At 36.4% G+C, this 130,145-nt stretch overlaps 12 protein-coding genes across 22 annotated transcripts in view; 6 read left to right on the forward strand and 6 right to left on the reverse strand.

The window, feature by feature from the left end:
- Positions 1–4,428, forward strand: part of eif4enif1 (eukaryotic translation initiation factor 4E nuclear import factor 1) — a 17,390-nt gene extending 12,962 nt beyond the window's left edge. For both annotated transcript variants that reach the window (XM_084425956.1, XM_084425957.1), the window contains 7 exons: positions 127–197; positions 610–740; positions 1,070–1,145; positions 1,337–1,466; positions 2,493–2,831; positions 2,989–3,165; positions 3,383–4,428. In XM_084425956.1, the coding sequence (XP_084282082.1) occupies positions 127–197; positions 610–740; positions 1,070–1,145; positions 1,337–1,466; positions 2,493–2,831; positions 2,989–3,165; positions 3,383–3,579 (1,121 nt within the window). In that variant the 3' untranslated portion in view covers positions 3,580–4,428. The remainder of the gene's footprint in view (positions 1–126; positions 198–609; positions 741–1,069; positions 1,146–1,336; positions 1,467–2,492; positions 2,832–2,988; positions 3,166–3,382) is intronic.
- Positions 4,429–4,805: 377 nt separating this feature from the next.
- Positions 4,806–12,576, forward strand: patz1 (POZ/BTB and AT hook containing zinc finger 1). 3 transcript variants are annotated; one of them, XM_084425965.1, is made up of 6 exons: positions 4,806–6,907; positions 6,996–7,059; positions 8,414–8,585; positions 8,899–9,060; positions 10,686–10,895; positions 11,850–12,576. In XM_084425965.1, exons 1-6 carry the CDS (start codon positions 5,727–5,729, stop codon positions 12,311–12,313), a joined length of 2,253 nt encoding a protein of 750 aa, XP_084282091.1. In that variant the 5' UTR covers positions 4,806–5,726; the 3' UTR covers positions 12,314–12,576. The 3 variants fall into 3 exon arrangements, with proteins under 3 accessions (XP_084282091.1, XP_084282092.1, XP_084282093.1); XM_084425966.1 differs by lacking the exon at positions 10,686–10,895; XM_084425967.1 differs by lacking the exons at positions 8,899–9,060; positions 10,686–10,895.
- A 6,867-nt stretch (positions 12,577–19,443) lies between these two features.
- slc2a11a (solute carrier family 2 member 11a) lies at positions 19,444–26,616 on the reverse strand. The gene is made up of 12 exons (XM_084425982.1): positions 26,476–26,616; positions 26,052–26,150; positions 25,754–25,914; positions 25,457–25,581; positions 25,198–25,327; positions 24,921–25,069; positions 23,396–23,583; positions 22,275–22,385; positions 21,793–21,894; positions 21,281–21,356; positions 20,699–20,826; positions 19,444–19,813 (listed from the first exon to the last, which is right to left on the reverse strand). Exons 1-12 carry the CDS (start codon positions 26,512–26,514, stop codon positions 19,595–19,597), a joined length of 1,527 nt encoding a protein of 508 aa, XP_084282108.1. The 5' UTR covers positions 26,515–26,616; the 3' UTR covers positions 19,444–19,594.
- A 1,154-nt stretch (positions 26,617–27,770) lies between these two features.
- Positions 27,771–38,215, forward strand: tgfa (transforming growth factor, alpha). 4 transcript variants are annotated; one of them, XR_014629397.1, is made up of 7 exons: positions 27,771–28,304; positions 31,288–31,428; positions 34,507–34,621; positions 35,588–35,737; positions 36,828–36,937; positions 37,991–38,081; positions 38,160–38,215. XR_014629397.1 is itself a non-coding variant. In XM_084425999.1 (6 exons), exons 1-6 carry the CDS (start codon positions 28,262–28,264, stop codon positions 37,996–37,998), a joined length of 567 nt encoding a protein of 188 aa, XP_084282125.1. In that variant the 5' UTR covers positions 27,834–28,261; the 3' UTR covers positions 37,999–38,215. The 4 variants fall into 4 exon arrangements, 2 of the variants coding, with proteins under 2 accessions (XP_084282125.1, XP_084282124.1); XR_014629398.1 differs by lacking the exon at positions 27,771–28,304 and adding an exon at positions 31,064–31,166; XM_084425999.1 differs by having other exon boundaries at positions 27,834–28,304; positions 37,991–38,215.
- Positions 38,216–43,075: 4,860 nt separating this feature from the next.
- Positions 43,076–44,456, reverse strand: hdhd3 (haloacid dehalogenase-like hydrolase domain containing 3). The gene is made up of 2 exons (XM_084425995.1): positions 43,969–44,456; positions 43,076–43,684 (listed from the first exon to the last, which is right to left on the reverse strand). The coding sequence occupies exons 1-2, from the start codon at positions 44,296–44,298 to the stop codon at positions 43,289–43,291; spliced, it is 726 nt and encodes a 241-aa protein (XP_084282121.1). The 5' UTR covers positions 44,299–44,456; the 3' UTR covers positions 43,076–43,288.
- A 507-nt stretch (positions 44,457–44,963) lies between these two features.
- On the reverse strand, positions 44,964–47,557 carry trub2 (TruB pseudouridine (psi) synthase family member 2). The gene is made up of 8 exons (XM_084425992.1): positions 47,292–47,557; positions 47,021–47,155; positions 46,787–46,861; positions 46,640–46,701; positions 46,365–46,446; positions 45,784–45,856; positions 45,546–45,682; positions 44,964–45,444 (listed from the first exon to the last, which is right to left on the reverse strand). The coding sequence occupies exons 1-8, from the start codon at positions 47,407–47,409 to the stop codon at positions 45,062–45,064; spliced, it is 1,065 nt and encodes a 354-aa protein (XP_084282118.1). The 5' UTR covers positions 47,410–47,557; the 3' UTR covers positions 44,964–45,061.
- A 4,695-nt stretch (positions 47,558–52,252) lies between these two features.
- Positions 52,253–58,912, forward strand: entpd8 (ectonucleoside triphosphate diphosphohydrolase 8). The gene is made up of 10 exons (XM_084425984.1): positions 52,253–52,383; positions 52,648–52,782; positions 53,707–53,824; positions 53,897–54,047; positions 54,144–54,303; positions 55,284–55,514; positions 55,635–55,901; positions 57,766–57,876; positions 58,032–58,166; positions 58,469–58,912. Exons 2-10 carry the CDS (start codon positions 52,657–52,659, stop codon positions 58,661–58,663), a joined length of 1,494 nt encoding a protein of 497 aa, XP_084282110.1. The 5' UTR covers positions 52,253–52,383; positions 52,648–52,656; the 3' UTR covers positions 58,664–58,912.
- Positions 58,913–59,444: 532 nt separating this feature from the next.
- rab44 (RAB44, member RAS oncogene family) lies at positions 59,445–72,957 on the reverse strand. Its single transcript, XM_084425945.1, has 10 exons — positions 72,824–72,957; positions 61,553–72,075; positions 61,388–61,452; positions 61,179–61,291; positions 60,979–61,092; positions 60,522–60,603; positions 60,327–60,441; positions 59,842–59,940; positions 59,653–59,729; positions 59,445–59,550 (listed from the first exon to the last, which is right to left on the reverse strand). The coding sequence occupies exons 2-10, from the start codon at positions 72,071–72,073 to the stop codon at positions 59,466–59,468; spliced, it is 11,271 nt and encodes a 3,756-aa protein (XP_084282071.1). The 5' UTR covers positions 72,074–72,075; positions 72,824–72,957; the 3' UTR covers positions 59,445–59,465.
- Positions 72,958–73,150: 193 nt separating this feature from the next.
- On the reverse strand, positions 73,151–83,030 carry srsf3a (serine and arginine rich splicing factor 3a). 5 transcript variants are annotated; one of them, XM_084426002.1, is made up of 7 exons: positions 79,579–79,922; positions 79,033–79,079; positions 78,674–78,884; positions 77,571–77,705; positions 74,388–74,426; positions 74,107–74,193; positions 73,151–74,020 (listed from the first exon to the last, which is right to left on the reverse strand). In XM_084426002.1, the coding sequence occupies exons 2-7, from the start codon at positions 79,037–79,039 to the stop codon at positions 73,993–73,995; spliced, it is 507 nt and encodes a 168-aa protein (XP_084282128.1). In that variant the 5' UTR covers positions 79,040–79,079; positions 79,579–79,922; the 3' UTR covers positions 73,151–73,992. The 5 variants fall into 5 exon arrangements, with proteins under 5 accessions (XP_084282128.1, XP_084282129.1, XP_084282132.1 ...); XM_084426003.1 differs by lacking the exon at positions 79,579–79,922 and adding an exon at positions 82,947–83,030 and having other exon boundaries at positions 73,336–74,020; XM_084426006.1 differs by lacking the exon at positions 79,579–79,922 and adding an exon at positions 82,947–82,992 and having other exon boundaries at positions 73,336–74,020; positions 79,033–79,070.
- A 3,649-nt stretch (positions 83,031–86,679) lies between these two features.
- On the forward strand, positions 86,680–99,287 carry fkbp5 (FKBP prolyl isomerase 5). The gene is made up of 11 exons (XM_084425986.1): positions 86,680–86,925; positions 89,854–89,986; positions 91,310–91,454; positions 92,902–93,044; positions 94,111–94,225; positions 94,334–94,490; positions 94,642–94,732; positions 95,117–95,200; positions 95,469–95,654; positions 95,744–95,983; positions 98,088–99,287. The coding sequence occupies exons 2-11, from the start codon at positions 89,882–89,884 to the stop codon at positions 98,181–98,183; spliced, it is 1,362 nt and encodes a 453-aa protein (XP_084282112.1). The 5' UTR covers positions 86,680–86,925; positions 89,854–89,881; the 3' UTR covers positions 98,184–99,287.
- Positions 99,288–104,787: 5,500 nt separating this feature from the next.
- Positions 104,788–117,708, reverse strand: slc6a22.1 (solute carrier family 6 member 22, tandem duplicate 1). Its single transcript, XM_084425972.1, has 16 exons — positions 117,502–117,708; positions 117,254–117,366; positions 114,423–114,622; positions 114,172–114,306; positions 113,084–113,224; positions 112,912–112,999; positions 111,916–112,048; positions 111,605–111,739; positions 110,833–110,936; positions 109,760–109,884; positions 109,539–109,651; positions 108,971–109,108; positions 108,701–108,803; positions 107,038–107,138; positions 106,591–106,761; positions 104,788–106,483 (listed from the first exon to the last, which is right to left on the reverse strand). Exons 2-16 carry the CDS (start codon positions 117,274–117,276, stop codon positions 106,412–106,414), a joined length of 1,782 nt encoding a protein of 593 aa, XP_084282098.1. The 5' UTR covers positions 117,277–117,366; positions 117,502–117,708; the 3' UTR covers positions 104,788–106,411.
- Positions 117,709–121,039: 3,331 nt separating this feature from the next.
- Positions 121,040–128,168, forward strand: slc6a22.2 (solute carrier family 6 member 22, tandem duplicate 2). Its single transcript, XM_084425971.1, has 15 exons — positions 121,040–121,164; positions 122,479–122,672; positions 123,550–123,684; positions 123,768–123,908; positions 123,987–124,068; positions 124,223–124,355; positions 125,308–125,442; positions 125,569–125,672; positions 125,810–125,934; positions 126,173–126,285; positions 126,380–126,517; positions 126,633–126,735; positions 126,990–127,090; positions 127,380–127,550; positions 127,749–128,168. The coding sequence occupies exons 2-15, from the start codon at positions 122,483–122,485 to the stop codon at positions 127,902–127,904; spliced, it is 1,827 nt and encodes a 608-aa protein (XP_084282097.1). The 5' UTR covers positions 121,040–121,164; positions 122,479–122,482; the 3' UTR covers positions 127,905–128,168.
- The last annotated feature ends 1,977 nt before the right edge of the window (positions 128,169–130,145 follow it).

Consider the following 130,145-nt stretch of genomic DNA (forward strand, 5'->3'; position numbering starts at 1 on the left):
TATTGAATTTAATCCAACAAAAGGATGTTGAATGTGAAACATGGCATAACATTTAAACAAATAACATGCATGCCTCCACTCACCTATTTATTTATTTTTTTAAATGTTGTTGTTGTTGAATCTCAGGATTTCCTGCTGGTCCACAAACTATGTTAGATCAAATTCCAGACTTGCATCGGGCCAGGAATACACCACAGGTAAAATTCAAATACTATGGGGATATATTTAAAATGTTTGTTTGCTTTTAATAATTAAAGAATGCATGTTAAAATTCAAGAAGTCTTTATGTTTTTATTTATTTTTTATTATTTTTTTAAAATAAATAGTAGTTCATATTCAATGCATGTTAAAATTCAAGAAGTCGTGTTTTTTTTTTTTTTTAATAAATAGTAGTTCATATTCATTACACAGACATTCATATCTGAATATTAAAATTCATAAATCACACTTGTTAAATGTATATTTAATGATTTTCTGAAACTATATTTTGGGGTTTCCTGGAATGATTACTCAGAGTAAAGGCTGTTAACATGGGATGACCATAACATGTAATATAGTATGCCCTTGGTTTTGCATGATTTGTTAATCAGATGAATTCCTTGTTTTTAGATGAGAGCTTTGCCAATGGGAGTGGACCAGGCCAATCTGGAAGCTTTGTTTCAGCAGGATCTGGCCATTCTAAATCGCTCGCAGTACCAACAAGCCTACAACAAACAGGCTCAGGATAAGTTTCGTAACAGGTAATTTCAATTATCTGAGACCATAGCAGGTCACAGGCTGGTTGTGCCAAAGCAAGCGCTTCTAATGCTTTCAAACTCTTGAATTACTGAGATGTCTTTTAGTACTTTGTTTTTATCTTGTATTAGACGGTCCTGATTTTGTAGTTTTAAGAGCTGTAAATAAATTTTAAAAAAGATACCGTACCCAGATATGAATCCTGCTTTTATGCATTTATTAACACAAATGACTGTGCAACTACTCCATCCAAATGAATAGCATAAGGAATGGAAGGGGCTGATAATGGTGTGTACAGTGTGTTTTATCTGCATCTGTATCTCCTGTTTTGTAGACAAACCAGGATGAACCGTTCACCAGGGCCTCACCTTCCTGGCCGGACCTCACCTGGCAATACAGTTACTAGTGTGGTCAGTCAAATCAATGGCATTTAATTTAACTGTCATGGAGACATTTGATCATACATCTGATGTATTTATATCAACTTATGGCTTTATAGAGCTGCTTAATGTCATGAAGTACTTTATATTTCCCTCTTTTGACCAAATGACAGATGAGAAAACTGAACAGTAATTTTAAATATTTTTCCCCTCTGCTGCAGTTGTCTCCATCCTTCACTCCCACATCCGTGATCAAAAAAATGTACGAGTCAAAAGAGAAAAGTCGAGATGATCCTGGGAGTAGACCAGGAAGCAAGGAGGAGACAGTGAACTCCCATAACTCTCAGGAGGGTATGAAATGATGTACTTACACCAAGAGACCAGAGAAGGGTGGAAAAGAAAATAGGGCTGCATGGTATTGGGAAGAAAAAAAACAGACTTTGCAATATTTTGTTTTTCTCTGATTATATAGATTGTGATATGAAAACTGTTTCACCAGATGAAGGCCTCTACTAATTGGAAAGAAGTAATAATTCTCAAATGATTGTAGTGATTTCGTAGGGGAGTGCATCTGCATAGAAAATAAACAAATTACAAGCATAGATAAACACAATAGAACAAAGATGCAAATTAAATAATGCTTTAGCCCATGTTTTTCAGGTAAGTCTAACAATATTCAGGGACAGAAATTGAATAAAATGTAAAATAACACTAACAGACTAATTATAATTTATACAGTGAAGACTATGCAAAGCTACAAAAGTAATTTTTGTGTTTATTGTTGTTTGATTAACATTTAATGACTCAGACAGCTGTGGGTATATTAGGCTGCTGTCACTTTAAGACCGAATGCATGGATCCAATATAACAATACACATCCATATTTTTTTTCTCGATTGTTTGCGTTCACGTAAGCCCATAAGCGACTGTTTACGAGGATACTCGCCAAGGTGGGCATCTTGACAATTTTGCATGTATGTTTCCGTTCAAGCACAAATACACAAAGAGAATGGAATTTGGTGGTTCCGGCTCGCAAAAAACGGCGAGTTCTGAATTGAGTTCCTTCGTGTCTTTGTGGGCTCATATGGTTTAAAATCATTTCAGTGTTTTAACTGACAGGACCTAAAACATGTGCAAATCATAAACTTTCACTCTATGATGGTTAATCTTTGCAATTAATCTGAGAATTTCGACGTGTGGTGCAGATCAATTACGATCCCTATACTTGACATTGCGCATGCTGCGATGTGATTATTGCGGATGCGCGCGTTGCCACATCAATGCTAAAACGATATATCATGCACCCCTAGAAAAAAAGGTAGCTGTCTCATTCTTTTGTCTTTTTAATTCCCTAAAACCATCTCCTTTCATTTATAGATGGGCCTCCATCCCCCAGTTCCTTTCTGGAAGATGTGGACACCAGTGGTCCTCAGACCGGTGGGGTAAAGGCATGCTCCACCCCCAATCCTGCTCAGAATCGTCATAGTAAAGACCCAGACCGACCCAGGCCTCCTTCAACAACTGGCCGCCACACTCCTACTATGTTATCCCCAGGGCCGCCTTCTCCCTTCTCCAGACCCCAGATGTATCCAGTCCCTCTGCTTCCCCACGTCCCGTTGGTCAGACCTCCACCCCAGCTTCATCCCGGTGTGATGCAGAGGATGCTGGCTCAGGGTATCCAGCCTCAACAGCTCGGACCCACATTATTACAAGCAGGTTGGTTCGTGTGACTTCAGTAGATCTCTAAAAGGCCTAGAAAATCAATTATCTTTGCTGGACATGAGGAATTACACTTGTTTTTCCTTTGTTCATAACTTTCTTTGTTATTGAAAACAGTAGGTAGTGAGTTTTTGTTCTTTGTCTGTTTGAACAGGCATGTTCCCTCAGGCTGTAGACCTGTCTCAGCTTCAGGGTCTGCCCCCAGCCCTCTTAGGGCAGCCTCTGTATCCCCTTGGTCCTGCAGGACATCCGCTTATGGCCCCTAGAGCCGCAGGAACACACGTGCAGTTAGCAGTCATGCAGCAACAGCTTCAACAACAGCAGAGACCCAGTAAGTACAGCACCAGTGTTTTAGAATGATAAACACTACCGTTCAAATGTTTGAGATTTCGATACATAAATCTAGAGATAAGGTTGGCCAGTGGCTGAAAATGTGACTTAATACAATCTAATTGTAACAAAATGAGATTGTAATAGGCCAGGTCAGATCATCTCAATATTTTAAATATCAGCCAGAAGCAAATTGGTTTTTTTTATTTTCTTCACAGATCTGCATGTGGCTCCATCAGGAGGCTTCCAGTCACAGAGTCACGGTCCCCATCGGACAAACCATTCCCAGCGAAGAGGTGGTAGCCCTCCTCTGGGCCTGGCCAAGTGGTTTGGTTCTGATGTGCTCCAACAGCCCCTCCCTTCCATGCCTTCTACTAAAGTAATCAGTGTTGACGAGCTCGAGTTTCGCCAGTGATGACATCCTGTGACCAGTCAGCAAGAGCAAAGCAAGACATCCCTTCCCCACTACCCTCTAGATGGAGAGATATAAACTTTCATTTCTACCATTATGTACATATGTCAGAGCCCTGTCTATTTTTCTGTGCTCTGTCAGAAACCCTTGCAGTTACTGAATTTTTTTTTTTTTTTTTGTTTTTTTGGAGAAGGCCTAAAGTTGAGAGCAAAAAAGGGAAAAGACATGTTTTGTTTTTTTTTCTTCCGCTTTTGTCATAAAGTAATGTAGTTTCTCATAGTTTTTGAATTCAGTTTTTGCAGTTAAGTAAATAATGTATAGGCCTGGATTGTACAGATTATGGGAATTGATTTTCTTTTTCCACCTTGTACATAGATTTTTTTTTTTTTTTTCGTTTCCTGTTTCTGACTTTGTGGGGATGGTTGTCCTGCTGTTGAGGAACCAAAAAGTTGCTTTTTCTTTGTCCAGTCACAATGATTCCCCTCGAAGGTTGATTGGGTGGGAAATGGTGGCACTGATGATGGCTGCTTTGTTGGAAAGAGGTCCACGTCTGTAGCGATTAAATGCATCCCTGATTAGGAGAGGCATGCCCTTAAAACTTTTGCTGGAATATTTAAGCCAGAATGTTCTGCAAGTGGGGACACTTCCACCCCAAGAAGTGAATGCTAGTTGTGCCTTTGTTTCCTTTTTCTTTTTTTTTCTTTTTTTTTTTAAAAGAAAAAACCCTCCCATCCTTCCTCTAGCCGGTCTTCTTAGTCAATGTATGAGAAGCACTGCTCTGAATCACATTTGTTTTAGGGTGGCAGGGGTTGGCAATTAAGTAATGTGCTATTAATTTAAGCACAAATAGTTAATAAATATAAAAAATTAAATAAAAAAAATCATTCACATAACTGCATTTCTGACTCATTGATTTCAAGGTACTGGCAAAAGTATAGTTTTCAGATGGTTGAGTAGGGGGGGGGGGGGGGGGGGGGGAATCCTCAGCATTTAATTGATCGGTCTATTGCAGTGTCCTTTGCTGTTATGCCCCAGTTCATTTATATTTCAGTGTAACTGGACAGTCATGTTTGTCTAATCTTGCTAAGTATATTTTCTAAATTCCAAATGTTACAGTGAACATTGTAAAATTTAATCTTTGCACATTTGGTTCAAGCCACACTCCCCTTGCCATACTTCAGTAGTGTATCTCATGGACGCTTGGCCAGGTGTTGTTTTTCTTTCCTGCACAATATGGTTTTATTGTCCTGTATGGGGCTTTTTAGTTGGGTGATGCATTAACTGAAACTAAAAGGCAACCAAAAATAGACAAATTACATGGATACAATAGCATGAGAATAAACTCAAAAATGAAGAAAAAAATGATTGCAAGTATGAGTAAAAAAAAAAATCAGTATAACTGAATAAACATGCTCTATTTATTTAAAGAGGAAGAAGTCCACCCAAGGAGCAGTTTATGCTTTTGGTCAAAAATGGAAAGCATTTTTAAATGTCATGTTTCCCTAAAGGATTTGATTGCCAAACGCATAGAGTAAAGCCAGTGTTACAATCCACAACAATTTAATTTCTCTATTGTGTCTTTATGATTGATCTGTACAGTACCAGTCAGGAGAGCAGCTCTCTAGGGCTAGTGTCCGTTCAAAAGAGTTTTGCCTGGTCATTTGAATGTCGTTTGTTTACAGTAGGCTATATTTTTCTGAGTGGTTACAGTGTCCAAAAGAGAGAAAGAGGCAGTCTGCTGTCATGTATTCAGTGTCTGGCGTACATTTGGGGGAGGGGGCTCACTGGAAAACAAGGATATGAATTCATAACGCTGCGAACCAGGAAGACGGACATCATGCATCCAGCAAACTTCAGTTTCGGTGTGTGAATAGTATTGGCGCTTTCTCTTTGAATTAAAGTAATGGATTAAACTGTTAAAACCGAAAATATTAAACGCGGACGACACCCCCCTCCCTTCAAACAAAGGTCAAAGTTCACAGGAAGCTGGGGGGCTGCCATTTTTCCCCCTGCTAACATGTTAGATGCTAAAAAGGCGAGGAGTGGTGGTCGCTGCTGAATGCTTCTGTTTATTGGGTGTTTGCCATCCGTTTGTGTTCGTCTACCTCTTCCGTCGTGTGCGTTAGGCTCGGTTGTTGAATGAAGGCGGTATGGAGAAGACAGAACAGCCGTGGAATTCCTCCTACACGTACCAGGTGAGCAAACACAGCGCCGAGATGCTACACAACCTCAACAGCCAGAGAAAAGATGGAGGCAGGTTTTGTGATGTTATCTTGCGCGTCGGAGAGGAGAGCTTCCCCGCGCACAAGGCGGTGTTGGCGGCGTGCAGCGAGTATTTCGAGTCGGTGTTCAGTTGTCAGACGGAAGACGACGGCCAAGGCAAGGAGCTGGAGATGCACACGATCAGTCCCAAAGTTTTCCGAGACATCCTGGACTTCGCGTACACCTCCAAGATCGTGGTGCGCCTGGAGTGCTTCCCGGAGCTGATGACCGCGGCGAAGTTTCTGCTCATGCGGTCTGTCATCGAGATCTGTCAGGAGGTCATCAAACAATCCAACGTGCAAATCCTCGTGCCTCCGCCTCGAGGAGGCGAGCACAGCCTGTTCAGGGCCGCGGAGCAGCTGTCATACCCCCTGCCCGTGGACATGTCAAACGGAAGCGTGTCCAACGGCGCCGTGTTTACCGACAACAATGACAGCGACGGTGCTGATCCGACGCAGCCGAGTAACAGCTCGCAGCCCGGAGCACAAGCGGCCGATCACTTAACGTTAGCGGTTTCCCCGTTGGAGTTTCCCAGCAGCCACCTCAACAGCGACGGCTCCAAGCGAAGCAGAGGGAGACCCAAAAAAGAGCCCACAACAGAGCCGATCTCCTACAATAACAGCACTGCTCAAAACGAAGACGGGGGCCTTTTCTCGTGCGGGGTTTGTGGCAAGATTTTTCCCGACGAGGTGCAGTTGAGAAACCACGAGACTCAGCACGGGACGTTCACCGGCAGTGTGAGCAGCGCTCCGGAGCTGGTCGCAGTGGACGGCCCGACGATGATCAATCATTCCCAGTCGAGGTTTCAGGAAAACGGACTGCCGTCGGACAACCGTAAGCGCGAGAGGACGAGACGACACGTCGCGTGTGATTTATGCGGGAAGGTCTTCCGAGACGTCTACCACCTGAACCGGCACAAGCTGTCACATTCGGGCGAGAAACCGTATGCGTGCCCGGTGTGCGGGCTGCGCTTCAAACGCAAGGATAGGATGTCTTACCATGTGCGCTCTCACGACGGCTCGGTGGGTAAGCCGTATGTCTGTCAAAGCTGCGGGAAGGGCTTCTCCAGGTGACTGCAGTCTTTTATAGGAACATTTATTATATCATTCGTTTAAATGTATTTGGCATCATAAATGATTTGTGTGATGTTTTTGCAGGCCAGACCATCTGAATGGACATATTAAACAGGTGCACACCACAGAGAGACCTCACAAATGTCAGGTAAGAAATACTATTATTTTCTCATTCTTATGTTGTTCTGAATCTGTAAGGCTTTGTTTTATCCATGGGACACAAAAGGTGAATTTCTGAATCATATTCCAGCAACTCTTTTCCACTCTTTTCCATAACAAATGACTGTGGACCTTGACTGTCATGCTTCAAAACAACAGAAAGCACCATAAAACATCTTAAATATGGTCCATACAACTTATGAAGCCAGATGAAAGTGAGATGTGTGAGAAACACGAGGCATCGCTTTATATGATGAACAGATTGAATTTAGGCTTTTATTTGCATATTAAAATTGTTCAGGGAACATAAGTTCACCCGTACTTGCTTGAAGCGTGGGAACAAACCTCATTGGTTCTTGCGGAAGCTCAAACGTGATGTGTAACACACGAGAATGAACCTCATTGGTTCTTGCGGAAGCTTAAACGTGCTGCGTAACACACGAGAATGAACCTCATTGGTTCTTGCGGAAGCTTAAACGTGCTGCGTAACACACGAGAATGAACCTCATTGGTTCTTGCGGAAGCTTAAACGTGCTGCGTAACACACAAGAATGAACCTCATTGGTTCTTGCGGAAGCTTAAACGTGCTGCGTAACACACGAGAATGAACCTCATTGGTTCTTGCGGAAGCTTAAACGTGCTGCGTAACACACAAGAATGAACCTCATTGGCTCAAACGTGATGTGTAACACACGAGAATGAACCTCATTGGCTCAAACGTGCTGCGTAACACACGAGAATGAACCTCATTGGCTCAAACGTGATGCGTAACACACGAGAATGAACCTGATTTTGTCCATCAAGCATTTTTTGGATTTGTTGTAATTTGCTGTGATCTCATTTAAGTGATGGATTATAGGCCAGTCTTTGTGCTGCTGCACATCTTCAGAGTAGAGATGTCGTTGCGAGGGGGAGTGGAAGTAAAAAAAATTTAAATCAAAGATTACACAATCACATGGATTATGGATAAATCATAATTATAATTATAATAACCAACAAAAAAAAAGTCAATTTTGATTTCATCGTGACTTTAAATTTGAGTTTGTTCTTCACACAATGCTGTACTGTAATCAAAATACTTTTTTTGGAGCTTGACAGCCAAGGTCTCATTCGCATTCATTATATGAACAAGAGTGGCCAAGATATTCTTTAAAAAATTCACCTTCTGTATTAAATGCAACAAAGAAACTCAGGTTAAGAATGACACGGGAGTAAGTGAATGATGGCAGAATTTAAGTATTCGAGTAAATTCCTCCTTTAAATCACCCTTATGTTTGCGATAACACTCGAACAAAAATGGTCTCTCGGAAAATGCTTATAAAACATATCTTGAAATGTCTCAGATTTGCAACGCATCCTTCGCAACACGAGATCGCCTGAGGTCGCACCTGGCATGCCATGAAGATAAGATACCATGTCAAGTGTGTGGGAAATTCCTCCGTGCTGCCTACATGACCGACCACTTGAAAAAACACAGTGAAGGACCTCATAACTACTGTGGAATATGCAACAAAGGTACTGGTCAACTATGCATTGAAAATAACTAATTTAATAAAAACTTGTGTGTACATAATACCCACCTAATGATCCATGTTTTTATTGCCACTGACACCATCCTTAGTAAGTTAGTTTAGGCTCTCAAAAACTGATTGGCTTAATTATAAATACAGAAACCTAGGGAAAAAGCTCAAGTTTTACATAGTAGTACTGAAAAGGTTCGTGGCTATTACTTTATATTTTTCTTCTGAAAATCTGATTAATCAGACTGAGTATTGTTCTGTTTTTTTATTTTATTTTATTTTTTTACTTGTTCTTCCGATGGTCTCAGGTTTTTCTACTGCCTCCTACTTAAAGGTGCACGTAAAAACGCACCACAGCTCGTCCATGCTCCCTTCCTCTGCAGCACATCAGTTCCCTGAACCACGCACCAACAGACCACAGATGCACAACGGCGCCCCCTACCACTCAGGACGCCAGTGCGCAGTGGAAGGCAAGCTAGCCTCTCCCCACAGCGTCAAATTGTTGCTCGCTCACTTGCTGTCTTTTTCACTGCTGCTTATCAGATGCTGCATCTGCTTGCATAAAAACTCACCCGCAAAACACAGATTGTAGCGCTGCACATCTTTCATCTTTATTGCAACATTACTTTGCAGCGAATCAGGGATATGTTGTTCAAAATTTGGCCCTTCTGATTTATCTTGCACCATCTTTCAGGACTTTTCTCTCAGTGGATGAGAAAGGATGTTTGTTGCTGAAAGTATGGGTTGTGCTTTCACTTTTTATGAGGAAAGCTAAGGAAGAGTTTATTTATCTCAACCGAGTTTTGTAAAACGGCAACCAAAATGCGCAGATGTAATGATATCTGATGGAGTATTGTATATGTATGCAGACATCAAGGTTTTTTATGATAATAGAGGCTGCCGGACGTAAATTCATTTAAGATTCTTTAATGGTTTCACAGACGAGGCTTAAGCTAGTCCCAGACTAAATTCAATGTTTGAGCTGTTTTAACTGAAAGCAACTTGCACTGACATATCTGAAAATATGTCAGTGTCATTGTTTTGTCTCTTTTTTTTAAGGCACGTCTATAAAAGCTAAATGTCCTAATTGAACTAAGGCCTAATCCTGGCTTAATCTAAGCCCTGTCTGTGAAACCAGGCCAATATTTGGTTTACAGGCAAAATATGAAAAGAAACCTAAATAGATATATTTGAAGTTTCTGCAGTAGTCTTAGTTTAAATAAACTGCAATTAGAGATATAGTTGATTTAGGGCATAAATGAAATAATAGTTGCAGCTCTATCAATCAGATTTGTCTGCTAGTCACTTACATTGCTGCTGACCAGTTTAGCATGGCCACGTGTCCCATTCTGTGTGTCGCTTACTATCATCTCCATCAAGTGCTGGCATAATGCAAGCGTTATTTGAGCCTTCATTCATGCATGTCCACATATAAGTGCACGTGTACACACTGTGCATTGTTTCTGTGGATTTAATGGACCTTTTTCAAACATTTATTGCCATAAAATCTAGCAGCTTGTGATTGGGTAATATCCTTATTGGACATGATGGACAATATGGTGTCAGCTTTTTATTTTTTATTTAAAGGACTAAGTGTCCTAGAATCTGTACATGATTCCTTGGGAATGTATTGGTGATGACAAGAATACTAAAAAAATATATATTTTTTTTGTTTCAAGTGGGTTATAGATGCTAACTACTATGTAGATTGACTTAAATAGGTGGAAGAAAATTTATTTTGATCTTGTAATACAAGCTTTAAGGTTTTGGCAGATAATATGCGAAAAGTAATGCAGAAATACATCAGAAAGGCGTCATTAACTTTACATCAGTACAGAATTGTCATTACAGTATGACTCCCAACAGTGTCATTGAGCTGCTGGCTTGGCATGTAATGAAAGAAAAAGATTCATTCAAATTTGTTTAAGATTTATTTTTGTAATTTTAGCATTGAACAAACAATTTTCATAGTTTCTGAACTGATGTGAAGCTAGTGGTCATCTGATTGTATTGACTACGAATTGTCCCCCTTGGCCTCTCTGTCTTTTCCTCTACCCATATCCCTTACCTCTTGGGGCGGTTACTGGCGGTGTAGACCTTTGCACCAGTCGCCGACTCCTGGTTACCTTTCCTGAGACAGAGGGGTCTTTTCGGGGGCTAACTGGGCCAGTTCTACCCCAGCCTGTGCCTCCGGCCCTGGGCCTGCAGCCTGAGCTGCTCCTGGGCAAGCCAGGTCCAACTCCCTATTTCTGGGAGTGCCGCTCTTCTGGAGCACCAGGGTTTCCACTTCATGGACCTCTTACAGGTCAGTACGAGCGGTTAGGAGGGTGGCAATGTGGTGAGCCAAAGAACTGTGGATGTCTGGATGTTATAACCGATAAGCCTGGTGCAAATATCTCCAAAGCACCATTGACCTTATTAGTAAAATATTGGTCTGATTTCAGTTCTTACCTAATAATTGGCTTGGTCTGTATTTTGCTCATTCTTTTTTGTCTGGTGGGCCTCAGCGCTGCTTAATTTTCATCCATTTGCCTTAACAGCACCCACTTCTGACCTCTTTTGTCTATAATTTATACTTTAGAAGAACTGGACTGTATTTAATCTTAGTATTCCGGGTCCATAAAATGTCCTGTATCTGACTGGAATTTGATTTGTAAATCAAAATAGTGGAATGGACTTGCCTGGAGCCTGGTTGGTCATAAGACTCTGTAATGACAAATCCCCCCTTAATAATGAAAAATATCTTCCTTTGTGTTCCAAATAAGAAAGAAATTCATACAGGTTTGGAATGAACTATCCCTTTAAGATCAATTTAAATTGACACTGTCAAATTCAGTATGCGTTCAAATTGCGTTTTTCATATTTACGTCTTGAAAACAAAAGGAATTTGTCCTTTTTGCTCGTAAACTAAGGATTTGTGCCACTGCTCTAGAGCGTAGAGGTACTCGGTGGACTGAATAATCTGACATATTAAGATATTATTGTACAAAATAGGATGCAGTTTCCCTTATTACAGAAAGTATAAAAGCACAAAAGCTGCAATATAATGATCAGTAATAGATAGCCAACAGATAGCAAGCTGCTTTGAACACAAACAAGTTCTCACATGTGGTTTTTGTGGTCATGAGGGTTCAGGTATAAAGGAAATCTTTTTATTTTTAGACATTTTGCTTAATGTGAGGCTCCTTCTCTCTTCCTATATTTCTCTCTGTCCCCCTCCTTCCCTGATATCCCCTTCCCCACTCTGTGTTTACCTCAGACGGACAGGAGAATGCTGGGAAATGCCCTCATCAGGATTCTGATGGATCAGATGCGGTTTTCGGTGACCTTTCCAACGGAACGGACCTCAAGGCTGAACACAAAGTTGAGGGAGAAGAAATGGAGGTGACGTCTTTCATCTTCAACGGCCAACCTGAAGACATAGTGACCTCGCCGGGGGGATCCAAAGACATTCAAAAAACAGACCACGAAAAGAAGTTTGCCTGTGGCGAATGCGGCCAGACTTTCCGCACAAAGTCTTACCTCAACAAGCACCATCACCGGGTTCATAAGAAACGCGCCGCGGCCGGCTCCGGTCTCGGTGATCTCGGCTCGCCCTTTTCCCCCCAACAGAACATGTCACTTCTTGAATCTTTTGGTTTTCAGATCGTCCAGTCAGCCTTTGCCTCTTCACTAGTGGACTCTGAGATGGGCAGCAGTGGAATGGGTTTAGGGGAGAAATGACCCCTTTGAAATACAACCATTTCTTATAACCTTATTGGACAACCAAACTTTTGATAACTGCGAGTTTAGTCTGTTGTTTCATTCTCCTTGACGCCATATGTAGACTACTTTTTTTTTTTTTTTTTTGCGTTTCTCACTGTTATAATGTTTGTTATTATTTTGACTTTTCTATTATGGATGCCATTTCGATTCCATCTTGGTGTGAAGCAGCTAATCTGTTTATTCCACTTTTGACAAATCCTCAATTTCATAGGTCTATCCTGAAAAAAAAAAAAAAAAATCTTACTTTTGACATGTATGTTTTTCTGCTTCCAGATGGGTGGTTTGAGGATGATGTTCACTTTAAAAGACAAACTGATGCCCTAAATATTTTCAGAATGTACCTCTAGGTTATTCGTGTCCAGACTTACACAGTGAGCATTACAAAATGGAAAAGAAGTTTTTACAATCAGAAAACACTGAGATGGAGTCATCTGTGCAACTGTTCTAGTCCAATGACACAAAACATACAGCAACTTGTTATAAAGCTTAAATGTTTTAGTCTTTTCCTCTATGAATTACTTTAAAAAATATTTAAATGAATTTAAATCCTTTAAAACTTCAGGCCAATAATGGCTGTTATCTCATTCATTGTTTTTATTTTGTGGTTTGTTTCTTTGTTTATCATTGAGATAGTTCTGCGACTGATTGTTTTGGGTCACAAAAGGTATGTCAGTTTTAAATGTCCAACAGGGACCAATTTCAGGTTTCACTGTAAGATATAGCAAGAAGCAAAGAATATATTTTATTAACTTATTGATACCGGTGTCCAAGTCTCCTTTACGAAAAGGTATATATTGAGTTTTGTTGCAACGTGCTATTTTCTTCTTGAATCATGCAGCCGACAGGAGGACAGCGTGAGAGTGATGACGTATATGTGTGTGTACACGTGTGAATGCTGCAGTCTCTCCAATGTCTTTTATCTCTAGAATGTAATATAAACAGAGGGCTTTCTAATCTTTTTTTTAATATATCAGAGATTTTCTAAGTTGTTCAGTACATTCCTGCTTAACTTAAAGTCACTATACATGACGTGTAACATTCATATATATATATATATATATATATATACAAATATGTATATATGTATGGCCATTTATGTTAGTTTATGTGAACAGGATTCTTGTATATAGGTACTTCCCTTGGCCTTGTTGAATGAATGGATTATTATCTTTTTTTTTGGAAGAGTGTGTTTTAAGAGAATTGTTTTTAGTCGATACTGACAAATCCATACTTTTGTTGTGTCTTTATTATTATGCAAGTATTTGGGTGTGTGTTTGGTGTTTGCCTGTTCCTCTTACTCTAAATGCAGTGTTAATGTTGGTTACCTTTCCTTATTTTACCCTGCAGGTTATTAGTATAATGTACCGTGAACTTATTTGGAGTATTTGGAATGGCAGTTTGAATAATAATGCAGAGGTGTTGCAAGCGGTCACTCATGATTTATGCTATCAATGACATTATGTACACACACACACACACACACACACAAAAAAAAAGTATTTTCTTTTTTTGCAAAACAAGTACACATTTTATTACCATGTTTACTTGTTCGACTTAATGCTTTTATTGTGCAGCCGTAAAAACCTGCAGGTCCTTGCAGCTTACTTATTTGACTAATCACTGCTAATATCAGATCATAACATCTGTTAATTGATTGGAATTTAACGTTTCTAATAGTAAAAATCATTGTCTGCCCAATAAGTGTGATCTGAATATTTGAAGCCCTTATTTATTTTACAAATTTGAAGTTGTAAGGAATTGTTCAGTTATTTTATTGTTGTTATTTGTTCGTCTTGTATGGTGTTTTGGCTTATTACATCACTGGAAACATTTTTTTTTGTTTTGTTTTCTTGCTTGTGTATTTGTATATTTGTATGTTGCAAAGTGCCTTCCCAATACTGATTGTGAACAGCGATGGGTAGGAAAAATCTGTCATTTAAAGGACCTATCTTATAAAAACCATATACAAACAGAGTTGCATTGACACTTTTGTATAAAGACATGCACATAGAAAAGTGTACATGTTTGGTATTCTACCCTTTTGTTTTCTGACAAATTGTTGTTTCTCTGCAATTTATGTCACGACGTTGATCAATTTTTTGACATTTGGATATAAGCATACTTTTCTATTGATGTTTGTTTTTGTACACTGTTTTTGTGTCTCTGTCTATTTGGTACAGAGATGGGTATAAAATAAAACTGTATTTGAGAATTTTCTTTCTTGTTATGAGCACTTCAGAACACATAATTGTTATAATTTACAAGTTACTTTGGCAACCTGCTGTAAAAACAATAGTGTAGTTTTTATTATTATTTAATACTTTATGACTGGTCACATTGATCAAATCATAACATGATATACATTATACTGTATGTGTAGGTCAAAAATGTAATGGAAAAGTAAAATTATGCTTTTCATATTGCTAATATTTGTGCACACTTTCAGCAAGCATGAATATTTGCATTGACATGATGAAGATTCCAAAGCCAAACTGTTTACTACTGTCTGATTGAAAAAATTAATTGACACGAATTCCAATAAAGAGGTTGTTCATTATTTTGAGCAACTCTTGAAATAATACTTTGTAAATCACTGATCCGGGATTTAAGGCATCAGTTAATATGGCAATTTCTGTGCTTCCTGAGTGAACCACATCTATTTAAGCATATTCTACCATTGAACAATTCCAGCTTCAGGCAGCACATGACCCTCAGATCAACTAACCACACCATAAACTCATTTAATTCATGTGTAATATTGCAGCTCCTTATTTTGTATTGATTAAATGCTAAACAGCAGTTTATAGAAAATGTGTGCCTGAGAGCATAAATTACTCAGAAAATGCAGTTACACTTGGTGAGATTTGAAAAGGTGGGTAGACCAATTTCAGTAGATCAATGGAATAATTTAAATGAACAATTAAACTTATATAAAGTAGAAATTTGTGTGTGAACCAATCAGTTTGCTTTATTAAATGGGATATATTATCCAGAAAGAATGTGAAATTATAGATTAATCTCTCACCCTCAGTACTGCACGCCGAAGGCCAAATAACTTAGAGGAGGTTGACCGGAGGACAAGGATAAATACAGAGGTGGACAGTAACAAAGTACATTTACTTCAGTACACTACAATTCTGTCAAGGTCCAATGTCAAGGAGTAGAAAGTAGTAACGTCAGTCAGGGGATGATTTTGGTTGGAAATGAAATTCGGGCTGGCGTCAGAACCCGACGTCAGATTGAGGTCAACATCCAACCTCGGACAGACGTTAGATTTTGGTTGGAAAATAAAGTCGTTTGACGTCGGAACCCGAAGTTGGATTGACGTCAGAACCCGACGTCTGATTGAGGTCAATTTCCAATGTCAGACAGACGTTGGATTTTGTTTTGAAAATAAAGTCGGTTTGACGTCGGACCCCACAATACAACGTCTGTCCAACATTGGAGATTAATGTCAATCTGATGTTGGTTTCTGACATCAACCTGATTTTCATTTTCAGCGTTGGGTTTGGTCTTTTAAATGTGAATTTTGTCATAGTTTTCGAGCACACTAGCTTATAGATAACAGTAAGGCTAACATATTCATACTAAAAGCCAAAAACCTTTAAATAGGACACTATCTGAGGGAACACTCATTTAGGTGTCCGAAACCGTTATTGAGTGCACTTATTTAATCTCAAAATCAGTCCCACTACTGGAACTGTGTTCTAGAAATACATTTTATATTGATATGAGGGTAGGTAGGCAGGCATAGATTCAGAGGCATAAGGTATAGGCTACTGTAAGTATTACATACAACAATGCAACAACTTTTATTTGTAATGGAGTAATATTTGACCAGTAGTAGCCTATCTCTACTTTCACTCAAGTAAGGATGTTGTGTACTTTGTCCACCTCTGGGTAAGTATTAGCTAATGAGAATGAGTACTTACAGGTGATGCCCACCCAGTTGTTAGCCCAAAACCTATCCAACACAAAAGTACTCAGTGTAAAGTTGACATTTTTTTCTCTGTTGTATTCTAGCCTCAGCAGAATAGGTATTTCTGTTAGAATGAACTTCTAAACTAATTCTTTAGCTCATCGACGCCATCTATTGACATGATTGTGTCATTATAACAATTATAACTGACATAGAAAAATGATAATCTAAGGGAACTTCAGTAAATATATGCCATTACTACATAATAGTACATTGCACTTCTTTTAAGTTATTTAAATGTTTGCCTTTCTGTTGAAGTGTTTCAATTCTTTAAATGTGTATTCTTCCATTAAATGTTTTACTTCCTTAAATTTGTACTTCTGTTTAAGTTTTTTAGTCATTTAAATGTTAAAAGTGTTTAGCCTATGCATTCACACTTATTTGCACAATCCACTAGTATGCATCTTTTATATTTTGAAAAATGTTTATTAAAAAATTGCTGTGTCCCAATTGATTTGAAAGCAAAAAAAAGGAACAACAACAACAACATATAGAATAAAAATTTCCGAAGTTGGATTGACGTCAGAACCCGACGTCTGATTGAGGTCAATTTCCAATGTCAGACAGACGTTGGATTTTGTTTTGAAAATAAAGTCGGTTTGACGTCGGACCCCACAATGCAACGTCTGTCCAACATTGGAGATTAATGTCAATCTGATTTTGGTTTCTGACATCAACCTGATTTTCATTTTCAGCGTTGGGTTTGGTCTTTTAAATGTGAATTTTGTCATAGTTTTCGAGCACACTAGCTTATAGGTAACAGTAAGGCTAACATATTCATACTAAAAGCCAAAAACCTTTAAATAGGGCACTATCGGAGGGAACACTAATTTAGGTGTCCGAAATTGAGTGCACTTAGGCTATTTAATCTCACATTCAGTCCCACTACTGGAACTGTGTTCTAGAAATACATTTTATATTGATATGAGGGTAGGTAGGCAGGCATAGATTCAGAGGCATAAGGTATAGGCTACTGTAAGTATTACATACAACAATGCAACAACTTTTATTTGTAACGGAGTAATATTTGACCAGTAGTAGCCTATCTCTACTTTCACTCAAGTAAGGATGTTGTGTACTTTGTCCACCTCTGGGTAAGTATTAGCTAATGAGAATGAGTAGCCTACTTACAGGTGATGCCTACCCAGTTGTTAGCCCAAAACCTATCCAACACAAAAGTACTCAGTGTAAAGTTGACATTTTTTTCTCTGTTGTATTCTAGCCTCAGCAGAATAGGTATTTCTGTTAGAATGAACTTCTAAACTAATTCTTTAGCTCATCGACGCCATCTATTGACATGATTGTGTCATTATAACAATTATAACTGACAGAAAAATGATAATCTAAGGGAACTTCAGTAAATATATGCCATTACTACATATAGTACATTGCACTTCTTTTAAGTTATTTAAATGTTTGCCTTTCTGTTGAAGTGTTTCAATTCTTTAAATGTGTATTCTTCCATTAAATGTTTTACTTCCTTAAATTTGTACTTCTGTTGAAGTTTTTTAGTCATTTAAATGTTAAAAGTGTTTAGCCTATGCATTCACACTTATTTGCACAATCCACTAGTATGCATCTTTTATATTTTGAAAAATGTTTATTAAAAAATTGCTGTGTCCCAATTGATTTGAAAGCAAAAAAAAAGGAACAACAACAACAACATATAGAATAAAAATGGGTACTCATCATTCTCTGTATATTAAAAAACACATTTGTATAAAATCATAGTTAGAGATACAGGAAACCATTTGTTTAAAACATTAATACTGTAGGTACAAGGAAGAATATATATATATATATATATATATATATATATATATATATATTGCAAGTGTTTGTTTCCGTGGTGTAAAACTTCGGCTGTGTTGCATTTGGGGATTTCCCCACAATGCTGCCAGGGCAAGACTCTGGCTGCAGGAGGTTGGTTAGCCATCAACTACTGACACATCAAAACTGTATGAAAGAGAGGGGTTTCATGATCCTTAAATAGCTAATCCATTTCGCAGTATCCAAAAATCTTTGGCAAAAAAACAGGCCTCAAAAGGTTTGTTGTATTATATGGATGTAGTATTATATGACAATTTACAACTTCAATATTTCTAGGCTTTTTAACAGCCTAGTCTAGTAGAGTACAGAACTACATTACTTAAGTTGTAGTCCCTTATATCACGGACTGCATTTCCCATCATCCCCCCTGGCACGTAACCACGCACACCTAAAACTCATCTAGCCCTCATCACCAGCACTATATAGAGCACACACACTCCCTTAGTCATGGTTCTGACATCATCTGACGCTACAGACTACTTACTGCTTTTAGCTCATCCAAGTTGATTTCCAGTCATCATGTCATCCCTTGTAATAGTATAGTTCCCTCCTGTGTGTGTGTGTGTGTGTGTGTGTGTGTGTGTGTGTGTGTGTGTGTGTGTGTGCTCTAACGGTTCTGTAAGACAAAGACTGAAAGTTAATAATAAAAGCCTATTTCATCTAAGGAACTCAAGTATCATCTCTTACCTGCTTATGCAATGTGTTCCTGCCATATTTGCAAATAAACCTGTTTTACATCAGTTCAGGTCAATGAGTCCAAGCCTGAGCGTGACACCTTCAAAGTAGGCATGCAGGACTTCAAGTATATTTGCCCATTTGTGCAGATAATCTTGCAGAAATAATCAACTAGATTTAGCTGAATAGTCCTGTTAATCTGTTCTAAACGCTAGCAAGCATGTGTTTACTATGAACTAAAGCTCTCTGTTGCCATAGAAAAGCATCAGGGGTTCGCCGTAAGGGTGTTGCTGAGTCACACTGACCTTAAGGAGAAACATTCAGCAGAATTGTTATAACTGCACACCCTCAATGACGCTGCCAATGTCAACTTGCCTAAGTGTTATCTGAACTCATCTCCTGTTTCAAATGTGTTAACAAAACTACAAAAAAGGTTGAGTTTTTCTTCCCTGATGGGAATCAAGATAAATGATGTTAGGACCCATCTCTTCTTCATTTCTGAGCAGTTAGGTCTATGGTTGGCAATATCTAATATCTATCTCAGTAATGTGAGACAGTAATGCATTATTAATGGATTAATCAAAAAAGTAATTCAAGTCGGTTTAGTGATGAGGAAAATATTTAATCAGCAAGTAATGCATGTAAAAAAGAACATGACAAGATGTAAACTCACTGTGGCATGAATGAACAATTCAGGCATTATTTCAAAGATATATTTCTAAAAATATTAATTTAGTTGATGAGAATGTTTAACACTATAAGGCAGTGGAGTGAAAGACTTCCCCTAGTTGGTACTGGGCTTGAATTACTTCTGGATCCATTTTGCCGTGTCCACGGTAGTTGAGTCTGTAAAACTCTTTAGTGATCATCGCTAGGGTCTTTCCCTTGGTTTCAGGTAGAACCATCCAAATAAATGAAGCAGTCAGGAGGCATACAGCCCCAAATGGCACAAAGCAATAATGTCCCAAACTGCTCTGTAAAAACACAAAAGAGGGCATTCATAAAAAGAAGAAATACTATTCCTAACCGGTATCTACAAATCCTTGAAACATTATACATTTACTTACCAACACTACATTAGACATTAAAGGGACAGTTCACTCAGTTTTACTCACCCTCATGCCATTGCCAATGTATATATCTTTCTTTCTTCAGATAAACACAAACAAAGATTTTTAAACGATAGTTGTGTGTAAGAATTTACTTGGTAAGAATTTACTAATTTTACTAATATTTTGAACTTTTTTAACTATAAATCAATTCTTCAGGTCTACTGTCATACAAGCGATCATGAGAGGAACGTGAAGTGAGTTGTGAAGTTTGCGCAAGAAGTAACATGGATGACCGCCATTTTTGGTGCAAGCTTCTTAACGCTCTTATGTCACGTCACTCCTCCTTCTCATGAACGCTCGTATGACAGTAGACCAGAAGCAATGATTTTTTACACACACCTATCGTTTCGCTTCAGAAGACATTGATTCATCCACAGGTCCTATGGATCGACGTCTCGTCTCGGGTGTGGTTTTTCAAGCGTCAACCAAGCAGCGTCCATTCAGTGACATTATATGGATTCACAGAGATTGATTATTTTTCTAAAAATCTTTGTTTGTGTTTATCTGAAAAAAATTAAGTCATATGCATTGGAGATGGCTCTCAATGATGAGAGAATTTAAATTTTGGGGTGAACTGTCCCTTTAAGACTTGTATTCAGAGAATGTGTTGTCTTTTATCTTAATGCACTGGCAGTTTTTTTTTTACTTATTTTGAACTATACTTAAAATGAGTGAAAAAATATTAATAACTATAAATAAAGAAGTTATTTTTGCCATGAACAAAAAATGAGTCTGTTATTCTCTCACCACAAGGAAAGGGAAGATCATCCCGATAATGAAGAGGTTCAGCCACATTAGAGAGCCAGCAGTCATGTAGGCGGCAGGACGTGCTGTCTGGTTAAAAATCTCTGTTGGAAGGATTCCAGTCACCCCAGCTACCATATGAAGAAAAAAACACATTGTATGAAATAACACTATGGAATTGGTTACATTATATAAATTAGGGCTGCACAATATATCGAAATTATCGAAATATTGCAAATGTATATAATGCGATATCCATATCGCAATGACTTGCGATAACTGTGGTCATGAACAAAAGACAAAGAGAAAATCACTCACTGCTCTTGGCTGAATAACTTTTGTAGCTTTAATAAGAATCAGTATATATTTAATTCGTACAGTGAAAACTAAGCAGTGTTTTATTTTTACATTTGATTATTCAGTGTCTGTTGTTAAATAAACTAATGTAGGCTTGTGCTCTTATGCTACAGTAAAACACTGCTGTTCACTTTCAGAAGTTGTAGGGATGTTTTCTTGTCACAAAAATAATGTGAAAAACGTACTGTATGTAGGTTCCCTGCCAAAGTAATGCATGTACTGCCCTACCTGGTCCCATGCCAAAGCTGAGAATGTAGGTGAAGATGCAGGTCATGCTCATGTAAGGCATCCAGGTAACAATATTCTATTGGGAGGAAGGTCAAATCAAAACATAACTGTTATTTGATCTATACTTACTCAACCATTTAGAAGGTTGGAGTAATGGCTGCTGAAAATTCGACTTTGCCATCACAGGATTAAATGCGATTAAAAAAAAAAGAATTAAAATATAGATTTATTTTAAATTGTAATAATATTTCACAATATGAATGGTTATTTTTAAACAAAGATACTAAGCCGCTCATATTTAACCGATGATGACATGACGTCCATTCTGGTGAACACTCTAGATTACTGAAGTTGGACATTATGTGTCCACTTTAAGGTTAGACATTACCTGAGGACTCTCAAAGGTCAACTTCAGAAGTATAAACTACAAATGCATGCATACGTGTATATAACCTTCCATGTGACTATGTGTGTGCTGGTAAAGGGGTCATACAACATTTAATAATACACACCTCAAGTGAAAGAGCCACAGTGAAGACTACAGCCCATCCTGCCATGAGAACATAGCCACCCATCAACATCAGCTTCCTACCCAACCTCTCTATCAATAGGTTCTAAAAACACACACACACACACACACACACACACACACACACACACACACACACACACACACACACACACACACACACACACACACACACACACACACACACACACACACACACACACACACACACACACACACATATTTATTAATGTGTATCCATGTCATTCTAACATAAATTATTCTGTATACAGTTACACTATTAAAAGTGGTTTTCTTAAAAAATTATTTCTTAGCAAAAGGGACTAAAACACTGGTCTAGCCCTGAATGATCAGCCAAACATTTTTGACAAATGAATTCACTCACACTATGCAAGTGGGTCAAAGGATTGCCTCTTTTGTTCTGGGACAGTTACATAATTGATAACAGATGAAATGAAGACTTACACACATAATGCAAGCTGTGAATTCACACATCCCAGTGCCAATGGTCACATATTGGATCTGTCCTGCAGATATTCCCGCTTCTTGGAACACATATGATGCATAGAAGTAAATCTGAGGAATTAAAGAAAAAGGCCCTTAATCTTTTGAATTTCTGAGTATGCAAAAAAAATAAAAAATAAAATAAAACCCAAACACATCAGCACTAACACTTGAAATCCTTCTCAAATCATTTCTAGTTATGTAAGTAAGAAGTGTTGGGCACAGGAGAGATTTTACACAAGCTGTACACAAGGCAGGTCAATCAGTCATTTGCTAATTCAGTTCCTCAGTGAATTTACAGAAAAAGATTCAAACGTGTTTTTCAAAGGTATTCTACAAATTAATCACAAATATTGAATTCTCTGGTTCATTAAAAAAAAATAAAAAATTCTTACATTTCTTTTATCACAATATCAGAAGTGATTTGAAAGTTTTTGAAAAGTCTCTTATGCTCACCAAGGCTGCATTTTATTTTAATATATTTTTTAATGTAATTTATTCCTGTGATGGCAAAGTTGAAATTTCAGCATCATTACTCCCGTGTCACATGATCCTTCAGAAATCCTTCTAAAATGCTGAATCTGCTCAAGAAACATTTCTTATTATCAATGTTGAAAACAGATGTGCTGCCTAATATTTTTGTGGAAACCATTTCAGGATTCTTTGATAATTAAAAAGTTCAAATGAAAAGCAAAATAACATCATTTTTTATTATAATGTAAATGCTGAATAAATAATTTATTTAAAAAAATCGTACTGACCCGAAACTTTTGAACGGTGTAAATACAGTGAGACTGATATTTTATCAAATATGATGGGGACATGACCTATTCTGACTTCTGCTAACTGCTTTGTGTGAGTCTGTTTGCATGCAATTTTACCCCCAGAAGCATGAAGACTCTGTACATATTCTTTCAAATATTAACATTAAGCCTGCATTCATTCTCATGAACAGCTAGGTGTGTTTTCTTTGGTCAACGTTCAGATTATGTAGCAAAGCACAGGCAATCCAGTTACACTTGAACTTCCAACTGAAAGGCAAAGATATAACAGCACAGGATTAGACAGAGGCAGGGTCTTACTGTGTCATTACCACACAGTTGCATGGCACAGCTCAAGACTGCCACAGAGATGAGCTGCCAGCGAACGCTGCGGTCCTTGAAGAGCTCCCATGGCTGTTTGGCACGTTCTCCCTTGGTTTCATTCTGTTCCTGCAAAATCTCATCCAGCTCGTCTCTCTGCACTTCACAGCCACGCAAACGCCGCAGTGCTGTGGAACAAGCATGATTAATGTATATAATCCTGTGTAAGAATTACATTCAGCTTTCAAATATGTGACCCTCGATCACAAAACCAGTCACAAGTCGCACGGGTATATTTGTGGCAATAGCCAACAATACATTGTATGTGTCAAAATGATCGCTTTTTCTTTTATGCCAAAAATCATTAGGATATTAAGTAAAGATCATGATCCATAAGATATTTTGTAAATTTCCTACCGTAAATATATAAAACATTTATTTTTGTGAGAGAATGCAGCTAAATTTGAACATAAGTGGACAACTTTAAAGGCGATTTTCTCAATGTTTAGATTTTTTGCACCCTCAGATTCCAGATTTCAAATAGTTGTATCTCGGCCAAATATTGTCCTATCCTAACAAACCATACACTAAAGGAAAGCTTATTTATTCAGCTTTCATGTGATGTATAAATCTCAATTGCGAAAAATTGACCCATGTTACTGGTTTTGTGGTCCAGGGTCACATCACATATATCAGAATGAGATATTTAAAGGGATAGTTCACACAAAAATGAACAATATGTCAGCATTTACTCGCCCTCAGTGTTGGGGGTAACCAATTACAAGTAATCAGATTACGCATTACTTTTCAATTTACTTTTTTTAATAAGTAATACAGGTTACTTTGTACTTTGTTTTCCCATTATTGACTGACAGCCCCATTTTGAGAGAAATCAGAGGCGTTGTGTGCGCTGTGTAAACATGATGAATATTGTAGTTCTAGACTAAATGTGAGCACGCATTTACTCATCTCACGTATGAATGTAATTAAAATCTTTCCTGCTAACCTACAATGATCCATAGAAGCAAAAATATCACATTTGTGTTTCTTTTTGTAATTGCTGATGTTAGAATGGCAGCACAGCTGAAAGGTTTGTTTGAGTTGCGTCCTGTAATGTAAAGGTGTGAATTTGCATTTCCTTTAACCTGAGGCTTATTAATTTCACATTTGGTGTGAAAGGGTCTTACATTTGCCAAAAGTATAACCTTTTTGTTGTTGTTATTAAAACACAAACAATCAAGCCCAGTCCAGTGAGAAAAAGTAACATTGTAACGCAATATTGCAACTCATTACTTCTAAAAGTAACTTTTCCCAACACTGCTCGCCCTCATGTCGTACCAAACCACTATGTCTTTTCTAACATATTTTACTGCTTTTTACTATACAGTGGACGCCCCTTTAAAAGTGAACATTATTAGAGTAAGGTGCATGTAATGTTAATTGTGTAGGGTTAAGTGAGGCTATCATACTCTGCATTGGAGGGCATATTGTAATATACAACTGCACCAATGCATAAGACTCATACCCATTAGGCAGGCCTCTTTGTCCCCACAGTCAATGAGGAGGTAGCGGGGACTTTCTGGAAACCAAGGTAAGGTGAGGAGTTGGATGAAGCCTGGGATAGCATTACTGGCCAATAAGTACTGCCAACACGGCTCACTACCTAACACCTCCCTGAATAAAGACAATCATTTCTGTCATGATAATCTATTTAATTCGGACATAAAAATAACAAAATAACCATTTTAAATGCACCTCATGAAGTACTCATGAAATCATTTATTTTACATCACACAAGGTACCTCAGACTGACCACCTGTCCCAACACCAGTCCAAATGAAGTGAAGACAGCAGAGGACAGAGACACAGCTCCTCGTAAGTGCGTCGGTGCACTTTCACCAAAATACATGGGCTGTACGTTCATACTGATGCCTGAATATAAATAGAGAGGATGGATGGTTTAGAATGATACCAGGAAGAAACTAGCAATCTCAATCTCAAAATATAAAGGGCTCATTATTGATAATCACATTTACAGGTATAATATATATAGACCAGTACCTGCATTTATGCCAACCAAAAATCTGGAGATGATAATCATCTCAAATGACTTTGCCGTTCGGCTCAGCAATGCAAGCAGTGAACTTGAGAAGAGAAACACATTGTTCAGCAACATAGTCTTCTTCCTTGGAAAAAAGAACATAACAGGGCAAACTATAAAGAATGATTTCTTACTTAAAATTCACTGCATTTTAAATCTAATACACATTTTAATTAAATAAAACAATTGGTAAGAAACATGAGAAACATGTAAACTGTGACTGTAAATACAACAAGATAGAGACAGAAGTGATGTACCTCCCGAAACGGACAGACATTGGCCCTGCTATCAAGGCCCCAGTTAAGCCGCCCAATGAGAAAACAGAAACTATAAAGGTCCATATCAGTGTGACCTCATAAACCCCCAACTGTATTCCCCATCGCTCCTGAAATGTCTCATTGACAAACTTTTGAATGAACTGCAGGAAGGAGCACAGAACACAAAACTTGTAATTAGCCTTAACAGATACACACAGACAAATAATATGGCAAAAATAAATGCAACCATTTCTCCTCTTTCACACAAACCCGATGAAACACTGTTCCTAATCCTTACAACAGTCGGTGCATTCATTATGGCCAGGTTGTATCCATATTGTAGTGTTCCCCCAATAGCTGCAGAGGTCACCATTAATGCCAAAGTGTACATATGACCCTGATTAGAAAAGATAACTATGATGTTATGTTAAGGCACATCTAGGCAACAAAACAAACAAAACTAAATTAAATTAAATTGCAATTAAATTCACCAAATGTGCCATCATATGCTGTTATGCATTACTACTGCCCCATTGAAGGGATTTAAAATGTGCTTAACAATTTTTTTTTATTGACTTTAAATTCTATTTTTTATAATAGCCTACATCAATATAGTGACGGTTACACATGACTTTACAGTAAAACTTACAAAATGATTGAGTCATTTAAAAAAAATAATCTGACTAATGGAAAAGAACTCCAGCAATAGGACATAATCGTACCTTCTTCTCCTTTGTACTCATGATGTCTTCTTCTTGCATGTGCTAATGATTTGCCTTGAGAAAATAATCCAGAGGTTAAAAAATTCAAGAATAGAGAATATTGTCAGTTTATTCTGTGCTCGCCATTAAATGAGATATTGGTGCTCCGAGAAAGGTGCGTAGAAAGACACTATGACACACGTCTTCAAATGTTACAGCCAATAAGAAACTTCAGAATGGTCAGTCACGATCCTCACAATGTATAAAGTTTAACTAACCACCCTCTTAACTAGATAAAACAATGATTTTCGAATCCTCTTGAGAACCTCTGTTGAATTAAAAAGGCACCTGCTCCTTACAAACACTTTGGCATTGTGTGTCCATGTAAAATGAGATCAACGTAGTTCAACTCCACCTATCGGAATTTATATAAAACTGTACTGTGTTACTGAATTTTTACTTGTTAAGTATTATTTTATTTTAGATTAAAAAAAAAGAAGAAGAAGCTTTTAGCTTGTTTGCCATTCATTCAGCATAGGCCTACTATGTCATATTAATGGAATCGAAGCATTTAATAGCAAGATTTGAAATAATATTGAGCTTATCCATTTATTCCACTAGAGGGCAACATAACATTATTATAATTGTGCACTCTTGACGTTTGCATCCTTCTGAAACTTTTACAATAAAGTTTTAAGGTGTAGGTAAAGGCTTGTTTTTTGGTTGACCTATGAAATAAATTAGCATATATTTTTGGATCAACTTCTAGTTAGGTAACGCAAATAAACTCTTCTAGTTAGGTAGATTAGGTATTAGGTACCAAATTGTGAATTAGAAAACGCACACAAATGTCATATAACATTTAGAGAAATTTTCTAATGAATTAATTTTAAACAACCACTTTTTAGTTCTAATTTGTTCTAATTTTGGCCTTCAATGTAATCTAATCTTGAGGAAATATATTTAACCAGGTAAAGAAATAGCTACCCGTGGGAGTGGATTGGAAACGCCACATCTCACATGTAAAGGTAAACTTGACAATAGATTAAGAGGTAGCCAGGTCAGTGTAACCAGGAATCTGCTACTGACAATAATCTGACACTAATAATAAAAACTGCATATCACTCTTTTTTCAAACACAGTAAACGTTTAACAATAAACTTAAAACTTTATTCACTTCACTATGCAGGATATAGTTCTGAAAATCAATGCCCACAATAAAATATGCGTGCTTATAAAATGAAAGCTGAAATCGTATTATTAAATTACTCATTGCGAAAAAATGTGTTAATAGACGTTTAAACAAATTGTGTTCCAACACTCGCGGTTTCCAGCAATGCACTGCTCTCTTTAGCTCACGCTCGCGCGCACGCACACTCACGCACGCACGCACAACAGAAGGATGTCAACTTGGGTGTGGAGAGGGTCCTGCGCTATGAGTAATTTATAAAGTAATTCTGTAGTTTAACAATGTTTTACCACTGATCTTTATCATCATAGTGAATAAGAAAAAAGTTAGCGTTTCTATATCAGCGGTAAAACGGAGTTTGACGTCAAGTTCAAATTACCTGGATTGACGCATGCCGCAATTGTGTTGAGTAGGCTACATGAAACTATGAAGAAAGACGAACACAGTTTTACTATGGCAGTCATATTTCTGACCACTGTGACGGAATATTAACAATATTAGCCAATCTCAAGAATATAGGCGCGTGACTTTATCTATGTAGGCAAAGATAAATGTTTTAATATAAGAGACGACGCCTCGAATCCTTCACCAACAAGTCACATACATAAACGCCTTATAATGATGTATCGTGCTTTTTGGGATACAGTATTTCTTCTCACCGGTGAGTACATGTATTTGATGTTGTGTTCAGACATTATTTTTATTAGATAACTTTGAAATGTAAATAATACGTCAATTAAGCAAATATTAGAATTATTTGAAATCTTGTCCTTTACAAGAAAATGATTATAGGATGTTGCCACATTTTAAATGCTAATGCCTCAAGTGGATTTAATCTTACTCAAACTATTAGAATCTTTTTGATTCAGAGGTTGAATTGAAGATGTGAGCTATGAATGAAGCTTTTAAACTTATTTTATTGATGTGCATGTGATTTTCCAGTAGTGTTTTATATAGTTTTATCATGATTTGCCAATACTCTAGTCATCAATATTAAACACATTTAGAGGGGTCCACCTTTCTCCTGACACCTGCTGTTCAGTCACATCATTAGTAGTGAAGAACTTGGGTGTCCAACATATAATTATTCTGCATTGCTGTGCAGCTTTTCAGCTTGATAGCATGCAAAATGTGCTGTCAGTGTTTACCAAGACGTGGAAGAAGCAGTGGCTTGCTCTCCTTTTTTTGTCCAGCAGCTTCTTTGGCTCAGTAGTCTTGCTCCTGTCATTAACAAGGTTAACAGGGCTTAGTTTAAATATAGAGCCATTCTTTAGTCTCCATCCTTTATGGCTTTGTCCCTACGAAGGCACGTTCCTAACTCGGCAAGCAGTTTCAGTGAGAGAAAGTCAGTCAAGTTTTATGAAATAAATTAAAAATCTCCAGGACATCGTGTGTGTTTTTGCTTTCTGTGCTTTAAATAGTAAGCAAATATTTATATGTAGTACATCATGGCATTCATAAATCTGCCTGATGCCCCATAAAGTAACTCATTTTATTGACTGAGTGGTTGTACTAGTAGCAGCTATTTGATTTTTCGAAGACATATATCAGGTCCCATTATCTCAGAAAATGATTTTGGTACACCGATAGTTAAGGAATGGCAGTTTTTGTAATTTGGGAACACCCTTCTTTTCTTAATCTAAATACCTAGTTCACTCATTTAATTTTACAATTTTTCATTTAATTTACTCACCCTCATGTTGTTCCAAATCTGTATGACTTTCTATCTTATGTGGAACATAAAAGTGGATAATTTGAGAAAAGTCTCGGTGTTCTTTTGTCCATAAAATTGAAATCAATGGTCATCAAAACTATTTGGTTACTAACGTTCTTTAAAATATCTTCTTTTGTGTTCCACAAAAGAAAGAAATGCGCACAGTGATGAATTTCCTTATTTTATTTTATCCTATCTTATTTTTAAATGTATTTTTATTTACCTTATTTTATTTTCTCTTTACATGCAGGTAATATATGTCCAAAGTAACACGGCTCTGACAAGAGTTTAATTTAAAATGTATCGATGTCAATTTGTCAATGTATTTTGTGAACCACTTCCTGCTTGCAGGATGCATATGTTTTAAATATTAACATGGCATGGGATATTAACACTAAAGCATTATTGTAACCAGAAGAGCTTTTCTAAGGAGTTTTCCAGTTTAATGAAACTTATTGCCCTCTCATTTAACAGGAATTTTCATAAAGTCCCTGTGCACACAGAATGTGAACATGCCTTGAGGTCCCAGACTCTCTTCCAAACCATTTTAGTTGCACAACAATGAACATTAGACAGACTGTTCAAATCTGGGAATATTGAAATTTGTATTTACAGATGCAGATAGCATGTGAATCAGTTTGCATGGGGCTTTTGTTTTGTAGGGCTGTCAATATAAAAAAATCCTTAATTAGACATGATATACAGATTCAATTTAATAATAATAAATCTCATGAACCATTATGAATGAATAGCTCCACACAAATAGCTCTTCACAAGAGTTGCTCAACTAATTTTCAGTAGTTTGGTGTTAACATGTTGCTAAGCTAATGGACAATACTCTAATAAGCATCGAATGAAATAAGTTTATTTATAATCAACATTTTCTTGACTCAACTGCCAAGATCTGAGCTCATTGCAAATGCGATTCTATGCACCTATAATGCCTTAACCTTCTTTCTAGGGAACTTTTAAAACAGAGCGATAAACTTTGGGATTTTTGGTGGTTGTCATTTTCTGTAAATATAAGAGTGCATTAGGCACAGCATGACAAAGATTCTTCTGGCATCATCTTAAGGCATGCTCACACTACACGACTTTTGGCTGGATTTTGCTTTTGAAACCCCAGGATCGCGGCCAAATCAGTGCTTGTTGCAGTCGCCAGTGCTCGTTAAATATGAGCAGGTCAGCGATGTGATCAGAGCCTGTCGAACAGTCTCAGATGTGGTGACATTTGATATTATCGCCATGTGATCTTTAACTGTGTGCGGTGAAACAACCAGGTGGAACTAATCCAGCCAATCACAGTGCAGATGGTATCAACGGAAAAATCTCGCAAACACTTGCTCGAATTTATGTGAGAATTTTTTTTCCACTTTTGGTCGGGACTGCCTCTTGACAAAATGTCTTGTAGTTTGTCCACCTCATCAGCATTGTGTCAGGCAACAGATGAAAAGAAACCTTGTTGTGTAATGTGAGCACCACAGCAAATCAGGTAGTCTTTTGTATGTGGAGAGATCCGCTTCACAAATCCACTTTAATTTATCTTAACCCAGTCATTCGCTGTAGCTGTTCTCAAAATAGTTTGAAGGTCAGAAGTCAGAAACTCCCACTATTGTTCCAGGGTATTTTAATTGTTCTCTGAGTCTAAAGTAAATGGGCTTTAAGTAGCTATTTCTCATTTGTGCTAGACGCCACTCAAGCCTTTTTCTCTCTTGTGTGTGATGCTGTTGCTCCGCTGTTTTCTCATTGCTGTAACGGTTATGAGTCTGGCATTTTTTGACTCTATTGGATCCTCATTTTCACATTTGGGTAAGAGGTTTACAAAACTAGATTTAACTGCGAGTCAGCCACTTAGCTGTCCTCAACAATGCTACTGTTTCATTGTAGTGCTATTGATTTTGAATATGTGCTTGTTGTATTTGATTTGTAGGCTCCCTTTTCACATATGGGCAGGTACAAGAGAATTCTACCTCAACAACGACCATTGCAACCACCACAACAACAACTACCACCTCTACCACAACAACCACCAGCAGCTCGACGACAACCACTACTACTACACGCGTCAGAAGTATGTTCTGTCTGCTCTTTTTTTTGGGCTTCAAAGGTCTAAAATATATATGCCTGAAATGAGTCGTCAGCAATTCCAGTCTTACTTCCTGCTCAAATCTACGTAGGTTTGTAACAAATTCCCATGATGCCAGCCTATAGTCTCCATTGGTCCTGTCCCAAATGGCACTCTTATGCACTTACAATGTGGTCTTGTGGACTTACAATGGCTGCCGCGTGCGTGTGTCCGTTAAAGGGGTGATGTACTGAGAAATCAAATTTTCCTTGAGCTTTTGACATATAAGAGGTCATCATATTATAAGAATATCCTGTGAGTTTCAGAACTGAAAACGTCCTTGTTAGTCCAATAAAAGCTTTTATTGACACCAGGCTTAGCAAACGACTCGTTTTTCAAAGTGGGGAACTATGACGACAAAGAGGATAAAACACCACCCCCGCAAAAGAAGATCAACGCCTACTTCAACACGGCCGGTTTAGCCCCGCCCACCGATTCGCGCATTGCAAAACTGTTATCCACTCACAGCAGTGGGCGTTTACTTCCAAGTCTTCAATGGGACGCCCATAAAAACCAAGTGTTTTTGAGCTAGGCTCAAAACTAGGGAAGAAAATAGCCTATTACTTATTCATTTTGATGTTTTTGAATGTAAAAACCAAGCGAACTTCATAAGTTGACCTCAGACAACAATATCATTTTTTTTTTAAAGCCAGTTCATGACCCCTTTAAGTCCATGAGACCATAGGGTATCCCATTTGTCATTTTATGTTTCAGAAAGGTGCTAGCGAGCGGTCGATATACGCCCTCGATGCGCACTTTTGCAGAGCCCGCACTGTTCCGATCTCCACAGCAGACTTTTCTCCGACAGTCTTGTCATGTCATGAAAGTTATGTCAGCGTTATGTCATGAAAGTGCCGACTCGCAGGAAGACCGCGAGTGCTTAGGGTGCCATTTGGGACAGGGCCATTGGCAGCCCATGAACAATATCTACTTTGACCCGCCTCAAACACTGTAGTTGTAGCTGAAGCCTGGAAGAGTTTGGTTTGAGTTGTCAACATGTTGAGAAGACACGTTTTCTGCCCTGCGAAGCCAAATCCACTTTGCAATCTCTTCAAAAGGACGAGGACTTGGCTAGAATTGATAAGTTGATGTGGAATTAAAACCGATGCAATCTTTATTGTTCGGAACACTGTGTATTAGAGCTGCACGATTAATCATTAAAAAAACGCAGTCTCGATTTAAAGACCCACACAATCGTATTCCTAAATGACAACGAATCGGTTATGTCTATTAAAACCTTTGACAAGTACGATCACAGCGGAACATTCAATCTCCATTGGCACTGCTGCTGAGCCTGAGAGAGCAGGTGTCATGTATAGGTGTGAAACAGCTTCACAAGTAATTCATATTCACAGAAGTATTGGGATAAAAGTTCATTGTTCAGATTTAAACTCTACACTCTACTCTACGGTAGCGATCAAAATAGTAAATCACTTTTTGAAAGTAGCTTGACATCATTACACCAGTAGGTGTTATTTTGTTTAGTTGTCTATTTAGAATCGTGAGAGAATCATGATCTCAATAAAAAATTTAAATATAATATATATATATATATATATATATATATATATATATATATATATATATATATATATATATATATATATATATATATTCATGATTTATTCTGAACCATGCAACTCTACTGTGAATCAAGTTCTGAGGAAGCCTCCAGAGCTGAAATTCAGGCTTTTTGTTTCTGACCAATCACAACAGACTGGGCCATCTGACAAATCAGAGCAGAGTAGGCTCTCGGAAAGGAGTGGTTTTAAAAAGACCTGAATCCTTTATTGAACCGTTTCAGACACTGTGAGAAAAGAGGTGATGCTGCAGTGTATATTATGAGAAAATGTAATAGTTTTTTGGATGCATGTTAAACTATTGTAGGAGACTTATGAAACAAAATTAGTAACCTTTAAAATATCGTAATATTTTGACTCGATCTTCCCGTGAAAATGACAGACTTCTCTCTGGTGACACATGCTGGATTTATCCAAACATTTAGTGTTAATGCTTAAACCCGGCCATTTCAAAGTTGAAAGCTCGCATTAATTTTTGAGTGCAACCCCCACATCTTAAAATCCAATCAGCAGCCAACGGAAAGAACCAAGCCCTAAATTGTTTTCTTTTTCAATAATCTGCTTCACTCGGATGCACATCACAATACAGAATATTTGTCGCTGCTTCCATTTCATCGCAACTTTAACCACTTATTTTCTCTGGCGATTTGTTTAAAAACAGTTTAGACCCAATTTTGTACCCAATTCATGGAGTTCCAGTCGTTGACACCTTCTTTCATCATACTTTTTCTCACAATGAATTCACACATGGTAATTGTGGGCTGCTAATACAAAGATGGCAGGTTTCATCCATTGTCAATTTCAGTTTGCTTTTTTACTCATTATACAGCAGACAGTTTTCATCCAATGTAAATACCTTCTGTAGACAAAGCTCACAATGATTAGAGAAGGGAATTTGTCCATTTTAAGAAAGCACCTCAGATCTTGACCGGTAATCCTAGCTAAGTCTTGCTCTTTCTTGTCTTACACCATGTCTCCTTTTGTACTCTCTTTACATCAAATGTGTGCCTTAGGGAGGATAGAGTCTGAGAAACTGGCGTGTCTTGAAATAATAGAAACTAAAGGGCTATGAAATTCCAGATAATATCAAATCCTCTCATTCTGATTTGTAACCTGGCTGAGAACTTGTAATTTCTTTTCTCCCTTCTACTTCTCTTTCCACCAGTGTATTCCACAAAATATCACAAATTTTGCTCTAGCTTTGATGATAACAAAGGCAGGTATTTAATTGAAGTAGATCAAATTGTTTGTGTTAAAGTCAAGTAATCTTGCAGGTTGTATACAAATTTATGAGAACATGAGATACAAGGCAGTGGTCATCAGGCAAATCATTTGCAAATACATTTTTAAGAAATTCTTGCCTAGATCTTTATTTTTTTATGAAACAAGATATTGTCATTAATGTCAGCATTAAACCCAAGTTCTCTTTATTTTGTTCTTAAAGAATTTATAGCAGCCGCTGTCCATTCTCACTTCGATGACTGCCCCGACACCCACAGCCACTTCTGTTTTCACGGCACGTGCCGCTTTCTCATCCTGGAGGAGACACCTGCATGTGTGTAAGTCCTGAGATTTTTTTTTTAGACTGAATATCAAGAATATGCTGTGTTTAATTTAGCTGCACTCTGACTTCCCTAAGTCTGTTAACAATCCTCATGATCACACTAGTTTTTTTTCCCAAATTTGATCATTAAAACAGTCTGTTTTCAAGCAATCAAATCAGATCTGTGCGTTCAAGCAGTCTTATCATTTTTTGCCATATATTCATCAGTTGATATAGTGGTGGCTTTGTTCTACAACAGCTGTAAACAACGTGCTGTCAGAAGGTCATACAGAGTGCTCAGAGTGTAGAGAACGGATAAGGGTGGTGTGCTGTTTTATTTAGTGCCATCACCACCAGCATCACTATGGCACGTTGTATATGAAATAAAATGTGCATCTTGATCATTGAAAAAATGACAGTTTCCATAAATCCTAATACTGCGATTGTGGTTTGGGTCGGATTTATAAAAAAAAAAAAAAATCTGATGTGTATTTTTTTGCTCAGCCAACATATATTTTTATATAATAATAGGATTAGAATCGGAAATGCAAAAAAATAAATCAATTGTATTTGTCATGCCAGTATGAAAAAGCCTAAGCGAAAAAGCCTTTTGATTGCTGACTCACTTGGATAAATTCTTGCTGACAGCATGTTCATTGAGCTTGTCCATGTGTAGACAAGCACGTTTTGTCCTTTTATTGCTTTTCCGTGTATACATTTGGCACAATAGCAGAATTCAAATCTGTGTTGGTGCTTGTGTCTGAGTTGTTGTCAAGCCTCCTGTTGTCAGGGAATTTGTTTTCTCCATGTCCACATCCGTATGTAGTAGTTCACCACAAAATGCCAAATTACTTTGTTAATTTGATTGATTTTATGAACATTATACTGACAGATTCCTCATTGAATATACTCATGTTTTGCTGAGCATGTTTTCATATTTTTTCAATGATAATAAAATGGACACTTGTGTATGTTTGTGTAGATGTCATCCTGGCTTTATGGGTATGCGATGTGAACATGCAGACCTCTTGGCAGTGGTGGCGTCTAACCACAGGCAGCAGACAGTGGCCACCATGCTGGTGTTATGTGTGGTGGGCAGTGTCCTACTCATGCTGCTCTGCACTTTACTAAAGTGAGTATTATTCATTTAGCACACATTTCATTTGATTCATTTTGTCAATTTGTTTTGTACCGGTCAAAAGTTTGGAATAATTATGATTTTTTTTTTCAAAACCTTTTTTTTTCAAAGACTGCATTTATTTGACAATTTAAAAGAAATGTTTTCCATTGTAAGATATTTAAAAATGTAATTTATTCTTGTGATGACAGCTGAATTTTCAGCAGCAATTACTCCAGTCTTCAGTGTCACATGATCCTTCAGAAATCATTCTTCTCAGTGTTGATGAACGCTAATATTTTAAATGAGCTATTTACAATATTGCGTGACTCCTTAAAGTAACTAATTACGTTACTTGGTTACATTTTATGGAAAGCACTGTGTTACGCATTACTTTTTCTCACCTGGCTGAGACTTGATCAGGTGTTTTTTCACTGAGAACTTTTTTTGAAAGTCTTTAACTCAGTAATGCATTCAACAACATAGCCTGTTAACATACATCTCATTTTCTTTTAAAAACAAATTTCGAATATTATTATATATTCTGACTGATAATTCCTGACGCCTAGAGCTATGTAATGCTATACAAAAGATCTCTTAACATTACAGGTTATATTACCTACTGTTAGTGTATAACTTTTTTTATTGAAAGTAAAAAAAAGTAATGTTTTGTTACTTTTGTACTTTTTATCTGTACCTGTGCTCGTCTAAGTGACTGTTGTGGAGAAGAATTTTGATTCAGTAGTTTAAAAAATGTTAAAGCAAATGAACTTAACTGCAAATTAATGTGCAATACTTAAAAATAAAATAAAAAGCAACTCAAATGTTAATGCATTTATAATTATAACTAATTTACTTTACTCGTTACATCAAAAAAGTAATCTGATTACATAATGCACATTACTTTTAATGTTACACCCAACACTGATCATTCTAATATCTAATACATATGTATATTTTATTTTTCCTAGAGCAAGTTATTTGTTAGTGTTTATTCTGTTGGTCTATCTTTGCTGAATAAGCTGTACTATACAAACTTTGAAAGATCATTTTTTTGTGGAAGGTGAAAGAGGTCATTTGTAGACTTCACACATTGTCTTTCTAGTTGTTGGTGGAGACGGGGTGGTTGTGGGCGAGGTAACACCATTTCGTGTTGGTCGGAGAAGCCTAGGAGTATTCTGACGGGTGGGACATCCTGCTGTCACTCAGAAACAGGTATTTTAGTGCTATATTTCCATTTTTACAACTTTTTTTGCTGAGCTGTTGGGTGATGTGTTATATGTCATGCGGTGCCTAATTATGATCATCAATAGGGGGTGTTCGCATACTGAGACCAGCATATGTGCGAGGCCTTTAACTTTTAATGGCCTATGATTTGTCTTTGCTCAAGGGTTTAAGCTGTTAGTTTAGCCATCTGTTGTCACTCTGTCCTAAGACTGTCAATGAACGTGAGACCAATGAGAGTGTAGGATATGGTAACTTCAGTTGGTCAGGGTGAAACATTTTCAATTAAAAAAGTGTTTATTTGGAATAGAAACCTTTTGTAAAAATGTAAAACTCTTTTCTATCACTATTGATCAACTTAATGCGACCTTGTGGAATACAAGAATTAATTTCTTTCAAAAAATCATACTGACCCCAAACTTGAAAGACGATTCAGTCAAGTGTGTCTAAACTTTAGTCTACTAACATATTTCCATGTTACGTTGTGAGTATATGTTCTGTGTCTTAGTGGGCAGATTATGTGTGATCACTGGTGGTACAACATATTCCCAGACATAATTATGCAATTAGAAATGGAATTGTTGGAATTTTGTCCATACAAATACCCTCAGTTATCACTGCCAGTCTGCTCACAGTGCAGCTTGTTGACAGAGTATTGCAAACCTTTAATTAGATTTGTCAACAGGACGTTGTCACATACTTTGTCAGCATCGTCAGGCATTTCTAATTGTTAGGTAGAACTGTGACTGTGTTTCCACAATAACATTTCAATACATTCGCATGCCATCAGGTTGAAGTAAAACATTGTGTCATATTTGTCTTACATGTGTATGTTTTGTCAATTTTCTCTGCCACTTCCATCTTCTTGTCTTCTCATCTCATCAGAAAATGTTCCTTATGCACAAGGTACTCTTTCTGAAACGTCTTAGTGTAGTTTGATCAAACCCTTCTGTTTTTCTTCTCCCAGAGTCTTATTATGTAAAAAAAAAGTGGGTTGCAATGACTTAATCCTTTCGTTTTTCATTTCTGTCTTTTTCCATTCAGTGGTTTGACATGCATTATCTGGAGTTATCCTCCACCTTACTCCTGGACTTCACTATGACTGCTTTTCTCAAGCTACAGACTCGCACAGTTGGTAAGCAAAGCACATATTGAGAGCATTTCGATGTGGTCAGTGGGAGAAGCCAATCAAACGTGGAACTTTTACATTCAGACAGACTGAGTCGTTTCAAAAAGGATATTTTTGGAACAACAACAGCAATGACAAGAGTTAAAGATGGAACTCAAAAACTGAGAAACTCTGAAAGAAGAACTCAGAACAAGCTACATGGAAATCAACTACAGGATCCAGTGATGTAGAGACGGGGCCCTTTTGAAAAATATACGGATCAATGGCCAGAAACAACTGATCTGGAAGTGAAAGATGATGAGAGAGGTTTTAGAGAAACCATTCTTACTAACAGAGCTTATCTTAAAGCTATAAATATCCTTATAGATGTATGAGACGACATTCTACCGGTTTTGGTCTTTTAAAATTCCGTTATTATAAAAAGGCTTATAATATGCCTTTAATGGGATGTGCACTAAAAAGTAGTTTAAGATATAACAACCTTTTAACAATGATATAATATCACATTTTCTGCATCACGTTATGGATAAAGAACGGGAGATTTGTTTTGTTACAATTTAAGTCAGTCAGTTAGCATGTAATAATAGAACTACAACTTTTGCCAATTTATTTTAACTTGATCTCCTTATAACAATGATAACAAATCAGCAAACGTGAGAGACTCTGAGGGACAAATATGATCTCTTACACATTATAACACTTTTACCCCAATGGAAATCAATATTTTATGTATTATCTTTTTTTTTTTATCCAAAATTTGGAAATGTATGGTGAAAATTTCACAATTATGACATGTAACTTCATCAGTTACGAATAGATTCACAAATCCCACTCAATATTTCCTTCATGCACAGAAAGTGCTTTGCATAATGTGCTATCAAAGATCTGTAAGGTAAATGGAGCCTCGGTATGTGCACTATTTTCAGCAGCGGTGTGGCGTCACATGACATCTGCATGTTCACATTGGAATGATTGGATGCATGCATGTCTGATCACATAATTGCACGTATTTCACTGTGCACTTTTGCAGTGTACATTTCAGAAACGGTTAACACAATCATCTTTAAATATGCACTTTACGTTTTCCATGATGGATGTTGGTGATGGCTATTCACGCACTGATAACTCACTTCATTGGGTCATTGCATGCAGAGGCTCAAAGCCATGGTAATAGCAATAATAATGGATGATATTCAGTTTGAAGCACATTATGCTTTTCAACTTATTATGCAAGATAGCTTTTACACTGAAAAATTTTAAACCATGTGTTAATTTTGTTCTCGTTATCTTATCTGTCCCCAAGCTTTTGCCAATGATCTCATGTTATAATTTTTTTTTGATTGACTCCTTTGGAAGGAATTTCCAGTATAGTGTCAGAAATATTTATATATCTTTATACTGCTATGTTAAAATGAGGTGCTGTTCCAAATAGAAAATATGCCATTGATAAAGCACAAAAAAAAAAAGAAAAAAAAAAGAGAACTTAACCTGGTCGGCTTAGAGTTGGCTGTCTTCTGGTATCAGATCAAGTCTGTTCAATGTGTGGAGAATCATAGGAATTTGATATAATGATCCCAAAAGCCCTTGTAAGTTGGAGAGGATTCATTCAGACATTTTTGAGTTATGGTCTTTGTAAATGATCAGCCTGAAAGAACACATTCAAGATGGTTTATCAATTTAAAATTATTTGATTTATATGTAAGCAACTAAATGTGATTGATTGAATGGATTGAGGATTACATTCATGTAAAAAAAAAAAAAAAAAAGAGTTCAATGAATGAAAAGAAAATGTGCATATTTGTCTTTAATTTGTGTTTTGGACTGATCAAATGTATTTTTCTTCTTCTTTTTTTTTGAGAGGACTTTAGTTAAAACGCTAAAGTAAGTATTGGGTATTTCGGACTGAACAGTTTTGTAACATGCAGTCATTGCATAACTTCCAGACGTGGAATTGCAGTCAGCCGTGATGGCGATGTCATCATAGAATAACGGATGTTCTGAATTGGCCTTTGCACCAAAGATGATGCTCAGTGTTGCATCTCTTGCTTTGTTCCAAATGAATCCCATTTAAACCTGGTTATCTGCTTATTGACTGACGTTCATGTATGATATATTGTAAACACCATACGTCTTTCTCTTTAAAATGCTGTCTTGTTTCATGTTGGGGGAAAAATGCTTTGTAAATAGTGCGTGGGAATATTATTTTGGTTGTACTGTATATGGAGAATGAGGTGTTTCTTGACTGTCACTGATCATTAGTTAAGCATGAAGGTTAGAGATAGATGATTCCAATATGACTGTCACATGCTTGGCTGTATGACATTTTGTTGAGTGTTTTTGACCTCTTTGTCTAAGTTTGCATATTTTTCCAAATAACACAAAGTGCTGCAAATTTTGGGCTCAACCTGATTCTTTCTTCCCTATAATTTCTTATTTCATCAAATGTTTTATAAAGCACGTTCTTTCCCCCTTGCCAAGCTATCCTCCTCTCTTTAAACCACTCTGTCCATTTACATCCTCCATCATCTGAATATTTTAAAAGGGTCAAATGGAAATGCAAACAGAAAACCTCAGGCAGAGCTCAACAAAAAGCCCGCTGCCAGAGTGCTCTTTTTACTGAGGGAAAAGCTCAGCTCTTTTATTTACTTGCTCACCAATTTATTTATTTGTTTGTTTGGCTAAACCTTTTGTGAGATGAGGGGAAGGACTCTAGAGATTATGGCCGAGAGGAGTTAAGCTTGCGCATGAGTGACCAAAATGCTTGCGTGACATTGCGTGAGTATTTTTTAAATTCATTTAATTTGGTCGCCTTTTGTGCTCATACCCTATTATTTATTTATTTTTTTGCCTCAATTCTCTCCACTTATTTTATTTATCTGTTTATAGAGTGAGAAGTTTTTTCTTTCTCATGTGCCCCAGGAAAGAATCCTTCCTTATTATAAAGCTTTTATAGCATCTATGATTCCATGAAGAACCTTTAATATCCATGGAACCATTCCACTGCATAAAAGGTTCTTTAGATTATTAAAATGCTTTTCACACTAAGAAAAAAAAGGGTTCTTTTAAGAACTGTTCACTGAAAAAGTGATTTGGGGAAACTCTTAAAAATAAGATTCCAAAGTTTCCACAGTAATTCCATAGAACCATATTATTCTGTGGCATCACTTTGTTTTTAAGAGTTATGCGTCTTTCTTCCCATCTTTATTTGCATATTTCATCTTAACTGCTCTTAACCTCGATCTCCTCTCCATTTCTTCTCCTGCCACGATCCTCTGTTGATGGGTTTGCCAATCCCTTTAAGGTTTTCAATTGGATTGGAGCACAACCCCTCATAGCCGACTGGCTGAGCCTCTAAAGCCAGCTTTGTTTTAAGCGCTCTGCTGAGGGAACTCCCGTAAAATAGGCTTACGGAGCAGGGAGATAGAAACACAAAAGAGAGGATATATTCCAGTTGTAGGCTAGTTTACGTGAACATCACCTGGGTAAATACTCCGAGAACAGCGCTTCTGTACCTTACGTGGAAGAGGACAGTCGATGTCCTGCTGGTGTTTGCCCTCAAAATCTTAGAGCAGTTTTGAATACGCCATTTTTATTTTATTTTTGCCATCTCGTTTTTCGTCCAATTTGATATTCTTTTAATGTCCATCCATAACTGGTATCTGTGCCGGAGCAGATGGGGAGGAATAAGAGTATTTGGGTATTAGGGTTAGTGATCTGCCTCCACGTGTGCCCAGCAGCCTCGGCGGGGAAACAATCATATCAGCGCTCTACAGAAATACTTCCATTGTCCTTAGACATTATTATCTGAACTATATCACTCAAGAATTTCTGTTCTGAATCATTTGGATAATGACGTAAAAAAAACAGATTATATAAACGCTTTTGTTTGTTTCGGATTATTTAGTTAATGAAAATGCATATGGTTACATTTGGTTCCCATCAGTCACCACACCAATAATAATGTAGGCTACTACAGCGCCATCTGCTGACCATCATAATGATTTTTTTTTTTTTAAAGGAACACTCCACCGTTTTTTGAAATAGGGCTTATTCACATTCTTTCCTACATTTAGATAGGTGGGCAAATGCATTTTTGTCTCAGTGCATGCATTGTTTTAGTTTGACAGGGTCAGCGCTAGCTTAGCTTAGCATAATGAATGGAATCCTTTGTTGCCAGCTAGCATGTCCTGAGTAAAAGTGATATAAAAAATAAAATAAAAAAACGTAATTACTTCTTGTGGCCTGCGTATTCACAACGAGTACAAGTAGTGATGCAGATTAACACTAGGCGATTTCCTAGGCAGATATTGACTTATATATTAAGGACTATATTAGGGGGAAGCACAGGCGAAGCACTGCTACTTGGGCGTGATATCTCTGCACCCAAGTAGCAGTGCTTCGCCTGTGCTTCCCCCTAATATAGTCCCAAGTCAATATCTGCATGGGAAATCGCCTAGTGTTAATCTGCATCACTATTTGTACTTGTGAATACGCAGGCCACAAGAAATAATTAGGTGTTTTTTTTTTATTTTATATATTACTTTTACTCATGACATGCTAGCTGGCAACAAAGGATTCCATTCATTATGCTAAGCTAAGCTAGGGCCGACCCTGTCAAACTAAAACAATGCATGCACTGAGACAAAAATGCATTTGCCCACCTATCTAAATGTAGGAAAGAAGGTGAATAAGCCCTACTTCAAAAAACGGTGGAGTGTTCCTTTAAACAAAAAGTATTCTGCACCAGGACAAAAAGACCAAATTAACAAATAGGCAAATGACATATTTCAGAAATATTCACTTTGTTATGAATGCTATGAAATAATAATAGGGGAAAGCAATGTAAGATTTCTAATTCTGAAATAGAATTGGTTAAGGGTCCGAGTTTTGTTTTCTGAATAAAGCATTATATGACCTTATTCAATATGTCTTATTACTTTTGTATTTGAGAACTGATATCTGAGCAGTATTTAACCAGAAACCACAGTGGATAACAATCAGACAATTGCCACAAATAAAGTGTCATTTATTGGCAGATCAACAATAACAACAGTATAATTTAGTGGCAGTATAATTTTATTAAAACTAAAGTGGAACTTTTTTTCTCCCCAGTCCCCACATTCTGACATTCAGGCTTACATCTGTTTCATCATTCGAAATGGGCAACTGCAAAAAAATATGGTCAATTTAAAAATGCAGCAACATATCAACTCTCAATCTGTATCCTGCTGCAATCGAGCTGGTAATTCATCTAGGCTCTGTAATCTATGTTGTGTGGGAACATCAAGGTGCCCATGAGAATCTTGTCTGTCAAGCAGGTAACCTCGAATACCCAATGAGCGTGAGGTCAGGTAGTCGTTCACATAATGGTCCCCAACATGGACTACACTGGAGGCCTGCACACCACATCGCACCAGTGCCTGGGTAAAAATGGCAGGGTTTGGTTTAGCAACCCCAGCTTCTTCTGAGGTCAGAAGAAATGAGAAGTGAGTGAGAAGGCCACATCCCCTCAGGATCCCTTCCAAACGCTTGTCAAAGTTGGAAACAACTCCTTGCTTCAGTCCCAAAGCGATGCAGAACTTCAGGGTGCTATTAGAATCAGGAAACACCTAATGACGACACAATCTGAGATTATGAAAAACAATCTTCCTAGATTTAAATATAATGTAAGACACTTGAGCATAAGTGTATGTACTTGTCTGGCATCACGCATGCATTCAAGCTTTTCAATTAGTCATTTTAGAGGGTAAGAAATAACTGGCAATGGAAATTTGTATTGAACAGGCGACCCCTATCGGGGATTTCTGGAATTGCTAATAAAAAACTGCTGAAAAAACAATGTTAGTTAGAAGAAAACAAAATAGCTATTTTATATCTAAAAGTCAATTCTCACCTCCCAGTTTTCTGGTCCACAAAAGTTGTAATAGAGGTTGTTGGCTAGTTTATCTAGTAGAGCAGGGTCATCTACCCCACACTGGACGAAAGTACTCTTCACTAGTCCAGCCCACCAGACCTGGCTGTCCATTCCCTGAGCTCTGCCATAGTTGGGAAATAGTGTGGATTGCTGCCGGTAAGCTTGTCTGAAAGCAGTTTCGACTTGTGCCGCTGGCAGCTTCAGTCCTGCTCGCTCTGCTTCGCTGCAGTATTGCTCCCCAACCGAGCGCCGGACCTTTAACAGTGTGTCCTTCACATCCCATAATACCCAACGCACTGGCACTCGCATCACCAAACTGACCCGTCTGACAACACTTTGATCATACAAATTACAAACACACAACCTACGGAAGGTTACGTAGTGCTAGAAAGCAATGTAACAAAAGGTAAACAGACGGTTTACTAGGCGGTGAAAAGAGTTTGCCTCTAGGGGGCGCTTGGTGACGCGAAAAGCCAAATCCCCCATTGGCCCGAATGTAAATGTCAGGAGATTTTTGTGGTGCTGGGGACATTTGAACCATTAAAACAATAACCTTTTGAAATGTAATAATAGAAAGAATTTGATTCGGTCAATAAATAAATAAATTCGCACCAGCAATTCAATTATTGAAATGCCGTTTTTGGTAAGCCATTACAACTGTGGTTAGTCCATCCTGAAAAGTGCGGAGTAAAGTAACAAGTACCACGTGAACGAGTTCGTCATTTACAAACATCCGTACAGGATTTGATCAAGCGATCAATGGTTCCACTTTTTAACTGTAGTATTCAAAACGCGTTCTTGTGCTATACAGAAAACACTTAATTGTGCAATTACTACTCTTGTTTTACTCTCCTTTAATAAGGAAATATCTATCTTGTTATGTGTGTGTGTGATCTATCTACATTTATAACACCAACATTTAGCACTGTACAATTGACAATGAGAACATCATATATATATATATATTTTTTTTTTATTGATGCACAATGGACAGTATAACAAATCTATAAATTATAGTGAAAAGGTAAACTCAGAAATCAAATCCTTTCAATTAACTAATTTAATTTTCCCCTCACCCAGTCCCAGGGGTCACTCTGTCCACAGTCCTATCAGAAGTAGGGCTTGTGAGTTCAACATGCTCTTGACTTATTTGATCAGACTGTCCAATTTGACTTCTGATTTGCTCTTGAACCTTTGCGCTCGAGTTCAACTGTCCAGCAGTCTGCCTGCACATCCCAGATTTCCTGATTTTGCGGGTAGTCTTGCGAAAGTGAGCAATAGCTTGTATAATGCAGTCAGCAGTCCAATGTTGTCGGGTGAGAGCATTCTCTGCTTTGAAAGGACCGTCTCGTGTACGACGCACTCCAGAACAGACAGCAGAAGTCCGCAGCTCTAGTCCTACCTCATGAATCAATTTACGCAGATACTTCTGAGTCTCATTCACACACTGGACCTCTTTTTGTGTAGAAAAGAACAAATTTGTGGTTACTGGCCTTACAAGTAAAGCAAACCTATATTAATGTATATGTACAGAATATATTATTCAATGTACTAACCCAATGTGAAATGTGGCGGATTGAAATGTATGCATCGCAGACCAGTCAGAATAGGTGGACTTTTACCATGAGGATACAACAAACCCTTCACTGCAAGCTCGTAAGCCTCTTGAGTGCGCAGATCCATCTGAGAATACCTGCAGAGAGACATAACATACTAAGAAACACACTATGCATTAACCAAATGTATACACATCGTCTGACAGTATGAAATGTAATATGTAAAATGATGACTCACGTGATTAAGGCTTTCTGATTGGCTCCCTGTATCATGGCAAGGACTCTCTCTAGCTTATCCTGGGTAACATGGTCTAAAAAGACATAATAAAGACAAAGTTTACTACAAATTGTTAGTCTGTATTCCATACATAACAAATATGCTTGTAATTTATTATAGCAGTTTCTTGATATTAAAGTCACCATGAAACCAAAATGTACAATTATTGTTGTTTTTTATGGAATATTGAAGTATCTATTGTAAATGATTTATCAGTGCACATCATTATTTAATTCATTTGTCTTTATAATCTTTAATCAAAATGACCTCCCCTCCCACTCCTGCAAATCGCTTCTCTGATGACATGTTTTTCGGCACAGCCTGTCACTCAGTCACATGACATCACAGCAATAGAAAACAACAACAACAACCATCCAATCAATTCCTGATGGACAAAATTAAGTACCACCCTACATTTTTTTCTAGTCTGAGAAGCCATTTCACTCAGATATACGTCGCAATATTGAAGAAAAGACTATCAGAACTTCCATTTCATGCAGAATTTAAGGTTATGATGATAATTATTGTAATGTACAAATTACCGTATGTGGTTTTCTCTATGACTCGGGTTGTGTGAGAGAAATCATTGGTGGCTCTTCCAAACTCCCCCTCAAGCGTGTAGTCCTTCAGATATAAAACAAACACAAAAGTCTGCGTAAAATTGTCATTATTACAATTAATGCACGTCTGCTAACAGTTCTGATTTGATCATCACTTATTATAAATTCAGAATCAATTAGGCAGGCAGAAAAACAGTAAAGCATTCGAATGAGAGATTAACTATAACATAAAATATAGGCAGAGCCTAATCCTTTACCCTGGTTACATGTGAACTGCACAGATGCTCCAGCACTCCATTTCCTTTCCCAACACCTAAAACTGAGATAGAAACATGAGAGAATTGAGCACAGAACACATCACACAATAGTTCACTTTAGAACACAGGGTTTCAATTGTCGGTCACCTAACACTCCAGAGGAAAAAGCATCCAAGCGATGACCAACTCCGACATGAACCTTGTGAAACTGCGGCCCTGTCACTGTAACAGAGGAAAAGTAAATAGCAAGATATATGTACATTATGGTAGTATTTGTTGCACTGCCTTTAATGCATAAAAAAAAACATCTTTGTAATATGATTTTTTTCTTTTGATTTCGGGGTGACCTGGACATGTTTTTGTAAGGTCTAGGCTACCCACCTAGAGGATGGTCTGCCAGAGAGGGAAGCATAGAGGGGGACAATATGAGATCTTTGGAGCCGTTGTTCTCTCCACTGGACAGAAGCTGGAACTTCACTGCAAGCTGAGGAGCTGGTGGAGGACAGGAGTTCAGCTCTGAAGAGAGAAAGATGCAGATTTCAGTTGTCAGATAATCATGTATCACAATAAAAAAAAATAATCATAATTTATCACAAAGAAAGTATACTCGTTATCTACAATGCATTTAATGTACAAGTGACGCAGACACTACCTTTCAGTAAATTGGACTCTATGGTGTCACGAATAAGTTTCCAGTGAACTCCTTGCGGTTTGTACACAGCAAACAGACCATCCATTCTACGGAAAAGACGTGCAGCCTGCGTGGTCATTTTCGTCCAGAAATAAATGTTACAAGCATCAGTCAAATATAAACAAGAAGTAAATGACCGGAATGACTGACAGGCAGGAAAGCAGCAAATTCACACGCTGCTGTGTTGAAATTCTGGCGTCACGTGACCGTCTTCTTCTACTGGTGTTACAGCATCACAGTGACAGTAGCGCCCTTTACTGGATGAAATACTTCAGTTCAACGTGAACACCATGCTGCCAAGCCAAGGTATTGACCGGTAATTGTTGAAAGTATGCATAACATTGTCGTCTTCCCATCACATTTCTTAATATACAGGAGCCTGTCCGGGGCTAGTTTTCAAACGGGGGAAAAAAACGTGTCACAAGGTCTGTACCTCACAAGGTCTATTTTTTACTAGCATTTTTCTCTAGCAATGGTTTTGTAAACATCTCTTTCAAAACTCTCTTAAATTAGAATATTTTTGTGCATTTTATTCCAGTCTCATCATATTGTGTTGTAGGCTTAGGTCTTGTGTAAACAAGTGAAAACAGTAAAACCACACTATAGTGAGACTGGTCGTTGAAAGGTGGAAATATGTCAACACAACCAAAGGACAAGAATATAATTCATAAATGTAATTTTATAGTACAATATTTTTAGGACGAAAACAGCGGTTTGATATTTTGTATTACGCTAAAAAATATCTGCTTGAATTTTAATAATTTAGCCTCGTTAGGTTTTCCCCATAATCTCTATCATTTTTCATCCATTTCTAACAAACATAAATGAACTAGCATCCCTTTTGGTGAGAAAATAGCACAAACATCAGTACGTTTTTGCAATAGATTTTATGATATTAATAAATGTGACATTTTGTGTAGGCCTATTAGTTGATTTATCTAATAATTTTAGACATTCAGTCTTATCAAATTAGTATCAACATTTCAAAAGATGGTTAAACAATATCTTAACTTATTTAACTTGTAGTCAACATTATTATGTTTGTTGCTTTTAACTAAGAGATTTTGTTAAAAATGTAATTACACTAATGTTTTTTTTTTCCCCCTGGTTGGATTCAGCCGCCTATTTCAAATTCAAAATACTCTTAAATTATAGAACAATTTTGAGAATTATATCCAAACTTAAATGCTAGTGTAAACTAAAAGTCGTATTATATGGTGAATGTAATAAACCACACTGATATAAACACAAATCAGCTGATGAGATAAGTGTAAAACTCAGCAGGTTTCATTTTGAAAGATATGTCATTAGTTACACCACTGCCACACCTATTGATAGAGCAGGTGTGGTTCACATGACAAAAATTAGGCTACACAAAATTGTACGATTAAATATGATATGGTTTACACAATGCACGGTGTTCCCAAAACATATATTGCAGTTGTAATAAAATTGTTTGAGCAGGTAAACAAAGTAAACGTTTAAACAAATAACGTGCATTCATGAAGTGCATTCACTGACATTTGCCATGAAGGCCTATTTTAAAGAGTCTTCTCCATTGTTAAAAATGTAAGCTATGCTTAAAATGAAGCTTTGACCTTTACCTTTTCACAATTGTCTCGTTAAAGACAATAAAAGGCTGATATCAAACATCAGCTTATTATAAAAACGTATTTCAGTGGTTTACATGGTTTAATGTTAAAGTTCTATGTACAATTAATAATCTGACAAAGTGCTGATAAAGATGTGTAATGGGGTAACAAGCAGAAATATTGGTGTGGCTCAAAAGTTTACATGTGCCCAATAAAAGAGCACAGTTTATTATATGCACACGTTATTGTGGTTTTTTATGCAAAATTGCTTTAATACTGTTGATTTATGTTCAATAATGGAATCAAAGCAAACCAAACAGATGGACCACACTCATCCTTAAAATTACAGGATATTACTAATAAAATATTACTGATTAGACTAATGAACTGATGAGTATCTGTGAAAGGACAAATAATAATATGAACAGTACACTGACTAAAACAGCCTACATAATCTACATGATCTGTTATACATTATTATGTAATTGACAGTATATGAAAATAAAAATGCTCAAAAGTATAAGCACAACTATGAAAAGGGTATTTTTTTTAGCATATAAAATAAAAGTAGGCCTATGTATTTATGTGCCCTCTGTAACCGTAGCAATCCTGTAGTTTTCCACTGAGGAAAATGATTTGTTAAAAGCATTCAATCATGGAATTAAATGGAAATTAAGCTTTGAACTTTTATTGAGCTGAAATGGAAAATGGAAATGTATTTAAATATATTTAAATATTTAGATGATAAAGTTTTTTCCTCTTCTTTCCTCATCCTGGTGTGTTTCGCCAACACTTGATCCATTAATACTAACACTTTCTCTTCTCTTCTATTCTATATATATATTTTTTTTTTTTTTTTTTTTTTTTATACATATACTGCATTAGATTAAAAGGGTCATAGAACTTACTCAGTTAGTTTAACTGCTTCGATTCTTCTGCCCATTTATAAGTCACTTTGGATAAAAGCGTCGGCTAAATTATTACATGTAAATGTATTTTGATGTAAAAGCACTATACAAATAAAACGGCATTGAATTCATTGAAGTGAAAATAAATATACTGTATGTCATATGATGTAATACTTTATACACGTATACACCCATATTGTTTAACCTTTTCTTAATGTCTCACCAAACAGAGAACACATGAGCATATGTATCACAAGAAACTGTTTCAGAATTCCTTTTACAGTTGAATGTGCATTGACATGAATTCTGTAGAGCTCAAAAAAGAGGTATGTCATTGTTTTCTCCCCATTTTTTGGGCATGTAAAAGTTACATAACTAAGCTGTCACCAACCAAAACCACAAGGATATGATAGAGTGCAATGACCTTTATGCCTCATTATTTGCATATAACCACTTCACTGCATATACTGTCATGTTAGGGTGAAGTATTGTTCAGGCCAAATCAGTAACATTGCTGAATGCGACCAATTAAGAAATGAGTTCTAGCAAATAGCAAGTATAAATGAAAAAAAAAATCGTTCTACTTGTCACAGAAGATTTCACTTCTCAAAGTGTAGTGAGTTTTAAACCTGTTTTAAGACAATGTCACTGTCCCCACAGGATTATCAAACAGACATTTATGCACCTGCCATTTACTGCTTTTACTTATCTCTATTGTATAGGCTCAAATGTTCAAAACATGAATATCGGAACATAAGGGAGTGAGCAATCGCGTGATTGAGAACAACAGCTTAGGACAGCAGAAGGTATTCATACAAGATTTAAGCGGTGATTTACGATATGTCCTGATTGAACCGTGTCTTTTTTCTCGCTAATTTAAAATTGAGCGTGACCGTGAACAATTAGTTTTCTTTGTGTTGAAGTACATGCTTAGCTGCAAATCCCTATATCAGGATGCTGAGGCGATTAAACCAAAAGGTGTTTGTCACACGTGTTCCAAATCTAATTGTCCATTTCCATAGCACAGAAATGCACAGAAAGAGTCTGTTTACGCTAGTAATGTGTTATCCATATAAAAGAATATATCTAAGAGGTAACTTTAACAGTAAAAGCTGCTCATATAAGACTAATGAATTCCAGACTGCTCATGAGTCTGTGAAGGAAATATCCATTCATCAACCAACTACTGTTGAGTTTTGAATCATTTATTTATTATTTATTTATTGTTAATTAAGGAAAAAAGAATAATCAGAGTTTATTCAGACCCAATCTAGAATATACTGCTGTTGCATGTTGCAACTTATTGGTGGACAAAAAGAAGAATGTTGGACCCTATTGATTTTCAAGACAAAAACATTACATTTTTTAAAATATTAACTTTTATGCTTCCCAAGATAATATTCATAACAGATAGCCTGAACTGTGTCTTTGTTAGAAATACCGGTTTTCGTAATGTTACTGATACGCAAGGATGCTGAGTCATTTTGCTTTGACTTCACTGAATGGTGTTCAACTCTCCTGTTTTGTTTTAATCTTTTTTAAATGTTTCCCTGGCCTAGATACATTTTTGAAAGAAAAGGTTCTATATATAGAACATTAAAGGGTTCTGTCAGGTGCTTCATTTATAGAACTTTTAGGGGTTCCCATCATGAGATCATTTTATGGATTTAATTTTAATTGATTATAATTTCTTTGAATTAAACAGCTTGTAAGCATAATTTTTCATAACATTAAATTTAGAAATAACCCATTAAATATGAAAGTATATCATGCAATTTAAGACATTTGTCCTAAATCTTTTTTTTTTTTGCGCATTATTTAAAATTGAGTCAAGCACCTAGAACATATAAGCCTATAAAACCCATTGAGCCTTTTTTTCAATGAGTGTATGCTTTTCTGTTTTCAGCCAATTTTTTTAAGACTAAGTACTTTTTAGTGTAGGTTAATCAGATTTTATAACATTGCGAAGGAGGTTTAATTCTGACAACGTTAACACAACTTTAGCTACAAATGGCAAATCTGTATAAATTAGTCCACCTGTGTAAATTTGTGTTGTGCTACAATGTTAAACCAAGGACGTTAACACAGCAGAGTCACAGAGAGATTAGTTATTAAGTAACATTTGTTATTGGATGAGATTAGCATATGGTATCGGTTTTATTCAGATAAAGTTGTTTATCAGTTCCCACATATCAAAGGACGTACTGTCAGATTCTTTAAGAAAACTTAAATTCAACTTTTGACATTAATACATAAAAAATAAGAGAAGATATGCGGTCCAATGAAGCATTGAGCTTGTAATCCAGGGAGTGTGTGTGTGTAGCACCTAACTGTGTGTGTAAAAAAGGAAAAGTTAGTGAGTGTGTTATGTGTGTGTGTAATGAGCTGAAGATATATACTGGGGAAGTGGGAGTATAACGTCAGTTCTCAGAGGCCCCGGCTGGAGTAAAGGTCTGGAGGTATCAACACTGTACATACCTGTCTTCGTTATTTGGCCACGTCTCATACGTGTGTTCATAAAGAAAATTCAAGTGGTAAAGGAGAGGAAAAAGGGTAAGACACTTGCTTTTTCTATGATCTGTTATGTTATATGTCTCGACCTGCCATTCAGCTTTATAATAACAAAGATCTGGTTAATCATTCACTCTCTTAAACTTGTTGACTTGAATGGGCATGTGAAGTATAAACAAAGCTATAAATTATTGTGTCTTAACCAGGATTTGACTATTTCACTGTGGAATGCCATGAAATGAACTTTCCATATTTGTGGATGAACTTGTCGTACCTGTAATGCTTATTTGTTTTGTTTCTGGACAGACTGCAGTTATGGGAATTCAGATGAAAGCTATATTATTGGGTGCTGCAATGGCAGCTGTAGCTTGTACAACCATCATCGCTTTGGTTCTCTCTCTTGCTAATCATCAGACTTTGGATCAGCCATACTCAACACAGGTGCAAAGCAAACACGCTCAACTGTCAGTCACGATGTGGTTTTGTATAAACTTTTAATAGATAAGGAGTAAGTCAACCCAAGTAGGAGGCATTCACCAGAAAAGTTATTTTTCATGTCTGCTGACAATGCCTGTGGTTTATTTAATGTAGATCACCTGAAACAGATGTCAGTATTTGCTTTATCGGATACTATTATTATAAATATGTGTTGGTGGCGACTGAGGATATCTGTAAGCATGACTACTCTGGTCATTCCTACAATTCAATGCCTTTGAAATATTTTAAAAGTCCCTTTTCATGATCAACTTTTCACTGCTTTAAAAAACATATTCATGACCCTTTTTGTAGAGGCAATAAGAGACAGGAATTTTATACGAGACAGGAAAGTGGAGGGAGAAAGAAGGGAAATGGGATCGGGACATGACATCCCTGTGAACACATGCACTAGTCATGCACATAATTTCCATATATTTTACGGACACACATTTAACCCCTATTTTGAATCATTTAAAATAAATTGTTCGTTATTTGTTGATACCTGCATTAGCTAATGTTAACAAATGGAACCTTATTGTAAAGTGTTACCAAAATAACTATAATGTGCTATTATTTGAAAAATCTGTTAATTATGTAAATTTCACACATGAATAGTCGGTTTCTTAAAACAATCCAAAGTAACAAAATGAAAAATGCATAGCATGTCTTTTAAGACCACAAGCATAATGAACAAGCAAACAAATTCTAATTTCTCACCACAAACTATAATAGTGAAGCACTGTTTTTATTAATCCTGTGGAATAACATAAATATGATATAGCTATTGTCAAAAGTTTTCTCTCAGGATGTGTTTGCTTCTCTTAGGAAAGTAATCGCATAAATCAAGTTTCGCCCAAATTTATGGAACTCTTTGTCTGACTTCCTCAGTATGGGATTGTGTTTGATGCCGGCTCCTCTCACACGGCCCTCTTCCTGTACCAGTGGCTGGGGAACAAAGAGAACAACACTGGGATAGTCTCTCAGAAACAGAGCTGTGATGTGGATGGTGAGGACATTACTGGAAACTTTTTTGCTTTTTGTTCTGTTATGCTGCAAGTTCAAGTACTTTTTTTAATAGGTGATGGCATATCAAGCTATGTCGAGAACCCTCCGGCAGCCGGAGAAAGTCTTAAGAAATGCTTGGATGTTGCCAAAGCATTGATACCAGAAGGACAGCGGAAGGCTACACCGGTGTACCTCGGTGCCACTGCTGGCATGCGGCTTCTTAGGTGAGTCATCTGATCAACATCTGGTTGATTTATCATAAAAATGAAAATAATGAAAATGAAAAATTGCATAAATGATCAGTGTTATTGGTTTCACAGATTACAGAACCAAAGTCTAGCAGACAGCATCCTCGCAGAAGTCACCAAAACAATCCAAAGTTATCAATTTGATTTCCGAGGGTCCAGAATACTCACTGGCATGGAGGAGGGGGCTTATGGCTGGATCACCATCAACTACCTCTTGGAGAGCTTTATCAAGGTGACTATTGGCTTTCCAGTACTGATGGAAAACTTTCAGCATTTTTACATTTTCAAAAAAAAACATCACATAGTATGATTAATAAGCTGTCCCCACAAGGATTTCGGATATTGCCATCTTTTGGGGGACATTTTGTCCCCATAATCTAGGGTTTACCAGGACCACACACACATGCACAACGCACAAATACACGCACACACGCATGCACGCACACACAGGATTTAATATTTAGTAATTTAATATTATGAAAAAGATTCAAATTTGTACACTTATCTATGTGTTTAGAACAATAGTTCATTAGTTAAAAAGAAAGTTGAACAACCAACATCAATGCAACATCAATAACTTTAGATTAGTGACCCTGGACCACAAAAGCAGTCACATGGGTACATTTTTTTGAAATTGAGATTTATACATCACATGAAAGCTGAATAAATAAGCTTTCCAAATAAGATGTGTGATTTGTTAGGATAGGACAATATTTAGGCCGAAATGTAACTATTTGAAAATCTGTGCAAAAAATCGAAACATTGAGAAAATCGCCTTTAAAGTTTTCCATTTATGTTTGCGATTGTGCTACATTCACTCACATAAATAAATGTTTTATATCTTTACGGTAGGAAATGTACAAAATATCTTCATGGAACACGATCTTTACTTAAAATCCTAATGATTTTTTTGGCATAAAAGAAAAATCGATCATTTTGACCTTTACAATGTATTGTTGGCTATTGCCACAAATATACCCGTGCGACTTGTGACTGGTTTTGTGATCCAGGGTCACATGTCCTTATCACCTCATATGTTTTTATTTAGTTTTAAAGGCCATTGAACACTGGTACAATGGAAGTTGCGATACTATTCCAAGTTGTTTTGCCAACACTGAATCAAACCGATCAATAAACAGTAGAAATTATTTTAATGACTCTTAATTACTTCTCTTTTGTTAGAACATCCAGTCTTAATGGTTTTCCTTGCAGCACACTTTTGAGGGTCTTTGGATCCACCCTAAAGCAGGAAAGATCCTTGGAGCTCTAGATCTCGGTGGTGCATCAACACAGATCTCATTCATCCCAAAAGACCCAGTGAGATTACCAGATTCAGCTTTTAATCTCCAGCTCTATGGGTACAAGTACGAGTTGTACACATACAGCTACTTGTGCTACGGCAAGGACCAGGCTTTGAAGAAACTTCAGGCATACCTTCACAAGGTTGGTTTTTAAAGGCTTCACGTATCTGTACCATACCAGTTTTAGCGCTGTTATGTAGGTTTAGAAAGAAAGTGTTTTAAATTATGGATATGTCTGATATGGTGTTTTTGCTTCATCCAGACTGCTGGACCAACATCTGTTATCAGTCACCCATGCTACCACGAAGGATATAAACTCAATGTTACTTTGGCTGAACTTTACAACTCCCCTTGTGTGGCCACACCAAACAATTTTAACCCCACGGCTATAGTCACTTTCTCAGGAACGGGAAATTCATCCCTCTGTCTTTCTCTAATGGAGAATATTGTTAACCTCACCGACTGTGCCTTATCACCAGACTGTGGTATCGATGGTGCCTATCAACCTCCTGTCAATGGCGAATTCTTTGTGAGTGTTGCGTTCCTTATCAAATCAACTTCATTAATATAGCATTATATTTAAGTTAGGAGTTTTAATGTAAGGAAGGAAATGAAAACACAATTACTGTGGGAAGATATTCAATAACACAAAAAAGTTTTACATGACCTTATATGGACATGCAAAACCACAAAATGTTATACAATATTTGATTAAGTCTATGTTGCAGTGTTTCCTGCCACAGCAAAGGAAATAATATTTGACCTGAGTGATAAATCTGCCGTCTTAAATATGATGTGTATCTCTAAATAATGTCAAGAAACAAGTTGCCCTAGACGACTTCACACGAATCAACATTGGCTTCAGTGCAGCCAGTTTATCAGATTAAATTACAAATGACTTTTTGGTAATCAAAACCATGCAGGGTGACGAATACAGTCTAAATCCTGAATGATTGAGCCGGTTCTTTTAATGAACAGTCGCTAGTAATTTATTACATGTAATCTGGATTACGTAATCAGATTCAAAAAATGAAGTACTTGTAATTAGATTATATTACGGTTTAAAATATAGCCTACTCATAATCAGACTATAGTTACTTTTTTATTGATTGCATGATTACATGTTATTCTCACAATGGCAGTAAATTATTTATGAGTCATTGATTCTCCCTGCTATTTTAAATTTTCCTTTCTAAAAGAGTCTGCTGCTTATACGTTCAGAGGGTCTTCCAAGTTTGTGGAATTGCACACACAGACCAGCCATTAGGCATGTGCTTATATCACTGAAATCTGAGACCCATACAGCATTTGATCACTGGACTTACAATAATCATTTCACTTTTAAGAAGTGTTTTCTGCAAAATGCAGAACATTGCAGCATTGCATATCTAATCAGCTCCTTGCGAACACATTAATTATTATTTGAATTATCACTCAGAGAGTCATTTAACCACGTATACCTGTCTTTGGAAGGCAAACCACATCAGTCAATCACATTCAAATGCACAAATAATCGTCATTTCATAATTAAATGCAATCCAGGGATTCCCCAACTTTTTTGTCAGCTGAACCTTTTTTACCTAATATATTTACCTAAGGTCAATAATAAAATAAAAATATTAATAACGACAATGATACAATTAAGCTCACGGTTCTCTGATGTTGGTTAACGGTCACATGACATGCTGGTAAAATAAAGAAATAAAATATTTCGGTAACACTTTATTTTAGTGTCCTTGTTACACGTTACATGTAGTTACTATAGGAATTGCTATAAATTGTGCATAATTACATGCAACAAACCCCAAACGACACCCTAATCCTAATCCTATAGTAAATACATGTAGTTAATTAATGTTACTCAGTACTTAAATATATCGTTACACTGTAACACGAACACCTTAAAATAAACTGTAACCAAAATGTCATCTTTTTTAGTAAGTGTTTTCATTTCTAAATTAATTTAGATTTTATGATATAATTAATAGCTTTTCATTAAACTCACAAACCCCTTGTTCTTCCATCACAAACCCCAGTCTGGGAAACCCTGATGTAATGTTAGGTCAAACGTAATGTAAGTTGTAATGCAAGTTAGGTCAAAAGTAATCTAAAAGTAATCCAAAAGTAGTCCAATTATATTACCTTAAATGTGTAATGTAATTGATTATGTTACTAACTAGTAACCGACTACAATTTGTTAGTAATCTTCCCAGCACTGTTCACTCTGATGAATCCTTCACTGAACTTAGTCCATTAGAGCGGTTACTAAATGAACAAATAAAGAAGTAGCTTATAAGTTACTCTTTTCAGTGAATCGAATTATCCTCTTTTTTTTTTTGCTTTAATTCATATTTTCCATGTCTTAAAATAACTATGTTTCATGTCCATCGCAGGCTTTTTCAGCATACTTCTACACCTTTGACTTCCTTGGCCTCGTCCCAAAAGCTCCACTGACACGGGTTCTTTCCACTATTGAGACTCACTGCAACAAAAACTGGATCACTGTGAGTCCGCACAGATACTATCACAATACATTGTAATCCTACATTTTATAGTAAAAAGCCTGGTCAGACGCGAAGTGATCACATATATGATTAAATGTTTCGTATATTTGATAATGCTGATCCTAAAATTCATGGACCGTTATTCCTTTCCGCAGCTTACTGCTGAAAATCCAACCATTAAGGCGAAATATCTGAGAGATTATTGTGCTTCAGCTCATTATATTATGACTATTCTACTGAAAGGATACAAGTTCAATAACACCTGGGATCAAATCTCTTTTGAGAAACAGGTAAGGAATACAGTTTCATCAATGTAAATGATTAGTCTTCCTGTATTGCAGTGCAGCTGTTCAGTGATTCATAAATCACATGGGACTGTAATGTAATCTGCATTGCTCAAAAGCACAATGACAGTAGCTCATAAACTGATGTCATACCATGTGCCTCAATTAATATACCAGATGATCTCTGCTCCAGCAGTATAAGAAAAGCACTTCGAGGAATCGCCCTTTATATGACACCCCTGACATAAAGCCTGTCTTATCAGTGTGATGTGGGGATTTGTACTCATATGACCTTATGATGGTTACAGGTAGCAGACACGGATGTTGGTTGGACTTTGGGATACATGCTGAACCTGACCAACATGATTCCCTCTGAACGCTCCAGAGCGGTGACAGGAGTGGCGCACAGTCAATGGGCGGCTCAGATTTTCTTCATCGTTTTTGCCCTCTTCCTCAGTCTACTTGTTATAGGCATCCTGTTTGTCCGTGATCCAAAGCACTAAGTTGTTTGTGTCATGAGTGAATGTGTATGTTTACAATAATATTTACCGCTTATATTTCAGATATGAAGATCGACAAGCAACTCTTTTGACTGCTGTTTGAGATGTTTCCTTTACAAAGAACAACGCTTTTTTGCGAGTTTAAGTTATTTAAAGTAGCGTCTTGTTTTGAAGGCTGACTAGTTATACCTCAATGATTTAGTCTGTTCTAGCTGATAATTCAATAAATTGAGTCACAGAGATTTTTCATCATTTATAAACTGATACTTTTTTTTATTTGTTTGTATTCATTTTCACCTCCACTCAGCACTTACAGTTGGACTTAAAGCATTTAACAGACATTAAATACATTTATAGTTACATTATTATATGTGATATTATAAAAATGAAAGCGTTATTGTGTTTTGTACATATTTATAAAATACTAAAATGATATTTTAACCTTAAACATAAGCATATGCAGCTTATATTTTGCCTTTGCTTTTTGCGAAGTGTTTGTACACTACCTTTAAAAGTTTGGGGTCAATAAGATTTTAATATATATTTTTAAAGTGTAAATAATCCCTGTGATGGCAAAGCTGAATTTTCAGCATCATTACTCCAGTCTTCAGTGTCACACGATCCTTCAGAAATAATTCTAATATGCTGCTTTCTCAATGGTTGTTCTTATTAAAATGCCCGTGGAAGTTGTGATACATTTTTTTCAGGATCCTTGTTGAATAAAAGTATAAATTGTTTCCTTTTTTTAAATGTACTGACTAAAACTTTTGATCCGTAGTTCATCTCTGTGTGTGGGAGAGTGTTTTTAACAGCAACCAGATTTCTTCGGTGGTGGTTCTCTTCTTAACGTTGTGTGTTCCTCTTTTCGTTTCTTGCGCTGCACTAACAACCTAGTGACAATGAGAAATGAATCATTATGCATGGACAGAACACACACACATATTAAACGAGTAATAATTAGTGTAATGGGTTTTATTTGTTTTGAGTCTTACTCTGCAAGAGTCCGCATGGATTCTGACACATTAGCCCCAGTTGCAGCACTGCACTCCATGAAATGTATATCATACTCCTAATGAAGGGAAAAATACAACCAACCTTTTATAAAAGGTTATAGATGTAGTAGAAATAGATTTATGCAAAACAACTACGACAGTACTGTTGAAGTCACAATGAACTCTTACTCTGGCCAGATCCGCCCCTTCCTGAATCTGGACTTTACGCTCAACAGAATCGTTCTTGTTTCCGAGCAATATCATGATGGCATCATCAGGGGCCTTTTCCTGTGTGACATTGTCATAAAACAATTAAGGGGAGGAGACAGAGATATAGCCTAGTTTCTCAGCAAAATCACAATTTAGATTTACTAGAAAATATAACGTCTTATGTTTTGACCCAGCTAACAATTTTTGGTTCCCATAAGAGTTAGTTTTTGGTACCCAGAACATTCTCAGAATGTTAGTTTATGGTTCCCAGAACGTTATTTTTTATGGTAACCACCCAGCAACGTTCTGGGAACGTTATTTGATTGTTACATAAAAATAAAACCAAAAAAGAACGTTCCCCTAACGTAAGTATTTGGTTCCCAAAAAAATAACATTAGGGGAACGTTCTGTGTTAACTGGGGACTAAAATATAAGGAGATTTAAGGAATGAAAACAATGTCTACCCGAGCTTCAGAGATCCAATCTCGAACAGCAATAAAACTCTTTGAACATGTGATTTCATACATGAGCAGAAGCCCATCAGCCTTGCGGAACACTTGTGCGGTGATGCTGTGAAACCTTACAAAGATTTTTTGGGGTTAAATCACACACCACCAAAGCTCTTTTTTCATCATGTTTTGTTTGTTCTGATGTCTTACCTCTCTTGACCTGCTGTGTCCCATATCTGCAGTTTAACAGTTCTGTCAGGCAGCTCAACAGTCTGCATAAAGGTATCAACACCTGGGTGCAACACATTATTAATGTGATGTATGCAAACAAAATGGCTTTAAGTTACAATATGAATTTATACATTTATCATTTAGGGTTTCTTTGCGCATTTTTTTTTTCCTTTCAGAAATAGTTTGTTTTATTTAGTAACTAAATAATATTAATTTTATAATAACAATTTATTTAGTAAAAATAATTATATGATCAATAAGTTATGACTGTTTTTACAGTGCTTTAACTCATCAAAATAAGTTAAGCAATTTTCAACACATTTTTAAGTCAGTTTATTATAATTTAAGTTCATTGTAAGTTGATTGTACTTAATTTAAGGCAGCAACTTTTTTACTTCAGTAATCAATAATCCCTCCTCTCCATCACAACACTCACCAATAGTGGAACGGTAATCCTCAGTGTACTGCCCTTCATGGAAGCGTCTTATGAAGGAAGTCTTCCCCACACAGCTGTTTCCCACCATGACCACGTTAAACTGTAATTCACTATCTGAAATTATATGACAGTTTGTTGACATGAGTATTAGATATTAAACTATATTCATTTACAGGACAATGTTTTATGACTTCGCTCACTCCTGTTCTTTAAATTTATTGTCTGCCTAGTTCCAGTGCTTCTATCATGCTTTATGATTTGGTCCAAAGAAACAAGACCAGCACCAGTGCCTTTTGGAGCAGCTTCTTCATTTCTAGAACAAATGAAAGTGAATAAAAAAGATTGATTATTTTATTTTTTATATATAAAAGAGATTTGGGATGAACTCTTATACAGGTCTCTGTCATACCCGGCTTCCATGTTGCTCCGCTCAGAGATCGGTTGGAAAATTGGCTGATCCACTGGTTCACAAACCTTAACAAAACAGACATTTATTAGTGTTTTTAAAACATATACAATTTCCATAAAAGATTGAAGTACAAAATCTACGAACATTAAACGAAGTTTAACATACCGTTAAGTCATCATTGCGCAGATTGTCCTCAAACTCATCTCCTAATTCGCTCTTACTATCAGAAGCGTCCAGCCTACCAAGGCCTTGTTTGCCCTTATTAGTGCGTCTGAACCCAAACTTCCTTTTAGTTGAAGGCGACGTCCTTTCTTGGACAATAGGGTTACTGCTTTCTTCTAGCTGACTGCTACTTGTGTGTGCACTGGGGACATCAAGATACTCTTTATTCAGTTTATTTTCAGGGACATTATGCACTACAGATGTCTCAACTCTTTCAAGGTCCTCCATTTCTTGCTTATTTGCCTCTAAGTTCTCTTCTATCTCCCCATCCTCTTTGTCTTCATCCTCCCTTTCTGCTTTGATCTGCTGTCTGGGATTCTTGCGAGTTGACCCCATTTTTCTTCTTCGTCTTTCTGGTGAGTTTGGTTCACTGTGAGTTTTGGAGCTCTGTGATGGTTTTAGCTGAAGAGATTTGATTTCTGAGTTTTCTGGCTTATTGAGATGAGAAGTATTCACTAAGTCATCTGAGTTTGGCTCATTGACGATCAATTCATAATTCGATGAACTTTGAGAAGTCTTATTTAAAGCTCTCTCTATCTCACTAAGAAGTGAATCCTCTGACTGATTAGAGTGATCGTGAATTGTTTGTTCTTCTACAGCTTTTCCTACTAGGCTCATTTCAGAGTCCTGAGACATCTGCAGATGTGTTTCTGCAGTCTCCGTGTCCTCATATACATCTCTCTTCCCCCGTATTCTTCCTTCTCTGACATTTTTTCGAGTCGAGCCCATCTTCCTTCTTTTCTCAACTGGAACAGTCTCTGGCAGTAGATGTTTGGTAACATCAACACTTACTAACTGATTTTCAGTATTTTCAGGTGTTTCAGGTCCAGTTGTTCTACTGGGGTCAGAATTGTTCTGATAATCATTTTCACCTGGTTTTAAATCAGTTGCACTAACTAATATTTCTGATTCAAAATCTATGGTACTGACAGCTTCTGAGGACATTTCCTTGGGCTGACTAATGTTTGATGCTAAAGGCATATCATCCAAATCATCCTCTGCTTTTTTTGTTTCTCTATCCATTGCCATATCAAGTATATCATCCTGGTCACCCATGTTTTGTTCATCTATTTTTTTGGATTCGACTTCTCTTCTTTGCCCTTTGTTCCCTCTGAGTGTTTTACGTGTTGACCCCATTTTTCGTTTTTGAACAGCTGGAATCGAGTTTGATTGTACATCTTTTCTGTGAGACTCTTCAGGAATGATGCTTGTGATTTCACTTTGTTCAGGAACTGAGCATGTCTCAACATCTCCCAAAGGAAGGTCTGAAACAATCTCAGCAGCTTGATTTTGAGCATTTTGTTCTGAGTTTTCTGTCTGCATGTCTGATTTACTAGCAACATCCTGAATGTCATGGCTTTCTTTACCAGCAGATGAACCGAATGCTTGCTGATGTACAAGAGATCCTGTAATGGATTCTTCAAGAGTTAATTTCTCCTCAGACTTTGTGGTACCATCATCAGTTGTTGTATTTTCAGCTTCTCCCTCTTTCTCTTCTTCAACCTCCTCTTCATTTACCATCCTCTTCCCTCTCTTCCGAGTTGATCCCATTTTTCTCTTCTGCAAAGATCTGTTGGAGACTGAATGCATTTCAACTACCTCTGTTGGAGGTACACAAGTGTCACCCTTGACAACATCCTCAGATGACACATGAATTTGAGTTTCCTCCATAAGCAGGGCATCAGACAAGACAAGGTCAGAATGACTTGTAAGGCTGTCTCTAACGAAATCTACAGTTCTCTCTGGGACATCTAATAAATGTGAGCCAGTATCATCCTGTGCTGGACCAGTTTGTGTTTGAGATACATCTGATCTTTGCTCTTGCTTTAAATCATCACATAGCTGCAGTGACATATCCTCTTGCTTTGTGGTCATTCTCTCCTCATCTTCATCATCTCTTATATTCATAATATCTTGAGTCACATTGTGATCAACCACATTATCCTGGTCTTGAATTTCTGAGAGTGTTTCTGTGTCTTCTTCTCCTGACACTTCTACTTTCTTTTGTTCTTTGTTCCCTCTGAGAGGTCTTCGAGTTGAGCCCATTTTTCGCTTGTGAACAACTGGATTCAATTTTGCGTGTACCTCCTCTCTGTGAGAGTCTTCAGGAATGAGGTTGATGTCACTTAGCTCAGTAATTGTTTTAGTTTCTCCTGAAACTTTATTCTCAACATTTTCATATTTCACTCTTTCAGCATCTCCAGTTTTTTCCTGGGACTCTTCATTAATTTTTGTGATGGTTTGTGATTCTGTGATGTGAGAGATAGTTACTGCAGTGGATTCCTCAGAAACTGAACCTAAACTAAATGATGACTGTATGAGAGCAGATTCAGATCCTTCAACAGGACCAACATCATTCTTCTCACATACTTTCATCTCCTGTTCTTTAGCTCCATCTTGTGAGCTTTGTGATGTAGATTTATCTGGACTGGGTTCATCCTCCAAACTGAATGTTTCTTTCTCGACGTTCATCGTAGCTTCACTGTCAAGTGTCTCATTTTCATCATGATATTCTCTTCTTTTTCTTTGCCCTGTATCTCCTCTGAGAGGTCTTCGAGTTGAGCCCATTTTTCGCTTGTGAACAACTGGACTCGGTTTTGAGTGTTCCTCCTCTCTGTGAGTATCTTCAGGAATGATGTTGGTGTCACTTTGATCAGGAATTGTGTTTGTCTCTCCTGATCCTTCAGAGGCATCATCTTGCACAAGAAGACCAGTATCAGTCACAGAAGAAACATTCTCAATATTTTCAGATACTTTCAATGTTTCCAGATTTGCAACAGTGACAGTATCATTTTGAAGCAGATCAGACTCAGTCATGTTACTCTCCACTGTAACTGTATCTACAATAAACTCAACTTCTTCAACTAAAACAGCAGCATGACGGATGCTTTCTTCTGTTCTTTCTGCTTCAGATGTTGTTAAGTCTGTCGGTTTGATTTCTATTTGAATTTCTGAGTGTGATTCTGCGTCTCCCTCTGCTGGCACTCTTTCAGCATCTCCAGTATTTTCCTGGGACTCTTCATTCATTTTTGTAAGGGTTTGTGATTCTGTGATGTGAGAGATAGTTACTGCAGTGGATTCCTCAGAAACTGAATCTAAACTAAATGATGACTGTATGAGAGCAGATTCAGATCCTTCAACAGGACCAACATCATTCTTCTCACATACTTTCATCTCCTGTTCTTTAGCTCCATCTTGTGAGCTTTGTGATGTAGATATTTCTGGACTGGGCTCATCCTCCAAACTGAATGTTTCTTTCTCGACATTAATCGTAACTTCACTGTCAAGTGTCTCATTTTCATCATGATATTCTCTTCTTTTTCTTTGCCCTGTATCTCCTCTGAGAGGTCTTCGAGTTGAGCCCATTTTTCGCTTGTGAACAATTGGACTCGGTTTTGAGTGTGCCTCCTCTCTGTGAGTATCTTCAGGAATGATGTCGATAACACTTTTATCAGGAATTGTGTCTGTTTCTCCTGAAACTTTATTCTCAACATTTTCATATACTTTCAAGTCTTCTACATGTGCATCAGGGGAAGAGGCATTTTGATGAAAATCAGACTCAGTAGTCATATCACTCTCCACTGTAACTGTATCTACAATAAACTCAACTTCTTTTACTAAAACATTAGCTTCACAGATGTTTTCTTCTGTTCTTTCTGCTTCAGATGTTAAGTCAATCGTTTTGTTTTCTATTTGAATTTCTGAGTGTAATTCTGCGTCTCCCTCTGCTGGCACTCTTTCAGCATCTCCAGTATTTTCCTGGGACTCTTCATTGATTTTTGTAAGGGTTTGTGATTCTGTGATGTGAGAGATAGTTACTGCAGTGGATTCCTCAGAAACTGAATCTAAACTAAATGATGATTGTATGAGAGCAGATTCAGATCCTTCAACAGGACCAACATCATTCTTCTCATATATTTCCATCTCCTTTTCTATAGCTCCATCTTTTGAACTTTGTGATGTAGATATTTCTGGACTGGGTTCATCCTCCAAACTGAATGTTTCTTTCTCGACATTCATCGTAGCTTCACTGTCAAGTGTCTCATTTTCATCATGATATTTTATTCCCTTTCTTTGTCCTTTATTGCCTTTGAGAGGTCTTCGAGTTGAGCCCATTTTTCGCTTGTGAACAATTGGACTTGATTTTGAGTGTTCCTCCTCTCTGTGAGTATCTTCTGGAATGATGTTGGTGTCACTTTGATCAGGAATTGTGTTTGTCTCTCCTGATCCTTCAGTGGCATCATCTTGCACAAGAAGACCAGTATCAGTCACAGAAGAAACATTCTCAATATTTTCAGATACTTTCAGTGTTTCCAGATTTGCAACAGTGACAGTATCATTTTGAAGCAGATCAGACTCAGTCATGTTACTCTCCACTGTAACTGTATCTACAATAAACTCAACTTCTTCTACTAAAACAGCAGCATGACGGATGCTTTCTTCTGTTCTTTCTGCTTCAGATGTTGTTAAGTCTGTCGGTTTGATTTCTATTTGAATTTCTGAGTGTGATTCTGCGTCTCCCTCTGCTGGCACTCTTTCAGCATCTCCAGTATTTTCCTGGGACTCTTCATTCATTTTTGTAAGGGTTTGTGATTCTGTGATGTGAGAGATAGTTACTGCAGTGGATTCCTCAGAAACTGAATCTAAACTAAATGATGACTGTATGAGAGCAGATTCAGATCCTTCAACAGGACCAACATCATTCTTCTCACATACTTTCATCTCCTGTTCTTTAGCTCCATCTTGTGAGCTTTGTGATGTAGATATTTCTGGACTGGGCTCATCCTCCAAACTGAATGTTTCTTTCTCGACATTAATCGTAACTTCACTGTCAAGTGTCTCATTTTCATCATGATATTCTCTTCTTTTTCTTTGCCCTGTATCTCCTCTTAGAGGTCTTCGAGTTGAGCCCATTTTTCGCTTGTGAACAATTGGACTCGGTTTTGAGTGTGCCTCCTCTCTGTGAGTATCTTCAGGAATGATGTCGATAACACTTTTATCAGGAATTGTGTCTGTTTCTCCTGAAACTTTATTCTCAACATTTTCATATACTTTCAAGTCTTCCACATGTGCATCAGGGGAAGAGGCATTTTGATGAAAATCAGACTCAGTAGTCATATCACTCTCCACTGTAACTGTATCTACAATAAACTCAACTTCTTTTACTAAAACATTAGCTTCACAGATGTTTTCTTCTGTTCTTTCTGCTTCAGATGTTAAGTCAATAGTTTTGTTTTCTATTTGAATTTCTGAGTGTGATTCTGCGTCTCCCTCTGCTGGCACTCTTTCAGCATCTCCAGTATTTTCCTGGGACTCTTCATTAATTTTTGTAAGGGTTTGTGATTCTGTGATGTGAGAGATAGTTACTGCCGTGGATTCCTCAGACACTGAATTTAAACTAAATGATGACTGTATGAGAGCAGATTCAGATCCTTCAACAGGACCAACATCATTCTTCTCACATATTTCCATCTCCTGTTCTTTAGCTCCATCTTGTGAGCTTTGTGATGTAGATTTATCTGGACTGGGTTCATCCTCCAAATGGAATGTTTCTTTCTCGACATTCATCGTAGCTTCACTGTCAAGTGTCTCATTTTCATCATGATATTTTATTCCCTTTCTTTGTCCTTTATTGCCTTTGAGAGGTCTTCGAGTTGAACCCATTTTTCGCTTGTGAACAATTGGACTTGATTTTGAGTGTTCCTCCTCTCTGTGAGTATCTTCTGGAATGATGTTGGTGTCACTTTGATCAGGAATTGTGTTTGTCTCTCCTGATCCTTCAGAGGCATCATCTTGCACAAGAAGACCAGTATCAGTCACAGAAGAAACATTCTCAATATTTTCAGATACTTTCAATGTTTCCAGATTTGCAACAGTGACAGTATCATTTTGAAGCAGATCAGACTCAGTCATGTTACTCTCCACTGTAACTGTATCTACAATAAACTCAACTTCTTCAACTAAAACAGCAGCATGACGGATGCTTTCTTCTGTTCTTTCTGCTTCAGATGTTGTTAAGTCTGTCGGTTTGATTTCTGTTTGAATTTCTGAGTGTAATTCTGTGTCTCCCTCTGCTGGCACTCTTTCAGCATCTCCAGTATTTTCCAGGGACTCTTCATTCATTTTTGTAAGGGTTTGTGATTCTGTGATGTGAGAGATAGTTACTGCAGTGGATTCCTCAGAAACTAAACCTAAACTAAATGATGACTGTATGAGAGCAGATTCAGATCCTTCAACAGGACCAACATCATTCTTCTCACATACTTTCATCTCCTGTTCTTTAGCTCCATCTTGTGAGCTTTGTGATGTAGATTTATCTGGACTGGGTTCATCCTCCAAACTGAATGTTTCTTTCTCGACATTAATCGTAGCTTCACTGTCAAGTGTCTCATTTTCATCATGATATTCTCTTCTTTTTCTTTGCCCTGTATCTCCTCTGAGAGGTCTTCGAGTTGAGCCCATTTTTCGCTTGTGAACAATTGGACTCGGTTTTGAGTGTTCCTCCTCTCTGTGAGTATCTTCAGGAATGATGTCGATGTCACTTTGATCAGGAATTGTGTCTGTTTCTCCTGAAACTTTATTCTCAACATTTTCATATACTTTCAAGTCTTCTACATGTGCATCAGGGGAAGAGGCATTTTGATGAAAATCAGACTGAGTAGTCATATCACTCTCCACTGTAACTGTATCTACGATAAACTCAACTTCTTTTACTAAAACATTAGCTTCACAGATGTTTTCTTCTGTTCTTTCTGCTTCAGATGTTAAGTCAATCGTTTTGTTTTCTATTTGAATTTCTGAGTGTAATTCTGCGTCTCCCTCTGCTGGCACTCTTTCAGCATCTCCAGTATTTTTCTGGGAGTCTTGATTAATTTTTGTAAGGGTTTGTGATTCTGTGATGTGAGAGATAGTTACTGCAGTGGATTCCACAGACACTGAATCTAAACTAAATGATGACTGTATGAGAGCAGATTCAGATCCTTCAACAGGACCAACATCATTCTTCTCACATATTTCCATCTCCTGTTCTTTAGCTCCATCTTTTGAGCTTTGTGATGTAGATATTTCTGGACTGGGTTCATCCTCCAAACTGAATGTTTCTTTCTCGACATTCATCGTAGCTTCACTGTCAAGTGTCTCATTTTCATCATGATATTTTATTCCCTTTCTTTGTCCTTTATTGCCTTTGAGAGGTCTTCGAGTTGAGCCCATTTTTCGCTTGTGAACAATTGGACTTGATTTTGAGTGTTCCTCCTCTCTGTGAGTATCTTCTGGAATGATGTTGGTGTCACTTTGATCAGGAATTGTGTTTGTCTCTCCTGATCCTTCAGAGGCATCATCTTGCACAAGAAGACCAGTATCAGTCACAGAAGAAACATTCTCAATATTTTCAGATACTTTCAATGTTTCCAGATTTGCAACAGTGACAGTATCATTTTGAAGCAGATCAGACTCAGTCATGTTACTCTCCACTGTAACTGTATCTACAATAAACTCAACTTCTTCAACTAAAACAGCAGCATGACGGATGCTTTCTTCTGTTCTTTCTGCTTCAGATGTTGTTAAGTCTGTCGGTTTGATTTCTATTTGAATTTCTGAGTGTAATTCTACGTCTCCCTCTGCTGGCACTCTTTCAGCATCTCCAGTATTTTTCTGGGACACTTCATTAATTTTTGTAAGGGTTTGTAATTCTGTGATGTGAGAGATAGCAGTGGATTCCTCAGACACTGAATCTAAACTAAATGATGACTGTATGAAAGCAGATTCAGATCCTTCAACAGAATCAACCTGATTGTTCTCACATATTTCCATCTCCTTTTCTATAGCTCCATCTTTTAAGCTTTGTGATGAAGATTTATCTGGACTGGATCCATCCTCCAAACTGAATGTTTCTTTCTGTGTATGAATTTCTAAGTCTGTGTCTCCCTCTACTGGCACTATGTCAATATCTCCTTCATTTCCCTGGGTCTCTGAATGAAATGTTGCAAGCTTGTAAGAATCTTGAGAATCTTCAGGAATGACAGGGCTGATATCACTTTCTTCATTAACAGTATTTGTCTCTTCTGAACCCACAGCTACTTGCAAAATGACACTAGAATCAATCACAGTAGAGATATAGTTTATATCAGTGGAAGCATAATTTTGCTCTTCTGTTAATAATTTCTTTTGCTCTGGATTTTCTGTTTGTAAATCTGATTTGCTATCATTAAACACTGTGTTAACATTGGTTAGAGGTTTTTCCACATCTAATATCAGAACTGCTGCATCCATCCCCTCAATTCCTTCTGTCTCTTCACTTCTTCCAACACTTTTATCAAAAGCTGCATTCTCCGATTCTGCACTGAAAAATATTACTTGCTTTTCACTTTCATCATAACCACTTTCACTTAAATTATAGCCTTCTTTATCATGAGATTGCATAAAAAGATGTTGGTTTTCATGAGATCCTGTCTCTGTTGCTGAGTCTTCAAAACTAAGCATTTCCTCTGACTTTGAGGTCACATCATTAATTACAGTAGTCCCAGTCTCTTCTTTGTCTTCTCTAACCTCCTTATTTTCTAGCATCTTCCCAGCATTATCTTGTGGTGGACCACTTTGTGTTCGAGATATAGTTGATGAATATTCTTGTTCTCTATGTAACTCCTCTTTTTCAGTTGAAACTTCACACGGTTCCTGATTTGAAATCAAAATTGTCTCAGTGCTCTTTCCTTTGTCTTCTTTATTATTTCCTACTTCCATTATTGTTTGTGTTACATGGTGATCTCTTGCATCACCCTGGACTATGATTTCAAATCCATTGTCCGTTTCAGATCCTCTTTCATCTTCATCACACTCTAAATCAGTCAGAGTATCACATGCCATTGAAGCAACATCACAAACATTATTTTCATATTTCATTTCCACATACATCTCTTGGCTTTCTTCAACAGCATCACTCATCTCATGTGGTGAGTTGGTTGTTGTGGGTTTAGCATGGCTAATAGTAGACGCAGGCACATCAAAACTGCTATTTCCTCCCTCTATAAGTTGAGCAGTAGAATATTCAGAGTTATTATTTTGGCTTAGTGAAGGAGATTTCTCACAACTGAACTCAAGTTCCTCTAATTGTGCATTACAACTACTCGTTTTATTGTTTCTAGATGGTTCCTCTTTCTGCTTTAGAACCTCCTCCTTGCCTTCTACTGTGTTTACATCTCTACAGTCGTGAGATGTGTTTGTATCATTTCTTGTATCAGGCACATGTTGATTGTCATCACTTAAATTACTTTCTGCTTCTTCCAAAACTTTGTTTGGAACATCAAAATCCTCAGTGTTTGAACCAAATTTTAAATCCAATCCCTTGTTGAGTAATTGAGTAGCATGGTGGCTAGATGTTTCAGGCAGGGGCTTTTCTGGATCAACAAGGGGAAAAGCAACTGAATTGTTCATAGTTTCAGTTCCAGCCAAAACGTCAGGCTTGTTCAGCTCAGCTCTCTCAGCCAATAGAGACTGATTTGAAACCAAAGATGATTCTGTGTGGGACGATGGATCATCTCTTGCCACATCAACCCACGTTTGCAACATCTCTTCTGACATGCTAAACTTTGCTTCATCTATGACTTCTGCTTTCCTTTCATTCCCTGTCATGCTTCTCGAATGTTCTTGCAAACCTACATTTTCACTGTTTTTCCCTCCGAGAGGCCTACGGGTTGATCCCATCTTTCTTTTTTGACCAGAGGTCCTGGCTAATGGGGTTTCTTGGCGACTCAATGTCTTTAGTTCATTAAACATGACTGAATCCTCCCGCAACAAATCACTTTCAGCTACTGTAGCTGCACCAGAATAGACAGATCCCCTCATTGTCTTGTCTATAGGCGTATCACTAACTACCTCAAATGAATGAGTGGTTATTTCTTGATGGTGTATTGCATCTTTTTCTTCATTTTCTGAAACCACAACCGTAACAGTTGCTCGAGGCTCCCCTCCAAACCCAGAACTTTCAGTTTGAAGGGATAAACTGGAAGAAAAACTTGATGACCTTGATTGCTCGTCTTCTGTGAGAGATGGATGTTGTTCTTCAGAGGCTGATGTGTTTGATTGAGTTACGTATTCATCTAAATCTTCAATGGTCCTCACCTCAAGTTTCCTCTCAACTTTAAACCCACCAGCACTCTTGCGAGTTGATCCCATTTTTCTTTTCCGTTCTGGCAGTTCAGTCTCCATGAGCGAATCATTTAGACTCGTTGCATGTGGAGGACCTTCTAACACAGATGTTTGTTGATCAATACTTGAGCTTGGTGGAAGATCAGACTGGGCTGAATGGTCAGTGATGGTGTGAAATTCATTCTGCCCATCACCACTCTCTGCAATCTGCTGAAACCCATCATCCTCATCCTCATCTTTCTCAATATTTCTGTTAAGACCTTTAGGACCTCGCCGAGATGAACCAAGTCTCTGGGTCTTCTTGGATCTTCTACCTGACATGGCTGTTCATATGTTCATTTAATGAGACAAACAATGGGGATAAGTCATTTCTAAACATCTTTAACACTTTTATAACAAAATGATTAAAAAGGAAACCAGAGAGCATTAGTGATGCGTCATAGTGATGTATGACTCATATACCAAATGTCACGCATGTGCTCTCAAAGCACCCTAACACGCTAGATATAAGTAGATACTAGATAAATATAAGGTCTAGAGTTATATTTTCAATATAACAATTCTGTCAAAAACAACACATTTATCATCATTCTTTCGCCATCATGCCAGTATACTCTACAAGTACAGTAGTCATTAATGGCATTCTCCTTCCATTCAGCATGTGCATCATTTTACCGTTTTAGGCAGTTTTAGTAACAATATATAACAACTTATGATGTATCTCACATCCTAAATGGAAAACAAATGAGTAATGATGAAACACCTTTCCATCTATTGTAATCATCTAAATCCAACAGTGAAAAAAACTTTATATGTAAATGCACATATTGTTGGACAGATGGATAAAGATTCTGTCATGACATTATCACAAAAATACCAAAATGCGTGCGAGACCAACAGTCTACGCAGATGGCAAGTAAACAATGTGAAAACAAATTCCACTAATAACTAAATAACATGACTAAGTACAAAACTACATCATTTACATGTAAAACTTTGCATTTCCAAATGCAAATGAGAGCCCCTTAAAACTTGTGACGCTAGGAAAGTACCATGATAAACTGATGTTACCTTCTGGTAATCCTTCAAGAATCCATCTACTTTGCAGTCTTGGGGGTTTTAGCAGAGCACACAACTTAACACTTTAAGTTGCCTATGTTTCTCTTTTGAAGGAAGCTGGGCTGTAGCTTCCTTTTCGCTGCTACCCTCAACTTCCTGTATTGTTGACACAAATTGCATCGCATTTTAAGTGTGAACGGTAAGCATACACTTCATGAAGAGAGTTGCTGATCGTTCTTCATGTGCAACTCAGACACAAGTTTTTGCCCTTGAAAATTTGATTGCACATTGAATCATTAATGTTATGTTTTATATATATTTGTTTTTTTTTGTATCTTTATGTGTTTACAGTACCATATATTGTGTCATTTCTCAAACATTTTGCAAGCATGTCCAAAACAAACAGCACAGCACTCTGCTGGCTCTCCAGCGCATATTTTAAAGCTCACTAATGCAACCCATTAACCTTACCATTTAAAACTCTAAATACTATATGATACATTAAAAGGAAAATTTTCATATTAAGCTGCATTTTATTTTTTACCTTGAAATACCCTTCTGGGTTGTTCTTTAAAAAAAAAAAAGTATTTACAATAAGGTTAAAGTAATTACCATTAATGCATTGCATATGAACTATTATTGCAGCATTATAGGTTAGTGTTCATTCATTCATAAAACTATTATTCATTGTTGATAAATGCATTCGTACATGCGTAAATATTAATAAACTAGATTAATACATGCTGTAAAAATGTAATAGCTAGTTCATGATACCTAACGCAATAACTAATGTCACTGCTAATCAGAGTGAATTGTCGAGCAAAGAGAAGTCATGCAGTGAATTCATACGGAACTTTTTTTAATGGAAGTACAAACAAAAAAAAAAGCATACAAAATTGGTTTCATGAGACATGAGTTACTCCATTCAGAACCTTTCACTGCCCAAACAGCATAAAATTACATTCCCGGCATTTAGGCAGGATGAAACAATTGCTACCCATTAAGCACAGATATCTTAAGTAAAAAAGGATCCTCAGAACGCTATAGGGAAAACACATTTTAAAAAGACTTTGGGGCAAAAAAAAAAAAAAAAAAAAAATCCATTGTTTCTCATCATCCTAGTCTGTTGAGGAGGAACGCACAGACATGCTTTCTCTGACAAGGCTGGACTTGAACAATTCTCACTTCCGACCATTGGATCGTGAACGACTGAAAAGAAAAGAAACAAGACAAATTAAATGAGCATAATACTCCAAGCTATGTTACTACACAACTACTTACAAGTATAAACCTACCTGCGTGATCTTGAGAAAGACCTTGAAGGTTTATAGTTTCTATCATTAGATAAAGACCTCTCTCTTCTCCTCTCTCTGGAAAGGGACCTATAAAAGACAAGTAAATACACTTGAATGAGTGTTCATCATAATTACTCAATTGCAGAAATGAGACAAAAGATGGAGGGCAAAGTTACAGAGCTATATCCATAAGAATAGCCATAAATATAAGTGATGTCAGGAAAATATTTATGGTGATGTCAATACTTCCGTATGATTTTGAAAACGTTTAAGTAGCTCACCTGCTCCGACTACGGCTAAAGCTCTGCCTCCTGGGAGACCTAGACATAGATGCAAGAAATACTAACAAGTCAGGGGTCAATATGGTCCAGAATATTCATGACATATGAAGCGCCACGCAATGACAATTGTAGTTTTTTTCCAGAACTGATAACAATCTGCCTTCAGTGAAGGTTTAGGAAACCCATTATGGGTGAATCAATTTTTAAATCAACTAACTACCAGAAGCAGCAGTTCCAGATCAGCCTTTTATTTGCCAAACCTTTGTGCACTGATCAAAAAGGTTTCAGTATGAAAACTACTGAAACAGAGGGATATAAATGTACTGTTTTGAAGGGGAGAAACTCACTCTTTGGTTATTGTAAAATACAAATTACCATAACAAAAAAAAGGTCATACCTCAAAACCACCAAATAAACAATTCAATGTCATTAAGCGGGAGGAAAAGGCATTAACTTACTATTCTGTTTTCAACAAGCTAGTTATGATGCAGTGAAGCTGAGTGCTGATCAGGAGGGCGTAATTTGCGGGGAGATTTTGCCAGATGGTTGCTAGATGTTAACAGCTATACAGTAGTGGCTGAAGATGTCAGTTAGATGAGGACTGCTGAGGATATGTTGTCATGTAGACATTTGGGGAGGGGCATAAGACCCGTTGATTGGTAGTAATTGTGGCGTGGTTGGTTTTGCCGATCAGGTTAACGTTGGAGGAGGTGAAGGAGCCTGAGAGAGGCATGCTCGGGAACCAATGGGCTGGTGGCCATGCTTGGATCATGTGAGCTGATTGGTGTACGCTGGTCACATGATGTTGAAAGAGGGCTAGTTGACTGACTCAGAGGTAGATGAGTAGAGGCTTGGTGATGTCTCTGAAAGGGGGGGGTGGGGTGGTCAGCTTCATTAATATAAATAGAAAAATGACATAAAACCCAAACAATGAGAAGATTCTTTGGAAATAAGTCATGTGATCAGCTAAAGACAAAAAAGAAGGAACACCTGGGCCCGGTTGCATGAAACCTCTTAAGTGGTTTGACTTAAAGGGGGAAGAAAAAAAATCCCTGAGGCAAGGGATTTCTTTAAGTGCAACAAACGACTTAAGGCCTGGGTATATTCATTTTCCACATTCCACTCTGAGTCGCGCACAATTGAGTGTGTGAGCTTTTTAAAGTATACTCTTTTGGCCATGAGTGCGGAAAGAGTGCGAGTGCCAAACTTTGTTAGTGGACTCAAGTCCCTCACACCTGCGCTGTTGTAGACGCACCGTCCACGCGGACACACAACTTGGGCAGCACGTTGACAGTGTGCGTGGATGTCCCTCCTGATGACAAAAAATATGTCACACGGCCAGTGTATACTCTGGGCTTTAACCATCACCCTTCCCTAAGTGTTTATATTAAGCATTTGGCGATAGTTTCTGGCAAAACAGGGCAATGGAGAAGCGGTTGCTATAGTTACAAAATCTTCCACAATAAACAGACAACTGACTTTAACATTTAATAAACTATACAGATACTATTTACATGTTATGGAGATTATTAAAGGGGGTCTGACAGACAACACAGAGAATCCTAAAATTCAAGCACATTGTTTCTTTGACTGTGTTTCATAGTTTCCCATTTAATTACATTATATTTGTCCACCTCCTTGTTACTTTACCCACGCATCGACGCCACTTTGTCTGTATAGTTATTCAGTTGGCTGATTTTGCCACCTTGAAGTAAAGCACTAAAGTACAGAATGATGCGACCAGTGTCTTATCAGCGACACGGCTCGGCGCCTAGTCCTGTGTGTTAACCGCTTTACTAGTAACAAGAAATCAAAACCAAACTGGACCAAAGACAAAAAAAAAAAGACTTTAAGGTGATATGATCACAAAGGACTTTGTTGCAATGCATAACAGAACTTAAGGGAACACTTAAGTAATTAAGGGGAATAATACTTTAAGACAGCCTTAAAGTTCCTTAAGTGGACCCTTATTTTTTCCCTGAAACCCATGTTTCACTAAGGGTACCCTTAACCTTAAAAAATTTGGGTTTTCTTAACTTAAGGGATTTCATGCAACCGGGCCCTGACCCCCACAGCAATTTTTTTTTTTTTTCCTATCAAATTAATAAAGAAATATCTTACTATTGCAATAATACATACTATTGCACTGTAAAATAAAAATTTACTATTTATTAATAATAATTATATTATAGTACAATATTAAAATAAAAATATGAATAAAATTGTAATTATTATTATGTTATTTTACAGCACAACAGAAAAATAATACTAACATTTATGGTGGTCCTAATTTTTTGGCTTTCAAACTTTAAACCATGGAGCTTTTATTTTGAAGGAAAACCGCAGGATGACCTTAACGCTTCTCTTTGTAGACAACAGATTTATAAACAATTCTCATAACAAATTTGAGAAAATGGTTGGCGCATGTTGCTTTAAATTGCAGAATAGCATTTAGCGTGAATCGAATCTGAAAATGAACACAGTGCCGTGCTTTGGCTTTACTCTGAAACATGCAGCACAACCGTTGTGATTTGATGATCGCATTAAGCCATATCACATTCTCACAGCCATGCATTGTCAAAATCCATTAAAAAAAGGTTACCAGGCAACTGCCATAATTTTTACTTGCATTTGACGCTTTGACGCTGTGTCTCGCAGATGGTGCGGCGAGCTCGTGCAGCGCTGTCAGAATCAATCCGTGCATTTTATAAATGGGGTTAGAAAACGTACCATTTTGCAGTTTATTTAGTATTTGTTTAAGGCTATTTCGCGATTTCAATCATAATGTAACCAGCCACACACACAAAAAAAATCCCTCAGATTTAAGCAATTCATGTGGGTCCTACTTTTCAGGACGAAATTTTTTTTTGAAATAGGAAAAAATAATATTCTAGGAAATCCGTGACTAAAATTTAAGTAAATGAATATCCCTGATCAAAAACTCAATGCAGTCATTTAGAATAATGGACATCAGTTAGGGGGAATAAAGCATTGGTCTTATCAAACTTATCAGGGCAAGCATAGCAAGGGGAAGGTTTCGAACAGCTCTCCCAAATGTATGAAAAGATGCTGGTTTGTCAGTCTCCACACCTAGGCTCATCATTCTGCCCATAACTAAGCTTGAGGTGAATGGGTTTAGTCAAAGTTCAGCTCAAGGTGATCAAGACAAGATCAAAACTGTACCGGCGTCTAGCGGGTGGGCTGCGGCGTCTAGAATCATCACGAGGGCGGCGATTCCAAGAAGGGGGCGGTCCTCGATACCTTGATCGTTTTTCACCACTGGACATTTCGACTCGCACCCGACAACCACATAGTGTCCTGAAGACGACAAACATAGGGTTATAAAAAATACTTTGCGGACAGAGCATGCCACATATTTCAAGATCATGCAGTCCAACCACTGAGAAAACAAAGCAATTAATAGCAATTAGCTGTTATATTGGTGACATTTTTAAAATAACATTTACTTCTCAGAGTTATTTTAGTATCAGTGATACAAAAATAAAATCTGATTAAAAATATTAAAACCATAACTGTATATGTAATGTATATATTTGATATACTGTTATCATTTTAGTTTAAGTTGGGTTGGGTGTTTGTCATTTTTAATGTTTTCTTTAATATGTCTATATAGTTTTTATTAAGTTTTAGGTTTGGTTATTGTAGTACTTGAAAATAAATTAAAAACGAACTTAAGCTAAACAAAAATGACAAATGTTGCCTTGTTATAAAAAATATTTTTATTTTATTTTAATTAGTTTATTTTTATTTCAACAAGTACAAAAAATGCTTTTACCGTTAGTTAATGATAACCTTGTTACATTTATATATATTTTTGTCCATTTTCAAACACACAAGATACAATTCTTTAATCCTTTGCTTAAAGGGATAATTCACCCAGAAATGAAAATTGTCATTTACTCATCATCATGTTGTTCCAAACCTGCATGAGTTTCTTTCTTCTGTTAAACACCAATGATGGTATTTTCAAGAATGTTGGTAAACAGACAGCTGACGGTAGCCATTGATTTCCATCTTTTGTTTCTACTATGAAAGTCAATGGCTACCGTCAACTGTCTGGTTACCAACATTCTTCAAAATACCATCTTTTGTGTTCAACAGAAGAAAGAAACTCATACAGGTTTGGAACAACTTGAGGGTGGGTAAGTGATAAAATTATAATTTTTGGGTGAACTATCCCTTTGATCAGTATAATCTAATCAGCAGGAATCTAATCTTCTGTCTGTTCCAGAGGACTTTGTTTCTGAATTTAAACATATTCTTACCTTCCGTCAAGTTCCCTCACAGCATCAGCCGCATCTCTGGCGTCCTCAAACTCCACAAAAGCAAAGCCGGGAGGATTTCTGGCCACCCATACGCTCCTCAGTGGACCGTAATAGCCAAATGCTCTCTCCAACTCAGTCTTGTTACCAGTGTTGCCCAAATTACCAACGTAGACCTTACAATCCAGTGGACAATCACGGCTTAGGGAAGGGTCTGCGGAGGGAAAAAGGTTTAGTTAAATAATTTCTACGTTCTGTATTATTAGTTGTCATTATGTCTATCCAACCTTTTTTTTAAGAACATTAAAATGTCTCATTGGCTAGGGTGGATGTTAGAAAAATGTAATCAAGACGTATTTTACCTCCCATGTCTTCACCAATCCCGAACTCAACTCCACACCTAAAAAAACTGCAAGAAATAAGACCATAGCACCGAGACTATGAATACGCAATAAAAACTGGATGATAAAAGTATCAACTGTTACTTTTAATATGTAGCACAATCAAAAGTGTAACTAAAGAGGCTGTACATTTTGGAAACAATGAAAACACTAGCATGCAACACTGGATCACTCACAGGAGTTATGAAGCTAATTTAAAAGCGGCTTTAAAGGAAAAATTAAATACAAACTTACAAACGATAGTAAAACGGTTTGAAGGGAGCCAGTGTTTTAACATTCAAAGTCTAGTTCAATTTAAAGCAAGCAGATTTGTTACACATTACATTCATGTAACGTTACCAAGCTAAAAGGCTAACGTAAGCGTTTAAAGGCCTAAACACGACATCAAAGCAATAACAGCATATCAGACTGATTTAGTGAGCAAATCCGACTAAGTTACATTATAAGTTATACGCACATTATACATTTATTCGAGCTAAGTTAATAATTGCGGTTTCGTTTTCTTACCGGTAACTCTGCTTTGTTTGCGTTAGCGAAATCGAAAACGCGCCACTGCCACTAACACCTCGTTGCTAACGCGCGCTAATAGTAACCACAGGCCCGGCCTCGCGAGCAAATCTACATGTGAAGCACTTCCGGTTCTCTTCATCTTCAGCAACACGGACGTCAAATGAAAAGCTCTCATGCCTAAAAAATATGGGAAGTGCGCTACATTTCTTCTCTTTAAACAGCCATCACACACCTGAGATAACAATATTTGAATGCTACATGGAAGTGTCGAAGGATGAATGTTGACGCATAGGTCCAGCACAGTTATGTCTACCAACACCGTACATTTTCTTCCCTTGGATAATGAATGAACCCTCCCTTCTATTTCAGGTCTACTCAGCAGAATACTCAACATTGTTTTTATTAGTTGATAACATTTACTAATTATTTATATATTTTATTCATAAATAAATTTGTGTATGTATATATGCCTACTGTATATATATATATTTGTTTATTTATTTATTTTTCTATATTGTTTTATACAATATATTTGCTAAAAATCATTAGGTTACACATTTTGATAAAAATAAATAACATTATATAGATAGACTAGTGCTGTCCAAGCGATTAATTATGATATTATACATATGTATTATTATTATTATTTTGTATGTTATTTTGGTGGTATGCGCTGTAAAAGATATTATGACCCTTTAATTAGCAAAATATGGGGTCAATATGTGTGTCAGATCCTCAACAACTCATTTAGGCGAAATCTTGGGGGCAATAGTTCAGCCTTTGTTTTAGGTTAAGTAAACACCAGGGGAGTTATGTAACACGGCTGCCTCATATTCAAATAAAGAGCACTACGCTGCCTGCCTTTATTTTTGTCTCACTAGGCACAGGCAGGTCAGTAAGTATGAAAGTATGTTTACATCTACCTCACCCTTTTCATACTCCAACTCTTCTGGGGTTTTGTCATTTATATTTATTGTTGTATACTTAAGTAATTTCGAAACGAAAAGAGCATCCCATTGAGAAACCAACATATATTTTCCTCATTCTTATGTTCCATGTATATTTGTCTGCAAGACAATGTGAATTGGTCTGTTACCACACACGGCACAGAATGTTTTTTTCCGCCCAGATTAGTACTGCACATTCTGTTCTGTTTTTCTTCCTGATGACTGGTTAGCCTCTCATGAACCCTCCCTCTCACTCTCCATAAAAGATATACATACAGACTAAAGCGCACACACACACACACACACACACACACACACACACACACACACACACACACACACACACACACACACACACACACACACACACACACACACACACACACCTTTGGTTTGGCTTTGCTTACATGTTGATAAATTACTTGTACCCACATGCAATGAAATGACACTGATACTAAATTTCATGGATTTAATGGAAAGCTTCTTTTTAATACATTTAATTTCAAAGTTCATACATCTTACAGATAGAGAATACTTCAATACATTTGTTTGAAAAAAGAACTTTCCATTCTACAATATCTGTTAAATGTCATTTTACTGGTCTACTCTGAAATCTAAACATGCATGAGATAAAGACATAAGAGGTACAAATCAGGTGTTTTTGTGAAAAAACTCAAAAACTTTTTTTAACAGATTTAAGATTCAATTTAAAAATCGAACATTGAATTACACGGATAGACTGTTCACAATTTTGTCTGCCTTACATAGCCTTATATATTGCAAAACAGCAAGTGCCAACTTTTTCACTCGTCTTGGTTCCTGCAAGTATTTTCCCCTTTATTAGTGCAGTAAAAGATTATTTAGATTGCCGCAAATGTCCCTACCCGACTATCACTAAATCACTTAAAAAGGGGTCCTGAATGAAAAAAATCTTTTAGATTCATGGATGACCAACTACATTTATCAAAATGTGCAATACAAAGAGCACACTGCAGAATACTGTATCCCACAATGCTGGCTTGGCCTTACATTTCCAGTGAGACAAATGAACAAGTAATATCAGCTGTGACAAATCTGTATTTGGACTCATTTCTAGAAATGTAACCAACTATTTCTAGAAATTTAACCAACTATTTCTAGAAATTTAACCAACTAAACAATGTCTGTTTAACCTTACAATTTTTTTTTAAACCAGGAGGCAGTATGTACTGCAGTATACAAGTAGTTTGAGAGCGCCATTCAGATTTGCAATGCTTTGGAGTGGGTGGTCACTGTTGACCTCTTTTGCCAATAATTACATTTGTATTTCCATACTAACAACAACTTATCCGATTGGTGGATCACTCTACAGGATTATGGAAAGTTCTTCACCAGATATTTGGCAATTAACAATAATTTTTTTTAAATAAGTTGAAATCACATTTGTGCCTTCTAACCAACGCTTAATCTCTGAGCTTATGCTATGTCTGTCTCAAAAGGTTGTTATTTTATGGAGAAAATGAATGGGATTTTTACTTTCTGGACCCTATTGGGCTCTTTAAGAGTCACCTATAATATAATCCATTATTTACACCGCAAAGGTGACACAGAAGCGCTTCTGAAGTGGAAATTGTCTTTACAGACTGTTTAATGCTGCTTAGAGGTGGCATTAATGCATTTACACAACAATTTTAACTGCATAATACGAGGGGCTGAGGTGGGTCAGAGCAGGCATAATTTAGTCTGGCTTTTATTATTCTGCATTGCGTCTTTACACAGAATTTTGAGCAGGCACAGAGCAGCCTTATCTTAAAAGATAACATATTTGTTTCATCATTTCCAAGTGAGCCTTCAATCTCTTAGATGGACTCACTGTTTTTACAGAATCCATTTACCAAAGGAGGAATATCTGTAATATATAATAATTTATCACAGTTTGAATGTAATGTTTCATTAGAGCATGTAAGAGCACCATGGCAAGAAGACCTTGGTATATTGCAGACTGGCAAAGGGAAGCACCACAAAAAAGGGTTCACTCTTCTTCTTTGTGTATTAGACATGGTTTAATACAATTCAAGATCTTACATAGACTTCACCTATCAAACTAAAGCTCTCTAAGATGTTTTCTTCTGTGAACTATGTGATAGAGACAGTCAATTACCCAAACTCTTAATGAAATACATCAATACATTTCTAAGTTGTACAAAAATGTCCTGTTTTTGTCAAAGTTCCTTTATAGAATGCCGGTACATAGAAGGTTATAGACTATTACCTCTCGCTTTTTCCATATGAGCAGGTCTATGCATTCTGGCGAATAAAGACAGTGACGCATGCAATGTTAATTCCACTTCCCAGACGTTTGTATTAAATGTAGTTGTAGGCTGAAAACAGACGACGCGTTTGTCAACCATGTTTGTCAAGTTCAGTACCATTTCTTACCTCCGTTGCGCAGATGAGTCAGTCAGAGTCTCCAGTCTCCACCGCACGTGCCACTGTGAGCGTGAACTAGAACATTTAGTTCTTGACGCGCGGACCTATTGATCTGAGAATCCAATGGATAAACGGACAGGATTATTCCTTTGACTGTTACTAAAACATAAATAAATCTACATTATTTGACGACAAGGTGAAGCTCCTATAATCACTCCTTATTGCATGCAGTTATTTTAATCGCTTTCCATGCACAATCCCCATCCTATCCTATATGAAATATATGTTGTTTAATGTTAACATTTGTAGCCTATCATTGTTTAGGCTGTGGAGCCATGCATGCCTCATGTTAGTAACTGCTAAAAGTGTAGGCTAGCCTAATTTAGTAAAATTTGTACTATACAAAATGATATATACAAAATAGGAATTATCTGAACAAACTTTCATTTGTGCCATTTTAATGTATTTTATTTATACATTTGCCAAATAATCATGGGACCTCTTGAGTGTTTTGCATCACAGTGCAGATTATTGATATTCTCTCACACATCTAAATCAGCGTGGTGTAATAATAGGTTACACTGTGATCTGCAGAAAATGGTGGAACAAGAACAGAGAAGTTGTACTTATGAAAGTGTGATGCTCAATTTAAACTCAGAGTATCTAACCAAAAATGATCCAAGATTAATTGCAGGCCTACTTAAATATTTAAGAGTAAAAATATTTTATTTATTTTTTTAACTTTTTTTTGTTTTGTTTAAATCTAGAACACACCAGATGTTTATTTAACTGAACTGAAACCAATACCCTAAAACCTGTTACTTTACATGTTTGGAATAATTACTACTAAAATGTGCTCTGCAGATAATGGAAAAGTGTGGTATACGTATAGAACAGTAAACATTTTTTGGACATACTATCACTTAAAGTAAATTGTGGAGGTCTCTGATATTACAACATTTTGTACTTTGATTTATTTGACGCACTAATTATATAGTAGCTAATTTAAATCTCACATTGTCACAATTCCCCTGTCCTTGTTCAAGAACTTTTATTCTGAAATTCTTTTGTCTTGTATTGCCTGTGTTCAGTTCCTGTGTGTTTAGCTCCTGTTTCCTTGGTTACCATAGTTATTCATTGATTAGTGTCTTACCTGTTCCTCATCATCCTGTGTATTTACTCAGTTATCTTATGTTCTTTATTTTGTGTAGATATTTTGTGCTACTTAAGGTTCCTGATATTTATTAAATGTGATTTAATCGTTCATCTGCATCAAGCCTCTTTGAATCTGGATTATAAAGTCAAGCCAGCACGTAACACACATACAAAATAGGATATGATAGTATGCTAATTCATTCACTTTCAACTATCCTAATAAATTAAATCTGATTAATGCAAACATACCATGGAATTAAGTGACTGGTTGTGATGGGCCATCACTATTCATTAATTCCTTAATTGCTCTGTAAATGCATTTTTGTTTTGTTCTTTTTTACGGAGTGGGGATGAGTCAAAATTCTATTCAGTGGTTAATAAACCACAAGCTACACCTCTACCTAAAATATTGCTTAAATTAGGTACATTTATTAAAGTACTGTAGTAACACTTTAAGAGTAAATGAACTTTTCCTGAATGAAATTTACAAACTATTTTCATTTCATCTTTTCTAAGCAAATGAAACAGGCTGTTTACCTCTGACAGAAGAAAACCTTCATATTCTGAATCACCACAAAGCCTTGAGTCAAGAATGTAATTTTTGTAATCACCAAATGCCAGTATATTGAAAACATGACCACAAGTGTTTGTTTTTTTTAAATCGTGGGGGGAAAAATGCTGATGATAAATTAAATTATAACTGAGTGATTTTGACCTGCTAGATATGATCACTGAACACGAACAGGAAAAAAGGTCAAACAAGTTTACATGGAGTGTCCCCACTTGGACCTTGCTGGCACCGTGACATATTGGTCTGAATCCTTATCCTTGAAAACCCCCCACTTGTTTTCTTGTGCCATCCGTACTGAGCAGTTTCACATTATAAGCTCTGTCGCAGATCCCTGCTGCTAAGATACCAAATGGAGGCAGCATTTTGTTCTACTCTTTTCTATCCTTAAATACTTTAATAATCCTAGAAAAGCTAAAGGTCTGCTGACATAATATTAGAGATCTGTGATTTTAATTCATTGAATTTTTGGCACATTTGACAATGTATGCATTCTAAATATTTCAATATTACAAATCAATCAAATAAATGAGCTAAATAGCATTTCTCTGGAATGGATTAACATATCTGCAGAGAATCTTTAATAAACAGAGCCAATCTGTTCTGACACTCATACCATGTTCCTGGATTAACTATCCATCTGAAATGATTGTTTAAAAAAAAATCAGGCTTGAAAAGGGAAATCAATCCCAGGCAATCACATATGCCATTGTGTTCCTGCTGACACCTCTTGTTGCTCTGGTGAATGAATCGGGAACATTTTGTTACAGTTCCAGTCTGAGAGGTTTTTGAGGCAGGTATAACATGTTGCCCAGTGCTGCTGTTATTCAACATTTGGCATACTAACTTGAAAGGCTGGATTTGATTTCAACTCTTTACTCTTTACATTAATTATAATTTACATTTAATCGTTCTGTGTAGAAATTAAATCCAAATATCATTTATTGAAGATAATGCACAGCTTTAAATGTCCAATGTTACAACTGTCTGGCCTACAATACAGATAATGTATCATCTTAAACAGAAAAACATTTCTTTACACACTTTAAGAATTTTTTTTTTACTTTAAATGAAAATAAATGCAAATATTCTTCAGTAAAACCTGTTAAATGATAAACTTACCTTACAATACAAAGTGAAATATATTTATTTAGCGGACAATAAATGTAATTTTACTGTAAAATACTATGTATGGAAGTCAAAAGTAGGCATATTACTTAATGATTTGAAAATGACATTGAAAATGTGAAAATATGATGTGAAAATCTATATTACATTTAACAAAACAATGCATGTAGGTTAACATTTACAGTATTGTTAAAATTATGTGTTTAAAAACAAACAAACAAGTTTCCTTAAAAATGAAAGTAAAGGGACATTCCCAGAGATCCCTGCATGAGGCATAACATTTGATTATATTTTATTTAAATAATAAAGTTTGATTTTGGTAACCAGTTATGTAAAAAACAAACAAACAACCAAACAAAAAAGCAGTTAATTAAAACGATTAATGTTTAGGCTTATAGTGTTATTTTAGTGTTATGTGTTACCCTGATGGTGTTTTAGGCATGATTAATGGAAACCATTCAGATTTTTTCATCATCACCTATATTATTATGGTAATTGTAAAATATATGGAGAGCAAAATGCCATCCAGTAAACGTCTTCATTGTATTTTCCCAGTAAATTTCTTTCAGCTGTCAATTTTACCGGTTTTTTTTTATTTATTTTTTTTATGCATCATATCACTTTAAACCTCCACGTTTTTAAAAATAATATAGTCGTGTTGTTCTTTCCGCGTATCGCTGTGCTCTGACTGTGTGGTTGTACATGCTGTTCCCAACTTGAGCTGTTCAGTCAGCACACAACGGGTTACGGGTCAGGGTGTCTACTAGGACACTGTGTTCTCATCAGCGCGAGCTACAGTACACAGCCGGAACATTGTGTTACTTTGTGGACAGTTTCCAAGGCCTGCCCTTAATTTTTACACTACATTGCCCTCCCCCGCGTTTACTCCTCCTCCTGTAGTCTCATTTCATTTCCCCTGTCCAAATGTCTCGTAGAGGCGTATCGTGTTGATGATTATTGGTGTGGAGAAGTGTAAAACACTGTCGGTAGAACATCTAGTACTCTCGCGCAGAGAGGGGGGGCTTATTCCTCTTTAAGCCGCTAGGTACAGGTTGTATTCGCCGGTAAGACTGAAGTTGCATACGGACGGATATATGGTCAAACACATTAAGGAACGGGCAACAAAAGGGAAATATTGTAAGTCTAGATTTCATGCTTGTTTTGTTTCTTTATCCATCACATTGACTACCTTTTATACTTAAGACAGCTTTCTATGGTGACTGCAATAGAAACAGCCTATAGTTTTCTCATTGTGCTATGCTTTTACTCCTAAAATCAAGTAAAATATCGCATTGTGGGCTTATATTGTAAAAATAAAATGAATGGATAAATACTAATGCTGGAAAGAAAACTGAAGCTATAATTTAATTTGCATATTGCAATGTGTTTAGCAGCCTGTAGTTGCGTTTGAGATGTATGGAGCTAACTGAGAGGAAACGAAGCACCACTTTTCAATTCTGGTGCGAGAGAACTCATTGAATTTATATTTCTTTATTTTGTGTACACACTTTTGCTTACTATTTCACAGAGTCTCTTTCTCATGAATCCACCAAAGCCACAAAGACAGAAAATGAGAAATAGGCCTATGCTTATGGATTGAAAATGTTTTCTACCTTTCCTTTTTTTACTTTGAGATGCATGTGACTCCTTAGTTTTTCATATTTTTGTAAATTATGTCATTTCATGTCCCCTACTAACCGTTATACCTACTATCACTGACCAGATACGGCTCAGAACTTGGCTACGCTGCTCTGCTTCAACCATATTTTCATAGAATCTGTTTTGATTATAACTCGTTTTTTTCATTGTAGCCTAAGTGGCAAATTGATTCTTGTGGCTTTAACAAGCACAGAAAATCCCTTTTGTTGTGGCATAACCACGTATTTAGGTCTGGGAGGACCAAATATGATGATTTTAGAATTTACCAGAATGAACCAGTTAACCATCATCTGCATATTGGGGTTAGATTAATTTCCTTCATTGTCTACATGGGTCACACCCTTGATTTCAGTGTCAGAGATGTTTTCAAGAGTTGAAAACCCACCATTCTCTACAGATAATTCAATTTTAATGTTTACGACAATGTGTATGTCATCAGTACAGAAAGAGTCTGGGTGTCTGACAAGGTGATTAACTAGGAATCTGTGAGTGCATGGTGTGCTTGAATGCGGACGGTATGTTCAAGGATGGAATGAGTCAACTGTCTCTGAAAGCTCATCTTTGTAACAGGAATGCCTGTTGCAATCTCCCCACACTGCGGACATCTGAGACGGAGCTCCAATAAGAGCTTAGAAAAGTCACACCACCTTTAATTAGTCGATCATTGGAGAGAAAAACTTAAGGACAGTTGGCTTGAAAAGCATGAGGAGATAGCAAGGCATAGAGACAAACACAGTTAGACAAACAGACAATGACAGACCAGTGTGAATTGAGCTAAAGACAGATGAGTTATCAAATGAGTGGTCAGTGAATAAAACAGACACACAAAGTTAATAAATGCAACAATTAGTGAAGTACAGCACACAATGTCAGGCTTTTTATGCAAGTGCACATCATCTTTACGGTTTATGGCTTATTTTTAAGTAAGATCTATTAGAGGAACTTCATAACATTTGATTCCAAGAAAGATTTTTAGAAGCACTCAGTTGTTCTCAGAATTTAGGATCAGAATTTAGTTAAATTTGTTAACATGTAAAGCAGAAAAAACACCAACAAAACCAGAGACGTTTTTACTTTGCATTTTTTTGTAGTTAGATGTTTAACAACATCAAATTTGTATGTTAATTCTGTTTCAATTACAGTTAAAAGGCTTCCAGCGCTGTTTAATCAAATTGGAATTGTATTTTTGTCTCTTGTTGACTTGCATGTTCACGGCCTTCATCTTGGGTTTTTAGACTAACTCGTGTTCAAAGAATGATACATTTCCTCAGCAATGCTATTAACCAGGATGGTAGCAGACTATTTCTGTAGATGCGTCACATAGCCTGGACTCTTAATTTTTACTCTGCCATATTCCCTTTCCAAGACATAAACCCTAAACTCACATACAGTGAGGTGAATATTTGTGATGAATATATTATACTTTCAATGCAAAAAATATGTTAGTTACAATGATTAGTTTGGCACAGAGCTGTCTGCTTTCGTGTTAAGTCCCTGAAACAATAGACATGGATATTTCTGTTGTTGTCTTCGGTTAGGTACTGTATTATGTGCTGTAATATCTGCTCTTATGCATTAATAGAACTTTTCTTGAAATGAATACATTTCCTGTAACCTTCAGTGTTTTGTGTATAGTAACAAAAGGAAGGTCTTGGATTGAGTGCCTTGAGTCATTGTAGTATCTCACCGCCTCAAGTAATGTGGACCGGACTGAATGTTCCCTTCTCCGTTCTGTTTTCTTCCTGTGCCTTTTTACTAGGTTTACTGACATAAATCTCACAAGACATCCTTCTCTAGAATCTGAACTTGTTCCAGGAACATAGAATAAAAGGAACATAGTGTTTCGTTGCAAAATTTAGTGAACACTAAAATAAAATACCTCAAAAACTCTTTACACACACACACACACACACACACACACACACACACACACACACACACACACACACACACACACACACACACACACACACACACACACACACACACACACACACACACACACACACACACACACACAGGGACCAACTAACAATTTTTCTAGGAAGAAAAACAGTTATGGCACAAAATGTAAAATGTCATAAAATGCAAAATGTCACAAACACAACGATACAAGCATATGTGCACACTCACATTTGATTTGCATGTACAGTATACAGTATTTGAGCTCGTGCTATATTAACCTTCGAGAGGTTATAATGTCGAAATAGTTTTTTTAGGTTTGATATAAAAAATAAATAAAAAATGCCAGCATCACATAAGAAGGATTACAAATTATTTTTGTATGAAAATACCCCATATGAGGAAATTTAACTGCAAACATTTGAATTTGTCTGAAGATAGCAGTGCCTCATAATATTTGTTTAAGATAAAAAAAGTCAAATATTGTACGTTTGTTGTTTTTAGGGGAACACGGGTATGTACGAGTGGCGAGATGTCATCTTTAGAGGATATGTTTTCCACTAACCAGTCCCCAACTGCTGTCTTTTCCTCCAAAGGCATAGATGTCACTCCAAACGGTGACCGTGGAGTATGTAAGGTAATCCAGTCATTACTGACTCTGTATCACAGCTGTTAGTTAACAATTTCTGTAGTCATGAACAATACAGTGGGGTCAAAATGTTTGCAACCATAGTAAAAAAAAAAAACTTTTTTACAATGTAATATAGCATTTTCCATTAAACAATATTCAGGATTATTAAATTCAGGATGTCTTCAGAAAGTTCATAAGAACATTGTGCTTCTTAAATATGAATTATTTTCTTTAACATTCTCTTTATTTACAAGTTTAAAGAAAAGTTTCAATGTGGACTTTTAGACCTCACTGTATGTTGAATGTAACATACATATTTCAAACAACAGAGTCTGCTAAAGGAATATTGCGATCATTTTGTGTGCTTGTGCTGTTGATTCTAGGACCATAAGGTTTTATTGAGATCAATCTGTTGAGAGTTAGTTTGAATCTGCTATTTTCTTCAGATTCAGAATGATCTGGTGTTAAAGGGTTAGTTTACCCAAAAAATAAAATTCTGTCATCATTTACTCACCCTCATGTTGTTCCAAAACCATAAGACTTTTGTTCATCTTCGGAACACAAATGAAAATATTTTAAATGAAATCTGAGCGATTCTTTGTCCCTCCACTGACAGCTACTTAACTGTAAATTTGACGCTTCAAAAAGTTCACAAAGAGATCGTAAACCGAATCCATATGAATTGAGCGGTTTAGTCCAAATTTTCTGAAGAGACACGATCACTTTATATGATGAACAGATTTAATTAAGACTTTTATTTACATATAAACATTGATCAGTGAACATAAACAGAAGCTCAACCAACCGGGCTTGTCGCGCGAGAACAAACCTCTTTGCTGAAGCTCAAACGTTATGCGTAACACATGAGAATGAACCTCATTGGTTCTTGCAGAAGCTCAAACGTGATGCGTAACACACGAGAATGAACCTCATTGGTTTTCACACGTCAGGAAACATGCTTGAGCTTCCGTTTACCACAACTGATGTGTGCGTTGATGAATGTTTATATGTGAATAAAAGACTAAATTAAACCTGTTCAGCATTCTGTATAAAGCGATCATGTTTCTTCAGAAGACTAAATTCAATTCATATGGATTTGTTTTACAATCTTTTTATGAACTTTTAGAAGCATCAAAGTGGTAGTTTGCTAAGCTATCAGAAATCTCTCATATTTCATCAAACATATCTTTCCGAAGATGGACAAAAGTCTTATGGGTTTGGAACTACAGAATTTACATTTTTGGGTCAACTAACCCTTTAATTTAAAATAAATATGAGGTAGTGTAAGGATGGATTGTTCACTTTTTTCTCCCATACGTCTCTCTACAGATTGTGAAACGGCATGGTGTGGAGGGGGAAATGCCAATGATTGGGGACAAGGTGTTTGTCCACTACACGGGCAGACTCCTCAATGGAAAGAAGTTTGACTCCAGTCTAGACCGCAAGGAGCCTTTTGTTTTCAGTGTGGGAAAAGGTAATAGATTTCATAGATTTATTTAACATATATATATTTTTTTTTCATATTACATTTTTTTTATTCAAAATGAATGTGTTTTTATTTAAACAAATACTGTGTTGCAAGAGAAAAAAAAATTCTTTAATGAAAGAAATCCATAAGCAGATACATCATTATATGTGCTATGCTATTATATGTATATTAGCATATACATTCATTATAATATTGGCCATTGTTTAGTGTGCAATTATTCGGCTCAACTTAATGCAGTTGTGGACAGTTCCACGCATTGAATTTTGATAGATTTGCTAACCTTAAATTAAACAATAGTGTAATTGCAGACATAGCAACATATTCATCATATACCCATCTGCTAAGCAGAACTCCACTCTTCCCCACATAAGAGAAAGAAATAATATAAAAACGTTGTTTTATCTCAACCCCCCCCCCCCAACACACAAATATACTTAATTTAAATCTAGAATCATCTGCCAGTTACAGCAACAAAACATACAGTATATAAATTATTAGACCCACACAAATAAGTAAGCTTTTATTTTGCACTTTAAATCAACTACAACTACAAATTAAGTTCAAGAATTGTGCTGTACTAGTTCATTTTGAAATAAATTAAGAAAGCTGTAAATCAAATATAATTTGTACGTTGTGTAATAGATGACATAATGTTTATTAAAAAGAAAATCTAATCTAAATGTCTCATTTGTATTTTTTTATGTATGAGTTGCACATGTCGACATGTCGATGATTCGTTAGTACTCTGTCATAAGTGTTTGTTAAATGGAACAGTCATGGAACCTTCCAATTTCACTCAACATTTCTCACTTAAGAGCAGGGCTGAAATTCCTGTTTAATGATATTTGCGGTTTAAGGGGTGTAATTAGTACTGGTGTAGTTTAGGCGTGTGGTGCCTCCCTTATTATCTGCTGTTTCATTCCCAAAGAGACAATTTGTCATAAAGATATTAACATAAATGATTTGCTATGAAAATGAGCCACAAACGAATTTTTTGTTCAGTTTTTGAAATTAAAATACTGCACTATTCAGTGTTTTTCAGTATTTGTGGATTATGAAGTTTTACTTATTAAATATTTATTTATAATAAGTAATATAAATAAAACAAAGATTTTTAGAAAAAATAATAAGAAGTATTTACGGTTACACTTTATTTTAAGGTGTCTGTGTTACAGTGTAAGTATACATTTAAGTACTGAGTCAAATAATAAACTACATGTACTTACTATAGGGTTAGGGTTAGGATTAGGATTGGGGTTTGATTTAGGGTTAGTTGCATTATGCATCATTTATAGTTATGTATAACAAGGACAAATAAAGTGTTACTGCATTTTACTCATAAAGTTATTTAAGTTACTTATATTTATCTTATAATGGCAAAACATTTACAATAGAATTGAATTCATTAGTAGTGTCTGGTTAATTCACACAGGTCAGGTCATCAAGGCGTGGGATATTGGTGTGTGTTCCATGCAGAAAGGAGAGGTGTGCCTGATGCTCTGTAAGCCTGAATATGCGTACGGTTCATCTGGCAGCCCACCAAAGGTTCCTCCCAATGCCACACTTGTGTTTGAGGTAGGAACATCAAGCACTTAAAGTGTAACTTCAACGATTTTTTAACCCGCTTTGTTTTGTCGGGGTCGGCAGAGGGTTATTAACAGAACAGAACAGTTATTAAGGGTAGGTTTATCACTGAAAAATGTATCATTCTTTGTCTACTTTTTAAACAGCATTATGGTAAAAGTGAAACACTATGGCATCAGCTTACTTACCTGTACGATACAGCATTTTGCTTCGGACAGAACTGACAGAACAGCAGTTTATTTCATTTGGCATAAAACACTGTGTTCGTAGTCATCCAGATTGAAATGTTAACTACGAACACTTTAGACTACAAACACTTCAGATTTTCCGTCGCGGCGTTCTCTCCATATTTAAGATTCTTTGCAGGCTTTAGCCACTGCCTACAACTCACTGGAAACTGAAAGTAACTCACTCCCGCTAAACCTTTACTCTTTGAATTCTTGCATCCGGGAACAATACAAGCCAACACCATTATGACCAAAAGTTTACTAAGTGGTATTTCCTACTAAAGCAAGGCAGTATTTGATTCTGGTCAGCGTATCCAACAGCAGACTGGTGGGAGTGGCCTTGTGCATTATGGGTGTTGAAAATTTTGAAAACTATTTGGCAAAAGGGAAGACAACTGCTTTTTTTTCTCTGTTTTCTCTAGTCAGGTAGCACTGATTTAAATTTTTTTTTGCATTTCTACTGCATAGGCAGCCAAGTTTTATTGAAAGCCAGCTGTGAAGAAACTTTGGATTCATGGATTAATTTTTTTTAGTTAGTTTGTAGAGAATGCATTATTGGTGTTTCTTCTTCTTCAGCCCTAGATACTTCTGGCTCTGTGGACATTTAGAAAGTGTTTTTTTTTTTTTTTATGTGACTTTCATGTAACAAAAAGTTGAAATGTGGTATTTTTTTATTAAAAATCATCCCCTGGGACATAAAATTGCCTGAAGTTGAAGAAACACATGGTTATATTTGTCTCAAAGTGGTGTATACAATGATCCAAAACACAAATAGCCTCTTTTGGTCTGTTACATTTAAAAGTACAAATGGTTCTACTTCCCACAATTAGATTGAGCTGCTGAGCTTCAGAGGGGAGAAGATTACAGAAGATGGTGGGATCATGAAGAGAATAAAGGTCAAAGGTGAAGGCTATAACAGTCCTAATGATGGGGCCACAGTCCATGGTAAGTCTGAGAATTATGAATATTCGTAATATGGTTGTAATTCTTAGACAATGCGTTTGGATACAATATTAATTTGGATTACAATTCTGTTTGGTTTCTGTGCCTTAGTACACTTGGAGGGGTGGTGTGGAGGTCGGTTATTTGAGTCTCGGGATGTCACCTTTGTTGTGGGTGAATCAGAGGACGTGGGTGTTCCTTTAGGAGTGGACAGGGCCATGGAGAAAATCCAAAAGGGCGAATGCTGTTTATTATACTTAAAGCCCAAGTAAGAATTGCCATTCTGTACAGATTTTTTAATATTTACTATTTTTTTTTTTTTTTATTAAGAGCTGATTATTTGTTTGGTATATAATATAATATAATATAATATAATAATAACTTTCACCATCTTAACTCAGTTTGTGCTATGCTTTCAGGTACGGTTATGGCAAAGAGGGTAAAAAAGAATATGACATTGGATCAAATGCAGAACTACTATATGAAGTGACACTGAAGGACTTTGAAAAGGTGAGATATTTCATTTTAGACCCATAGTATTTAGTAAAAGCTTTCTGAATGATCCCAAAGCTCAATGAATGATAGAATGATCATATACAGTAGGGCCACAAAATAAATAAATAACAGAAGCTGCCTTAAGTGCATTATATTTTTTATGCATTAAACTGTAAAAACAAATATAAAGTATAAAATATATATAAAAATAAAGTATTTAATCATTGTTTTAACAGGATTAGCCAGGTTAAAAATGAAGTTTTCAAACATGTGCATCTTCGAAAAAGGAGTGGAAAATCCCAGAATACAGTTAAAGTGTGCCCTCTAATGGCCATAGACAGAACTGACAGAAAACCTAAAAAAATAATTGTCATACATTGACAATTCCTTATGTTTCAGGCCAAAGAATCCTGGGAAATGGACCTTAATGAGAAATTGGAACGTGCTGTTTTAGTCAAACAAAAAGGGACACACTATTTCAAGGTTCGTCTACACTTTTGTCTTTACTGTATATTTACATGCCTATTCTTGCCTACTGAGTTGCTTTTTATCCTGCATAATACTAAATATATAAAACTAATAATAATTGTTATTAATAAGATTCATATATATATATTATTCCAAACACTAAGAATTCAAGATGTTGTACATTTTTTTATTTGAGCTCAAATGCTTTCTACGATAATATTATGTTCTTGTTTTGATGGCAGCAGTCAGGTAATTGACATCCTTCTTTATACTGTGCATTCAGGCTGGACTGTACAACCATGCTGTAATTCAGTACCAGCAGATTGTAAACTGGTTAGAGATGGAGTGTGGTACAGAAAAGGAGCAGCAACAAGCCATCCAGTCTTTCCTCTTAGTGGCCCATCTGAATCTGGCTTTGTGCTGTCTGCGTTTGCGAGAGTATTCTCAAACAGTGGAGAACTGCAACAAGGTAGAGTAAGATAACAGTGAACAAAAAATCATCTACAGTATGTCTCAAATGTTTTTTCCCTTACCCTTACCGTTGGTTTTCATTACTAGGTAATGGAGCTGGACCCAGAAAATGAGAAAGCTCTATATCGGAGAGGTGAAGCGCGTCTGTTGCGCAACGAGTTCAGCCTGGCCCTGGTGGACTTCAGGAAAGTTTTGCAAGTTAACTCCTTCAACCGCGCTGCCCGCAGCCAGATCGCCATCTGTCAGCGCAAGATTCAAGAGCACCATGAGCGTGACAAGAAGATCTATGCAAACATGTTCCAGAGGTTTGCTGAACACGATGCTAAGGTATTACACTAGCCAGAAGGAAAAGTTTATTCTTGACAAATTAATTCACTCATGTTACCGTTTTATGAATGCAGCATTAGGAAATGATTGATTCTTTACTTGAATAAACAATGCTCTTGGTTGTACTCAACAAAGTTAATCTCATTCAAAAAAACTAATACCGCAGAGAGGACTTAATCCATGGGGTAAAGCTAATTGACCTTTGGCAAAGTATTAGTCAAGGTAACGAATAAAAGCAATGCGTTTCATGATGACTTTAAAGCAAAACAAATGCAGTATGACTTTTGTGCTACATACCAAGTCTTTCAAAGCCCTGCAATATTTTTGTGTGAGGTAAAGACAAATTTTTTATTTGTTAATGACTGAGAGTCTTCCCCTTTTCTGTAGATCTATAGATCAGTGGTTCTCAAACGTTTTGACTCGAAAATTCTATGTTCTTCAATAAAATTATTGTTATTGAGGTAAAAATAAAAATTAATTGTTTTAATTTACATTATTTTAGTGAATTAATAATAATATATTTATTTAAACTCTTAAATCATCCTGTTGTCCCCCTTGGAAATTTGCTGAGCCCCCCTGATTGAGAACCACTGCTTTAAATGTAATTTGTGTATTTTGAAAATGTGCATATTCATAGTTTTAGTTTTTTTTGTCTTATTATAGTTTTATTAATGTTTTAATTTAGCTTTAATTTATTTTAGTTTACATGCTAAGGTTAGTTTAATTTTGTCATTTTATTCGTTTTTTATTTTATTTTTATATAGCTATTTCTTTATTTTATTTCAGTTTTAGTTTTTTCCAGTTATTAATTTTAGTGCTTCAACTTTTGGTTTACTGCCAAGGCAGCATTTCTAATTTATGTTTAAGTTAATTAACTAATACAGACCCTTTCCAAAAAATGTGAATATTCATGGAAAAGTTTATTTATTTCCATAATTCTATTCAAAACGTTAAACTTCCATAGATTATAGATTCAGGGCCCACAACTTACACGATTTCAAGTATTTAGTTGTTTATTTGTACATAATTTGGGCTTCCAGCTCATAAAACCCACGAAAACAGGATGTAAAAAAAATTGAATATTACATGAAATCACACAGTAATTACACAGTGATACCATGGTCATTGAACCAGGTTTTGGTTATTTTGGCAGTGTGGGCAGGTGCAAATCCTGCTGGAAAATGAAGGAAGCATGAAGTGCTCTGTAAATGTCCTGATAGACGGCTGCGTTGAGTGGACAGCACAGTGGACCAACACCAGCCGATGACCAACACAGACTGTGGAAACTTCACACTGGACTTCAAGCATCTTGGATTGTGTGCCTCTCCATTCTTCCTCCAGACTCTGGGACCTTGGTTTCCAAATGAGATGCAAAATTTGCTCTCATCAGAAAAGAGGACTTTGGTCCACTGTGCTTTATTAAATCCAGAGTCAACGCAGCCGTCTACCAGGACATTTTCAGAGCACTTCATGCTTCCTTCATTTTCCAGCAGGATTTGCACCTGCCCACACTGCCAAAATAACCAAAACCTGGTTCAGAGACCATGGTATCACTGTGTAATTACTGTGTGATTTCATGTAATATTCAATTTTTTGAAATCCTGTTTTCGTGGGTTTTATGAGCTGGAAGCCCAAATTATGTACAAATAAACAACTAAATACTTGAAATCGTTTAAGTTGTGGGCCCTGAATCTATAATCTATGGAAGTTTAACGTTTTGAATGGAATTATGGAAATAAATAAACTTTTCCATGATATTCTAATTTTTTGGAAAGGGTCTGTATTTATATTTCAGCTTTATATTTCAATTAACAGAAATGTTTTTAATTGTTTTAGTTTTAGATAATAACAGCACATCTCAATTATTAATGAGAAAAACACTAATCCGTAATGTTCGTATTAAACCTATTTTAATGTTGTTTTGTGTGTGCCATTTTTGGAACAGTCCTTGATCAGCATTCTGCATAGGGAAAAAATCATACCTGTTTGTAACAACATGATAGCAAGTAAATGGGCAAACTATCCTTTTAATAATTGCCATCTTTATTGTTTGATGAAAATCCTATTAATTTAGCATCTAAAAATGTTGTTTCTCTGTTTGCAGGTGGGCCGATTAAAAAGGAAAAAAGAAGAGAGTGGAATTTCAGATCAGAATAAACAGGGACTAAAGAGACCACGTCTCAGTCAGGACGGCTCCTAAAACTCCAGACACTATTCAGGAGGCCCAAGTAAGGAGGTCAGGCTGTGGGGATGGCTGGCTCATCCTCGACTGCGTCATAAGATGGCAATGGGTTGGAGGCTTGGATGAGCCCTCTCTAAGCCTTGACCTCTGACCTCATCATCTCCCAGACTGAAAACAAACGCTGGGAAAGATTCTAATAATTAGGTTTAAGGATATTGAGGAGCTGCAAACCTTAATGCCATTCCTACAAGAACAGAAAACAAACAACAACAAAAACCAAAGCGCATAATTCTGTGACCACCTGTAAACCTCTATGGTGCACGCCTCAGCTCTCAAAAAGGCATTCATCCGCTGCATTAATGCGAAAGCATATGGTTTAATATTATATTGCAATTGCATTATAGACTTGAATACAACCTAGTACCTTACCATGTACTGTAACTGTGCAGTATTCAGTGTAATTGCATTGACTTTGTGCATAATCAGATTCAGATTAGGAGTTTAAGTTTGCAGTGGCGGGGTGTGTACTGGAGGCTTGATGTTTTTTGTATTATATTTGTATAAGTGTGTATGATATTTAGATGCAAGTGACCATAGTGGATAGCTGGACCTAAAAGTGCAATCCTCCCTTTGGAGAAAACCTATTTTGTGACTCTCCCAGCTGTATTCTTTGAGGAGTCACAGCAGGCCCACATTCACAAACACACTTTTGATACTTCTGAGAGACTTGTGCATGCTTCTTTACTGCATCCTGGGAACATCCTAGATTTGGGACTATATTTGAGAATATTAACAGGTTAGTTTCAACCTGAAACCCGGTAGATATACTTGTCTGAAGTTCAATAGCTATATTTTTGAGCTGAGTTTCCATTACAGTTTGAAGCTCAAATGCTTTTTAGGCAAATCTTTTGACAAGATAGGAATATTTCAAGTAACTGTTCTCTTAAAACCCACTTGTTCATTTGATCAAATACTAACTTGTGTGGTTTGCATGTTTTTCAGTATGTTCCCCATGTTTCAGACAGTTTTAATAATATTAATAATGAACAGTTTGTTAACTTTTTTCTGTTTACCGTTTGATGCATTACAGCAGGCCTGTCAATAAATATTCAAAGAAAACTGCTCAACTTTCTTGTGTTTTTGTTGTCGTTTACACTCAATGTATGACTTTAGACTTGCATTTATAGAAGAGGCAAGTCTAAAATGAACACGCTATTCAGAAATACTGTTCACTACCGTCCAAAAGTTAAGGGTCAGTACTATTTTTTTTTTTTTTTTTTTTTTTTACAAATGAATACTTTTATGTGTGAAGACGGATATAAACATATATATGCAGATTTCTATTTCAAATAAATGCTGTTCTTTTGAATTTTCTATTCACCAAAGAATCCTGGAGAAACATGCATCCACAAATGTTTCTTGAGCACCAAATCAGCATTTTAAAATGATTTGATGAAGGATCATGTGACACTGAAGACTGGAGTAACAGCTTTGAATGACAAAAAAAAGAAAAAAAGAAAGTACTTTTTAATATTATTGTTTTTACTGTATTTTTTATCAGCCTTGGTGAGGGTAAGAAACTCTTTTTTGAGCAGGCCTATTTGTAGACGTTTAAGAGTCTGTTGAGTCGACCTTGATTTACTGCAATATTGAGGTGTTCAGTTTTATTTTGATTTTAGAAAATAAACGTGATAAACTCCTCACAAATCAACTGTTTCTTGTTTTTCATTGGCATGCCTCTTAGGCATTGAAGAACAGTGCATCTTTTGAGCCTATACATTCAGTATGAGTAAAATACTTAATCCTCTTTTACTCAAGTGGAATTGGAACTGTTGACTTGTAACTTGTAATTGAGTCATGTAAGGTATCTCTACATTTATTTAAGTATGGCTTTCAGGCACTCTTTACACCTCTGCTTTCCAGAGGCCTTTTGTCCAAGATTGGAGGAACTTTTACCCCACATTTTGTGTAAAAGTTCCCTCTAGATGCCTTTTACAATATATATTTTTTAATCAAAGCAAAACTCTTGTACCATTTCTTTTTAAACAAATTGTTGCTCCAATAATATTCAATAAAAGTTGAATAGGTCATCATACATTTTGAAATGTAAATTTGTCTCACTCTTGTGGCCTGTGTAATAATGTTAAGTTCTAAGACACAAATAGCTTGTGTTGAGTAAAATTAAACCATTAAATACTGGTTTCGGCCTAATCACCGGCTGCAGTCATGTCCTCATGTCATATTAAACACCAGCAATGCACTCACATTCTCATATAGTAGCCCTGTTGACAAGTTTAGGCGAGTAAGGGTAAAACGCACAGTACCTTCAATGCCCTGTAGATGGCGATATCGCTTGTTTAGTGGCAGAAAAAAACTGCTGCAGAAAAATGTAATGAACCGAATTCGTATGGAGCTAAAAGAGTCTCAAAAAAGATAAATGCACAAACTGCATTCACATATGCACACACAGGATACACAAATGCACACACATGATTCATAAATACACACACAGGATACACAAATGTGCACAAAATTCACAAATGCACACACAGAATTTAAAAAGCACAGAAGATTCACAAATGCATACAAAATTCAGAAATGCACACAAAATTCAGAAATACACACACAATTCAGAAATGAAAACAAAATTTACAAATGCACACAAGATTCACAAATGCTCAGGACAAGATTCAGAAATGTATTTCTGATGCACACACAAATATATCTTGATTTACAAACTGCTTGCGGTCTGTGAACTTCACTGCATTTGTGTGTGAATTTTGAGACTCCCCTGACTTGGCTCGACACACAAATGCCTTTTTTTAAACAGGGAATGACCTGTGACCAATCAGATACCTCCCTTGTTTTAGCCAATCACAAGAACGCACCCCACGTGGGGGATTGTTTACTTGTAAGCCAATCACATGAAGTGCGGGCGCGGGCGCGAGCGCTAGAGCGAGGTGGGTGGAGTTCTGCCAGTTGGTTGAGACCTCAAAATGGCTTTTAGGCGGTGGGCCAAGTCCGTCTATCTCGTTTAGTTTTTGATTTGACAGTTACTCAGCAGCTGTGTGGCTCATTTTTGTCTGTATGAGTAATTCACAAAAAGATTAACGATTGTTTCCAACGCCAATTGTTGCACATTAAAGTATAAAAATAGATTTCATTTCGCTAGCTGATCACAAACGTTGGCCAGAGTGAGATCCAATCAACGCTTGTGTTGTTACCTTGTTGAATAGATTTGGCCAATCACGTTATTGTTTGAACCGGCGTCGCGTCAGTTTTGAGTCTAGTACAGTCTACAACCCAACCTGAAGAGACCGGTGTGTCTCGGCAAGACAACGTCAAGGTAAGATTTGTTTTACAATGATTATACACCCCTATATCTTAATGCTTTTCATATAAGTTGTATTTAAGACTGCAAGCTATAGTTCGCCGTGAATATATGCGTTGTCGTTGATGAGAACAGTAACGTTAGCCACGAAAGAATGTTGGTAACGTTAGTGGAGCAGTAAAGCTAACGTTAGGTCTAACGGTATGCTGCTTAGGCTAATCCAAAATAATCATTCGGTACATACACAATGAACTAAGCAAAGAGTATTCAAATACGGGATTATTACGGGAAAAAAATTAAACAGGAAGACAGCAGAAAATAAGTCTGACTAAGGGAGAATCACGGGGTAAACGGGAGGGTATGTCCAGGTTGGTTACAGCAAGCTACCTAGGCTACAAGTAAGCTAGACTAATTATAAGCTAAAAAGAGTGCAAACCAAAATAAAGAATGATTTCAAATCAACTTTATAGTGGTAGTCATGGAGTTATTTAAGCCAATTATGGTTGATTGTCACAGTTTATACAATGACACAATTCTGTGCATGGTAGCCTACATCTGTCAGTGGTTGGGCTTCACCTACACAACAGAACAGGTATAAGATGGAATATGGTGGAAAAATACTTTAGTTAAAGATGGCTGTTTTTGAGCTATTTAACAAAATTATTTGTGATTAGAACTGCAGTAGTCTTAATACAAAAATGTCAAGATGAAAAATGTGATTGAAAATTATCTAGTAATGTGCGCTTTCTGTGTTTATTTATCTGAATATAATTCAGTTGTTTATCTAACACGGACAGGACAACATCATATCTCTCCACACCCAAATGACTACAGAGGTGATCGTTGACAATCATCACATCAACAGCACCATGATGGAGCAGGTCAAGATCACAGAGTTGCTTAGTATCCACATCACAGATGACCCATCTTGATCTATTGACACCACCAACAGAACCTGGCCAAGAAATTCCAAAAACCTCTGCACTTCCTCCCACAGTCGAGGAAGGCTCATCTCCCAAAAATCCATCCTCTTAACTTTCTATAGGGGAATCATAGAGAGCCTCTTCCTTCCACCCCCATCCTCCAGTAACCTAAGGGCAGCTGATTGACTCTTGCCCAAAATACACTGGTAGTTTACACTATGATGCTGCTACATTGGTTTATTTTTAAATTTGCTATGAACATTTGACTCCACTTACACTGCCTTTGCTACTTGTCATGTCATCCACTTACACAATAATACTATATTAATTAGGGATAAGGCACGATTTTCAAATATTCGATTAGCTGATTTTATTATAGAATAGGATGTGCGGGATGATTGTCTTTAAAAAATCCCCATGTTTTAGTTGTGGTTATAAGTTGCAATCCTAAGTTCACATAAAATTTTTATACATTTAATAAATATATTCTTAATATTTGTTGTTTTTGTTTGTGTTTGAGCGTATATATCTCAATATTAATTTTGAGACTTGAAATGTAAACTCTCAAGGGTTGGATTTCTAAATATATGTTGGTTATGTGTCTATTCAGAATGACTTCTGAGCAGCAACCTTTTTTTTTTTTTTTTGGGGTATGTCATGTATGCATCACTTGCATATCATTATTCATTCACGTGAAAACATGTTTAACAGTACCAGATATTAGAAAAAAATATGACATACGGATGTGCCGTTACAGTCAAGTTTATTTATATAGCGCTTTTCACAATAGAGATTGTATCAAAGCAGCTTCACAGGATTAAATTAAAACAATACATCAATGTTTGTTTCTAGTGGAAAACGTCCACGTTTGGTAATGCTGATCAATAGTATTGTTGATTGATTAATTAAATTAAATATCCCCAACTGAGCAAGCCATAGGCAACAGTCCATTTCATTAATAAAAATAATTTGTGTGTAGGCTACATTGAACAGACTTTGCCCAACTTGTCTGGGAAAAGGGACTTACAGGGCTTTTTACATTTGAGGCTAAACGGATAAAACACCTCATTTTTACCTCAGTATTACTGAACTACATTACTAAAATTACATTTTTAATGATTAAAGCAAAATTAAAATTTCAAGAACGCAGCTTCTTGGTCACTGACAAAGATTACTTTGCCTCCGCCGTAGAATCTGTGTTCATTATTTACATTGGTTGTCAAGGAAACGGGAGGTTTTCTAACGTTATGATTAGTACTCCTGCTTACTTGCCGGTTTAAATAAGTAAGAGTTTGTAAGGACATTTTGCGTCAAATGTGCAAACAACAAAGTTGGAAACAATGTCTGCAGTACTTATACGATTTTATCACATGGCCTCAGCAAAAAAAAAAAAAAAAAAAACGTACACAGCTGAGAGGTAAGTATTAAATTCGTAATTTCGAGGTCCGGCCCACCGCCTAAAAGCCATTTTGAGGTCTCAACCAACTGGCAGAACTCCACCCACCTCGCTGTCGCGCTCGCGCTCGCACCGGCGCCCGCACTTCATGTGATTGGCTTACAAGTAAACAATCCCCCACGTGGGGTGCGTTCTTGTGATTGGCTAAAACAAGGGAGGTATCTGATTGGTCACAGGTCATTCCCTGTTTAAAAAAAGGCATTTGTGTGTCGAGCCAAGTCAGGGGAGTCTCAAAATTCACACACAAATGCAGTGAAGTTCACAGACCGCAAGCAGTTTGTAAATCAAGATATATTTGTGTGTGCATCAGAAATACATTTCTGAATCTTGTCCTGAGCATTTGTGAATCTTGTGTGCATTTGTAAATTTTGTTTTCATTTCTGAATTGTGTGTGTATTTATGAATTTTGTGTGCATTTCTGAATTTTGTATGCATTTGTGAATCTTCTGTGCTTTTTAAATTCTGTGTGTGCATTTGTGAATTTTGTGCGCATTTGTGTATCCTGTGTGTGTATTTATGAATCATGTGTGTGCATTTGTGTATCCTGTGTGTGCATATGTGAATGCAGTTTGTGCATTTATCTTTTTTGAGACTCTTTTAGCTCCATAAATTCGGAACGTCACACGATAGATATATGGGAAAAATAGAGTCAAGTAGTGTAAAAGTTGCTGATATATAATTACTAAAAGTACAAAGTAGCCAAAAAAAAGAGGTCAAGATACTTAAGTAGGCAACATTTACTCAAATACTTTACACCACTGCTGGAGACTATAGTGATATAGTGTAAATATGCAGGGTCAATAATTCAATGGCAAAAGTGTTGCTATATGCAAATACTTTGAAATAACCAAATCTTTAAAGTAGCCTACAATAGAAGTAAATACTACTTATTTCAAAACAACCACCAGCAAATAGTATAGAAATGTTGTTTATTTAATTATTTTGTCATTTCATTACTCCCATATTTTTTAGAACCCAAACTGTGCTAGAGTAACAAAATGAGTACAGGCAAAATTCACAAATGAATTTACATTGTAACTTGGCCCACTTTACAAATCCATAGGAAAAGCATTCCCCTCTATTCCCTGGAACACATTTTTTTTTTTTTTTTGGTAGTGCAAATATTCTGCTTTTTCATCCTCAGCAGTGTGGGTGGCCTTTTTGGTGTATTTGCAAATAGAGGCCTTTAGCCTTTAACCCAGTTGTACACTAAAGAAAGGCACCATAACCGACTCATCATTCCTGAGAATGATAAACCGTTTCAAACTAACTCTAAAAATGCAACTTGTTACCACTATCATTATATAAACTTAGATTTACATTTCCCCCCCTTAACCTTCAAATTACTTTAATCTCCAATGGTCACTGTGCAAATGAAATGGCAGTTCAAAACGTAGGATTGTCGTTATATAAACTACATACTAATGTAATCTAATCAATTACATGAATAAAAATCACATTGACACACAGTAAAACAGCAGTAGTTAATAACTAACAGTCTGTCATGCCTGATAGCAATGCATGTCTAACTTTATTCTCTAACCATTTAATCCTAGAATTCCTGCTTTCCCCTTTCACCTAGTTGTCTAATATTTGCTTGAGTGATTCAAAACAATACTTAAAGCAAAAACAAGCTGCTGTCACCGACCCATTTCAACCAGCAAAATATTCAGTCATCTGACTGTTGATTTGAACAAAGCATTTATTAAAACATTATTAACCACTGGCCTTTCTAGTGCATCAGTTATAAAAATGACCTACAGATATTCTCTTAAAATAGGCATTTCACTAACAATATAGACAGACTGAACATCTAAGCAAATTTAGGTAGCAAAATATGGTTCTATTTTCTTGTAACATTTGTACTATAATAACCCCCAACATAATTTACTTTCTTAAAACACAAGCGCTGCGCTTGCTTATAGGCACAATATAGCAAAGGGTTGCATGATTGACCCACAAAAACGTGAGAAATTTTACTATTCTAAAATACTATTACATTGTGACGTTTGATTGATATGACTCCTTTTACGACTCACAAAGTCCGTCGTAGTGAGCCGCACTGGTTAAACCATTACAAACCGTTTCTCTCTAACTCAAAATAACTCATTATCCAATAATTTATAATCATATTGAACATTGGTCTAGCCACAATGGGGCTGGTCCCTTACGATAATAAATTATTTTTTCTTCCACTATCTTCTTCAGAAGAACTGATATCTTCTGACTGTTTATTATACAGCAAAGCTATCACACTTAAAGATGACGTCAAACTGAGTGATACAGCTGTACGTGGAAGTTATGCGTATATTTTCCATTTCCAGTTTAAAGCGATCAACTTTTAGATGCTTGCTACTGAGAAACGTAGACGGTAATGTTCAATAACTTAATAAACACAGTCATGTACAGTTTGTGTTGCCTTCTTGAAATCTCATGAGATCTTTAAAGGCATTATTGGTATCGAAAGTTGTCCAAAATACAGCCCAAGGATGTCCCCCTCTATCAGTCATGGGACATGTTGTACTTTGTGTTGCGGTCACAGGGTTTCTTTTTGTCTTTCTGATGTCAAAGGTAGATCACTTGCTGGAGTGCAAAGGACACGTAGTCTCTAAAAAATGTCAAAGCAAATAGTTGTAAAAGATTAAAAAAGTGCTTTAAACATTGCTTATTTGTACATTTAAATGTAATTTAGTGTTAAATCTCGCATGGAATTACCTGTTTCAGTGTACCAGGGGTGATAAGGATAACATAGATCATCCATAAAGGGACCAACAATGTTGAAGAGAGAGTGAACCACCAACCAACAGCATAGCCCCACCAGGGGTATTCGAATGTGTTATTAAACTTTAAAGGAGTGAATTTGACCAAAGAGAAGATAAATGTACCCTAAAGAAGCAAAGACATCAATTGAATTAATTCTGAAGACATAATAAAGACCTTTGATATTCTTCTATAAAAGTATTACTTCCTAATAACTGATAACAGAATACTTCATGATTTTAACACTGAAAGTGTATTTTCAGTGAAGCTGCATTAAAAAAAGGAAAGTGCTATACAAATAAACTTGAATTTAATTAATAATGGTGAAGAACTAGAATAACACTGCAATTCATTCCCTAATATGACCATACCACCTTGAATCAGAGTAAAACGTGCACTTACTATACACACAACAGGAGTGACATACTTCCAACAGTATTTCATTAGCGTCAAAGGACGATAACCGATCATGTCTACAATGTTTTCATAAAGACGATCAGCACCTGAAAAACCAGAGACAAACCATAAGTCTTAGGGGAGATTATACACAAAACAATAAAGGAAGAAATGACCACGGCTGCATCCAAAATCTTGAGTAGGTACTTACTTGAATAAGCAATTACTTTGCGGCCGCTAAAAAGTATGTTCTATAGTATGAATCTAATCTGGACGTACTACATTCACCATGTTGACAGTCACAAATCTTTTCCTGTGGCCTCATGGGATAGTAAAGTGTCCATCATATGCACACTTCAGAATTTCACCAGAAGTAGTAGGTCATATGGGTACTTTTTGTCTACTCTTTTATGAGTACTGTGAATTTAGAATATTTTGTCACATATTGTTTTTGCCAAATATAGTAGGAGAGGTATGCTATTTCGGATGCAGCTAAAGGTAAATTACCTATACATATTAAAAGATTGCCTACCAGTTTTGTGCTCAGTTCTTATTGTTTATGATTCATGACTTGATCAACCTTTACTATAAACAGTGCAGCAGTACGGTGGTGGCTTTGCTTGAAAATCTGGGCTAACAACAAAAAAGCTGCTGGTTACTCTAGCCCCACTGTTGTCCTTGGTGAAGGCACTTAACGCACCAGTTGCTCTGATAGAGTTGTCCCTGAATAGTATAATTGTATAGTACGATAGTAGTTCAGCTTATCACAAGGGTTGTTCTAACTTTGGCACAGTGTTTTAGCAACACAACCTTCAATTCGGTTTAATCAAGCACCATACACATTTAAATGAAGCTATTCTCAAATATTCTTCCTTTATATGTAAATCAAGTTTATTTAGGGCCCTATGATTTGAAAAAACATGGACTGAATCACGTAATCCAGTCATAAAAATGGAATTTAGTGTATAACATGGATGACTGAAATGGATGACTAAAAAGTAGGGCTGTAAACATTTGAATCACGATATGGACTGGTGTTTGTGAAAATTAAAGTGCAAAAAGACTATTTAAATATGAAGTCCTTATGTTGTGCGTGTCTCTGTGTAAATTAATGGCGTGGTTTCGTCAATCAACTAAACATACAATTAAAAGATGAATTAAATTGTTAATGTTTTATGCCTTTACCATCATATTTAGTCATAATTTTGTTTTAAATCAACAACAGATTTTCTAAAATAAACCCCATTTCACAGGGCCCTATCATTGTAAACTAAATAAATAAAGTTTCATAAATAAATAAATAGTTAGTTTTATGATTTCAATTAATTAGACATGCTTTTAATGACTAAAATTTTATTTCAATCTTTAAAACGGATTCCAGAAAAGTTCAATCGGAAAAATGGGATTTAAAAAAAAAAAAGAGGATTTGAGAAAAAATAAAAAGGATTTCAAAGGGCCCTATATATTAAATTAGATTGTGTTGTTTAAAAAAAAAAAAAAAACATTTGTGCAAATTTTCTATTGATCGTGGCTGCAGTAATTCATCAAATGATGATCAAAAAGTGGAGAAGAGAATTATAATCAGGCATACTGTATATTCAGTTGTGCAGGGTAGACAGACACATGTACTTCCTGCATTTTAAAGAGGCGATTTAGTATTATTACTCACCATAAAACCAGCCAATACATATTGACTGTGCAATGGCAAATAGCAGGAGGGACATTCCACTGCAGGAGTAGTAATCAAATAACTGGAAGATATACAGGCCACCCTATTGAGCCAATGCAAAAAAATATAACAAAACATGATTAGCATTCAAATCTCAGATTTTCTCATTGATTATTACGTGGTCTGATTTAGACAGCCTGAATCAGGAAAGAACAAATATCAAAGAACAAAATAATCCCAGTGTAATGACTAAATTATGAACATAATCACCTCTGTTACCATCAGGAGGCCAATGAGGAAGCAGCTCACACAGATGATGAGGAGGAAGAGTTTACGACGGTGTCCTTGGAGGAAGAAAGTGGGGTTCATGTCTGTTATGGCTGTCATGAGAGCCTCCAAACCCACAAACTGAAAAAGAGAATGAGGTGTAATGACAGTGTTTGGTTTTTAATGCAGTCCTGTCCTGAAAAACCTGCATAACACATTTACTGTAAGTATATCGCATGATGAGAATATTGAGAATATGTATCATAATTTACACATTTACTCACAATGTATGAAACATCTGCTACTGTATGTCAAATAGCTTTATAAAAAGTCACGTCAAGTCACTTTTATTTTTATAGAGCTTTATACAATAGAAATTGTTTCAAAGCAGCCTCACAGTAATAAACAGGAAAGTAACAGTTCATTCATTATGAAAAAAGTTGTGAAAAAACTTCTACAGAAGACCATAATATCATTATTCAGCTTCATCCGATAGTGTCAGTGCAGTCAAAACTAAATGCAATTTTCACAGTCAAACTAATCATGTACTTGAGAGACGATGTGTTCTCACCTCACTGTCAAGGCCCAGCAGAATAATCATGAGGAAGAAACATATGGACCACAGCTGAGGCATAGGCATCATTGCTACAGCTCGTGGATATGCAATGAAAGCCAGACCAGGGCCTTGCAAAAGAAGTGAAATCTGAATTAATGTGCGGGAAATGTATAGAAAACATTTGTTTCAAAGTGTCAGGAAAACTGACATAAAGAAGCCGCTGTTGTTTAAGTTACCTGACTCTGCCACCATTGAGATATCAACCCCCTGTTCCAAGGCCATGAAGCCTAAAACAGAAAAGATGGCAAAGCCAGCCACAAAGCTGGTTCCACTGTTCAGCAGGCACAGATAAACACAGTCTCTACAAGCAGAAACAAAGCAAGCAGTCAAAACCCATCACAGCAATCTGTCTATTATACAGTCATTAGCTGTTTTTACCCAATTTATACATACAGTGAGGAAAATAAGTATTTTAACACCCTGCTATTTTGCAAGTTCTTTTTTTGCAAAAAAGAAGAATGATGAGTACCATCCCAAGAACACCATCCCTGCTGTGAAGCATGGGGGTGGTAGCATCATGCTCTGGGGGTGATTTTCTGCACATGGGACAGGGCGACTGCACTGTATTAAGGAGAGGATGACCGGGGCCATGTATTGCGAGATTTTGGGGAACAACCTCCTTCCCTCAGTTAGAGCACTGAAGATGGGTCGAGGCTGGGTCTTCCAACATGACAATGACCCGAAGCACACAGCCAGGATAACCAAGGAGTGGCTCTGTAAGAAGCATATCAAGGTTCTGGCGTGGCCTAGCCAGTCTCCAGACCTAAACCCAATAGAGAATCTTTGGAGGGAGCTCAAACTCCGTGTTTCTCAGCGACAGCCCAGAAACCTGACTGATCTAGAGAAGATCTGTGTGGAGGAGTGGGCCAAAATCCCTCCTGCAGTGTGTGCAAACCTGGTGAAAAACTACAGGAAACGTTTGACCTCTGTAATTGCAAACAAAGGCTACGGTACCAAATATTAACATAGATTTTCTCAGGTGTTCAAATACTTATTTGCAGCTGTATCATACAAATAAATTGTTTAAAAAATCATACATTGTGATTTCTGGATTTTTTTTTTTAGATTATGTCTCTCACAGTGGACATGCACCTACGATGACAATTTCAGACCCCTCCATGATTTCTAAGTGGGAGAACTTGCAAAATAGCAGGGTGTTCAAATACTTATTTTCCTCACTGTATAACTCAAAGTATATCTGTATTTAAATTTACTTTAATGTGGTTTCTCATGACATAAGTTCTCTCACTTGTAGCAGTTGTTGTTGTACTTATTGTAGCTTCCCAAAGCTGTAAGGCACCCAATGCAAAGAGCGTAGGAGTAAAATATTTGTGTTCCGGCATCCATCCACACCTAAAGGCATGAGAGAGCAAGTTCACAACTACTGACCAATCGATTGGGTATTTAGCAATACATGACACATGAAGGGTTAGGTGCGGTTCCACTGAGAAATATCCAAGTTACGTTTTTTAATGGAGCCACTGATTATTTAGCGATTGGTTATTTTAAAAACTTAATCCTTTGTTTTGGCATTCGTCTGTAGAGACTGTGATTAAGCAAAAAATAATAAACAACATCCTATATAAAGAATTTTTATTTGTCCCTGGCTGATAAAACAATGTTCTTGTAACTTATATTGACAGTGAGTATCAGACTTGAATGCATCATCACATAAAGCAGAACTTTTAGGCTTTTTCAGATGCTAACATAGAAATACACTATTCACCATTTACCTATTCACCTATTTATTTTCTTCGACTGAAAAGGTCTAAATAATAAAGCTGTGGAATAAGAAAGTGTGATCTCATTCTCAACATTCACGAAAGGAGAATTTTTAGGTAGAATACAAGTTTCTAGGTCACTGATATGACTGGCCTGATTGTCATGTGAGTGTACATAATTTTAAACAAAAGCACCAACCAAAGTAATTTTAACTCTTCAGTTGCAAATGTCTTTTCAAATAGAAAAAAAAATACTTCATCTACTACTAATATCACTCATATGTCTCCGGATTTGTATACCTGTGGGTCTGCAAGGCGTGTTGGATTTGGGTAGAGGTAGAAGGAGATGCCATCAATGGCTCCAGGCAACGTAAGACCTCGAATCAGAAGCACCAGTAGCATAGCATATGGAAATGTAGCAGTAAAATACACAACCTAAAAGATAAAGAACAAGGGCACTCCCATTTTGAGATCCAGCATACCTAATTTGAATTTATATAAACAGTATCAACTGGACTAAGTCAATATTCATGACAAATAGACTGAGGAAACATGCAGACAGATGTAATCTTTATCAGATTTACCATTCCACTGAGCCATATATATCTTACCTTGCCTGTGGACTTCACTCCCTTCCACACACAGAAGTAGCAGATGATCCAGGCTAAAAGGAGACACAAAGCCAGCTCCCATCTCACACTGCCCAGCTCATTCACACTTCCGGTTATATTCAGTACTCGCCTCCTACAAGAAACACTTTTTGTAATTCTAATTTAACTATTTTTTTTATTTCTAAATACATGTATCTACACAATAATTACACTTGAAAGTTGTGCTTGCATTAAGTGTCAGTATACATTCAAGTTATTTAAATGATTATACTTATACTTTAAATTATTATAACTGAGATTTGAATATGCCCCCTTGAAGCTGCACATTTTGCATATAATTACAACATTTTATATTAACTATAAAAAAAAAACTTTTAGGATTTCTACAGGATTTTAATAATTTAATTATTATTAGTTTACATAATAAAAATAATAAAAAAATAAAAAAAAAAACCCACTAAACTTAGGAGGCTTCATCTTTTTTATAATATATAAAATAATAATATATACAGTAGTGGTCAAAATTGATGTCCGGAGGGGATATTTTGATAGTTTGATAAAACCATAAAAATGAGGAAAATATTTTATATTGTTTAAATATTTTGAATATGAGGAAAGAACAAAACAATAAACTTGTTAAAGGTATCTGCCAAAATTATTTGAGCGAAAAAAGCAAACAACAGCTACAGGTTTTATTTTACTATGCAAAAAAAAAGCTCACAGGAAAGAGCATATATTGACTACAACCTAATCATTTATTAATATTTCATTGGTCCTCTCTGCATGTATTTATAATTTGCACAATCGCACAATTTGGCATGTTTATCACATATAAAACAACAAACTCCAATAACAACTACGCAATATTGCTTACAAAATCTAAATCTAACTAATTTTTTATATTTGAGTAAAGGGTGAAGATGTCAATTTTCCTAGGCAGGACATCACTTTTGGCCTCTACTGTAGTTTAAACTTTTGGTTATTTTATAAACTCACTCCCAAAATTCTTTAACAGGTGATGATGCATTCTCCAATAAGCTCAGGTTTCTCATCCCTCCCATTCGATCAAACTCGACACAGTTCTCTATAAGGGTAAAGGAAAAAACATGATCTATTAAACAAAAAAACTAAACAAAAAAAATTCACAGTTAAATGTATTATAACATACCTGAATTCCACCAGTTCTTACAGCTAGCCCATGGTAGTTCACTACTAAAAGAAGAGAAGAGATAGAAGAAAGCCCAGGCCAAAATGATGATGTAGTAGGTACTGGAATAGAAGATGACCACCTGACTCCCATAACCCAGACCTAAAGAAAAGCAAACCACAACAATTACCCCCTTTCAGATGTTTCTTATGCTGACAGTAGATCAACCTTTAAATTCAATACCGGTTTGCTTTGAATGTGCTGGAGACATCCATAGGTATATATCACATACTGTAACAGAGGTTAAATTGATTATTTAATAATGCATTTGTATTGATTAGAATGATTATGAATTTACACTTATAGTTTATAGTATGAAATATAGTATGAGTAATTTTGGAGTTTGACTATTGCTGAAACATGAAATTATCAAACTGTTATGACTTTTATGGAAATGTGATTGAGAGGTGAAAGGCAGGTGTGGATCTCATACAGATGAACAGAAAAAGCATGTATTTGTTGTAGCCTATTTGTGAAGCTTAACTTTGGATAAGTATCCGTAATCCATTTTTGAGGATTATTATTGCATTCTTTATATATAAATCTCTCACCAAATGGGTGCCTTAATTTTTGCAACCTTACACATAATTCGAAATAGGTTCATTTACAAGTACTGATTTATTATGAGATTATATATTTAGAAATAACCGCAGCTTTTAAAAACTGTAAAAAATTGGGAAGTTAAGTGACGTGTGTGTGGTTTTCATCTTCACGTGACATTTTCGGTAAACATGGAGTCATGAGATAATGCTTCATGAAGCCAATTTTGAAAGCAAGTCAGACTAATAGAGGATCCTGACTCATTAGAAGACAAATCTGCTAATGTCATTTAAAAATAATCACACGATACACCGTTTTTCAAACTGATTATTACAAAAGTAACTTCTCACATTTCAGACCATTATTGTTCAATGTTGCAGTGTATAGTGTTTACTACCTACAACCATCTAATTGTATCAGCAAACAAACATACATCACTATGGTTGACATATAATATGCACTTTATTGAACACTAACACTGACATTAGAAGTGAACAATGAAAACTCACCTTCAAATAGTGGGCAGATCTTCCTCCAGCAGGTGACAGACCCTTGGCTGGTGTACTGACCCAGAGCAGTCTCCATAAGAAAGAGAGGAATGCCACAGGCAAAGAGAAAGACCAAATATGGAATGAAAAACACTCCTAAAAAAAGAGAAATACAGCTGGTCTTAGTATAAGACACAAGAAAATATAAATAAAAACCAGAACTGGTTGAACTGAATTGTTTCAATAGAGTTCACAGTTATACTCAAACAAACCTCCTCCATTCTTGTAACACAAATATGGAAACCTCCATACATTTCCCAAACCAATGATCTGGCCAGCAACAGCTAAGATAAACTCCACTTTACTGGACCACTGGCCCCTCACTCGGATTTTGAGGCTGGTGTCAACTCTTTCTGAATCTGGATAAGCCAGTTTAAACTGCAAATCTGGATCATGCTGCATCTCCATGTCACTGCAAAAAAAGCAAACATCTCTCAAAACATTGATGCCAGAGAGGCACAAACTAAGTTTAGAACAGAGTGGTGATTGAAACATGTAAAGGTCAAAAACACCAATGAGTCTTTGTGCAGTGCCATCTGGTTGTTTCAGCTCTTACTCTGGCAGCTAGGCATTCAAATAATGACGTTCAAAGTTTCCCAAAGCAGCGTAAAAGACGTCAACCACACAATATCTAAAGAAATCATTTTTTGTATTTCCCTAATAGTGTGATGTAGCTGCATGAGAACATACTCGCATTTGTCACAGTTTGAAAACAGTTTCATCAATTACTTTTGAAGACCTTGGTACTTATTGGTAATAATTGTCTTTAATAGAAACTAATAGTAAAAATCTCACTGTATACATCAAATATAATTCATCTTTTTTACAGCAATAAAAGTGATTTTCTCTTTGCATTTTGTTGTTTGATAACAGCAGGGCTATTAGGCTGCTGTCACTTTAAGACCGAATACACGGATCCATATTCTTTCTCAACAGGCTCTTTGTCTCAGCCCGCCCAGTTACATCCGGTGCAGCGTCGGAAGCCGTTTTTGCATTCAGTGGAGATAATGGCAAATTACACTCGCTGTTTACAAGAACTTCCAGCGGTTAACGTGAATGATGTTAACACTATTGTGAGGCAGTTAGCTGTCACACCTAAGAGTAAGAAAGAGAAGGGCTTTAAATTATATATTTCGAGCTACAATGACAACTTTGAGGGGGAGTATTCTCTCATATCATGCGAAATCCGACTAGCCAATCGGTTTCTAAAATCGCTGTCTCCGTTCTGAGAAAATGAATTTTATGAAAGTTTTGCCGCTAGTACACTTTGCTATAGAACAGGCTATGCGGAAGGAAAGACGCTGGCTGAGATTCTACCGGAAATACGTCAGCAGCGTTCGTGCATAGAGCGTATTGTTAAAGTTCACGTAAGCCATAAGCAATTATGTTTACAAGTGTAACGGTAGCAAGCTAGTAAGAGCTGTGTGTGTAAACCTCACTCCCCTGGCCTCAAGAGGCGGACTAGCGACAGAAGCTAGAGACTGTGGTCTTTAGTGTCCTAGTCAGTGCAACCGCCTCCCATGCCGGAGACGCCGGTTTGAATCCCACTCAGAGTGGGTCGATTAGGACCGGTTACTTTTGGTGCCGTGACCCGGGTGGGAGTGAGGTTTAAGGGGGTGAGTGTAACAGAAGCAAGCTAGTAAGAGGGCTGATAGCTTCAGCAGAAGCAAATACCATAGATCAACAACCTCGTAGCTCACAGTAGGACTGTCTTTAAAGGTTTATAAGATATCATTAAAAATCAATTTCCCTATGGAAACAATGAATGGAGTTTTTACTTCCGGAACCTGACTGTTGCGATGTGAATATCACGGATGCGCACATCGCGATATCGGTGTTAAAACAATATATCGTGCAGCCATAGAACAAATACTGTTTAAAAGATAGACTGCAGTCTACATATCCAATCTAAAAGCATTTGAATTGTTTTGAAGTCTTGAATGTTTGCACAAATGTTCTCAATAAGAATTTGTTTCTACTAAAAAAGTCTACTTAAGATTTGTATTAAATGTAGAGTGCAGTGAGTACATGCTGTTTGTGCAACTCTTCACAGCTGAAATAATATTGTGTCCCTAAAACAGGAGACACTGCAGGGTGCTTAGTCACATTCCCTTCTCTGCCCTCATTTCTTGTGCTGTGACCCTTATAATATGTGAATAAAAATGAAACGGAACGATATAGTTTCTTAATGATCCCATGGACCCCTGGGAGTCAGTGAAGGGACTCCAGGGGGTCCATGGAGAACATAAAGCATTTATTTTCAAGACATTCCTAATTATTAAGTAACTTTTGAAATAATAATCTATTAAGCTAATATGTTGTAGAATAGCATTGTTATTTAATGATCATAATGAAAGTTATGATTTTGCTTACATTTTGATATTTTTAGGTGGTGTAACTGCTTGGAGATTGTAAAAAAAGAAAGAAGTCAATTTTTTTATTATTTCTATATACATCCACCAAATCAAAGTCAGTAATAGGCCTATGCCTTTTTTGTTGTCATGTGACATGACATTCAGACCCTCATAACGGTGTAAATAAAGGTCATTATTTTTGATCACGTTGTTTGTCAGATGGAACAAAGTTCAGGAAATGTCTTATGTGAGACTTTTGATATTTCTATATATATATAAAATTCTAATAAAAAACTCAAACATTTAAGTATTTGTACAAAATGGTAAAATTCTTCATCAAAAATGAATGAAACCAACATGAATACAAATAAAACATTCCTCTTAGCTTTGCACGTGTTTTAAACTACATTTTAAAACGACTATAACTTAATTTCATCCTAGACATCCTTATTTGTTATTTACTCTTACAATAATTTAATTTGATTGTGTCAGGTGGCATGTTAAGGCGAGGTAGGTAAAAAAGAAAGAAAAAAAAAAATGTAAGAAAGACGTTCATTTATTAACTAACCTTACCCCTTAGTTAGTAACCCTGTATGCCTAATTATAACCATACACAGCACTTTGATCTGAGGCACGACCTGGAGCAGATTGTCCGTGATGATCTGAATACAGAGAAGGAGGAAACTCACTCAGTTGTTGCGCTTTTGTTCATGCCCTTTGGCCTACATTCAGCAGCCGAAGCCGAACACTTGTGCTGTTCAAACCCACGCTGAGGAGAAGCCGGGTGCCAAGTGAAATACTTCTATAAACAAAAGCCAGATAGAAAACTGTTCAACTACGCAGTTAATCTCAGAGCTCAATTGAACCCCTTCAGTGAATCAGAATGCACTGGAAACAGTCCAGATAGAAAACAAAAGCTATACGTTAGAGGTGTTACCTGATGCAGGCGACCAGTCAGAAGTTTAGGAAGTCTAGCGCATACATTGGCCACGAAAGTTACGTTTAAATCAGCATGCTTCGGTCGTTATTATACAGTCGCTGAAGCCCACCCCTCTCATTCTCCCCTCCAGAAACGAGAAGGGGAAACGAGCCCATACAGAACAGAGAGTGTATATCGCGTGTGTGTGTGTGTGTCTCTCGACTCAAAGGCGGAGCTTAGCTCAACAGCTTGTAGTAGAGCAATAAATGACAACATGTTTCTAAATACGTCCTTGTCATTTTTGTTGCCAAATTGTGAAAGATCTGTTAGCTAATTACATCAAATTAAACGAGCAACTGTATTGAACATGCGGTAAACAATATCACACAAGCATGACTGTGTGATTCAATAACCGTTCTAGAGTTGTTTTTTTTTATTTTTTATTATGTTTTCGCAAAAGAAGCAAAGCATCAAACGTCACCAAGCAACACATTCACCCGGTCTGGAACAGGTCGTTTACATGGATGCGTTTTGTAATCGGCTTCTGCTCCACTCCGGGTTTTCCAGTTGTCCATTTACCACTAGAGGAACCTGCTCCGACCATAGGCTCCGACAGGGGTCATAGATTTAGTTAGTAAACCTGGTTCTACACAATGTTAGAGATGGATACATGCAAAAATCAATCATAAAAATAAGCAGGGAATCGATTTTCATTATAATTGGCTATTAACATGGTGTGTGGGAAACATCTGGCAGTTTAAGGCAACGAAGAAAGTGACATATTTTGACTGTAACAATAACTATATGAATATGACACAGACACCGTTTTAATAACATTTCTCTAGCTGAACAGGATCAGTAGGCTAACTTACTGTAAAATAAAGCGCCAAGTCAAGTAGGGTGAATAGGCTACTGGCAAAGTGGGACAATGGGTAAAGTGGGACAGTTAAGCTTCTTAATTTTTATCTTTACATGTAAATGATTCCATTACTAAAAATCAACACTGAGCTCATCATAAGCAAGTATGTGATAAAAAAAAAAAAAAAAAGATTCTGTGGCTATGACATCACTTCCGGGGGTGTGGCACACCATATTCAACAACCTTACAGTGAACCGTGATGGTAAAGTAAAATTACATAGCATTCTGAGGTGAATAATGTTAAGATTATAAAAATTAAAACATTCATGGATCATTTGTAATTGTTATATATTTTGTTATAGGATGTAATGGTGAATCAGAATTTGTAAAAATCACATTCATATGATTTTTGTTGTTGTTGTTTTTTATGTGATTTTGACACTGTCCCAGTCACTGGGACAGCAATTTAAGTCATTCTAATGGGGGAATTGAATTCCCTTTTTGTATGCCTCTCATAAATTTAGTTAGCTAGATATTTCAACAAAGATTGTAAACTTATTTTAAAGAACAATAGCCTACCAATTCCCCAAAAAAGAAAAAAAAAAAAAGAAAAAGAAAGATGGAGGGTACAAACTTGGATGGCTGGGACATTTGCAATATTTGCAAAAAACTTTTCAACAAAAAGGAATGAAACTTAGCCTGTGTGGAATAAAATTAGCCTATAAGAAGAAATGTTTATGAAGATTTCTATTTTTTTTTTCAATTTATATGAAATAAACTAAACCCAATACAAAATATTGTGGACAGGCGAGGGAGGGAGGGGTGGAAAGAATCTGCTGTACCTGAACCCCTCCTTAAAAAAAGTGATTTTTATTATTTTTGTTGTTGTTGTTTATATTGTTATTGTGTATTTAATTCATTGGGCCTACATTTGAATAACAATTTATTGTGTTTGAAGTGTCCCAGTTTGCCAATAAAGGTGTCCCAGTTTGACAGTAGCGCCTGGAAAAATGTGGTTTGGGGTCCATGTGTGTTTGAGGAAGAGTCATCCATCCTGTGTTTAATGTTTCTTTCTTTTTTATTCTGTATAGTAGAGTAGAGCACTTAAGCTATTTAGAATAGTATCATATGAGGGGCTAAGACATTTGGATCATAATAAAACATTATGCAGAAGGTAAATTATCAGAAAGTGTCCCACTTTACCAGTATTCACCCTATAGGCTTATATATCTCCGAACTGTTAGCTACTCTCTTCCAGAGACAAAACCTCTCCCCCATATTTTTTTCCGTCTCCCCCTTACTGTTAATAATCTGCATTCACACGTTTTTTTGCTACCTCATGTGTTTCAACTCAAGGCTCCCTATAAGTAGCGATTACCGTAGTCATTTGACAGTTTAAATGCGCATGCGCAAATATCGCATGACGCTGGTAATTGCCATCTATTGCCAAGTGGGGATTGTTTTCTCTCCAATTTTATTTAAATCATTAAGTTTTGCTATTTATGTAGAGATCTTCTGCAAACAAGAGACAGCATGAATAAGTGCTTGTTATTACGACAATGTAGATGAAATAGAAAGCAGCGTGGTATTTTATGCCTGGTAAATGTTCTCTCTCAATCAAAAAAGAGCCACGCTGAAAAAAAAAATATTATTATGATTTAAATAATTTATGATTGAAAAATGTAATACATTTTTTATTTTTATTTAAAGTGATGATAAAAGTCAATCACATTTAGAGACTAATTTTGATAGAAAAACGCAGGTCTCAGAGGACACCACAAGAGGACACTGTTGAGCTAAGTGAAGTTCATTCAAAGAAGTGAGTCGTGAGTCACTTTCATGTAACTTTTACCTTGTTTTACTCTGTTCCTAAGTTACTTTGAGTTATAATGACTCTCGGGTAACAAAGTTTCAAGTGTCTAGTTTAAAAAAAAGATCAGAGTTATGAATGTGGACCATAGCGTTTAAGAGCTACAGACATTTGTATTTAGGTATGTCATTTTCAGAAAATTCTCAAAAATAGGGGCGCTCGTTAAGAGGTTAATGGCGTTTCCACAACCCTTCTACGGCTACAATGTTTTGAAAGTAGCCTACTGAGTGATACTGAAATAGGCTAATGCCAGATATTAACCAGCAGCTGTCCTATCTCTCCTTAAATGAAAGAAAAACTGTAAAAATTGACTTGAATGTGATCAGTTTCAGAATTGATACTCTTCCATCTCCCACCAAGATTTTATAGGCCTATCCTGCAGGACTGATGGGAGAATGGCATTTGCCATGAAATGTGCAGCAATTACTGATTGCTTAATGGAGCACATACAGAACACATTTGAATGATTCAGGTATTTCAGCATTCTTTCCTGTCTGAATGCATTTGACAATGCAAACGGAATGGTGTCCAGTTACTACTAACTCAACTTGAGAGAGAACAGCTGAAAGTAGAATGTATTTTTTCAGGAAGCTATTGCTATATTGTCAGACAGGCTCAAAGATGGAGAAAGATCTAGAAAAAGCCAGAGAGAGTAGGGGAAGTCAAAAGAAACCAATTGGATGCCAGTTACTCCACTGATAAGACATTTCTGTTTTATCTCTAAGAAAACATACCATAAAACAGGCCAGGACACACACACATGTTGGTATGGTTTTATTTACTTGTTAAGCAGAGAATAATAAACCTGGTCAGCAGTCCTTGTTCATGAGCTCCTGAAGCAGGTTTGGCCACTCCTCAGTCATTCTCTTTGAGGACATTATTTTGAACTGCTAACCTAGATACAAGCACTGCATTAAGGGGACATACAAAACGGATTCGTCACAATTCACAGGTAATCTGATTACTATTTTTTTGCATTATGACATGACACTTTATTGTTGTGAAACACAGCAGTACTGCTGTATAAAAAAAAAAAAAAAAAAAAAAAATCAGGCATTGTGTATGTCCTAAGCAAAACCATGTCCACAACAGGTAAGCACCTTTCTTATGCATTTTTATCCAATACGTTTTTTAAGCATATAAGAATCAATTGTTAGGCAATCTTATTTAAATACACATCTGTGGGTGACCAAACCTTAGATATAAAAAGACTTTTAGCGTGGGTGTCTAAAAAAACCTGTTTTAAGCTGTTTGTGGTGAGATGTTGAAATGATCTTGGATGCCTCTGGCAATGGCAATATGAGGGCTGTATTTATGAATGAAATAAAAAAGCTTAAGCATACTAAATTTACATTACATTTTCTGCAATTAAAGTTGCAAGATAATATGCATCATTTTAAGGCTGGTGAGCATATTAAAGAGGAAACGCAAAACAAAACATTGCATAATAATTATAGGCATTCAGTATGTATAGTACAATTGTAACACTTTACAATAAGGTTCATTAGTTAACATTAGTTAATGTATTAACTAACATGAACTTTTAATGAGCAGTACATTTGTTACAGTATTAATCTTTTTTTAATGTAAGTTAATAAAAATACAGCTGTTCATTGTTTGTTCATGTTAGTTCATAGTACATTAACTAATGTTAACAAATACAACATTTGATTTTAATAAAGTAATATTAACTAAGATAAATAAATGCTGTAGAAGTATTGTTCATTCTTAGTTCATGTTAACTAAGATTAACTAATGTTAACTAATGATCCTTATTGTATAGTGTTACCAGTAAAATTATGTCATGTATATATGTATAGTTAGTATATATGTATAGTATACCAATGTGGACATACTGTATATTCCAATAGTCAATGACTGGTCTATCATTAGTTTTTGTAAGAGGTAAAAACACGTGAAAGAAACACGTGCAGCTGTTTGCGGAGCCCACTGATACTATCATTTCCAACAGATGCGGCCACATCTACCCTAAACACATATGGGCCCCATTCTTCATAATGCCAGAAATATGTTTCACAACAACTACTCTACATTTGTGGAAGTAATGCAGTATTAATTATGCATCTTATTAATTAAATACATCTTGTGCTTAAGGCGTGTAGTAAAACAATACTGATGTAGTATAATAAAAAGATGTATTTGTATTTTATAAATGTAGGCAACTGTAGACAAACATAGGGTTAGAGTTGTTCATATTGTAAATGTATTTATTTTGTGTGTGTTTGTTTTCTCACCCCATCATTAGCATCATGGAGCATAGCTCAAGGCCAGAGGTGAAGTTGAACCTCATGAATGGTGCCCAAGTGCAGGCCAGACCGAAAACCCAAGAGAGAGAGAAGTGGGCCAACAAGCTGGAGTTTCTCTTGGCAGTTGCAGGGCACATCATTGGCCTGGGAAATGTGTGGAGGTTTCCTTACTTGTGCTACAAGAATGGGGGAGGTGAGTGCAATATTGATATATAATCCTGTTTTTTGGTGTTTACGGTTTTGAGTTATCATATGTACTTTAATAACAGTGGTATGAATACATGCACAAGTGTGTTTTGTTTTTTATTAAACCAACGTTTATGGGATGCATTTTAATTCTGGCTTATAATATGGTGTTGAGTAACTCATTAATGTACACTACTCTTCTAAAGTTTGGGGTCAAGTTTTGTTTTTTTTTGAGAAAGAAATGAATACTTTTATTCAGCAAGGACGCATTTAAGTGACAGTAAATACTTTTACATTGTTTATTTCTGTTTCAAATTAATGCTGTTCTTGTGAACTTTCTATTTAAAGAATGAATAATCACGGTTTCCACAAAAATATTAAGCAGCACATCTATTTTCTTTATTGAGATAAAGACATGTTTATTGAGCTCCAAATAATCATTGATTCTGAAGGATCATGCGACACTTAAGACTGGAGTAATGATGCTGAAAATTCAGCTTTGCCATTACAGGAATAAAGTACATAAAAAACATTAAAATAGAAAACAGATATTTTAAATTGTACCAATGTTTCACAGTGTTACTGTTTTTATTTATCTTTGATCAAATAAATGCAGCCTTGGTGAGCACATCATGCTTAAATGCTTACAAAATATTTGAATTATTAAAATCAATATTGATTATTACTTGCATGATTGCTTTAGTTAACTTAATATTGTATTTTTGTTTAACACATGTTGCTAATTTGTCGAAATCGAGCATTAATTTGTGGACCACCCTTTTTGTTATCTTTATAAGTTTAAGTTCAATACATTGTATAAGAACAGTATTGATGTGTATATTACTGTGTGTTGATAAATCTGAGTTATTCATTCTGTCATATAGGGGCGTTTTTTGTGCCATATGTGCTGTTTCTCTTCACCTGTGGGATTCCACTTTTCTTTTTGGAGACGTCACTGGGTCAGTTCACCAGTCAGGGTGGAATCACGTGCTGGAGGAAGATCTGTCCACTGTTTGAAGGTGAGCGATGATCTCATATACAGTGACTTTTCAATATCATTGCATTGCTGCTTTTTACTTCACTTGCATTTTTCCCCCCACAGGCCTCGGTTATGGTAGCCAAGTCGTTGTCCTCTATACTGGAGTCTATTACATCATAATTCTAGCTTGGGCTTTCCTTTACCTCTTCTCGTCCTTCAGTTCAGAGCTGCCATGGGCTAGCTGCAAAAACTACTGGAACACAGGTATCTCATACAGAACAGTGTGAATTATTATAATACTGGGTTATGTCATTTAAATAACCACTGCCTTTCTTTATTTAGAGAACTGCAAAGAGTTCAGCAAGAGCAACATTACTGAATATTCTCCAGAGAAAAGCACATCCCCTGTTATTGAGTTTTGGGAGTAAGTTGTTGGAATAGCACCCCATTAAAACCAGATTGTGTTAAGTAGAATTTTGCATTTAAGGCAACACATGATAACAAAATGCATCCAGCTAATTAAAGTGAATCACAATAAAGGTTGTAAAACAGAATGATCCCATATTTTATGCCTACAGGAGAAGAATTTTGGGATTGTCTGAGGGAATAGAACAGATGGGTAATGTTAGATGGGACTTGGCACTCTGTCTCCTGTTGGCCTGGATCATCTGCTACTTCTGTGTGTGGAAGGGAGTGAAGTCTACAGGCAAGGTGAGAACTTTACTAAACTTTTTAACAATGTAACACAAAATGAGTGGCAAGATATATTTACCCATGAGCGGGAAAGTGGAATGTGCATAAAGTTTTGCGCCCCATGTTTGTTGTTTTAGCCCGTATGCTACTGTACACTAATGTAATAATAATAATAAATAAACTTTAAGCAGATATACACATTTTAAATTAAACAATTTTACAGTGACTTTCAAATTACTTACACATCATCAAGTTTGCATCCGTTGACTAAACATAGAACTAATATGCAATAAAATTAAAATAATTTTGTATTGTAATTGTAAATTGTAAAAAATTAATTTAATTTCAAAGGTAAACTTTACAAATAAATAAATACCTTTAATGGATTTATTTAAATTAATATATATATATATATATATATATATTATTTTTTTTTTATGAATATTATAAATAAATAAATTGAAAAAGTTTTGTTTTAAATGTTTTAAAAGAATAAAAATGCATTTTTTTATTTTAAAGGTAAACTAAAAATAAATAAATGAATACATGTAATGAATTTATAAAAAACAAACAAGCAAATAAATGTTTTTAATTACATTTTTTATTTTTAAGTTAAAAAGTTAAAATAAAAAAATTAATGGATTTAGTTTTGTGGTTAAATCTACATCTTCTAAAAGGTATAGCGGAGGATTTTTTACTTCCGGGTGGATCACCTATACTATTGGTCCTCCTAATTGTCAATCATTCTGGTGAATCAATCAAATTTATTCAAAAAGTGGAGAGGGCGGGTCTTATCTAAAATTCGGAAAGATCCTCCGCTATACCTTTAATTCTACATCGAATTATGTTTTTTTTTAATTCGAGGTATCAGTATGATCAGTTATCAGTATGTGTGCACTATGGGAATCAAACTCATGATCATGGTGTTGCAAGCACCACGCTGAAACAGTCTCTCTCTTCCTGTTTTCAGGTGGTATACTTCACTGCCACTTTTCCCTATTTAATGTTGGTAGTGCTGCTGGTCCGTGGACTTACTCTTCCTGGAGCGAAGAATGGCATCATATACTACCTCTACCCTGATCCAACACGTCTCACAGACCCGCAGGCACTGAGCTGCTCTCTTTTGCCCTTTTTTGCTGAAAATATAGGACATTTGTAATGTTGAAACCCAAAGTTGATGTGTTTGTGAATTTTGAATTATTGGATTTTAAAATAATAATTGATGTTTTAGGTGTGGATGGATGCAGGCAGTCAGATATTTTACTCATATGGAGTTTGTACAGGAGTACTGACTGCTTTGGGAAGCTACAACAAATATGACAACAACTGCTACAGGTACCTACTTTAGTTGATCTAATGCAACACTCTCCACATCAGAAGTACATCTATATTGTGACATGAGTCTGTTTTCTTTGCCTTTCATTCCAAATTTCACTAGCAACGCATGTTGTCTTTTGCTATTTGTCTTTCAGAGACTGTGTATACTTATGTCTGCTCAACAGCTTAACTAGCTTTGTGGCTGGTTTTGCTATATTTTCGGTCCTGGGCTTCATGGCAGATGAACAGGGAATAGATATTTCAATGGTGGCAGAGTCAGGTAAAAGTCATATTTAAGGCTTGAGTTCTCATAAACCAGGTGAAGATTATTACAGCATAAAAATAAGCATACAGCATTATTGCTTTTGGTCTTGGTGACACAATTGTTCTACTGAAACACAATTAGATTGATTTGTTTTTGCATTTTTAAACACTCACATTATGTGCAATTGGGTTGTGTGTGTCAAGAGTTTTCAAAGAGGGCAAAGGATTTGTTTGATAACTTTTGTTTGTGGCAGGTCCTGGATTGGCGTTCATTGCTTATCCCCGTGCTGTGGCTATGATGCCCCTGCCTCAGTTATGGGCAATCTTCTTCTTTATCATGATCATATTCTTGGGACTGGATAGTGAGGTAAATACAGGCAGCTATACAGACTAATCTTTCTCTATTTAATTCATTACCTCATAGAACAGATACTCTAAAACTTTTTCTATTAATGTATCAGTTTGTGTATCATGAAGCCCTGGTAACGGCTATCTCGGATATGTATCCTTCCTTCTTCCAAATTGGACATCGGCGTAAATTTCTTCTCCTCTTCATATGTGCTGCCAGCTTCCTTTTCGGTCTGCTAATGGTAACAGAGGTGAGAGTCACACATAAGAACACAAAGATGATTGGTTTAAAGCAACCACAAAAACAAAACCCACACCTGCAGTACCTGTAATTTATGTCTGCAATTTGATCTGTTTTACTCTTAGGGTGGCCTGTATGTCTTCCAGCTTTTTGACTATTACGCATGTAGTGGAATGACTCTTCTTACTTTTGCCATCCTTCAGTCCATCTGTGTTGGATGGGTATATGGTAATTCATTTGTTTGACTTTGCAAAGTTTGCTGTTTAAATGCTGGAACCATGGTGCATGTTTGCATTTGCAACTCTGGCGACCTCTGCTGAAATATTTAGAGAACAACTTCTTAGATGTGTAATTAATCCAAGTCAAAAGTATATTAAATTCTTAGGCAATTAAAAGCAAACTAACAAAATAAAAAATGTAAAAATGTAAAAATGATTTACAGTGTTTCCGAGTTTAAATATATATATATATTTTCATTTTAGGTGCAGACCGTCTCTATGATAGCATTGAAGATATGATTGGATATCGGCCTTGGCCCTTCATGAAGTGCTGCTGGAAATATCTAACACCAGCTATTTGCACAGTGAGTATCATTTAAATTCCTTGAAATCTTTTTCTAAGGCTTTTTAAAGGCTTTTTTTACATATTGTATCCACAAACTGCTCTCAGGGCATTACGTGAAGGTTTGTAGCCACCTGTGAGTCTGTGTCTGACACCTGTCACCTGTGTCTGTCTTTAAACTGAAAGCACTTCAAAACACAAGAAAGACCTTCTCCTATTCTGAGACTTTGTGCATTGACTCAATGTGACAAAGCATATCAGACTGACTGACGGGTTCCCACTGCTCAGAGTTCACTTTCTTTTCTATTTAGGGAACGTTTATCTTCTCATTGGTTAAATACACCCCTCTGAAGTTCAACAATGTGTATGAATACCCCTGGTGGGGCTATGCAATTGGTGGCTTCTTCACCCTTTCCTCCACCCTACTTGTTCCACTGTGGATGATTTATTTGGTAGGCACCACTCCAGGGTCTATGCGACAGGTAAAGACAGTTCTAGCATCAATTGCATTATTTCACTGAGGTTGGCAGTCAAATTATTATTATATATATACTGTATTATATATATATATATATATATATATATATATAATCTTAATTTTTATAATATATTATCAAAATAATTAACACTGTGCATAATGTTTTTATTTTATAATTTTTTTTTTACATTTTTCAAATCAGAGAGTAAGAGTCTTGTGTACTGCTGCTGAAGACCTGCCAGATCCTAAACGTCCAAAACAGAAGCTAAACACAGTTACTTTTGAGACCTTCACAGACCTATTGACTTTACGAACTGTTCACACACCCAACTCATTACCTCTCAGAGACATTGTCTGACTGTTCACTATTACTGCCTGGTTTTTGGCCTCTGACAAACATTTTTGACCCATGTGATTTAAAGCAACACCAAAGCACTTGTCCTCTTCGGTCCCCTTACAGGTTAGAAGCGGAATTGTCCATTACCGCTGTTGTAAATAATTTAGCCTAGCGCAATGTAACGTCTCACGCACGCTATTTGTTTATCCGGTTTGGAAATAACGATGTCCACAGACAATGTTACATGATTTTATGAAAGTATGATGTATTGCGACATCAGAAACGAAGAAAAACAAAATAATGACATTGCTTGCTATTTTTTTGCTATTGTTACGCTTGCCGTAAAGCAAGTCAAATTTGTAGTTTCTTATGTCTCATTCGAACTACAGATCCGCCACCTGATCTGGCAAACTTGGATAGTGCGGTTATAGCCGAGAGAGTTTCAAAGCGAATGCAGAAGTGCCGTTCACCCTGTTACGAGTTGATGAACCACTGAAACGATTTTGGAAACATTATTTTAAGGTACAAAAGAATCTTTGGTGTTGCTTTAAGTGGCTCTGTAATGAACATCTGATGGTTAAGTATAGTAGCCTAATGTTTATCAAAGCATTTCTTCTTTTTTTCTCCAATTTATCATACAGTTAAATCAAAGAGTCCGTATGGAGAATAAATTATTATATATGTGAATTCTGACAGGACAAGGCTTGTTTGCTTTTTATTTATGCTTTTAAATGTTACCTCAAAAAAGGTTTTGCAGGCCAGGATTGCCAGGTCTACATAACTAAACTAGCCCAATGGCCAATCAAAAATAGCCAAAAAGTTGCCGTATGACCATATCCCAAACATCAAAACTCAAAATATGCCGCTCCCATACCTAAAATACATATTTTACAGTCACTATTATGCAAACTGAAAACCACTACATCGTAGTGATCATAAACACAGACACAGCTCAAAAGCTCCCTACCAGTGTCCCTCCTTCACGAAACGTAACATCTAGTAAAGTATTATCATTGGTAGCATAAAATATTGCAATACAAGCATTTCAGTCAAATATAATTTATAAAATATGTAAAACCTTTAAAAGTTTAAAAGTAGCGCAATTCCACGGATTGGCAACCATGCGCTTTTCAGCTTCCCCTTTAAGAGTGTAGTGTGTTTGTCTGACATGTAAAACAAAAATGTATAAAATGTGAAAATTACAAACTACAGTTATTAGTAGCCTATACAATTGTACAAAATTGTTATTTCTCTGTGCTCACCCCCCCCCCCCCCCCCCCCCTTTTTTTTATATATTATATAATTTTTGCTTGTATGTGATTATTTCTTCCGTTATGGTTCGGTTGGACAAAATATTCTGATACACTTTCCAAGAAAAATATACAAGATCGCCATCTGCTGGCTAACTAATTAATTTTTAATTTTTTTTATGTACTGGAAAGAATTTTCCTGCGCCATAATAAATATGCAGTTAACACTGACATTTTGAGCACTTGATGTTAAAATTAAGAAATATAAAGAATTAGGAAAACTTGTCCATGTATAAATGAATGCGCCACCTGCTGGACATTACAAATATATTTCTGTCTTCATGCAAGTGCATTACTATATCCTCTTGCTATGCAGGCCTTTGTTGGATAGCTCCATCTACTGGACAATAGTTGACCCAGGTCTGTAACCAAGACACCAATATTCAGATTAGTGGTTGAACAATTTGAGTTTTAAAGGATTGATTGTTACATTTGGTCCCTGCAAATACAAGGGACAGGTACACTGCATTGCTTAATATATTGTATGTACATTTTTATATTTGCAATCAATATTAGACAAGATGTGTCTGCTTAAATGTGCAATGGCATAAACCCATTATTTGTTGCTAATTCTCTTGTCAAGTCAAAGTTCTTTTATTTTTTCAAGGAATTCAGTGTTTTTCCTATAGCCTAAGGCAATATGAAATAGAATTGTTATATTTGCAGTTTTTTTTTTTTTACAGAAATTAATACTTTTATTCAGCAAGTATGCAATAAATTGTTCAAAAGTGACAGGAAAAAAATGTCTATTTCAAATAAATTCAGTTCTTTCTGTTTATCAAAGAATCATTTTTTTTTTATTTTTTTTATCATGGTTTCCACAAACAAGCAGCACACTTTTACTGTTTTACTGTCTTTTTTTTTACCAAATAAATGCAGCCTTGGTTAGCATAAGAGTTCAAATCGTTTAAAAAAATCTTGCCGACCCTAAACTTTTGAACAGTGTATGCAC

This window comes from Rutilus rutilus (assembly GCF_951802725.1).
Source record: "Rutilus rutilus genome assembly, chromosome: 12".
NCBI lineage: Eukaryota > Metazoa > Chordata > Actinopteri > Cypriniformes > Leuciscidae > Rutilus > Rutilus rutilus.

Bases quoted from the DNA above. Each gene is read 5' to 3' on its own strand.
- rab44 (XM_084425945.1), bottom strand. From the start codon at position 72,073: ATGTCAGGTAGAAGATCCAAGAAGACCCAGAGACTTGGTTCATCTCGG. The intron at 61,453-61,552 runs GTATGTTAAACT...TGTTTTGTTAAG, and splicing joins TGCGCAATGATGACTTAACG to GTTTGTGAACCAGTGGATCA. The intron at 60,604-60,978 runs GTGAGTGTTGTG...TGTTGCACCCAG, and splicing joins GGATTACCGTTCCACTATTG to GTGTTGATACCTTTATGCAG.
- slc6a22.2 (XM_084425971.1), top strand. From the start codon at position 122,483: ATGGAGCATAGCTCAAGGCCAGAGGTGAAGTTGAACCTCATGAATGGT. The intron at 122,673-123,549 runs GTGAGTGCAATA...TCTGTCATATAG, and splicing joins GTGCTACAAGAATGGGGGAG to GGGCGTTTTTTGTGCCATAT. The intron at 124,356-125,307 runs GTGAGAACTTTA...TCCTGTTTTCAG, and splicing joins GAGTGAAGTCTACAGGCAAG to GTGGTATACTTCACTGCCAC.
- tgfa (XM_084425998.1), top strand. From the start codon at position 31,079: ATGCTGTTGCTCCGCTGTTTTCTCATTGCTGTAACGGTTATGAGTCTG. The intron at 31,429-34,506 runs GTATGTTCTGTC...TTGTTCTTAAAG, and splicing joins TACTACTACACGCGTCAGAA to AATTTATAGCAGCCGCTGTC. The intron at 35,738-36,827 runs GTGAGTATTATT...TTGTCTTTCTAG, and splicing joins CTGCTCTGCACTTTACTAAA to TTGTTGGTGGAGACGGGGTG.
- entpd8 (XM_084425984.1), top strand. From the start codon at position 52,657: ATGGGAATTCAGATGAAAGCTATATTATTGGGTGCTGCAATGGCAGCT. The intron at 54,304-55,283 runs GTGACTATTGGC...TTTTCCTTGCAG, and splicing joins TCTTGGAGAGCTTTATCAAG to CACACTTTTGAGGGTCTTTG. The intron at 55,902-57,765 runs GTGAGTGTTGCG...TGTCCATCGCAG, and splicing joins CTGTCAATGGCGAATTCTTT to GCTTTTTCAGCATACTTCTA.
- trub2 (XM_084425992.1), bottom strand. From the start codon at position 47,409: ATGACCACGCAGGCTGCACGTCTTTTCCGTAGAATGGATGGTCTGTTT. The intron at 45,857-46,364 runs GTAATTTGTACA...ATGTCTTTTTAG, and splicing joins CATAGAGAAAACCACATACG to ACCATGTTACCCAGGATAAG. The intron at 45,683-45,783 runs GTGAGTCATCAT...GTCTCTCTGCAG, and splicing joins AATCAGAAAGCCTTAATCAC to GTATTCTCAGATGGATCTGC.
- slc6a22.1 (XM_084425972.1), bottom strand. From the start codon at position 117,276: ATGAACAAAAGCGCAACAACTGA. The intron at 113,225-114,171 runs GTGAGTTTTCAT...GCTTTTCTTTAG, and splicing joins GATCTGCCCACTATTTGAAG to GTCTGGGTTATGGGAGTCAG. The intron at 109,652-109,759 runs GTAACTTAAACA...TTCTTTTGCAAG, and splicing joins CTCAATGGTGGCAGAGTCAG to GCCCTGGTCTGGCTTTCATT.
- fkbp5 (XM_084425986.1), top strand. From the start codon at position 89,882: ATGTCATCTTTAGAGGATATGTTTTCCACTAACCAGTCCCCAACTGCT. The intron at 91,455-92,901 runs GTAATAGATTTC...TAATTCACACAG, and splicing joins TGTTTTCAGTGTGGGAAAAG to GTCAGGTCATCAAGGCGTGG. The intron at 94,226-94,333 runs GTAAGTCTGAGA...TCTGTGCCTTAG, and splicing joins TGATGGGGCCACAGTCCATG to TACACTTGGAGGGGTGGTGT.
- srsf3a (XM_084426002.1), bottom strand. The intron at 74,194-74,387 runs GTGAGCTACTTA...TGTCTTTTATAG, and splicing joins TTTAGCCGTAGTCGGAGCAG to GTCCCTTTCCAGAGAGAGGA. The intron at 74,021-74,106 runs GTAGGTTTATAC...TTTTCTTTTCAG, and splicing joins TCTTTCTCAAGATCACGCAG to TCGTTCACGATCCAATGGTC.
- hdhd3 (XM_084425995.1), bottom strand. From the start codon at position 44,298: ATGCGAGTGCCAGTGCGTTGGGTATTATGGGATGTGAAGGACACACTG. The intron at 43,685-43,968 runs GTGAGAATTGAC...TGTCGTCATTAG, and splicing joins GTGGACCAGAAAACTGGGAG to GTGTTTCCTGATTCTAATAG.
- patz1 (XM_084425965.1), top strand. From the start codon at position 5,727: ATGGAGAAGACAGAACAGCCGTGGAATTCCTCCTACACGTACCAGGTG. The intron at 7,060-8,413 runs GTAAGAAATACT...GAAATGTCTCAG, and splicing joins AGAGACCTCACAAATGTCAG to ATTTGCAACGCATCCTTCGC. The intron at 10,896-11,849 runs GTCAGTACGAGC...TGTTTACCTCAG, and splicing joins ACTTCATGGACCTCTTACAG to ACGGACAGGAGAATGCTGGG.
- slc2a11a (XM_084425982.1), bottom strand. From the start codon at position 26,514: ATGCAAGAAGAAGACATCATGAGTACAAAGGAGAAGAAG. The intron at 21,895-22,274 runs GTAAGTCTTCAT...GTGTGTTTTTAG, and splicing joins TCACAGCTTGCATTATGTGT to AACCTATTGATAGAGAGGTT. The intron at 19,814-20,698 runs GTGAGAGAATAA...GTGTTTTTACAG, and splicing joins TGATCTTCCCTTTCCTTGTG to AGCAGTTTGGGACATTATTG.